The 144179-nt window shown below is 42.5% G+C and overlaps 2 protein-coding genes across 8 annotated transcripts; both read right to left on the bottom strand.

The window, feature by feature from the left end:
• Nucleotides 1-39250: 39250 nt before the first annotated feature.
• Nucleotides 39251-65540, bottom strand: PARVG (parvin gamma). 5 transcript variants are annotated; one of them, XM_013300723.3, is made up of 14 exons: nucleotides 65417-65533; nucleotides 64918-65166; nucleotides 58290-58391; nucleotides 57642-57706; nucleotides 54260-54380; nucleotides 53065-53205; nucleotides 52527-52642; nucleotides 50509-50564; nucleotides 49611-49633; nucleotides 47644-47705; nucleotides 47468-47536; nucleotides 46194-46295; nucleotides 42342-42414; nucleotides 39251-40397 (listed from the first exon to the last, which is right to left on the bottom strand). In XM_013300723.3, exons 2-14 carry the CDS (start codon nucleotides 65045-65047, stop codon nucleotides 40318-40320), a joined length of 1140 nt encoding a protein of 379 aa, XP_013156177.1. In that variant the 5' UTR covers nucleotides 65048-65166; nucleotides 65417-65533; the 3' UTR covers nucleotides 39251-40317. The 5 variants fall into 5 exon arrangements, with proteins under 5 accessions (XP_013156177.1, XP_005239412.2, XP_027645230.1 ...); XM_005239355.4 differs by having other exon boundaries at nucleotides 54260-54362; nucleotides 65417-65528; XM_027789429.2 differs by lacking the exon at nucleotides 64918-65166 and having other exon boundaries at nucleotides 65417-65540.
• A 1483-nt stretch (nucleotides 65541-67023) lies between these two features.
• PARVB (parvin beta) lies at nucleotides 67024-141573 on the bottom strand. Of its 3 annotated transcripts, none has more exons than XM_005239354.4 (13): nucleotides 141482-141573; nucleotides 107622-107711; nucleotides 104672-104742; nucleotides 95644-95746; nucleotides 92140-92280; nucleotides 91146-91261; nucleotides 85409-85467; nucleotides 83749-83768; nucleotides 82166-82227; nucleotides 80408-80476; nucleotides 78040-78141; nucleotides 74951-75023; nucleotides 67024-70631 (listed from the first exon to the last, which is right to left on the bottom strand). In XM_005239354.4, the coding sequence occupies exons 1-13, from the start codon at nucleotides 141501-141503 to the stop codon at nucleotides 70555-70557; spliced, it is 1005 nt and encodes a 334-aa protein (XP_005239411.2). In that variant the 5' UTR covers nucleotides 141504-141573; the 3' UTR covers nucleotides 67024-70554. The 3 variants fall into 3 exon arrangements, with proteins under 3 accessions (XP_005239411.2, XP_055663355.1, XP_013156196.1); XM_055807380.1 differs by lacking the exon at nucleotides 141482-141573 and adding an exon at nucleotides 135322-135696; XM_013300742.3 differs by lacking the exon at nucleotides 141482-141573 and adding an exon at nucleotides 117819-117933.
• Between the last annotated feature and the right edge of the window lie 2606 nt (nucleotides 141574-144179).

Here is a 144179-nt window from a genome sequence, read left to right as displayed (position 1 = left end):
ATATTAGTACATCTCATGAAATGTCTTGAAAAATTGTAGTTATGATGGAATGAGTTTTTCAGCTTGCAAAAATCTGTACTGCCACCACCTTCTCTGCAAGCTACATGGGAGAAAATGCCGGTGCAAAAGGTAACGAGTGAGGCACAAAGTCACAAACTTCATTATTTCCCTTTTCATGGGCGCCACTGCGAACATGCACTCTGCTTTTCTGCAGGTGTCTAGTAATAAAGTCAGCACTCACCATACCAGCAGCTGGGTGACTAGTAGAAGAGTGATACAGCTACCAATGAAACACTTGAAACGGCCATTACTCTTACAGAACTAATGAGAATTAGAGTGGAAGACTTGGACGGAGTCATTCACACACTGACATATTTATACAACTAAGATCTACCTATCTGATCTGCTTCTACCAGTTGCTTTTGTTAAAGGTGGATTGGGAACCAGGCTGAGAGAAGGTTGTCTTAGAGTGAAAAATGGTGTGCAGAAAAATTAACCCTTTTTTCCTTACCTGCCTATATAGTATGTTCACATAAACAAGTACTCTCTAGCTTTCTCTTATGTTCATACACGCTCTCATTCTTCTTTCCAATCCAAAATACTAATTTCCTCAAGAACTTGTGGCTATAGGACATTAGACTAAGATCCACCAAAAGTTATCAAAAGAATTACTGATCAGCGAAACTTACCCCTGTTAGCATCCAAATTAGCATCAGACTGATAAATATGCATTAGTCTGAAATTGCTGGTCCTGCAAAGTATGAATGGCTAAAATGTCTTAATTTGACATCACCTGCATTGCTACTGGACCTTGTGGTACATCAGCAACAGCCACATCAGGATGCCATCCACAACCTAGGAGTTGAAGTTTAATAGAATTAAAAGAGCAAAGGACTGGTCTTCAGAAGCGAGTTTCCTTTTCCATCAAAAAGCACATAGTCTTCACCTTTATAAGAAGGTAAGTTATAATGAAAAAAGCAGCGCATGTTCTAATATTTAATTGAGGGCAAAAGTATTTCAACAAAATTTCCTCATAACAAAGACAGGGATAGAGGAGAATTTAATTACAAAACCGATTGAAAATGTGTTAGCTTTTCCGTTCTCCCTCCTGTCATGTTTCTCCATTAAGCATAATGAGAAAGCTCACAGACCAGGTACTCCGATGAAAATGCCAGTTTATGAATATAGTGTAAGCTACTGAACATACTGCAGGCAGGAAACCTTTTTAAAAAATTTCTCTTTGTCTCCATGACAAATAATTTCTACCCACCATTGCACTGATACGCTAAATACAAGGCTGCCAAACAATACGTGGTGCTCACAGCACTGCGACTTACCTTTGGATTTGGTTTAAGAGGATGTAACGCCACTGATTTCAAAGGAAATTTTTCAAGGTGGGATTGGCAGTGTTAATGGTCGGACTCAATGATCTGAAAGATCTTTTCCAACCTAAACAATTTATGATTCATCTCACATCCTTGCATGAAAATTGAATAGTAAACTGGTTCTAAAAAATAAGCACCTTCAAAAACAGATGCCTTCAGTAAGCCAAAGGCACAGTTACCAAACTACTGAGATTATCAGAAGCACTAGGAAATCCCACAGAGGCACTCAAACCTTTCAAAGTTTGATCAAAATGCTACTGGAGCATCTGAGTGGGAATGACACTGGCAGCTCCAAGATTCTCAGTCTCATGAAGATGTCCATGAACATTTTCCATTCATTTCTGCAGGTGCACTGTCAGCTAAGCACATGCAGGGCCACAACAGCATGTGGTCAAGCTGCCTGTTGGGAATGTCAGCACGTGAGTGAAATACTCAGTTCGATACTTTTAATGTACAGATTTAGTCATTCCTCCAGTTTGTGTGCCACCCTAGAAATATCCATCAAACCTTTAGAAGTATCTTTGTTATGTGGAGGAACCTGCGGTCAGGTATTTCCACATACAGACCACTCACTGAGTTATTACCAACTGCTACTATGGTGTAGCACATTCTCTGCTGGCTATCTGCAAGTCATGGTGTATGACAGATTACTTAAGTCACTGGGTATTATTTCTCCTCCCAGAGAGCTTTCAAAATGGCTGTTTTCATTTATAGAATAAATATTTTGGGAACCATTCCATTGCCTGGATATTTGCACAAACCTAAGCCCTTTTCTATAAAACCTAGGAATTAAAAGAATTAAAAAGATAAGAAAATAGCTTCAAATCTAGCAGGTAAGTATGTCATCTTCATTTGAGTTCAAGTAATAATAATAATCTATTCATAGCAATAGCAGGAACAGCAAATGTAAGAATCACAGAAATTAATGTGGTAGTTGTGGGATGGTATGCAAAACCGGGGAGAGAGGGTGCACTGAAAAAAATTATTGTTCTAAAAAGAGTTTGTTTAATATATTATTTCATACCTATAATAAAATAAAATAAAAAATAATAAAAAAAAAACCAAACGTGCATCTCTATTTTTCCTTGCTTTTCTTTCCCCCTGTGAATCCAAAATGATTATCTTAGTTGGAACATTAATTTCATCCAAAGGGATGCTGTGTTTTAACCAAAGATGATAAAAAGTATTAAGCCACATTGGGCTTTATGAACTCAGAGAGGAAACTCATTAAAGTTTAGATGCTGTTAGCAATCCATCATGCTGCCTTCAAGGTAATTTTGAATCGAGGTGTTAGGCTTTGGGAATACGTTTTTCTACCCAATTCACAGTGTCATTTTTCAGCTCCCATTAGAAGTTACTGAACACCTATTGTGCTTCTAGTGGGAGGAAGCCCACCACCTCATCACCAGGGTGCAGCTCTTGAGAGCCATCTTCCTTGCTTAGGCACAAACCTCTGTGTGTGACCTTCAACACGTTCACCTGATTACAGGAGGAACCGGGTCCCTTACCACTTTATGAAACACCTCTCAGTTGTAGTGGGGACAAAATTGCTTTAAAAGCCATGACTTTAAGGGTATCAGTGCTTCAGCTCTTTTGCTGCAAAATGGGACTGACTGCATACTGTTCAAGACAGCATCTAAATAGATAAAAAAGAAAGCATAAGGAAGATCATATCAGAAACCCAACTGAAAATGCTGCAAAAAAACCCAGAATGTGTAATTTGTCTCAGTTCAGAAGGAATAAATAGCAGAGCTGGGAATTGAAAGCAGAAAGCAGATCTTCTGGCCTTAATTTTGAAAATATCTGTATCCAGCACTACCTTTCCCCAATGAGAATTGATAGAAAAGCAGCTGTTTGATTTCTTCTTCCTCCTAAGGAAAATCTCACTGTAAACAAGATGACAAAGTGAAGCAGGATCTAACCAGGACCAGGGCAACGTGTGGCAGGGCTATCAGTCCTGATGCTGCAAGAGCTCTTCAGGGACTCAAGGGAAGGCATTTGCTCCCCAGTCCATGAGCCTGTCTCAAAGGCTAGCTTTGCCCAGCCGTTGGGTAAACTGGATGAAATAAATCCCTGAGGGAGCTGGGAAGAGGTGTTCCAGCATGGGTGGCAGGCAGTGATTTGACTTCAGTAATAACTGATGTAGCTGGGCATCAAAAGCCATGCTAATCTTCACAGAAAAGATTAAAAAAAAGCTATGATGAAACAACAAGTTTAGGATTAAAAAAAAAACCAACCATGGAGAGGATATCCACAATCACTTTAAGGCAATCTGATTTTTTTTATGAGATAAGATCCATCCTACATCTCATAACAGCAAACAGCCTAACCTCATGACAACAGAAGTCCTTAACTCCTCTTACATTCCCGCAGAATCGAAACATTTGTAATGTTATGATCTTACTACAACAAAATTACACCTGCCAACTTTTACACAAACCAACAGTATAATAAGGTATATAGGTATATAAGGAATAAACTAAGGTACAGCCTGACTCCATTTGCATTGAAACCGCTGCAGAAGGCAGAGACCTTCCCGCATGTAACCCCCTATGGCAGCTGCTCAAACCACCTGTGCAGCCACGCTGCCCCGTGTCCAGGCGCGTTTCCAAATGCTTTCGGCCCTTCCTGTGGAGCCTGCTTTTCCTAGAAGAACCTCACAGTCAGAGCCTGTTTTCTTGACACCCTGCTCTTTTTATTTTAATTACTTGGAATGTGTTGGGTGGGGGTTTTTTTTCCCTATATGTTTAAAGTCAGTCGCAAATGTGGCTATAGTTGTTTCTCTTTCCCATATCACTATCTGTTATGGTATTTGCCAGACTTACGCACCTCCTTTTCAGCAAGCTAAGGAGCATTACAGGCTACTGGTCACCTCAGATTTAGATTCAAAAGATCTGAATTCTCTTAACGTGCTTCAAGTTAACCACTGTAGGACAGAAACACTTCACTACGGAAAGTGAGGCAAACAACGAAGAGCACAGAGATTTCACTGGCAGAAGGATGCCATGTCATAGAAGATTAATAGGTATTTAAAGAAGATACGTAGGTGCCCTTTGTAAATATTTCAGACCTGCTACAAAATATAACCAGCTGACAACAGTGCTAAACTGCTTCCCTGGGTACAGTTGTTATCACAAATAAGAAAAAGAGGAGACATGTAAATAGCAGTACATGTCCAGTAGGACAACCTTCTGTAGATATGGCCTGAAAAGGCGGCAGTGCAAACCATCATAGGAGGGGAGCATGGCGCTTTCCAGAAGGACAGCCAGTGTTGTTAGATACAAAATTAAGGACAGTCCAAGTCACAGCAGCCCCAGCTTAATTAGATTTGTAATAAGCAGCTCTTCAATACCAACAGAGACCTTTGTTCACAAAGGATGAGGAATCTGGGCAAGGAACATTTTCAATAGTAAGGCAAGTTCTGGAAAATATCTGAGAACACGATACTCTAAATGATAATAATTTTTTAAAAAGAATTTAAAAAGATCCAGTACTGTGTTTGCCATTTACTTTTCTACTGCTTAAATGGTGATGAACATTTAGGGGTAGACCAGTAGCGGTGGATGGGGGTAGACCATGGCTGACTTGGAGGAATAAGGAAATGCAAAGAGTAACCAACAGCAAAAGAAAAAAGAATAAATAAATAAATCCACGAAAGAAAAAACCCATGCCTTTGAGACAAATAACATGTCATATCCCACAGAGGAGGCAGATGGGAGCATTCCCAGAAAAGGAGAATGTTACAGTTAAAACAAACAAAGAACAGAATGGAGATTGCACTGCACCCATTGAGAGTTAATAAGATGTCATTCCCAGTACATAAGATAAAAGATGTTAACTGAAAAGAATCAGTAGTAACTCAGAGACTAAGTAGAAGTAAGTTGGCAATAGCAGAGGCAGAGATAACAGAATATTTAAATTAATTGCTTACTTCCCTGATCACATGGGGAGATGAGGAACTGATGTCAAGGAAACTGAATTTTATTTTCTTAGGAAGAGATAGTAGGAACTAGGACAAACCAGACTATTAGCAACAAAATTATGAAAAACACTGGATCTCTACAAACTTCACCACAGATTTTGGCAGAGACCCAAGTGGAAATGCTTTTACACCCAGGGAATAATCTGAGAGTGTGACAAAAATCCCTGCTACATGGTGCTGAGTGAAGGACCTAGACACAGTTTAAAGGGTAAAATTTAAACCCTAAACTGTGGAGAGAACATCAATGAGAGCAACAAGATAGTCTCTAATATGCATCTTAGTCTGGAAAAAAAACATATTCTAAATGGCTTAATGAAGGAAGAAATATCAAACCTAAATGTGGTAATGCTGAAGAAGCAAATGTTAATTAAGGACACAGGAGAGCCTGTGTGGGGCTTGACTTGGTACCCTGGGTAGAGGTCAGAAATAGGTCCTGATCCCAGTTTGATCTCTGATCCTTGATCACACATGCCAAACCTCTGCTGTTTGTCTTGTTTCATTAATTTGCTAGCAAACTCTTTGGGGCCAGTGCTGTTTCTCACACTCCACAAGCAGAACACCTCTGTTACAGATCCAGAACATAATTCACTCAGTTGTCGCGTGAAAGTGATGAAATCCAAAGACAAGGCCATAAGATAAAGCAGAAGATGACTTAGCAACTAGAGGAAAATCCTAGAAGCAGTTTTAATTGAAAAGCAAGAATAAGCACTGCAGAAGAGCCATGGGAAAAAGTAACAAATGCTATAGATGTTATCACAGGGCGTACTGTCTCAACAGTGAGCTGTCGTAAATGACTGCGACAGTGTAGAAGACAGAAATCATAGAATCATAGAATAGTTTGGGTTAGAAGGCACCTTAAAGATCATCTAGTTCCAACTGCCCTGCCATGGGGCAGGAACACCTTTCACTAGTCCAGGTTGCTCAAAGCTACATCCAGCCTGGCCTTGAGCACTTTCAGGAACGGGGCATCCACAACTTCTTTGGATAACCTGCTCCAGTGGCTAGCCACCCTCACAGTACAGAACTTCTTCCTAATATCTAATTTAAATCTATTCTCTTTCAGCTTAAAGCCATTACCCCTTGTCCTAACATACATGCCCTTGTAAAGTCCCTCTCCAGGTTTCCTGTAGGTCTCCTTGAGGTGTTGGCAGGCTGCTATAAGGTCTCCTAAGAGCCTTCTCCAGGCTGAACAACCCCAACCCTCTCAGCTTGTCTTCATAGGAGAGGTGCTCTGGCCCTCTCAGCATCTTTGTGGCCCTCTTTGGGACTCACTCCAACAGGTCTCTGTCCTCCTTACATTGGGGGCCCCAGAGCTGAAAGCAACACTCCAGGTGGGGTCTCACAAGAATGCAGGAAAGGGGGAGAATCACCTCCCTCAGCCTGCTGGTAACACTTCTTTTGGTGCAGCCCAGGACACAGCTGGCTTTCTGGGCTGCAAGTGCACATTGCTGGGTCGCGTTGAGCTTCTCATCCACCAACACCTCCAAGTCTTTCAACACAGAGCTGCTCTCAATCCATTCTCCACCCATCCTGTACTGATGCTTGGGATTGCCCCAACCCCACATGCAGGACCTTGCACTTGGCCTTGTTGAACTTCACGAGGCTCACACAGTCCCACCTCCCAAGCCTGTCAGGGTCCCTCTGGATGGCATCCCTTCCCTCCAGCGTGTCGACTGCAGTACACAGCTTGGTGTCACCTGCAAACTTGCTGATGGTGCACTCAGTCCCACTGTCCATGTTGCCAACAAAGATGTTAAACAGTACTGGTCTCAGCACTGTGCCCTGAGGAACACCACTCGTCACTGGTCTCCACCTAAATCAAATTCAGAAGAGCATGTGAAGACTAGCAACAGCAGCAGATACAGGCAGCCTGATGTACATGAATATTCACACGTTCTTGTTGGGGGAAACGCCAGGCATGCTTTAGGCTATCCATTTACTTTCAGAAGAAATATCCGAATCCTTCTTCACCAAGGCAAGCATTTCATACCAGCTTTCCACCCTGTTGTACCAGTGGATGCAAAGTTCTCTTACAGTGTTTCTCTTTTCCAGCTAGATAAACATAGCCCTTAACCAGGTTTCCTTTGTTGACAAGTATTCCCCAAGCTTCTTTTTAAATTATGCACTTTCAATTATTTTCCTTCTAGTAATCTTCTTAGAAAAGAAAATGAACATGTCATGAGCAAACAAAGCAGAACAAATGCACTTTAAAACATATGAGTATTATTAAAAGAGTTTTCAGTTAGGTAGCAGAAAAAAGGCAGGTAGATGACATATTTTATGTATTAATGCTGTAAGCTGCAGCACTGTACAGAGCGATCCAAGCTCACTTCAGAGGAGTTACCTTAGATCTTGCAAACCCTGCGCCAGCCTGGTGCACAGTGTGGGTTGATTCCCCTGCCAGCAGTAGAGGTGGAACCAGTCTGCTTTGAAATCCCTGTTGTTTCATTCAGGCTTAAGGAGACAAACTGCCTTAGCTGCCAGTGGTCCAAGTTAGCACCGGGTAAATCTCAGCAGTCATAAGATATTTGTTTTTGCTTTAATTGTGAACAATTACAGGCGAGCAGTTGAGCAAGTCATGAGATAACCTACTGAGGTGGTGGAAGCACGAGCTAGGTAATCCCCAGCGGTGCTAAGAGGAGTTTCCTTGCTCTTTACAAGCAGTGGGAAAACTTTTCTCCAGCTCAGCATCAGCTGGAGCCTTCTGACACTGCTCTCAATGAAAGCTCAACATCTCCCAGTGAAATTGCATGGGACATGACAGACATACCCCAACCCTCCATTGTGCAAACCCCTACAGGCTGTCAAAGGCAAGAGGTAGCATGCAATATTTCTTGGGTGTTAACATTAATTAAAATAGTCTTTAACCTAAACCTGCATTTTTCCTTTCAGGTCAGTGCTAAGTCCGGTGGGAGAGGTGGCCTCATGCTCCCTCTGGTCTCCAGCGGGCCAGGTGCTCCACAGGGTTTGCCCTTGCATGGCCCTGGTGACACAGACCGAAGCAGGCACTCAGCCAGGAGTGTGGGCACGTCAGACCATGCTTCCTCTATACACCAGCACAACATCTCTCTTTCAGGCTGAACTACTGAAGTTTTCTTGTTTCTTACAGAACATCTGTGAAATTGTTTTCCCAGTAGCTTTAAAAACTCTGTGTTCCTTAAGAGGGATCAAAGCATGTTAAGTCATCCCTGGCATGCTTTAACAAATATATCCATATTAGAATAACATCCTATTTAAATACAAAACGGCCATAACCTGCAGATACAGCTCAGAAAACTAAGAATAGTGTTGAAACCATCATTACAGGATAGCATGTTGGCTAACGTTATAAAACGGTGGTGTCACATTTTGAAGTGTTTGCTCATCTCTGGCTGTTCTATTAAGGATGAGAAATGAAGAAGTCAGAAAAATATCTAGTGAAAGCTCCCAGCTGAGAAAGCGTAGCTGTACAGAATGTCCTAACAGCCCATGTCATCTCCTCGTGAAGGAGCAAAAAGTTGACTTTGCAGTGACACACAGTGTTCTGAAAAGAGTAAAAAACTCCTTAAGACAAGAATTTATGTCACAGACTAGAGACAAAAGATCGAAATGGTCACGTTATCAAGGAAGTTCAGTAAAATATCCTTTTGAGGAGACCAGCTAATATCCTGTGCCAGTGAATTTGGAAAGGCTGATTAGGTAACTTTTTGGTGAGCAAGGATGGAGGGCGTACACTACTGCCAAGCTGAAGACCAGAGGTCTTACCCAACATTTGGATGTTTTCTACCTTTTCTAGTTAAGATTTTAGATTTCATGTCTCTACCTCAGAGAAGCCCAGAGTTGTCTCTTTTCATTTTCTTCCCCCCACCCCCTGCCCTCTTTTATAATATTTTTCTACCTAACTGCAAACAGTTTTGATACCATGACCAGATGTTCAGTCCAGTGGGAGGTTCCTGTATGAAACAAGCCAGTCTAATGCTAAAGTGAATGAGCACAGAGAACCAGTCTGAGGTGCCCTTCCATATATCAGAGGCTTGATGGACTGCACTTCTGGTGATTAACTCTACCTGACTGTTGAACAAGACAGTTTTGTTTAAAAAATTAGGATAAGGCCTTCAGTGTTTTGTGCATTTCAGTATATTTTTTTTTTGTCCCCAAAACTAGTTTCCTTTCCACACTGACCATGTGGGAATTCCCCCTCATCACTCCCACAAATCTCTGAAATTATGACAATATTGTAGTACAATGGCATGTAGAAATCATAAAAGTGAGCTTCATTGTAGCAATTGTATATTCACAAAGTTAAAAATATTCCTTGTTATAGTCTAAATATAGGAAAGAAGGAAAAAGGAGAAATAAATCACCTTACTTTGTAACTAAGGAACCAAAGCCCCAGGACATTCAGAAACAGTCTCCTGGAGCCAGTAAACATTTTTAACAGTTTTCAAACAAGACTCAGTCTTATGTGACAAAATATCCAAAGCCTGCAGTTCAATTTTTAGACATTTTTGCCCCACCTAAATCAAAGCCACTCACAGAGTCCCTGAGCCAAGCACCACATCATACACACCTTCCCTTCCTCAACTCTATCCAGTATATTAACTTCAAAGTGGTTTCACCAGTACTTGGCATATCTGAATTCACTGGGATCACACAAAGACTAGATCGCATATCCTACAATGGCCTCCAGTGGGCCATGAGAAACTACTAGAAGAAATAATAATAACAGAAAAATCTCTACCTTAAATCATTTCCTTCTGCTTTTACCTTCTCATTTTCAATAGGTCTGTTAGCTTGCACAGGCTCATCTACTAACCCTTTAATCTACAAATCAGCTAAACATTGAAGTTTATCTTTGTTTCTATACCTATTCAACCAAGCAAAGAGATATACATTTCACATTGGTGTTTTGCTTAAATCCTGTAGGTCTCAATACCTTTGTAATGTGTTCAACAAGCAATAGGGGCTTAACTTTTCTCCTTATTAATGACAGTTAACAAAAGGTGATGACTAGCAAATAAATACATGACAAAAATTCCCAGTTTTATCAATAGTAGAGGTGGTGATGCCTGACTCCCCTTATCAAAAGACCTTCCCAGACACACAAATTCATTGAACATAAAGCCCTGGAGAGAAAGCTTCTGGACTGCTTTTTGAATGTGACAAGAATAATTATTTTCTTTAGTATAAGTCTGGTGGAGGGGGGGGGGGGGGGGGGGCATCTGTGGGGTGGAAATACTGCTTTGCTATTTAAAATTTTGAAAAACTATTTTACTGAGTAATCACTGACATTCCATGATGTCATGCATAGTTTGAAGGATGATATTATAATATTTCAGAGGTTATTCCAGTACTTGACCATGCCTTTGTCACTCTGGCAAAACATTGTATTAACTTGGCTAATAACACATCTCTGAATACAAAAGCTTAAACATGTTTGAGAGAGAGAGAGGCAGCTACGTTCCCCAGGTATGTTATTTACTCTTGGCTTACTCTGTTATAGGTTTGCAAAGGAAAATGCAGCTTTCCTGCCTGTGTTTCTTCTCCAAAGTGCAAAGTGTTGCATAGTCACACAGGGAGCTCAGATGGCATCACTAGCAATGCAGGAACATAAGGATGCTGGAAGGGTCTTCAGCATCATCAAGGCTGTTGCTGCCAGGCAATGGTAGAAATAATTGCGTAACTGACCAACTTTTACCTCAGAAATAGAGCTCCGCTACACTTGCAGAGGGGTTACTTCAAAATCTTATATTTCTGGCAGCTGGATACCTTCTAATTTTCAGCTAAAGCGCATGTACAACAAACAAACACCTATTACTTTTTGCATTACTCCTCTATTAGTGGAAACAGTTCTTTTCCATCCTGCTTCCTGCTACTCCTCAATCCCCAGACAGATAAAGGCTCCAAACTTTGTGCCAGCAGCAAATTCCATTAATGCATTCTTACTTTTTCTGCCTGTATCACTAAATAAAAATAAATACAAAAGCAACAAATGAAGTCCAACTAGCATGTTTTGTTTCAAAACACCCTGTTACCTCCCCACTCCTTTCCATGACAACACCACAAGAACATGCCCAGATTGCCTTCCCCCTTGCATCTGTGCACCAGTCTTAAGGTCCATTTGCACCCCGGGGGGTATCTCCCCACCAGTGAAATTACTCAATGTTGTACAAATATTTCGAGCAACTGACTCCATTGCACAATTTTGCTGATAAACTGTAATGGCTTTGGAAAGGAATGTGCCTTTGGCATTGCAAGACATCTTTTCTCGAGCCCAAACCATTCCTTAGAGAGAAATAACTGTATGTGCCTGCATACATTCCTTCCACAGGCCAAGGAATCAGAGACTCTTCCAAGTGTCACCGATTAAATACACATCCATGTCAGAGATTTATTCATCGTATTATACCTATAGTTTTAGGAATGTTACCAACTAGCTACCTAGCAACCATGAAAATCACAGGGTCAGATAATTTGTGCCAATCAGACACACAATCAGTTGATTAGCTGCACCTAATTTGGAGTTTGATTTCTTAATTTTTCAGCCACCTGTTCTCAGGCAGATTTTAACACTCCTCATGTTCCTCAATGAAAAATAGCTCAGCTAATAACACTGAATTTTGCATAAATATCTTCCTGTCAGGAATTAAGATCTGTACTGCTTGTTACATATACAGGAGGAAGAGAAAAATAAAAAAATCCATTTGCAAGAGTCCTTGGACGCAGCAATATACCAAATGGTGCAGAAGCATGTGACATTCCAACACACAGCAAGTAGAAAATGTTTAACAACATTCTTTTTTATTCAGTAGATTCCACTAAAACTTTTTTGTTATTAAAATGACTCAGCGTACCAGTTTATCACACAGTGTAAGCGCCTTTGTTATAAATAGATGCATATGCCAAAACACCACCTACACATGAAGACCACCAGCTGCATGCTGTTAACAGACCCTTGATGATATCTCCATCTGAAAACAGAGGACTTGTTCTTCCTCTCCCAGGGACAAAAAGAAAAAAAGCCTTTCATCACCTGTGAGAGCCCTGCCTGTGCTCACTGCTTAGGCAAGCACATGCCAGAGCACTGCTGTGGAGCTGACCCAGTCCTGGTCTCATCATATCGACTCTTCTGTGCTTGCTCCCAATCAGAGATGTGACAACGCCCCAGCTATATCATGCGTTCAATTGTGCCATCCGTAATAAGGGTTATGCACTACCTGCCCTCTGCAACAAATACTGTTCTAATTAACGCAGAACCCCTATAAGAAAAAATCCACGTTTATGACACCTTTAGGACCAAAGTACACTGGACCTTGAAATAGCTGTGATATTTATGCAGAAAAGAAACAAAAGCATATACAGTTTAAAAAGGGTCTGTGATTTGACCCAGAAAGAAATAATGTCCTCTAAGAAAAACACACGCTAAGAGCTCCCAACTCTAAGGGCTTCTATATGAAAAAATAATGAGACCCCAATTCTTTCTTCAACTACCCCATCAAGCTGTACAGCAGCATAGTGATGGGAGATGCTTTTGTGCTATCGTCACAGGCAGTGCATGTGCAATGGCTTGGGCAAATGGAATGTTGACCCAGGATGTCAGAGAAGCAACTCACACTTAAAACCTTCATTCATGCTGCTAGCTAGAAGGAGAAAGCATCCACCTCCCCCCTCTGACACCACATATACCTTCCAGACACAAACCAAAGCTTGTGGAGGGCACAGTCCCTCTTGGGACCCCCCCCTGCCCCCCAACCCCTTACCTTCGGCTCTCCAAAGTCCTGGAGCAAAGCTGTGAAGGAAGCAGACAGTTCTTAAGGTTACAACAGCATAAAATTGAACATTACTGTTCATAAAATGCTTTTAGGTGTCTGAGGGTATCATCCAGACAGTGTTGCATTAGGTCTAAGGTGGAGGTACCACCAACCCCCACAGGCAACCTCCTATCTATTCGCACTTCCATTAGAAAGGATGTTAAGAAATGGATATAGAAATATAAATATTTTCTGACTTCCTGCCAGTTAAATGCATGAGGAAGTTTCAAATAAATTTTTGGAAAAGTATTCCTGCAATATTGTGGGAGGACTTGAAGGAAGATGACTGCTACTCTTGATTTCACTTCAGGAAAAACATATGCTAAATTGTAGGAATTAATTTTCCCAGCTAATATTTTGACATTTCTACAATATGGTCAAATTGAAATGATAATAACTATGTTTGGCTTGTTCATCTTGTGTGATGTCTGAATGTATACTGGTGGGAGGAGTGTGTGTATGCTAATTAGTGTGAATTTGCATGAGATGAAAGCATCATTTGTGTAGAAGCCATGAGACAGCGTAGAATCTTCTTACCAGCCTGATTTTTAATTCATCCAGTTTAACTAATAGTTGTGTGTGCCACCAAGCCACTGACCGCAAGTACAACTCCACCTGCATTCAGAGTTACATGAACTCACTTTGACGCTGATGCACACAAACACACCCGATGAGAAAACACGGACCCACACCTTGACAGCATCTAGAGCTCCATGAAGGGAGATAACCCTTTAAAGGGAGGCTCTGCTCCAAAGATGTGGCCTCTTCATGCACTTGTGCAGAATATCCACATCATTTCACTTTAGGAATTGTATTTTTTTCTAATTTCTAGCCCTGCACATACAGGCTTGGGTATGAAAATCAAACAGTACACCTTCCTTGTGGTAACTCAGAGGGATTATTTCATGCATGTGTACAATCACCAGTCTCAATCTCTGGCTTTGACCTAGGTGGAATGGTGCAATGGCTCCAGGCCAGGGTTCAGCCTGGTGCTAACACTGGGCTTTCATACAGAATCGTTTCAAACTATTGTTCTGGCTGTTTTCCCCTCCTTGGTTTATTGATTCAGCAGGGAGGTGTCATCTCTGCTAAGAGTATACTCTGTCATCCTTATTCATGCAAATAACACGTCATTCCAATGGTTTAATTAAAAATACGATCACTGATTAGAAGAGAAAAACCATAACAGGACAAAACAACTGCCAAAAATACCTCCATGAGCACTGATCCTGTTCCTTCTGAAGCCTACAGAAATGCTGATACATATATATATTCAAAGCCAATTCAAACATTACAGAAAAACAGTATCTCAGCCATGCACCCTACTTTGAGAGAAGCTGCTTGGCTTGTCTAGAGGGCTGCTGAAGTGGCATGCTTTTGCCTTTACACCCTACAAATCTGACTGGCATGAGGTGCTCTCTGTTGTCTCCCACACAGAAATCTGCAAAATGTCTTGAAGAAATTATCACCTTTCCTTAGGAAACTCTCAAGTCTGGCTGCCCAGGTTCCCTTTGGATTTTTCTTTATCAGACACATTTTAAAAGTTATTCTAGAAAGAAACGTGTAAGACCAAGACCTATCCCAACATCTTCCTAAATAGCCACCCTACCCCTAACCGCCGCAGTCTGTGTTCTGGCTAGTCTTACCCAACAGCCATGGTTTTGTCTGTATCAGCACTACTGGATAAAGGTTGCGATCTGGTGCCCACTCAGTTTGGTTTTAAAAATTGTACTATGTATGAAATGAATTCTAGCCTACATCCACTCGTAATTAGGTTGAGACTAAAACTCATAAATATATCATGTAACTTACTTTCTTCAACTGGTTTGGTCCCACAGGGCCCAAAGAAAAAAGCAGCAGGAATCAAAATGATTTCCACGATTGACTGTGGAAGACGCACCTCCGACAGCACAACACCCCTTGGCGAAGGGAGTGTCTTACTTTACCACACAGCCCGCAGACCTTTTAAATACTATGCAGATGCCAGACTAAACCCAAAGAAGCAACAACAATTTAATTCTGCAGATACTGAATTATGTCTCCTGACTGCCAGCCAGCTGCCACTTATTTTCAGATTAATAGGCAGTATGGCAATGCGCAGGCATCCAACCTCAGGCAAAAACCAAAGGAAACAAAGTTTGTCCAGCAGGTGACTGAAGGAAATGTGCATGTTGGGAGTCTTAATTCGCTTTTTTGCAAGCAACTTAAAGATGTAATACTCTTCGCTCATGAATTCAGAAGATGCATACATTTTCAGCCATCATCCCACAACCTTCCATACCATACGAACAGCTGCAGCATACTATACCCAGCCTTTAAGTTAACATACACCGAGCAACAAAGGATAGTTCAGACCATCAAGGCATATTGCAAATGAAATTCTAGATCAGCAACTAGCAATTAACAATTCATATAGCACACTTTAATACACAATCTGCTTGACCTAAATGATTGACAAGGACCTGGAAGTGTGTTAGCTGCAATGTTTTAGCTCATGTGATTTTAAATATCCCCTATTTTTCCTAATTTAGGCCCAACCCTTTTTTAAAAATTACTAAAATATCATGTGAGGGCATGAACATTGGTGGATGCATGTCAAGGTTTACACTTCCTAAAACTTCTGGCAACAGTATTTCTTCTGAATGGCAAACGTTTCCTTCTTTAGCAGATCATTTAGCAACATCCTAGCACAGAACTAACTGTACCCAGGACAGTAAATTATAATGTTTTTCATACCATACAGCTGGGGTGAAGAAGGCTTTTAAACTTGGTCAGAGCCCTTTAAAAGTCACTATCTCAAATAATTGAAGAGCTGGAGGAGACACATTTTAGGTCAGCATCTTAATGCTTTGACTCCTGCCAGAATTCATGAAAAACTTACTTTAAGTCTGATATTTTAAATCCCACCAAACCAGTGCCCTATCCCAGCCCCTGGCATGGGCTGATGGGCAGGGAGCCTGCTTTACTCTCTGGCACTGTGCTCTCTGGGGCACCCATTTATTAGGGACAGCTCAAGGGGGTGCATCCCCACTCCTGAGCTCACCAGCTCCTAACACCAAAGGAATAGCCAGGCAAGGACCGAGGAGTAGCTGGCACGAACCCAGCCAGGGTCCGAGCAGCCAGGCACGGGATTTATATGGGGTGTTAGTGCTGGGATCAGAGGGATGTAGAGGCAAAGGAAATGGAAAGAGCTGTCATACAACTCTCTGAGGGGTAACAAAACAAACTGATTCCTCTGGGAAAGCAGCTTAGCATTTGTGCCAGCACGTAATCCTCGAAAGCTCTCAGACCCAAAGGCTCCAGAGATGGGGGAGAGATGCTGTGCAGCAGGCTCACAGCATACAAAGCAAGGCAGTGCTGACAGGGGGTCATCCACTGCCAGTGCCCCAGGTAAACCTGGCCACAGGTAGCCAAACAGGGTAGAAAAATATTCAAAGGAAAATATCAGAGCTAAGGAAAACATACTAACGTCTAAAGTATATTTTTTCTTATGAGATGCAGTATGAAAAGCAACCAAGTAGTATTATTTGTTTTAAACCTAGTAGCATAAGAGAGCAGATCCTGCTAACCTCAACTTGGTTGAGCAGTCCTTATGCCTATGTCGTCCCAGTGAAATTAATTATTCTTTTCAGAGAGCAAGATATTTCTTTATAAAGGAAAGCCAGAATCAAAACCTCAGGAATCTTCAAACACTGTACATGGACACACTATCTGCCTCAGAATTAAAATAAATGTAAAAGAATGGATTAACAGTGAGATTAATGGGAAAAAGCATGTTTGCCACAGCCAACATAATCAGAGTAGAGGGAAGAAGGCAACAACTGACACTTCTTCACTGCATTAAAAGGTAAAAAAATATTGGCAAGCAGAATACTGCATTGGGACAGACAAAGCAATAATTCTCTTTATCTACACCCCAGGAAAAAAATCCATTTGCCCTAAGGAATACAGCAAACATAAAAAATGATGATATGATAATAATATAGTGAGAAACACCAAGAAGGCAGACCAGCCTGCACACAGCTAATACTTCGTCTCTGATCGTGAGAATTACCGAGAAGGCAGATCAACCTGCAGACAGTCAATACTTTGTCTCTAATTGAAAAGCTAAACAATACTGGATAGTCACGAAGCTCTGCAATTTAAATAAAGCTGCACATTGTGAATGTTATCGGATACCAGTGGTTGACAAAGGGGCAGCAGAGGTTCACAGAAGCAAAAACTTCCTCTGTATTAGATGCATTTCAGCATGGAAAATTAGATGAGTCAATATCTAATTTGGTATTTAATATACCATTTGAACATTATAAATGTAAGCGGATGTTGGCATTCAGGGACGATAGTGGTGAATGAAAGCAAAAATTACTTGTAGCAGAATGCTGCTAATTTGCACATCATTAATCTTCATGCCTCGTAATTCAAATACATAATAACAGTATTCTCTCCCCACGTCTCAGCAAGAGCTGAATAATGGTGCTGTACTGTAATCTCACATTATGCATTCAATTTTCTTGGAGTCAGGGCTGATAATACCAGCTATTATTGAAATTGAATTGCTTAGTATTGCCTGCACAGTGCCACGCTTGCGGCTGCTTACAGACCTGTGCCTCTACATAAGGCATCTAGATGGACGGTGGGTGTCTTCCGTAAAGATTATTTTTTTCTTCCAAATTAAAAGCTTGAGACAAGATAATTTACTTGTTTCTGAAAATGTGGGCTTGTGAATGGGAGATGTGTTTTCTTCTGCTGATCTTTTTTGGAAAACTGCTACTTTCTGTGTTAGGGTGACAGCTTGGACAGGGCAGGTGCTTCTTCGTGATCTTGTATCATTCTTGCCATCAGTAGGACAGCTACAATGTGACAGCTAAAACTTTACCAAAGGCTCCACCTCATGGCATTTAGCAGTTTCCAGGGCTGAGCAGCCAACAAGTGCACTGTCTGCTTGGTGCCACCAAGTGTGTTCCCACCTCAGCAAGGCTTTAACCTTGACCAGAGGACAGCCAGGCTGTGTAGATCCCAAATATGAAGTCTGGGATCTGGAGCCTGGGGTGGGCTAGGTAGGAACAAGACTTATCAGTGGGAAGGTAGAGACAGACGAAAACAGGGACAAATGGGAGGCAACAGCAGAGAGGAGTCAACCGCTGGGGAAGACTGAAACAGGTGCATGTCAAACCATGATTCCCTCCAGCATGAAGGGTGGGAGCGTTAAGCCCCAGGCTCGCTGTTTTGCCCTGAGCATCCCTCACTGGTTTTACTTCACGTACAGCGTAACCCCCTGCCACTGCCGCCCTTCACTGCCACTGCCGCCCTTCACTGCCACTGCCGCCCTTCACTGCCACTGCCTCGTTAGCCCCAGAGCTCCCTGTGGTGGACCTGCAGCCCTGCTGGTAGCCCGTGTCAGCATCGTGATGAGGCTGCACAAAGGAAACGGTTTTGTTTTCTTTTGCACAACCTCAGACAGTACACATAAACAGGCTGAAAAGGATATTATAAAAGTCAAAGAATCAGGCAGCCAGCAGTCGGGATGTGTAAAATTGAAGGCATAGAGGGGGATCTGAATTCAACTCCCTTACACATATACATGAAGATGCAGTCTTTAAATATCTGATCACTCCCAGGTTTTCCACAGAGCACCTTTGAAGGCCTCTGTACACAGGAGACACCACAAGGACAGCCCTCCTCCTTCTGCTGCCACTGCCCCCAGCTCTATTTACTGCCCGTTGCTCACAGTTGCTCCTGAAACCAGAACAATTAGCTTTCATATAGGGTCTCCGTGACATTACCACCAATGGTGCTGTAGCGATTTTTAAATAAATATCCTCTACCTGGTGAATGAATACAAAAATTAATATACAAACAGAGTAGCCTGACTCCAACTGTGCTCAGTGGACCTGCAAATCCAGATACCAGGGTCTCACATGAGGGCACAACCAGGGATCACCCCTGAAAAGCTGGCTTTACATGACCAAGCGTCCAACAGAACAGACCTGGGCAAGAAACAGCTGTTTGTTGTTTATTATTACTACTACTGTTATTACTATTATTATACCTTAGTAGCTAGAGATAGGTTTTCTATAGATAGATCAATATTAATTGGTCTATACAGAAAAAGATATATTAAATTAAAACTCTGAGGATATAAGAAAAAACCCCACAACTATCATAGTTCCCAACAAAACCAGAACACAAGAAGGCAGCATATCTTAATGTCTCCATCAAAGGATGCTCCTCATCCTTCAGGCACAGGTTTCTGATACAGATACTCTCGTCTGTGCCTCAGGTGACCACAGAAGACTCAGTGTGGAGGTGGACAGGGAGAAGAACAACTAGATGCCAGCATAAGAACTGAAGCCAAAAGACTCTCACATTCCTACCAAGCTGCATATCACTGCCTCTTTTTGAACATCTGTAACCTAACATACCCTACCTGCTCCAACTTCATTACTTTCACAGATTTCTTTCAGAAAAAAAATCACATTGATTTTATGTATTAAAAAAAATCAATTGTATTTATTTATACACACATATGTATAAAATACGTATGTGTAAAATACAAACATAAATAAATAAATAAAAATACATGTTTGGCTAAACAAAATTGCATAAAGGGCTTGCCTTGGACTAAGTGTCATGTTCACCCCAACTTCTAGATTAGGAATGTCGTCATCTGAATGAGTGTTGGGATTCACCGAGCAGACTGACATGCTGACCGCAGGTGCCTGAGATTCCTACTGATCAGAACAGTGGTGAGGACATTCTGAGAATTTACGGGCAGAAAGGACCCCAGAGCCTTCTGCTGATGCCTAGGGCTCCCAGTTTAGAGTTTCTGAGATTGCAATGATATTTGTCAGTACTCAAAAATTTCATTCCTCCTTCCAAGCCATTTGTATGCAAAACTGAGCCAGAAGAGAGAGCTAAACCAAGATATTATTTCCGTGGCATGTTTATAAATACTCAATTCCATAAGACAGCAGATTCAGAAAGCACTCCAAAGGATTGTCCTCATTAAGACAGAAGACATCATCACAGAAATATGCCTTTTGCTGTTGAAGTGATTTCCCTGGATTACAACTGAATATACGCCAACGAGTTGGAAGGGTTCCATAGCATGGGAGTAAAGTGTTTGAGGCATGCAAAGTTCTGCTCTAGCACATGTTCCTGCTTAAATATACTCAAAAGGGAGTCCTTTTGGAGATGGAGAGGGAGCGTTATTGATAGCACAGTGAGAGCAATCATCATTTGTTGAATACCAGCTATACCTCTCACTCTTAATCAAGTTATACGAAAATTAGAAGCCTACAAACAAACAAGAAGTGTATCGAATATAATTAGTCTCTGATGTTACCTGGAAAATCTCCAAAAAAATGTCAGAAGTAGCAACTCAACTACTAACACCTTTCTGAAGGTCTATCAGTTAATCTGTTTTACAAGATGAACAAATGGAAGTATTTGGGGTTTTTTTCACTTTTTACTGTAAATTAACAAAGGAAATGGACAGAACTGAGTCACTAAGCCCTTGAGAATGAACAGGCTTTGGGAAAGGCCTTTTATTATACCTTGCTCACTACAGAGGTTGAGTACCAGAGAAAACAGGACCAGAGAGGCAGAATCCTCAGGTAATAGTCTTTGATTGCATTTGGATCCTTTTCACTTTCACTTCTGCTAACACTGTAGTCAATAAGCATAGAAGTCTGTTTAAAACAGATATTGGAGAAAATATCTATTTGCATGAGAAATTTGATGGAAGTGTCATGATTAGCTCAGCTGTAATAGTAAATAAATAAATAAATAATAAATAAAAAAAGTGATTCCAATTCCACGCACATTTCTATCTCACTGCCAGGGCGATTTCTCTCTATAGAACAGATTTATTCTTCTGTTATACTAACAAAAAAAAAAAAAACACTGAAAAAACCCCACAAACAGTCAGAATAGAAATGAGTGAAGGATTAGGCCACTGTAAGGCCTTAAGGTGTCTACAGCAATCCACTTCAAAATCCCATTTCCATCTAAATTAGCTGTAATTTCATAATTAGTCAATCACAGAATTTCATTAAACAGTCCCCTAAACCTGCTTTTTTTCCCCCCTTTCTTCTTAACACTCTCAGTCATTTATTATTCATTTATGGGTTCTTCTCCATCAGTCGGCAGGTGACAGTAACATATGTAGGATTTGAATTTCTTTCCCACTGTGCAAAGTCTTTAGCATCACTTTTTATGTGCAAATTCGACCCACCCAACTGGCTTGTGTACCACAAGGGGCTGCTTGTCTTCCATGGCACAACCCAAACCTCCTTCATGGGTATCAGTGGGTGCAAACATGAATATTCTGCATGGTACTTGCAGCTCCCTCAGATCTTGATGCCACCAATGACAGTTCTGTCAGGTGTTCAGAGCAATTCTTGTCCTGTGATATAATTTAATATTTCAAATTACTCTTTGCTATTCTAAAAATACATGTTTTACAGCTCCTCACCTCTTAGACATGTCACTTAAAGTATGAAGTCTCCTGTGAAGTATCAATGAAATCACAGAAACAAAGTTTTTGAGAAAGAGGCAATAGCAAGTTAAAGTCCCAACAGGACTGGTTTCTTAAGAAAATTCAAGCTAGCTAAATGCATTGGGCTTGGCCCAAAAAAATCTAAAAACCATGTAAAATAATATTAACAAGAAAAAGTTAAGAACCGCAAAAAGGAGTATCACTGGAGGAAGTGGAATGAAACCAAACAGAAGGAAATTTTTACAAAACATAAAATTAAAACAGAACAATGGTGCCATTTGGTTCGTGAAATGGCTCTATCCTCCTGCCTCAGACATCTAGCACAGAGCAGCTCAACAGGCTGTGTCAGGGAACAATTCTGTCATGGTAGGGTGTCATATATATTTATATACATACACACACACACTCGTGTGTACACATGTGGGAGGGTGGTGTATAATTTTATTCTGTGGTGAAATCCTCTAAGCAGGCCATATTCAAGGATGAAAAGCCCTGGAATAAGCTCAGCGAGTAGAAGGTAGATGTTCTAAGCATCTCTACTTAAAAAAAGTTGGGTAGGGTACCCAATCAGTTTAACCTAAGTAGCAGCTAGAAGGAGAAGTAGGTACAATAACCCTCTGTCTTCAACAGGTTGCTAATAAATAACATGGACATAATATTAATGACCTATCTTATGGAAAAAACTGTGCAAATCAGTTAACTGGCATTTGTGAAGCACTTTAGGGGCCTCAGAAAAATGGAATTTTTTATGTAGAGTGCTTGTCTTTGGGAATTACTAAACAAATATAAATGATAATACGGAGCTTGGCAGCAGTTAGCCACTCCAGGGAGTTCTCCATCCTTGCCATTTGGATACTGAAAACAAGGACTGTAAACGGAAGCAAATGAACACACTTGTAACAGAAGAGGAAAATGGTAAATGAGCCAGAAGAGTCTCAGCAAAGCCAAGGGAGCAGTGATGTGCAGCTCGGTGACTGCCACAGCATGGCTGGAAAATTGGCCTCATAATATGCCAGGAGGAACCAACTCTCGGGAGAGGCTGTGGGCCCCACAAAAAGGATAGTATGGCTGAGTAATTAGAGGTAGCTCTCATTCCATATGGACAATTTGGACTGGTGGAGGAAGTTCTTTGAGTCCCCAGCAGTCCTCTGGCAGTAAAATGTGCCAAAAGAGGAGATACTGCAATCCCTTGCTGGAGGTAACTCATTCTCTGGGATTTTCCCCTCTGTCTAGTGAGATATTGAGCCATGTTCCACATCCTTTGTCCATGTGCGCTTGGGAACCTGCCTCTGAACAGGTGACATTGCCTTTTTAGTTGCTCTTTAATAAGGTAAGCCAAACAAACATAAGAAAGCCTAATGTAAACAAAACAGTCAGAGTGCACCTTCCTCACACTTCATTATCACCAAGTTCACTTGATGCGGCCACTGCTCAGCACCAGCTGTCCCTCAAACCCATGGACAGACTGTGGCTTTACTGTGACCTGCCTGCGCAGGCTGTCCTTGACCACCCTTACTCCAGTGGGGGTGCTCCAGCAGCCACGGAAGCATCACCTTTCCCAGGACATGCCACAGAACTGTTCTGATGCAGAACAACTGATTCAGTTGTTGGTAAAACCCACATTCACTCAGAAAAGCCCCTGAAGTATGGTTTTACCAAGCTGTGAGTAAAAACAACCGTTTCCAGCACACAGTCATTTGCTTTCCAGCCCAGGAAACCTTGTGCCACGAGCACACCACTCACCAGATAGCAGAAGGTTATCTCCCATGTTTCTGCCTGTTTGTTTCCACTCCATGCTACACAGGTACATCAACAGTCGGCTCAGCCATGGTCATGGAGAGTGACACCGGTGTGGCTGAGGTGGCCCTAGGTTGCTGTGCTTATGCCTCAGTCCTATATAAGCATAATGAAATAAAGTGGAACACTGATAGGCACCAGCTACAGTCCCTTGTCCGAACTATCATCTTTAGTGAGCATTAATCCATCCAGAAGGCAGTTCACCTTCCAGGCTGTGTGGGAGGCTCAGAACAAGTGCCCCAGCATCACCCAAGCTCTAACACCAAATAGTCAATGTGAGGACTGTGAGCACACACCAAGGAAAATCCGGACTCCAGGTACTACCTGGCTCTTCTGCACTCCCCGTGTCACTGCAGAGCCTGCCCTTCACACACCTGCCGCATGAAGGAAGTTGGCCTCTCCACCACACAGCTGTTTTTCACCAGAAGCTTCTGGGTTTTTTAATTAAGAACAGTCACTACTGAGCCATGTTCTTCTTGCCTGTCCTTTTGCTAACCCCCTTTTCTTCTGGAGTATTCTTTGTATTGCCATGCTGCAAAAGCCTCAAAGTCTAGTATAAACAAGAACCCCACACACCTAAGCATCTGCCTCCTTACCCTGCTTTGAAATCTCATTCTGCAATGCCACAGTCCAGCATGCTGGACCTCTCAAGTTCAGATATGTGCATCCTGACCAGACCCTTGCTCTTCTCTGCTCAATTACAGCCCCCTTTCCCTCTCTGATTTTTTTTCTCATCCGCAAAGAACTATGCATTTACTGGCTATATAATTTCTTCCAGGAGCAGCAGCCTTCCAGACCCTTCCTTAAGCATCATCAGTCATCACTGATGTCTCTGCTCCCCCTCAATATTTGTCAGCTGCCAAGTGCCTTCAGAGATGTTGGGAAATCAAATTTGCCCCCTCCACATTGCACTTCTCTGCTGGGACTGGCCCAGAAATCTTTACTTTCCCCACAGAAATCCCCTTTAGAAAAACTTTTGACCCAAAATTTAAGAGCACCTTAAAAAGAAATAGTTTCTTTAGACCTCCTCTTTTCAAGGGGGAGAGGGGATCTGCAAATGAGAACTTTCAGTTCCTTTTATTGAACACCCGGCTCATGAAGGGAACAGGCAATGAGAGAAGGGGGTTTTATTTGTCTCCAGGAAAGAAAGTGAAGAAGCTGGGGGGGAGGGAGGAGGGAAGGGGAGGAAGGAGACAAATGAGCAAAGCTAAAAATAATGCTATTTTGCATGATTTTACATTATTTTTCTTTTAATAGGCAAACACAGCATTTCAAAGTATTTCCTTCAGAAGCCTTTCGTTAAGAACAGTCACATTTCTGTAACACTACCTCCAAACAGTTGGGGGTTTTTTCTTTTCCAATCATTTATAGCTAGTTTATTTATGATACAGCAGTTTAGTTTGCTATGCTCAATTAAACTGGCTTATGGCTTCATTCTTTTGTTTTTCATAGCTCTAGCATCAACTGATCTAGAAAACAATTTGCAATGGGAGGGCAAAAGCAAGTTACAGCCTAAAAAGAAGGCAAATAAACCATCTAATATCCACCCATAAATACAAGAATATCCTTCCTTTCCATGCCCTTGCTACAAAATGAAAATATTCTTCACTATCAGCTATTGACCATAAAAGGTGCACTTAGGGTTCAGGCTTCCTGATTTTCTCCAGTATTAGCGTGATAGCATCCTTTTGCTTCATCACATCCACTTGTGTACCAGACCTCTGGCAGAGCACTCATTTTCCTGATTCAGAAACAATTTTCCAGCATAATCACAAGATGTTCTCCATTAGAAAGATATATGCGTATGACCAGTTCCAGATATATTGGCTTTTCTTTTTGTGTGTAAACAAGGACGGCTATAAAAATTCCAATGATAAATCGCCTTGTGGCCAGCCATCCTCTGAAGCTTGCTGCACAAAGCATTACTCACCACTACTTTCTAAGAGACACAGACAGATTTTTTAGGCTTCGGCCAGCTTGAAAAAACCAAAGGCACATGGGAAGAGGGCTTCTAGGGCACTGTGTGCTGGGCTGGTGCTGTTGTGGTTGGAGTTTATCTACTTCTTCCCTTTGCAGAGAGACTCTGGCACTTTCCTGCCATGAAACATTAATGCCATCTTGATCTATCGCTTGCAGGATTTTTATTCTGTGGGGCAACACTATGATCCAAATGTTTCCCAGAAAGACATCTGTAGCAATGAGCAAGGCTTCTGGTGGGGTCTATGAAGTGTTGGGTGCTGCTGCCTTCTCTGTGCATGGTCAGTACTGAGGCAACGGAAGGAACCGTAACATAATTTCCTTCCCAAAAAAATTGTTTCATCATAAGGCATCTGCACCTATTTTAATTGATTACAGTTTTGTGTGAGAAAGGGATATCAATACTGATGCCATTTTGGCCTCATGGCTAAAAGGTCAGGGAAGCACAGTCAGACATCCCATGTATTTAATGCAGAGGAAATGCTCCTGTAAGATGGGAACTCTGCCAGAAAAAAATACTGTGCTTTGGCAACACCTGGGTAATATGGTTAAATTCTTTTCTAACTAAATGCTTCGTTACCGAACTACCAAGAAGATGATCCACTTCAAGGCAGTGAGTACCTTTAAGAGTCTTTAAATAAAACAATAACTCCATTAAATTACAAGTGCCTCTGTCCTTCCTGGGTATTAAAGTGTGAACCTCTTCCACTGACGTAGGGAAGAAGTCTGAAGAAGAAAAATATTTGTGGAAAAATAAAACCAACACAGCCTTCTGCCGTAAAACGAGGGATACGTCTAGAAAAGGCCAATTCTAGTCAAACCGCCTGCTGCTGACACAAGGCACAGACTGACAGCAAGATCTTAGGACAGGTAGCAGAATTTTAGGACTTTAACAGAGTTGGTACCAACACACAACCAGCCACATAATATACTTGAGATGAGACACTCAGCTGAGGCTGTGGGCTGTCCTGTTCCTCATGCCATGTAAGCAGTGCCACAGGCCAGGGTGAATTCACCTGGAGGATGTACACCAGGCAGCTACAGCTTGGGTTGCTGTGCTCTGACAAAAACCTGGCTATGCACAGCTCCAGGGCTAAGCTGAAGCACCTGAGATTGGATCCTATGCCTAACACAGAGAGCAACGCAACTAAGTCCTTCCACCGAATTATTTTATGTATCATTACATGAGATCTGTCACTTTAGAAAAAAAAAAAAAAAAAGAAAAGGGGCAAAATTCCCAGGTAGCCCTTTCACATCTTCTCATCATGTTATGACACCTATAGCAGTTTCCAATACTGGGAAGTTTGAATTATCATACAGAGACTAAACCCAGCATCCATAACTTGCACGGAGTGCATCAAGCTGGGTAAGTGCACTACAAAAAAAACTAATTAAGCCCTCACGGGTGCTCTTCTTGATTTATGGAGTATTTCTCTGTTAGTTCATTCCCCAGTGTGAGCACTAAAACATGGTGTTTTGTTTCAGTCTCTCAAATCTTAGTTGCTCAATACTGACAAGATGAAAAAACAGCCTTTCACCTGTAAAGACTTCCTCAGCAAAGCTGCAAGCTACAAAGACACCATTGCCCATCTTAGCTATTCCCTTGCATGATTTTTTTATTATCTTCAGATTATTTATAAAGCCATTCCATTTACCCCAAGCAAAGATACGTTAAGAGATATCCAGAATGAAAACAGAGGAACAGAAACCCTTGTTCTAGTGGCATCACAGCACTTGGGGTTGAAACATCTCTGAGGGAGGGACAATTCTCCCTCTTAAATATTGGAAGAGGCACAGTGCCTCTCTTCAGCCCCACAAAATCTCTGGGAGAAGATCAGGACAACAGCAGCAGTGTCAGAGATGCCTCTTTTGGCATCCCCATTTCTTTTTCTTCCCCTACTCCCACCCCCCTCCATAACACCAGAGAGAGAGGGAAGGGTAAGGCAAAGCCAGGCAAAATTTCAAAATCTGTAGCCAGATTCTACATGTTAATGTACTCACTGACATGGTATAGGAATAGATGCAAAGCTTAAAGGGGGAAAAAAGTCCCAAACCCCAGAAGAAAGGGGAAAAGTTGCACACACATAACTTTACAATGGCATTAGACTCTGAGTGGGAAAGAAAAGTCAGCAGCTTTTGTTTTCTCCACACATTCTTATTTCTTTTTTAAAAATAGCAAGCCAGTGGAGTATCCTTTGAAAGCAGATAAGCCTGGATATTTCTGTCAGGAATTACTGGGAGCAAGCTGCTAATGCTATTATTTTTCTAGACCAGCTACCTGAGATTTGCTCTTACCCATCCCCCCCCCGCCCCAGGGCAATCATTGGAGATTCTTATTGAAAAAAAAAATAAATCACCACTTGAAAGATTTTTTTTCTTGGGGGGAGGTGGGTGGTAGTGTTTTGGTTTAGGTTTTTTAATACAAAGGTATCACTATCACAATGGCTTTCCCCATGGTAATTACCAGGAGTATACCTCAGACACTGGAATCCAAAAAACAGAAGAAAGGCTGGAAGTACGACCACTGTGCCTTAAAAAAAAATAAAAATCTTCATATATTAACTGTCTTAGTCGGCTCGCTTAGACTTTACACTATTTCCAGCCTTATGAATTTCCCAGGCTTGAAAACATTTATCTCGGCAGGTTGCAGATCTTTCTGCTTTTGTCTTTATTACATATAGTTGCACCGTCTTAATTTCTCGTTTTCTCTCTTGCAGGGGGTTGTTTTCATGGGCAACCACTGTTTGTGTTGAAAGATTTGTGATCACTCCTGTGCCAGGCCATGAGCCATCTCATCAGTTAAGGGTAGGAGGAGATTCCACCCAAATATAGCTGTCCTCCAAGTGTCTATCACAGAGTCACTGTAAAGCAACTCCATTAGAGATACTGGTTTACATTAGTGCTTTTTTCTTTTTTTTCTTTGCAATTAAAAGGGTATCTCTGCCTTGACTTGTAATCACGGAGACATGTGGATTTGCAACTAAATATAATCTTTATGGTAAACCTGGTATCTGAACTCCACCCTCAAGGAAAAATTCTTCAATGTAGCATGTGTTTGTCCAGATTCTCCCTTCACATATCAGAAAATGATTACTGAAATTTCTTATTTACTGGATTATTCACAATTTAGTCATTATATTCATTCAGGTACTTTGAAATGGAATTTTGTAGAGAATTTAGCATGCAGAAAGCCAGATGAGCACAATATACACACCCTCCGTACACAGTGTCAGACACTATGGATACCTAGTGAAAGAGCATTTTGAAATGAAAAATAACAGAGCCTAAAAAAAAAAAAAAAAAATCTGAAAAAGAAGTTTGACCTGTTTCTGTGTGCATCCATTGAGATTCCTGAGCTGGCGGATGTTCCCCATCCCATGTACTGGAAAACTCACGTTCCACATGGATCAGCCTCCCAGGCTGGCTCCCCAGTAGCGTGCTCTTTGTGCAGACACATGGCAGCTCTGTCTAGGAGAGCTGTTTAGGTTCTGAAATAGCTTCACATTTACCGTGCTCCAGGGACATGCCGGTGCCTTTATGATAGATGCCTTCACCCCGGCCACCTCGGGAGACATCCGAGCCTTGGCAACTGCCCACTGCAGAGCAATACAAACACTGGCATGTGTGCCGAAGGTCGAGACATTTGGAAAAGCTGGAATTAAATAAATAGATAAAACAAGGAGAAAAGCAGAAACAATAACTTTAAGAGCTGTTTCAGAGATGGAGGGAGTTGCAGGTGTTTTATCTCAGGTCTCCAAAGTAGTAGGGGTGCTCGCTGGTGTAGGCAGGTGTTGTGGAGCAGTGGGCAGAGCCTGGCATCTTCCCTAAAAGCAGACCCAACAATGTTAATCACACGCCTCCACAGACGCACACTCCTGGTTAGCAACGAGCCTGCTTACGCAAGGAAGACAACGACAGCCACAGAGGGAGTTGGCTGGTCAGGCAGCAGGGGCAGGAGGGCTGCTCCCAAGGGATGCCTCCACCTGTCCCCCCCAAACACCACCATTAATCGGTTTCCCCACCAGGTCACCCTGGCCAAAACAAAGTCAGGGTTTGGGCAGCACAGTGCCCAAGGGCCATGCTAACCATGAGCATGCGCAACTCTCCAGCTGCTCTCACCCCAGCACCCCTCCTTTTCCCACATCCCCACCCACAGGGACCCCCATAGCAGCAGCATGTCCCCAGAGTCACCTTTCCCACCGCAGAGGCAGTGCCTGGCCCCAGCCGAGGAGCTGTGGCGGCACACATTCCTGCAGAGACCACTGCCGTGCATGGCAGCTCCCTACCACCACTTCCCAGCAGGACACGAGGATCACCTCATCCAGGAACATTGGCTTTCCTGACTATGAAATCAATCTAGTTTGCAAAACTCTTTCTTTCTTTTAAAAAAACCCAAACTCCTCATTACAGGGCAGCAAGCCAAGCAACCATTAAAACACATCCTCACAGGAAGATAAATATGAAATAAAACTTGCAGCAATTGGATTCCTAGAGCTGTCAAATCACAGAAAGACTGATTTTGGAGAGAAGCTTTTTTCCAGTATGCTTAGCCAGGCTATTTGCTGATGGATTTTGTCATGTTTGATTATCAATCAGTTAAAAACCAACCCCCTTTCTCGGGAAGCACTGGCTGTCCACAGTCATTTCTTCAAAGATAACACAAGCAGGATTTCCATAAACTGTTTGCTTCAGCTCCCCGATAGACAATTAATTCTTAAACCACTAATACTGGATTTGCTTCTGCGCTTGGATGAGAGGAAGTCCGAGATATCAAAAAGTAATAAGGAAATATCCTTGTTAGTGCTTAAATACCTTTTTGCTATATGCAAATATGGCTAAGTATGCAAAGAAGCTGCCACTGAAAAGTCAGCACAAATGTCTGCAGTTAATCAAAAATAGCTTATGAGCAAAATTGAAGTGAACATTTCATGCTGCTACTAGGATTGCAAAGGAGCGTTTCTTGATTGGACTGGCTCCAGGCCAGCAACAAATGGATTTTCTAGAACCACCAAATTTGTAATAGATTTTGCTCCAGAAGAAAGTTGTGAGCAGGAGGTGGGATCACCTCCAACATGCATGCCCATAGCTCTCCCTGTACCAGGTCAGCACCTGGGTGCCCACTCTCATCCCACCCTTGCTTCCATTTGCGTCCCACGGGTAGAGTCTGTCACTCTCACAAGCACTCAGTGACAATCCTGCTTGGCCTGGGAGCTGCTCTGGAAGGCATCCAGGCAACATCCTCACAAATGGTAGACTACATATTTTGAAAAGGATTTTCCGAAATGCTCTAATTTGGCTTAACTCCCACTGAATTCACAGTTAAGTCAATGGTGGGTGTCTTGGAAAAAAAAAAAAAAAAGAAAAAAAAAGAAAAACAAAACACACAACAAACCATCATCCATGAAATTCTGGACAGTGTTAATACTTTCTCTGGGTAGAGGGGGTAGGAGAGGAGGCATTGCCTGCCCCAGCATGTGCTCCGCCTCTTGTCACACACTGTCACCTCTGAGATATCTTCTTCTTTTCTGCCCTCAGCACTGCGTGGTCACTCACTCCTGTGCAAAGCTGCCTGTGTATGAGCACAGTTACATGCTGGCAGCATTGCTTCCCCAGTTTCTGTAGGAATGAACTCACAAGGAGCAAGGCTGTGAGAAGTCAGAGAATAGAGAATTTTCCAGTATGCTCAGTAAGGTGGTTTGCTGATGGATTTTTATATGCTTGAACACCAATCTGTTAAAAAACTTCTTTGAAAGTACTGGCTGCCCACCATCATTTCCTCAGACGATGTTCTCATGAGCACGTCATGTAAGTGTCAGCCTATAGATGGCAGGGCCCCAGCAAAGACCCGGGTCTGAGACCACCTTTCCCAGGCTCCGCACCAGCAGTACAAGGCTAGGACCTCAGCAGGTGGCACAGGCTGACATTGAAGCAGGCTGTGCTCAGCGTGCTGGTCACCGAGCCCTTTGCTCTAAGGGACCCAAACTTGCAGCTTCCCAATCACCCAGCTTGCTCCTGCTGGTTCAAGGCTTGGGCAGGTTTCTTGCCTGTATTACTGTGTCCTCGTGCAGTCGCTGTCTTTGAAAGTAAGACATGAAGAACTGCAACGCTGCTGAGAAAATATGAACCTTCCCTGTGCGCCTTCCAGCCTCATACTTCAGTCCCAGCTGAGTCTCTTCCTTCTCCAGGCCACCTGTGCCCCCTTACTCTCCTCCCCTGAGCAGCACATTTACCTGCAAGGTCTTGCAGCCCCTAAGTCCACATCCCTCGTTGCCCTGCCATGACGCACATCTTTCACAGAGTCTTTGCCATTCCTCCCAAGGGGTGTTGTCACAGAGATGCTGATCACGTCCCCCCACCCACAGAGCTGTAGACTCCAGGCAGGTTTCATTCTCCCTGGAAACCCTAAGAGATAGCAATGATGGTGGCGAAGAGGTACTGAAAATAGTAGTCCCCTCACCCCACTGGGGGCACTGGCAGCTCCACTGGTGATAAGGAGAAATGGCAGTCAGGCTGAAGCAACATAAAACTGGCATATCATGATTAATAACAAAGTCATAATAAACCCATGCCAGCTGGCAACAGCATCGTCTGTCAGCGGGATGGATTTGCAGGGAGGGAACCTGCTGCTGTCTGTGTCTTGAAAAACTCAGAGGCCTGTAGGAATTGTGTGTAGTGAGGATGCCAGGGCACCTCCTCCTTCCCTCAACCTTGTCCTTGCCAACACAAGTCTTAGCACCTACCAACAAGTCACAGCATCTGACACAGTGTTGGCCAGCACTCTGGCCAAGGTAGTGACCGGACTAGTGGTCTGCAGAAGAAAAAACACAGTTTTTAGGGCTTGCACTGGAGAACTCAGTAATATGACTGACTTTCATCCTCTAGGTTTGGCACAGACGGGTTCACACAAGACACACCTGGGCAAATGGATTTCATATGCGAGATGTGCAACAAGGGAATGTGAAACATGCATAGCGATTCGCAGCTACAGATAACCAGAAAAAATACATTTTAAAGACATTAGCATCCCTTGGAATGACACACAACCACAGCATGCAGAAATTCAAGCTCCTCAGATATCACTGTAAACACTATCCTGTGACTCAGTCTTTGGGATGCTCAATATATCAGCTCAGCTTAATAGCAAGTAGGTAACTTGACAGTAGTTTGACTGTCACTCATCCGACAAAACTCGAAGAGCATTGCAAGAGCAAGTCACTTGGATGTAAAACCTTGACCTGCTGAGCATACCAGACCAGGCCACGTGACAGCCAGATCAACCAAGTACTTTTGCCTATATTACACTACAATGTGTGCAATAAACTGTTTCAGAGAAGAGAGAAACATGCAATGACATACGGAGAGAAACCTGAAGAAGATAATCAATCCTCCTAGGATCCCTTTGCAATATGATCATGCTTAATATGATCAAGCTATACATAGATCACTTTATTAGTACTTTAACATCCCTGTTTGTGTATGCTTACTTCTTATTGTTAAGACTAAACAGTAGTTTGGTTTATCGAATCTGTCTTATCATAGCTGATACCAAACCTAATAGACTATTCTGCATTGATGTTAAAAGTCTGGTTTATCGAATCTGTCTTATCATAGCTGATACCAAACCTAATAGACTATTCTGCATTGATGTTAAAAGTCTGTGGAAAACATACCTTTTTTGCAGTAAGTTCTGAAGTTTCCATGTTTCTCCCATTCCAAAATAAAGGGAGGAATATTTCAAGAAGTATATTAAAAAGAGAACAAATATACAATTTCATACCAACTGGAGGGAGATCGTGGCTTTGGAGTATGAATCAATTTCATGGATTTCGGATTGCTTTTTCTACTTCACACACTCAAGACTCCTTTCCCCACCTCCGCTCAAGAGAACAAGCAGGGACACAACTTCTAACATTTTTTTTTTTATTATTTAAGAAACTTTTGGTATAGCAGATGACACAAAATGTGTTAGCTGCCTACTTTTGCAGAGATGCGCAGTGAACTTCAGTAACATGCTATGAGCTGAATTAAATTGTCTGCCAAAAGCAAGCAAACTTTTCTAGACAATCTGTTATTTGACACACTGCAACCAGTAAAGCCTGTTGTACCATCTGCTCTGTATAAAGTGCATGGTACATGTTTTACACGGTTTCTAAACTTAGCAGTGAGTCAAAGTCAACATTTCTACAGAGGGGATCCCCTATAAGAAATTCTATCAACAGCTCTTGCCCTTTTGGCTTCATGTCCAAGATCCTAGAAAATTCCTTTCCCTGTAGGCTTCGTTACCCTTCCTGACAGACTACACTGTTAGGAGCACTGAAATTCTTTGCAAAGCACATCTTGCTAGTAATCTCCTGAGCAACTTTAAGGACTAAGAAAGCACTGAGATCAAACCTATGGCTCTTCAAGTTCCATTACACTACTAGGATGCAAGCTTTACAGGTATTTGTACATAGAAATTACATGCTTAAATTCCTCTTATCTAAGATACACTAGTTTGGAGGAGTTTTGGTGCGAGAGCTGTGTTCCTCTTGTCTGTGCTGTAACTGTCCCAAAAACAACCTCCAAGCTTTGCCTGAGATGTCCAGCCTTCTATTACTGTTTGCTATTGATGAAGGCCATCATCATGACGACATTTCTTACACACAAGTATGTGCACAAAACTTGCAGAGTGTACACAGAGCAAACCTGGAGGTGTCACAACTATGAGCTATATCCTATGCGCACCTAATTCTGCTTGCACACTGCCAGCCTGACACATCCAGGAGAAGTTACACTGCTACACACACACAGCACAGCAGAGGGTACATCCCTATCAGTGCCAGCTGGGAGACAGGTATCCAGAAATCCCACACACAACCACAAAAAATCCCAGTGTACAACAGCCGTTTCAGAGAAGCCTGATCTGCTGGAGTTCTCAAACATTCAGAAATTTTCAAAACCTCCCTGCTCAACATTTTCCTGCCAAAAAGGGAACACATCCAGAAAAACTACACACAGACACACATATGACATCCTAACTGCCTTGCATCAAAAGGTAAAATGGGGGTGGAAAACTAGCTCATTTCTGGGATCTGGATGTACCTCTGCATCCCTACCATAATGGTCAGTCAAAACACTATCTTCTATCTTGGATTTTTTTTTTTTTATATATATTTGAGAAGGACAAAGGAATTCTTCTTGCATACCATTAAGAAACATTTTAAATTCTTATACAAAGCAGCCAGCTGGTGTTTCCAGATTTTTTTTCCACAGCTTTTTTGCATTGCAAATATGACTTGTCTAGAAGAAACCTTCCCAGTGACGCTCCGACAGCTCTGAGCACAGAGAGGGGAAGGAGCAGGCGCTGCAGAAAAGCAGCTGTTTGATCACCTGGGCCAGCAGCATGAGCGGGGCACAAGAGGGAGGAATGTTGGGGGGGGAACAAGGAGTCAGAATGCCAAAGTACTGAAATATGCAGAAGGAACAACACATAGAAAAGTCAGATGTTAGAACGAGGCTGTTAATTGAGGTTGATTTTTAAATTTTTTGCATAATTTTAGTTGGTATGTCTGTAGAATAACCTGACAAAATACATAGACCTGATTCCACTAAGACTTTTTTTATATTACTATGACAGTATCATAACTTCATGTGGCCCAAACTATCTACACTCTTCTCTATTTTGTAACATAATCGTATTCTTTAAATACATTTAGGATCATATCATATGCTTGCAATAGTACTTCTAGTAAAAAAATCCACAAGAACTACTTTTGAAACTTGTGGCTTTTTTACTCTATAGATTTTATTTTTCATGTCTTTTGGTCCCTAGAAGTCCCACTAACTCTGTGCTTAGAGATTTTAAAATATTTAAATCCTGTCCTTGGGCTGGCAACCAGGTTATGCAACTGGTGGTCCAGAAAATCATCCAAGCCCAGGGATAAACTGGCTCCAGCCCACCCCCCCCACCCCCGGACATTTCAATGGAAGTACACTCTGCAGTTTAGGATCCTGAGACAGATCCTGCCCTGGCATGAAAGTGATGATTGAATATGATGGTTGACATTTTTTCATTAAAATAAAATGCTCCTCCAATGGGAAAATTGGGCTTTAGGCAAAACGGGGGGGTGGGGGGGGGGGTGGGTGGTAAGGAAAGAAAAAAAGGAAGGAAGGGGAATTAAGTGGGGGAAAAATGAAAAAAGATGGAAAACAACCATATTTTTGTTACACCATAGGCATTTTGGTTCATATATTTCAACTTTCCATTTACCACCATGTGCACAACTCTGCAGGTGGGCTCCGTTTCCCAAAAGAGTCTAAACCACCCCAGTGCTGTAGAGCACGTGCTCCCTACAGCGTGAGGACAAGCCCAGTGCAGACTGCAGATCTCTAGAGGAGATGAAGCCCAATGGGCATCCAGAATACAGGTGCAGGGGACAGCATGGACCAGATGAATTCCCCAGCATTTCATGACAGCAAGATTTTAGGACTCAACTTAGATAGTTCCTACCCAAGCATCCACCACTGTTCTACAGACAAAACTAATCAGGTTTTGACTAATCTCCCTTCTCTAATATTTACCTGTTATTTCATATTATTTTATGGGCATCTTGCCATGGTGTGTGAAATTCATTAATTAGCCTGAGAAAGGGTATCAATGGATAAAATCCTTAAACATTCCTAAAAATTTTAGCCAGTGGCTGGAGCAGAATGGCTTTGGGGACTCCATTCATATTGGAATGACATGGGGGAAACCTCTCAGAAATCTGGAGGTGTTAAGGGGAAGCGTCAATAATAAAGGTGGCCTGATGCACTTTGTTCAAATCAAAATGCCAACAAAATAGAGGTAGTCTGTTGTGGGATGTGTCTGTGGTTTGTTGGGGGGTTTTTTTCATTTTTAAGTTCTAGAAAGTACAGCTGGCTGATGGAGAAGACGGGACAACAGGGATGTTCCAGCCCACAGTACTGTTCTCTTGATTTCATTCTCTAGTCTCAAAACTCTTTATCTCTTTATCTTACTTTGTCTCCTGCTCACCTTGTCACCACCCTAGAAAATGTCAAATAGCACAGGAAACCATCCGTCTCCACAGCAAGCAGAAGGGCTCATACACACTATTTCATTTCCTCCAAAGTAACACTTTCATCTATCCTTCATTATAATATTAATTGACTAGAAATAAAAATCACTTGTGTAAAACCTGACAATGGCTTTTATTCTTTGGGGAAATTTTAGCTGCCTGTAAGAGAAAGAACAGCAAGATCCCTTCAAACAGCCACAAACACACACACACCCTTCGAGCTCATGGAGAGGAGGAATTTGAATTAGCTGTTTTCATGGTTTGAAAGCCTAATTGCCAAAGAGACTTCTGGAAGCAACTGTGTGGATGGCTCCCTGCAAGAAGCAACACAGTAGAAACCATTGGAAAATAATAAGAGAAGGGGAAAACACGAGAAGAAGGGGATAGACACTAAGAATAGGCACCACTGCAGAGGAGTATAGGTGTTGCTTCCACCTGTCAAGCACATTTGGGGGCTGCCAGCATTTTCCATCTGGAGTTTAACTGCCTGGTTCCCAGAAAAGCATGCCAGCGAGGTCCCAGCTAGGGGGCTGTAGCCACACGAGGGTGTGAAGAAAACGACAGTGTAATTCTACAGGAGGTAGCTCCTGAGGAGAAGGAGGGAGTTGGACAGTAGGGACATATCTCCAGTTTGCTTTCCCAGGCTTTACAGCCAGTACCTGTCTTGTTCTCTTAATCCCATTAATGAAAACTTCCGCGCATCCACTGCTTCCCCTAAAGTTATCGTGGTAACTCTGCCCCTTCCACCTGTGCTCCTCTCCACAAACCTTGCCACTCTGCCTGTAGAAAGACATTTTTATATGTACAAGGCCGTGTGTTTTGGAAAGACAAGGCAACAGAAAGATAACAGCAAACAGGAGTTAGAAACACTTCAGATCTGTTTGTTCCATGTCCTGGTAGTTGCCTTGCCGCAAGGCCACCACGCCACTTATCTTTAAGACAAGGATAACAACAGAAGCTCCTTGTAGGGCTCTTCTCTGGCTCAGAAATTCTTGGACCATTTACCGGTTATTTAAAAGATAAACAGACTGCATTTTCTTCCTCGGAAAATTCTTCAAAGGCTGTTGACTGTTCATTTTTCCATTACAGTTAAACTCACATACCTAGCTACGGAGCACGATTAAAAAAACCCAACACCTTAATAGTTCACCCTGCTTTTCCATCACAAAAGGCTTACTCTCCAGGATTTAAGCATGAAAACTGTAAACTTAATTAACGGGTCAGTGAATGGGCTTGCATAGAAAGAGCTCAGTTTATTCTAAATATTATCATTCACTTGCCAGCTTAAACAGTAAGCAGCTTTGTTTTTCATTAGCTTACACTTGTAAGAGAAAAGGGAAACAGGTTATCTTGATGTAAGGCAAAAGTAACATATGAGAAAAGTAATATAAATGTATCTTTTTTTCTCCAGTTCCATACTGTTGGAATATTCTTTTTAGCTCTGTCATTTTATATTTATTATTAAAACTATGCCAAGTCTGTGACTACATCTCAAATGTAAATAGTGCACTTGTATATTCTACATCAACTTATGGAGTGGGTGCCTGTATGATGGATTAGTAAAATTCTGTATCATGTTTTAGGAATCAAACACAGGCTCTTTATCAGAGTGTTTAGTGACATCAAACATGTTATAAATTGGCTTGTAGCATAAAAAAACAGATTAAAACATTCATGTTTGGTCTCACTATATTTTTGATTCAAGCACATTAGCTGTCATTTTTCCCCCCTGTATGTTTTCAAAAGAATGACTTGTTCAGAACAAGTTTAGTAGGCAAGCTGGTGCTGGGAAGGGAATATAACCCTTTCTTTTACTAACTATCAAGAACACCACTTCCCCTGCCAGGGATCTGCATAAGTGCAAACGCTGGGTTTACTTATGCCAGAGGAGTGGGCCACAAAACTCAGAACACGCAGAGAAAAAACCAAGCATTTCCTTGAGCAGTAATAACCATCTACCCAGGACAGCACCAGCTAATCCCCCACCACTGAGTCTTTCATAGCTTCTGGGTTATACCTAAAAGTCACACACTGGAAGTGACTTCTGGTCCCAGCATGGGGGAAGAGATTCAGGTTGGCTTCCTAGGTGGAAAAGGCCACGGTGCTACCATATCACCACCAAACGCCCTCCTGCCCCGCGTCCCTGCTCTCCACAAGCCACATCCCAGTTTTACCTGCTCAATAACTATTTATTCTACCATCCACTTGCCATGTTACAGCAACAGCAGCCAGGATCTGTGAAGCAAGAACAAATTTCTCAAGTCTCCCAGTCAACTGTTAGAAGCCCATTAAGGAACAAAGCAAGATACCTACGGAGACTTGCATGTGAGAAAACAAGTATTCTCTGCTTAAATCATTCAAAACAGCACACATAACTAACATCTGCTAGGGAAGCAGCTGATTTTCTTGTAGCTCATTGGCACCACACATTGGATTTTTCTCTGTAAAAACATAACGAGGTAATTATTCGTGCAAAAAGGATTAGGCTCAGGGCAGTTTGCAGACCTCTTTCCTCCAGCAGCTGTGCTATATTACCATTTTCAAAGGCAGGACTTGAAGACTTATCGGCATTGCTATCTAAGGACCTTTCTTAGGCTGCGTGATCCAGAGGTAGACACAACAAATTCTCATCTGTAAATGTCAGCACTTGCACTAGGCGAGCTTTGGTTTTCCGTAAACACACAGATGGAGGATCAGATCAGAGATCAAATGTCAGAGTCTCCAACGACAGGAAATTAAATCAGTTTAAATGGAAGGCAAAATATCATCAAAACCTCTCTTTTTTTTTAATTAGATCTCAAGCTTTATGCAACACAAACATGACATAATTTTAAGGTTAAGGGAGTAGACTGAGGGCTTGAAGGAGTTCTGACTTAAAACCACTGAGAAAGACCAAGGGTGACAGGTAACACAGAGAGCAGCTAGCCTCACTGCATCCAGAGGGAGCTGCTGGGATGCCTGGGGACAGTCGCTGGACTGACTAATCCAGCTAGGAGAGTGTCAGAGGAGTTTGAGAGTCCCCACAGCACAAGTATGTTGTCAGAAGTAGCAGAAGGCGAGAGCTTCACTACTCCCGTTCACGATGGGCTCTGCTTCTACCAGCTGCAGAGGAAGCCAGTATCTAACCACCTCCTATCGGAGAGAAAGCACTCATGTTAGTCATTCCTACAACACGGCTGACACAGGAATTAGCATTCCCACCAGTCTGACATCACATTAGTGCTGCAACAGGCTGGAGCTGACCACAGTTTGGCATTAGCTTAGCAAGGAATAAGGGCATCTTTCTACAGCTGTGCAGGAGATCCCTCTGCCACTGCAGTCTCATGCCAGCATGTCGTTCTGAGTCCCTTTTCCATATTCGAGCAGGCAGATGGTGAAACTTTTATCATGCACTTGATGTGTTCAGATTTCATTTGTGCTGCCTATTCATTTGGTGTCCAATCCATATCCTTTTGTCTGACGACAGCTGGCTGCCTGTCTAAAGAAGGTTTTGAATGCCATCTCCCCAGAGATGCCAAGGTGGGTCTTTCACCACTCTGGTTTTCAGAGTGACTTAGAAGTAGGAAAGCGGGGAGGTTGCAATAACAGCTTCCCAATTCACCTCCAGACACATACTTACAGTGACTCAGTCTGTATATGTGAAACATTGCATGAGTACATGCTTGCATATACAATGTTAATACAGCAAGTGTCAAACACAAGTGCAAGCACATAAACAGTAGCAAATAGAGCTGGGAATCCAAAAATCAGACCATGACATGGTAGGAGAAAAAAAAAAACCCAAAACAAAACCAACAAAAAACCCCGCCAAAGCTCTTGGCCTTGCTCTTCATGTTTCTTTGGTCTTGTATTTGGAATACAAGCAATACAGAATCCGCATTGTAGTCTTCACATCTCCATTCACAATATCTGTGGATACACAAACCAGAAACAACAAAACCAGATGGGAAGTATTAGCAATCCCTGGAATAGAAAGAGACTGCAACTGCCAAAGATAATCTTCCACCTTTCCCCAATTATAATGTAAACTTAGACAATCTATTTGTTACAAGAAGCAAAACAGCAACTACAGAGCTAGAAAAAGTATTTATTCATTAAATTAACTTAAGGAAAAGGTACTTTCACGCACTATCTTGCTGGAAGACAGGATAAAAAATGCAGAGTAAGAAATAATTCTTCACTAGCAGAGAACAGAGTAGACAATTCAATAGGACTTTAAAGCTTTAGGTTTGTTATGATTCTTCTGTGGCAGGAATCATGATGGGAATTACCTGACGCTTTTTTTTTTTTTTTTGGTTATAACATTTCCATCACACTTGGCTGCCATTGACTGTTTTCTTTTTTCCAATTACTTTTCAGCTTCTGTGTTCTTGGCTAAACAAATTCCTCTTGTATTTTTAATAATTGTAATGGAAGACGGTAACGGGTAACTGATTGAGAGGGTTTTACTGTTCTTACAGTGCTGTAAATCACTGAGAAAAAGACTAATAATGAAACACTAGTAAATGAGATCCTTAAACGCTCTAAATAGTGTAACCGTACTAAGTACCCCTAAACCATATTAAATTCAATCACTAGCTGAAGATTTTCCCAGTGAAGCTAAAGGAACTGCGGATGCTGGCACCAATATTTCTTACGCTGATCAACTCTGTGTTTGAGGCAGTGCAGAACAGCCAGAGGGAAGGAAAGAAAGCATGGGTTTATCTCCTTTCATACAAAAGGTGGATCTCAGCATGGAGACCTGAGCTCATGCAGATTATTCTTTTCAAAGTTAACATAAATAGCTTTCCAAACTCCTAGCTCTATGTAATATGGCAAAAAGCCCGCAATTTGTGAATGCCTGTTTTATGCAAACTGCCAACATTACCAAAGCATTAGTGGAAAAAGAAAAACCAATGAAAGCCCTAAATTCTAGCTTTCCCTCTCCATGATGTTATGTACTAAACACATGCGCCTACTTGCTTAAATAACTAACGGGAAGAGATAATGCTTTGTATTCTTAATAAAGATTTGACTGCCTTATTGAACAACAAACTTTTGAGCTTGATAGAGGAATGATGGGGTGAGGTTATGTACCCAGCAAGAGGTCAGGTTAAGCAGTCAACAGCACCACCCACTAGTGTAACCACATCCTGCATGCCACCAGGAGCTGGTCAAAAAATTTTCTGTGGAGCATTTTTTAAAATTGGAAAATTGCACTCAAAGGAAACTTTTTTTTTTTTTTTTTTGTGGTGGGGCAAGAGAAAGGAACATGCATGTACATTAACTCAGCAATTATTCACTTGGATGTAGGAGATCTAGATTCAGCTTCCACATCTGAACTTGGCAGAATAGCAACTTAAAGGCTATGAATTTCACATTCAGGAGACTGACCCACCAGCTTTTCTGGGTTTGAATAGAGTGGTAGAGTGGCCGGTGTTTCTGATTTTCAGGACATATTCTGCAAGGTATCTTCCCACACGAAACAAGCTTGGTTTTAACACAGTGAAACTTCTTATGAGAAAGGAAAATAGCTTTCCCTCCAGCTCAGCCGCTCTAATTTTCCTAGGAGCTACTTCTATATTAAATCTTTAACAAACAGTTAAACTGACTTACTAAACAGTTTAAGTTTAGCATGAACTTACTAAAGTTAAAACAATCCAGCCTTTTTAGTATAGACATAAAGATTGTTCAAGACAATTCTCAGCTTTATTACTATTCATTCCGAATGAGGACCTATGGGGCAGCCATATTAATGAAATGTCTCGGTGTCACCCTGAAGAGCCTACTTTCCTCAATTACTCTAATTTTTGCTAAGCTAGGATAAAAGCAATTCTAATTCTATTCCAGTCAAGTTTGCATGCCATGACTCACCTTCAGAGTTCACAGAAAAATTCAGAAGACCTCCATCTGCCAGCAAGTCTAGTGCAAGGTTAACATTGTGAAGCTGTTAATGAGACAGTAAGAGAAATCAATATAGCAGAAAATATTTTCCACCCAATGGGGCAGTGGCCAGGAGATTTTTAAAAGTATTTCTCTAGTAGTTGAAGATACCGATTCATAAATACGTACTCATATTCATCTCCTTAGTTTTGATGGAGTGCTCTACCAATTTTCATGAATAACTGGATGTAAAATCCATCTCCAACAAAACTTATCCCATGAGGTGGGCTGAAGAATCCATTTATTTAAAAATAGACTTTGCACGTGAAAGTCATGTTAATGGATGTTTCCATGGCGAAAATAGAATAGATTCGTAACTGGATCTAATAGATGCATGGAATTTGTTTCTTTTTTTTTTTTTTTAAACAATGCCCATATGCTTACCACATATGGAACAAAAAGTACATAAGGAGAAAGTTCTCTATATTTCATTCAGAATTACAAAGATTGGAAACCTTCCTGTCAGCTATATTTGTGAGCTAGAAGTTTATGTTTTAAGATAGAAAGATGTCTATACACAGTAACAGTAGTGATGATATCCTTAATATTACTCATGAGAAATTAAGTACACGTCTATGAATGAAAGCTGGGGGTTATTTTCTCATTTTTCCTCACTGCTTTTTCTAGCCTTTTCCCACATAAAAGCAGCATCACATGCATATGCAGTAGTCATGAATGATTTTTTAAAAGTAATATAACATCTCATTACTAGCTTCTAACAGCTTAAGGGCAGTTGTTTACTTGGCTGGTAATTAGGCAGCTCCCTTCCTCTAATGAAGTAACAAGACCTGAATGAATGTCAAATCATCTCTTTGTACATTCTTTAGGCCACCGAGCAATTTATGCTTTGGGAGGCGCATCATAACTGCTGCCATGCTATTCCCTATTATCTTCTGACAATAAGCACAGGAGTCCCCCATGCATAAGCCACGCAAAAGCTATGTTCTTTGAAGTGAAGCAATAGATTTATGTTTCACCTGTTTCTCTGGTTTACAAGTAACAGAGACTGACAGTTTGGATTCAGGCTTATTTTCTTACTTTGACAGTCAGCAGCCAGGAGAGCTTAAGCTCACACAGACCTACACATTTCTGATCAGAATGAATAAATCAAATGTTTCCTTAATGAACCAGCACAGGCAAAAGGGGCACATTTCCCCTTCTGTAATGCATATGAGATTTGCAAGGAACAGTAACATGCAAATTCCAAAATAAATTTTCAGACAGAAATACTGATAATTACCAAAGAAAGGCAACCTAGAAAAATAAGTTGTTTCATCCAGCTGCACTTCCAGACTCATAAGAGCTGGACAGTTGTCTAGGATTTACGGCTGGACAGAGGTGAGGATGTTTTGGGGTATTACAGCTCTGGGCCTGTTTTGGCAAAACTACAGAGTTCACAGGTTTGATAAACTACAGAGGCCCTCTATCATCATCATCATCTTCATCTCCTGACTGCACAAAGTTTATCCCTAATTTCAACCTGACTTATTTTGAGATTATATTCTTTGCCCCAAAATACACACCTTCCTATACACACAAGCACCCAGATGAACTTTCTTTATAGCCACTCGTAAACCTCATGGGTTTTGGGGTTTTTTTTTTGTTTTTTGGTTTGTTTTTTTTGGGGGGGTAATAAATGCCAAAAAACCCTGCAACAAATCTACCCACTCAGTGTTGTCTGCTTGCACCTGTAGATGGGTCATCTCCTGAATATCTGCTCCTGTTTTCCTCACCCTTCTCATCCCTCTAAAATGGGCTCCTGCCCTCCCTGTTTCTTGTTTCTATTTCCTCCTCAATATCACTGCTTCCATCCCAATTTCCCCTCCTTGTGATTCAGGAACTTTCTGTACCAGCTTTGAGCCACAAGCTTTCAGCTTGAATGAAAGGTGATGCACTGCACCGATCAGAACAGTGCATGTGGTTGTCACCATTTTCATAAGACAAATGATGTGTTTTAAGTCTCAGCAAAGGTTACATTTTCATACTTTACTGTACCAATTAATGTCTAAAATGACAGGGAGTTAGAAAGCACAGGGGAATTGAAAGACATATTTTATGTACAAATGACAGTTGAACTATGGTCGCTCAATATTTTTAGTTATATTGTCATCCCGCTTTTCATCTTGTAACAAACATCAGAGCAGAAACAAATGGTAAATACCACTCTGGCAAACTGTTCAATAATAAGCCCAGTACCTGGAAGTAACTTTGCTAAAATGAAATCACTAGGATGCAGAGAATTGTACTGAACCAGTACCCAACCCATTATATTCTTCTCTGAGGCCAGTGACCAACCAGCACATGCAGAGTAAGAACTAGAAAGTCTGAGCTCTGATTTGTACCTGAAATGTAGGGGTATCTAATTTCTTGAAAGAAATCTGTGAGGCTTGAATAGGGCTGATTCAACAAGGAAAAGGTTTTCTATGAAATTTTAAATTAAAAAAAATATATTCATTGATTTCCTCTAAATAAAGTTAATGGAAATGTTAAAAATGTATTTCCAAGTCAATGGTCCAGAACAAATAATTTTGAAAACTGAGTGGAGGAGGAGAAAAGGAAAAAAATACATGCAAGGAAATGCTTTGATTTTGTTTGATTCAATCCTTCAACACTGGATTTTCCCTATTTTTGGATTTCTAAAAGTTTGCATTTTCCTAATACTTTAAACAGTCACCAACTGACAGTAATGCTTTTTTGACAAAATTTGAACCTAGGTCTTAATTCTGCTTTTAAATGTTTTAATGAAAAGCTCCACAGAGGTATTTATTAATTAATATGGGACCTCTGAGGATTTTCATTACAAATAAGTATTGCCCAGAGAGAATAACTGCAGTGAGGCTGGGAATCAGACAAAAGCCTCATCTGTGCAGGGAAGCTGTAATGCAAACCACGCCAGAGGAGAGATTCCCTTCTCAGGCAGCTCTGAAGCAAAATGGATCTGACATATTTCACCTTCAGAGACCTGACTGAATATAACCCAGGAAAAACAGCTAGAGTTTCAAGATTTTCAGAGCTGTTCAGTGACCCAAATGACAAATCGCCACCCACATCAGAGACAGTTTGAAAATATCTCAAATACCTCAAAATATATGAACATTCTAGATCTGTGGAGGAGGCATTTACACCAGCAGCCCAGCACACACTATATTCTAGCTGATGACACCTTTTTCTTTTAAAGCACTGATGAAATCTGCCTGGTGCAGGTTAAAAAAGGAATCAGGCAAGTCTGGCTGGGTAGGTTACAGCCTTAGGGCTGTAGCCTTGAGAGAGGAAAGGATGTAAATTCTCAAGGGCTTCCTCAGCACGGAGCCTTCAAAATGTTCTGGTCATGTCTTGATTAAGGTATATTTTTAGAACAGCATAAGGAAACCTATAGGGATCCAGTTCTGCTATGCAAGGGGTGTCCTCCATGTAAAAATGTTGTTTGCAGGACAAATTTGTAGGAGATAGCATACCAATTCCCAACCACACCTTCGTATCCCAGTTCCCCACCAAAATATCTCTGTATTCAGAAGGATGTATATGCCAAATAAATGCAAGTAACAATAGTTTGCCTCCCATGAGACAACTAATTTTGAAGAGGACACCAACCTGTTCCAAGGTATTTTAACAGCACCAAGCGTGTGCATTTGTCCTGTCCCAAACCACTATCCTGCAACACTGCATGCATAGGACTTCACACACAGCCACAGCAGTTAAAGCAAGAGGCAGAGCTCTTCACTGACATATGGAAGCATTAAATACACAAGTCTCAAGCTCTGAAGTAATTAAATAACAACCTACCATCTCCGTGGTGCTGGCTGGAGTCAGGAAAAAATTCCTTAAGTTCAGAAAGTAACCCTCCAGTTGTCCAATTAACAGAAGTAAGATAACTCCATCTGCAAACTAGATGACAAATGATCTGAATATATATTATACACTGGCTTTTAGTAGATTTCGTCAATAAACGGCATTTTAGCAATAAATGAATCTAAATGGTACTCTGAGGGAACTGAGTCATTAGGCTGTCTGCTTGCCAATCTCTTCCACAGCGAACTTCATATTTAGTTAAATAAGGCTCCCAAGTTCATATTAGTGAAAATATGACACTGTAAAAGGACAGCTATTAAAACAAACTATTCCAGATGTGGAGAGACTTCAGATGACCACAAGCGACAGAGGCGTAACTACAAATAAAAGAAAATTGTGCCTAGTGCCTGAGATTTACAACAGAACACTTGCGAAACTTCCTTTCTCACAGCTGCCCACTAGGAAAACCCAGAAGAGCACCGCAGCACAGCTCCACTTTTCATCTGCATGGTATAAATCGCAGGGACTGCCACTGCACCAAGGTTTTGAATGCTTAGAGCAAAGCAAGAACTGTGGGCTGATTTCTGCATACGTGTCTGCAGAAGTAGGGAATGAGAAAGCCACGAGGGATGGCCCCAAGCTCATTTCCCATCGCTCATTCACTCCCCAGAGAGGCATGAGAGGATGCTGTGGCTCCCCGGCTCTGCAGGAGCTGCTGTCTGCCCTCCGCAGAGGCAGCAGAGGAGGACAGCGGAGGTGTGGTTGTGCCTCTCTTCACCAGCACCCAGGGACCTGATCCTGAGGTACCTAATGAGCACTTCTTTTGCAATTTCATGGACTTTAAAAAAGCTCAGTGTTCAGAGGATGGGACTTTGAAATGTAATGAAAATTAGGCCTTCCTACCGTGAAGCAAATCTACCATTAAAAGTCACTGAGCACCAGTAATCAACTTGACTTTCAGTTTAATTGTCAGAGAACCTTTATTTCCATACTGACAGAAAGAGCATCCACAAGAGTTGGGCAAATTCCAAAAGTTACTCCCTGTAGCATTACAGGGGCAGCACTGAATACGAAGCTGTATTTTTTTCATTACTTATTAGCTTCAGAAACTTCAGAGATTGAAGCCTAGTATCTTAACCTGAAGCTAGAAATAATTGTTACATTGCCAAGTTTAAATTACTACAACAAAAAGGAGTAATCCTAATGGTGAGGGAAAACAGTCAAACGGCTGACAAAACATGGTTAACATGTAGCTTAGAGCAGGCTACCTGAGATTCGATGTCTTTCACATTTAATCCTAATTTTCCAACATGCTGGTTGACAAATTGCAAAAATACCTAAAGAAAACAGAAGGGGAGGAGAGGGTAGAAGAAACTTTTTCCAGTGAAATCATGAATTATGTTTTAACTTACAAATTTTGATGTCTACTAAAGAAGTAAATTACCTTTTTTACAGCATCCAGTTTATCTGGAGCACGGCTAAATAATTCATCAAAGGCATCATCTTCTGTATCAAAACAATTCAAATAATACTAATTAAATGTTAACTGTCAGATCAGAGGTTTAAAGTGGCTCCAGAAGGAGAAAGGTGTTCACACCTTATAAGCCAGGGAGGAAGAAAGTTGTAGGGAGACAAGGAAAAATCCTGCTTTTGTATTTATCAGAAGACAGGGTTAGAGGCTTCCCTTCAACCTAACTCCAAGAAAACAACTTACTTCATTCAGGTCCATAATTTTAGTCTGTAGAGGTTCTCAAGATTTGTGCTGCCACCAGTATGAGCAATGACTGAGTTTTGCATCTCTACAGTTTATCTCTTTTCAGTTATGTTTTTTTAACCCTGAACCTCTAGGTTAAAATACTGTAAGCAGAGAAGAGCAGCTGTATATTTTACTGCTCTCCCTCAACAGAAACATCAGTTACATCACATTTGCAGAAAAACAGCCCCCTTCCTTTAAAAAAAACCAAACACAAACTAGATATTGGGTTTGGAGACACTGCCCTTCCTCTGAAAACTCACAAACCTCAAAAATGACCAGTGCTGCCACCCAGTTTAAAGGCAGGCATGAGCTGGTGCCAGCAGCACTCCACCAGACAACTAGCATGAGTTTAAAGATTTCCAGGGAAATGAGATTCATTGAAGTCCCTGTGAACACCCACCCTTCACGTCCATTTTCTGCCCATGTTTAGCAAAAGCAGGACACATATCCTCCCAGTAACCTGGCCACAGGACTGCTCTGGTTCAAGCAATGAACAGAAGCATTTGAAACACCCTTCAAAATGACGGGCACTCTAGCAGTGTAACTAAATAGAGAACCAGTTTCTGTGGTGCAGGAAAGCAAAGGCAGCTTTGCTTAAGGAAGATTCCTCCTCAAAGCCAGTGACAAATATGCCTCCACTCCAGAAGGGAGGTTTCTCCATTCTCCCTGTTAGGGGGTTGCTGCAGGAGCAAAGTCAGGGAATAGGTGAATCCATCAAAATCACTGAGCGACAATGGTCTTGCAAGCTAGAGAGCCCTCTTCCGAAGCCATGCTTTAGGACTCCTCTCTTTGTTAAGCAAGCTGTGTCGAAAACAGAGTGCATTTTGCAGATTTCTCTTCCCAGCAGAATCAGCCCACTGGAAGAAACACCTAATTACAGGGGGGGGTATTTTGGTTGTTTATTGGTGTGGTTTTTCTCCCGCACAATTTCAGCCCACATTAGAGACCACTCAGTGGAATAAATGATAAATATGTATTAAATGATACAGTTTGCACCTCTGCAAAGAATGAAAACACTAACATAAGGGGCACAGCAGAGAATTAAAATGGTTGCCCTGATTCACTGGGGATGCAATGTGCTCCTTTGCAGTAGGGAAAAGCAGCTCACACGGAAGCCTGAGCAGTGCCCAGACCTTCTCCAGGCTCTGCATACATGGACATTTTTCACCTCAAGTATTTCATAGCCCTTAAAAATCCTATGGGCAAAAACTCTGGACACATTGGTTTTACTGCACTGCCGTCCATAACTGAGTGCAAGTAGATTTCAAAACCTCATTTGCAAACTGCAGAAAGGAAACTATGTTGAAACTGGTAGCAACAAGAATGAGGTCAATGCATAAATCCAAGACATACTTTGCCCCTAGCCAGGTCTTCTCTGTTGGGTCATCAACCCACTGTTTCATTTCTTGTCTCATGTCCCATCTGCTGCCTGTAGTCCATGGGCTAAGTGGCCACCCAATTTCCAAACTATATTATGTTGATACAAACAGACATTAACAGGAAATGTTTGGAGAAAAACACTAGGAGAAATCCATGAATCACCATTAAATCTGGTGGGAGCACACAGATTTTATCACGAGGTAAAAATGGTTCAGAATGTGGTGTATAACAGCACAAAATGGTGAAACACTGAACTTGGCAATGCCAGTACTTACTTGACTGCACTTCTAAACTCTCCCTAGAATTGTAATAAAAAGCAAAAATTAGAAAAAGCATTCAGCAGAACTAATCTTATTCACAAGCAAAGCTTATCTAGGCCATCAGCTATTTTGTAAAGCAGGAGACAATACAAAGTGCCATTAACGTTCCATCAGAATAACTCTCCAACAGACATTTTTAAGTACTCTGTATATTTGCCCAGGCTCTTGGAAGTATATGAGATTTTAAATTGGCCCACAGACCAACGAACATTTATTTTATAAGCGCAATCCAAAATATCCTCTTCCAATAAGCTGCTCATGATATTAGAGTTTGAAGATGCTCTAGTGTATTAAAGATAAAGTAGGAAAATCTGTTTCTAGTTCTTGGAATAATGTCCATATTTTCTCAGTATACAAATGGTATCCTACTACTAACCTCCTTTAGTAATGACTACTTCACACGCTCAGCAAGCTCAAACCTTTCTTTCACAGCAAAATCAGAAAACAACTGCCCCCTTTCTCTTTATTTAATAATACAATAGCAACAAATTAAAAGTAGATTTAAACCACTATGGCTTTAGAAAATTTCCAGTTTAGTCTGGGACAGGTAAATTTACAGTACTGGATTTGTATTATTATATTTGTTACTGTATTTCATGGCAATAAAAAACACTAGGCCTCAGAAATAATCATGCACATTATTTTAGAGAAGTTCATATAAAAAGCATTATACTATAATACTAAATCTGAAGAGAAAAAAAAAGAAATCAGAGAAACAGTTTGCATGCATATGCATGTCTGGGTTTACACTTGTTGTCATCATCATGATACCAGCTATTTTTTCTAAGGGGGAAACACCCACAATATTTCTTTTCTGATTGACAGTGTAAAAAGCAGATATATCCCCTCTTACTTGTTTTCTGTGATGTATTCCACCGCATTTGCTGTCTTTAATCCTCTGGAGGTGTTCTGTTGAAAGGACAATAAATATTTTTGGGTTTGTCACACAGAAAAAAAATACCCATAAGCATTAGTAAGTCTTTCATGACCTGTTTGCTGCCTTAAATGACTACCAGAGGGCATTTATTCAAGAAGTCCAGTGCAACTAGTACAGGCACTTTGAGAGATTGTGGCTCCCCTCTGCTCTCTTCAGTCTTCCAGCAGAAGCTGGGTACTTCCCGTCAGAGGAAGCCAAAGGAGAAGCACGTGGTCCCTCAGCTGGTGAAGTTTGGAGGCTGGCATGTTCACCTGGATTCTTGATGATGCATCAAGCTGCTTTGGGCAGGCAGCAATCTCCTTGTGCACCTCACTGCACTAAGGACACTTCAGTTTTGTAGCACTGGAGGTGGTCACCTCTGCCTTATAACAACCACATGCCGTGGCCTGCCATTGATGAATGCCCCCTGGCCCCGACAGAGGACTTAAGATGTCAATTCTTAGTATTTCTGAAGCTAATTGGGATCTTTGCTGATGTCCTTTTATTTTTTTCCTCTATGCAGATCTTAGTACCCCACATAGCATCAAAATAAAAAGTGCTTCAGCCCAGCTGACAGCCCGAAGAGGCAGGAGAGGCTGGGCATGCCTGCTGCTTCACATGGGTACACGGAAACGTGTCAGCACAGGAGCATCCTTGGTGTTTGCCGCCCTGTCCTCTCAGGCAGTGAAATACATCCTCAGTTTACGCACTTCAACTCCTTTGGGTCAGCTCGTGGCCAAGGAGCACACCCAGCCCCGCCGGGGCCGCGGCAGGCCCTTCCTGCAGGCACGCGTCGCAGGAGGGCTAGGCCTTCCCTGGCCTCCCTGGGCTGCTCCAGCACTTCCCCCTTCGGAGCACTGCCTTCGCGGGCTCTCCTCACTTTTGACCTAATGACTACCGTTGCCACCAGAGGCATTGATTCCTCCTCCAGGGAACCAGCTCACTACCATAACCCATTACCCCTCTTGCTCCTCCTCTCCCTCCCAGGGTTAACAGCCCTTCCTTTCTGATGCTGCAATTTCACAGATAATCACTCCCAATTTCTGTGCACCTGAGGCAGGGCGGCCCCGTAAGGCACCAGATGGAGGGCTGCTTCCCTCAGAGCGTGGGTCTGATCAGTGACAAGTCCAATGCACAGGCTGGGCTCCCCTTAGATACCAGAGGGAACACTCCCCTGCTGAAGTGCCCAGCTGGGATGGGGCCACAACTGCTACCTTTGCAGAACCCAGCAGCTACCTTTGAAGCCTCAGAAGAAGCTTCTGGGGGACGCTTAAACCTCCTAAAGTGGCACACATAGCTCGAGGGCACGCTTTGTTTCAGTTCCAGTTATGATCCTCCAAAGAGGGAAGAGCGCTAGGTAATGCCATACAGACCGCGTGCTGGGCCCCCAACACCACTGCGCTGCAAACCCTCTGTTAAAACTGTAACACGGTGGTACTAATTTTTGCAATTATATCCCAAGCTGCATGATATTTGATGTTCTCCTAAAGTCCCATAGTTGACTGTAAGAAACAGAACAGAGGAGGAAAGCATCGGCTTGTAGAGCAAAATACCAAAACGTGACCTCAATGGAAGGGGGTAAAAACTCCCTTCCCCTAAAGAAATAAACCCTCAGCATTAAGCCAGTATCATGGTTTATGAGTACAGGCTTCTATTTCAAAACACTTAAAGACAGTGACAGCAGAATTTCTTCTTTATCCTCTTTACAGACTTCAGACCATTCCTTTTTTTTGATCAAGGAGAAAAAACAGCATAGTGGTTCTGCCCTTTCCTACCCTGAACTGAGAACAACATGGTAGTCTAGTTCAGCAAACTCAGAAATTAAAAGGCACAGTTCATAGAAAATACTTGAATCTCCTTCACAGCTGCACACACATTTCTCCTGAATTCTAAGCAAATTAGTCTCATCAAAGCTCTTTAAGATCTACTGTAACAAATACTGAAACTATAATTACCTCAATGGTGATTGTTTCCACTTGAACATTTGGAGGCATGGCCAGGCTGGGTTTGAAGTGCTTTGCCATTGCAACCAGAAGATGCAGTGTGCTCAGTAAGTCCTTTGTCAAGATAGCTATTCCATGTAAAGAAAAAAAACCAATGTTTAGTGTGCAAAACTGAGTAAACCTCACTCATATCATAAATTCTCCCTATGCAGAGGATTCCAAAGTTATGGAGGACCATAATACAGGTGGGACATCAGATTGGGGTTTATATAATATCACAATTCAGCAATACCGCACCTTAAAAGTCCTATTTGTGAGACATACACATGGACACTGAGGGTTTTTAAGTGGTCCACAAGCCATACAACTTAAAGGATGCAGCTTGCATGACTCAGTCAGGGTCAGATATTCCCGTCTCACTTTTGATCCAACTAGTAATTGAAAACAGGTTGCTTAATTACTGTTCTGGTACCCCTTTGCCTCATAACCGCCTTATAGCAGAGGAGGCTCTGTGATGGACAGTTTTCTCCAATTTCACTTCTGCACCTACATTCCACACTCCATTTCAGCTGACTTTCTTCCAGTTGCAAACACTTAGCCACAGCTTCCAGAATCACAGAGAGTTTCTGTCGCTGTTTTTTTTCTGTTAACGCGATCTTGTCAACATCCAGCTTGAGAGATCCTAGGTTTTCTTTGACAGAGAGTCCATAGGAAGAAGAAAGATGTATTTTAACATCACCACAGGAAAAATAAACCAGAAATATAAAATGACAGCAAAGCACACAAAGTCTTGTTTTAAATGTTCAGTAACACTTAACAGCTTCCACAGGCCCACATCCCACAGCTGTATGCCTTGTTAAAATCCTGTGCTCTCCGAAAGCCTCAGTAAAATGAGTGAAGCTCTGAAAAGGGGAGAGGAAAAAAAGTCATTCCTTGCAGCAGCATCCCCCAACCCTAGCACTCCACACTCCTACTTTTCCTAGTGGAAGCTACAGGAATCCAGTGAGTGAATCTTTCATGTAGGTAGTGTACAAAGGTAGTATCAACTCACATATATAGAAGAAATGCCAGCTCATTGCTCAGGGATGTAAACTACGAAAATAAGCCGATCCTGTTCATGCTACTGGCCTCAGCCTTGGTGAAAAGGAGATATGATTTGAAAGACATCCCCAGAGAGAGTGAGAAAGGGGAAAAAAAGTGAAGCAGGGACAGGAGAGATGTAGAAATAGAAATAGACTAACAGGCTGTTCCAAGAGGTCGTATCTTTATGCAAGCATGTTGTTGCCTAGAGAGCCTCTTAGACTTTCATCAGTTTCAGCCCAGTGCTTTAGACCTAGAACATTTATTTTTTTTTAAAGCAGGAAAACATATAAATGATAGTGCTGATTCCATTCAATGTTTCTGGTAGCATCACAAGTCACCTTTGTGCTCCTGCCTTATGAAGCACTCCTTACTTTCAAAGGCACTGTAATTTCACACTTCAAAGTTACCTTATTATTATGTTAACTAGCAGGTAAAAAGACTTTCTTAGAAGAAATATAATTATATGAAAACAATAGCAGATCATCAGGCACTTGTTGTTCAGAATTGCTGTTTTCACAGATAGTACACAATGTAGTGCTTTCTCCCTTAGTGAGAAACAAGACTCCAGCAGATCACTGCTATTGCGATTTGTGGGGTTTATTCTCTGATCTGGAAGTTTCTCCATGATGTGTTTGCAAGCTAAACTCCAAGCAGTAGCTTACCCAAAAGATGATGAAGTACCAGCCCGTCATACAGATCCTCTTCCAGACTTTTAACTACTATGTGTTCCTCTTTCAGGGTTGTGTTAATCCAGTCAATCAGTAACTGTGGAGGAAAAAGCAGCTGGCAATTACATTATTGCTGTTTAGACAGCAGAGGACTCAGTGCTATGTTCTATTTCACCTTTCTCTTTAGTCCCTTATTTCACATCTTTGTTTGCTTTCAACCTCCACTTCCTTTGTGCTTTTTGGTTCTTTTTTAAAGGGAAGTTAAGCATCAGTTAGTTCTCCCTAATTTTCAAGTGAGATAGACATCTTACAAGTTATATTCCTATGAATTTTCTAGAAATAGTTATACAGATGGAGACAGATCTTATTCCTGCTTCCATCAGGGAAAAGCCTGCAGAGTACACTCCCCAATCCCTGCCTTCATTAGAAATCACAAAATTCACACAAATACAGTAGTCAGAAATGGTTTGTAAGAAAAGAGGCTTCACTCATTCTGTTGGTTGTCTCTCAATCATCCATGTTACTAGCACTCCCCCTCTTTCTCTCATATTTTTGTTTTCTTTTTCATTCTGTAAATTTGTACTAATCTATCTCCAAAAACCTTCTTTTTTGGTAAAAAAAAAAAGGGCATTTTGTTTATTTTGCTTTCTTATGTGGCAGTCTTCCCATTGTCCTTTCCAATATTCTTCCTGCCTTTGCAAGGGCAAGCTGCTCAGGAAGCCATGGGCTCGGCTACAACTGGAAAGGAACCACATTCCCAGTTACATCCCTTGGTCCTGCACCCCTTTCTTGAACACCACGCTCCTGAGGCCAAAGGAGCTCTTCAGCGCTTCCCCAACCATGTGCTTTATCCACATCTGTTGACAGAAAGGGAAGATGACCTGCTGAAGCAGAACTGAAAAGCAGTAGCCCCCACTGGCTGTTAGCAAGAACCTCTTGAAAGAGGGATGGGTATTGCTTGTATTGCTATTATTGCTACACAAGCGAGTGTCTGGAGTTTGTTTTATGCATAATATCCTTCTCACTTTCTGTAAACAGAGGAGAAAATTCATAGCAGATCCCTGTAAGTTAGCCAACATTAACAGAAATGTAAAAAGCAGTATGGAAAAAAAAGGTTATCTCTGAGATGCTTGAAACTGCACAAGAGACAGAAGTGCCTGGTGCCAGGACTTGCATGAACTGAGAAGCTGTCAAAGTGTTTGCAATATACTTCCTCAGCTAAGAAGTAACAAGAATTTTCTGGAGCAGAAAGCTGTGCTCCTCAGCTAATGCTTGCATGTGAAGAACTGGCGAAGCTTTAGGTGTGTGAGAGACAGAACGGTACCCCAAACATCACAGTACAACTAGATGGAAGTCAGAACAGGCAAAGCACTGCTGAGTACAGAGCTATGAGATCCCCTGTTTGCTATCTCAGCTCTAAACAGCCACATCCACAGCCTACAGGGTACACAACTCTGCTTTCAGTCCAGTTGTTGAGCAGAGCGCTGTGTCTAAAAATGAGTAAACAGGGAAAGGAGAAAAGGAATACTTCAAGAAGCTTGCTACCGGCTTCCAAATGTAACCATCTTCTATCTTACAAGCAATTCAATATTTATAGTAACTACGGTGAGCCATTTCACATTTCTTATTTTCCTAAAGCCACCTCAAAATGAAAATGTAGTGGAACACAGTCTTTCTCCCAAGCGAGTTTCTTTGCTTCCCTTAAAGATACCTCTTTGTCCCTGCCTCCATCCCAGTGTCTTCTCTAGAGGAGCCATGAACTGTTTAGATTAAGGTGGCAATCGGTGCCGTCAATGGGCACCCAGAGGATTGCCTCCCCTGGGACCTGCTTTCCACCTCCTCCTCATCCAAAGAAGAACATTTTTTCAGGAGTCTTTGATGGAAAATGGATTGAGCACTGAAGCTCACAGAATTCTCCATAAACAGGAAAGCTCTTCATTTTTGGCAGCACAGAAAGAACAAATTCAGTGTCTCTGTAGACAATATAATTGCATTTTGCAGCACCACCTTTCAAATTTTCTCTTTTGTATAAAAACATTGTGAAAAATTAAGTCTTTTAGATCAAATGTGCTAAAAACTTTAAGAAAACGTAACTAGAAACATGCGTATTTCTGGATTTATGAATGCCATATAACACACCCATCAGCACGAAGCCTAAGCTGGCTTTTATAATATTTATAAGAGTTTTAGTATCTCCATAATGCAAGAAGTGCTGGTCTTATAAGAGACATGCCACTTTTCTTCCAGGAAATTTCAGTATGCTAGCCTTCCCCTGAGCTGTGCCATTACAGAAACGCAGTGACTGAATGCACAGGGAAGATTTTCAAAATTACTTAGAAATAAAGTACTTTCCCATGAAATAGGATTCATCATTCACAGCTACCTCAAGCAGATGATGTACTATACAAAAACCTTGTACCATACTTAAAAGCTTTTCCCCAAATTCTTGGTGACTGGTATACCTTTCATCCCTTTTCCCTCTGCTCTGTGCTATCCCCCTCGGGCTGCATCACAGCTGAGCCAGCTACCACTGGAGGTAGAAGACAAGACCAGAAGACCATTGATGATCAGCTCGGCAATCCCAAAACTTGTTAGCATGGGATCAGGGCAGCAAACCTGCACGTACCCAAACACACGTTTTTAGTCACAGCAAATGCTGATGTGGGTTTGCTTTCAGTCATGATCGTTCCAGCTGACTTCCAATTGCTATTACACCATCATTACAATGAAGTAGCAACTGGGTGTAGAGGAATGAAGCTGGGTTAATTAACATTGATAACACAGCTGTGGGCTGGCTTGGGGGTGTTGGCAATGTAGATAAGGTGCAGCTGTGGCTGGTTCTGTTAGGGGGCTGGGCAGCCAGTGAAGAGGGAGCAGCCAAGGAAGAGAGAGAGGAAGAAGCAAGAGAAGAGGGAGCGGGCCCTGGATGAGGTGAGACTAGAAGGCAGCAGAGGGACGGGCACGAAGAGTATGTTGATACGAGATGGTAAAAGACCTTGTTCCAGCTTAATAATTTTGAGAGTGCTGTGACAGCTGGGTACTTCTGGCATGGCTCATCCACATGTCCCAAGTTAGGAGAGGTATCATAGTAGTGTTTAAACCTACGCTCCACTTTACACACAGCAGTGACCACCCTTGGGTGATGCAGGCATTTGAACCTGGGTCCTGTGTGGCCCCAGCCATCCTAGCACCATGCTTAAGCAAAAGCTCTGGTTTACTTGTGTGGAGCCCACATGCCAAAAGCAGAGCTCATCCCACCCCTAGACAGTGGGGAACTGGGGCCAAAGAGCTGGGTAATTTACAGGGATGAACATTATCACAACAGGTTAAAACAGCTTGAGGTGAGGGTTAAACAATACAGTAAAAGAAATGGTACCAGTTTTAATTCTTCCAATTTAGTATTGTGGCTTGAGGTCGGTTTTATGAGTTTCTTCTTCTCGCCTATGAAAGGAAGCAAACAAGATTCATTACAATTATCAGATACGATGTGGATAATACAAGTTTCCTGTAAAGTCTGCCATCAGTTTAATATTACCCAATATCATATTGCCATATGTAGAAACATTATCATTTTTTATTTTAGCTGATTCCTTATGAGCAAGAAAATGGTATATCACGCTATTAATGCTACTGTTGGAAATTATGCTTCTATGTAATTCAAATCAGTAAGATCTAGGTGGACAGTTCTGGAAATAAGAAAACAAATGTGGTCAGCTGGAAAAGACCTTTAAGATCATTGAGCTTAACTGTTAACCTAACGCTGCCAAGTCTACCACTAAACCATGTCCTTAAGTGAAATTTAAATTTCAGTTAAAGAACCAGCTAGAATTTGCGTTGTTTCTTCATTATCTGCCTCTAGAGAGTCAGCAGCCAAATTACACACACAGAGTTTAGTCGCTGCTGATAAAACCACGGGACTTCTGCTGAAAAAAAAATACACAATTCATTTGTACTGCACATTTTCTGCTTGGTTTTTCAGGTCATTCTTTGGACCTTTTTCTGTTCTGGTTCATAAAGTACATACCTTGAGCAATGGCATTCTCAGCTAGGAATTGATTAAGCGCAGCAGGCTGTGTAAGCACATTTAAAGAGGCTGGATCCATTGCCTTTTCTCGCTCCTGGTAAACTGGTAAAAAATATGGGGGGAAAAGGAACATGAATAACAGCATGTAAAGATCAAAATCAGTGCTAAGAAAAAAACAAACCCAAGGGATTTTTTTCAGTTACGATTTCATGACTGGTAGATTGCTTTTTTAAAAAAAATCTGAAAATGTATTTAAATCTGTGTAAAGAAAAAGTAGCTTAAAAGAACTTTCCTTTTTTTTTTCTGTTAATCATCAAAATATAAGAAAGAAGCCCTGAAGTACTAAAACTTGCCTTAATTCCATCTAATTCCATCTGAATTAGATTAGTAAAATCCTATTTCAACTGAAATGAAAAAGCTTTCAGTTTCTAACTACCAATGGGTATCTGCTACAAAAATGACCATTACTTAAGTAGTATTAAATCCAGAATACAGCAGTTAAATTACTGAGACAAGCTTATAAATATAAGGAGTTTCTTTTATTGCTGGTATAGCTTAGGGAAAACAATGTCATGATTCTGGGTAGATAATCCCATCTCACGTTAGATTAAGTTGCATGGCTTCTTGAAGATTTCTTTATTTTAAACACAGATTGGAGAATGACTTTCTTTCCCAACCTAGATGTCCTCAAATGAAAGCAGAATCACAATACGCAATACAGCAGTGAAAATACCTTGTCAACAAACACAAAACTATGGGCAAGATTTTCCAAAGCAGCTAGGAGTTGTGTTGGAGGACAGCAGAAGTCGGAGAAAGGAATGGGGTTATCAGAGCTGGGTGGCGAGGCTGCATAGCCATCCATACACATGGTCCTACCACACATCCAGCTGAAGTTCATTTCTATCACCAGCTATCATCTATGAATAAGAGGCAATAGTATCCCCCCAATCTTCTAGAAGCCATAACTCAAACCACAGTGCAAGCAGAGATGAGTCTGATTTTCTAACCATGGGTGTGTAAGGCTGTGCCATGCTGCCTACACAGAGAACACAAGAGATAGAGCCAGGCTCTACAGGCAGCCTACATGGTAGGAAATATTTAAAGTGCTTGCTTTTGCAATCTTAAAAGTTCACGTACAGGTTTTTCAGTCAAGTCCACAAGACTCAAATAATTAGGATGCTTTAGCCTGGCAAAGACTAAAACTCAATAAAAAGTTACAGATAGTAGAATCTGAATACATTCTTTTACAAACTGTACTAAAGAATCATAGAATCATTTAGGTTGGAAAAGACCTTAAAGATCATCAAGTCCAACTGCAAACATAACATGGCCAAGTCCACCACTAAACCATGTCCCTAAGCACCACATCTACTCATCTTTTAAATACCTCCAGGGATGGTGACTCAACCATTTCCCTGGGCATCCTGTTCCAACACTTGATGACCTTTTCTGTGAAGATTTTTTTTCCTAATATCCAATCTAAACCTCCCCTGACACAACTAGAGGCCATTTCCTCTCGTCCTATCACTTGTTACTTGGGATAAGGTACTGACTCCCACCTTACCACAACCTCCTTTCAGGTAGTTGTAGAGAGCAATAAGGTCCCCCCTGAGTCTCCTTTTCCCCAGACTAAACAGCCCCAATTCCCTCAGCTGCTCCTTGTAAGCCTGGTGCTCCAGACCCTTCGCCACCTTCACTGCCAGTCTGTGGACACGCTCCAGCATCTCAGTGTCCTTCCTACAGTGAGGGGCCCAGAACTGAACACAGGATTTGAGGTGCAGCTGCACCAGTGCCCAGTACAGGAAGACAATCACCCCCTTGTCCTGCTGGCCATGCTGTTCCAGATACAAGCCAGGATGCTGTTGGCCTTCTTGGCCACCTGGGCACACAGCTGGCTCATGTTCAGCTGGCTGTTAACCAGCACCCCCAGGTCATTTTCCACTAGGCAGCTTTGCAGCCACTCTTCCCCAAGCCTGTAGCAGCGCTGCGTGGGGTTGTAATGACCCAAGGGCAGGACCCAGCACTTGGCCTTGTTGAATCGCGTAGAGTTGTCCTTGACCCATAAACCAGCCTATCCAGATCCCTCTGTAGAGCCTTCCTACCCTCAAGCAGATCTACACTCCTGTCCAACTTGGTGTCACCTGCAACTTACCAAGAGTGCACTCAATCACAGAATCGCGACTGGCCTGTAGTTCCCTGGGTCTGTCTTAATTCCTCTTTTTAAAAATGGGGGTCATGTTTCCCCTTTTCCAATCAGTGGGAATTTCACCTGACTGCCACAACTTCTCAAATATGATGGATAGTGACTTAGTCACTTCATGTGCCAGTTCTCTCAGGACCCACAGATGCATCCCACCAGGTCCTGTGGACTTGTGCACCTCAGGTTCCTTAGATGTTCCTGAACCTGATCTTTCCCTACAGTGGGCAGTCCTTCGTTTTCCCAGTCTCTGTCTTCATTTTCTACAACTTGGGATTTGTGGCTGGAGCACTTGCAGTGAAGGCCAAAGCAAAAAAAAGTTGTAGTATACCTCAGCATTCTCCATATCCTGGGTAACCAGGTCTCCCATTTCCCTCTGGAGAGGGCTGACATTTTTGCCCCTCCTCCTTTTATCACCGATGCAACTATGGAAGCTTTTCTTGTTGCCCCTGACATCCCTGGCCAGATTTAATTCTGTCAGGGCTTTAGCTTTGCTAACCTGATCCCTAGCTGCTCAGACAATTTCTCTGTATGCCCCCCAGGCCACCTGCCCTCATGTCCACCCTCTGTGGGCTTCCTTTTTGTGTTTGACAGACCCTCTCATCCAGATCATCGATAAAGATATCAAACAGAACTGGCCCCAGTACTGAGCCCTGGGGAACACCACCTGTGACCAGCCACCAACTGATTTAACTCCATTCACCACAACCCTTTGGGCCTGGCCATCCAGCCATGCAAGAAGTAAGATGGCTCTTTATTAAACCAAACGTATAATGATTTAAGTGCAAGAAATCAGAGTTATATACTGCAACTGTACAAATAAAATTGTTGGCTGCAGAGGTGAAGGGAACTATGGAAGGATCATGGCTCTGAGCCCTGGACAATCATGGCAGCATATGGTTTGTGTCACAGTAATATCTGTACTAGCATGAGTAAGAGATCTCATCTTTCCCAACAGTCCTAAAATATAAAAAAGCCAGAGCAAAGACGACAATATAATGACCAGGAAGACTTTTTACACTCCTCTGAATCATCAAACCCCAGCTGCTGCTGAGCGCAGGATACCTGGCACAACAGCCTGCTGCTCTGCTCTCTAATTGGGAGTGCTGCCCGTTAGTGGATGGAAAATGCTCTCTCTTCTCTCTGAAGCTCAGTGCTGCAGGGTTGCTGAAGGAGAGGGGAGGCTTCTACTAACAGAAACCAAGGAGATGCCCCGTGTTAAGGGTTCACACAGGAGAGGGCTCCTGCTCCCTACCCAAGACACCCATACTAGGAGCCTTGTCTCTCAAGGTTCCCTGTGTAATGAGTGGACATGGCACCTTTAAAGAACAATCCACAGTATTTAAACAAGGATCTAGCCCTGGCTTGCATTTTTCAGTTACCACCTCCATTCTGCTACCAAAGAGACAGCCTCAGCTGCTCCGCAGGTGCCTGAAGTGAGATGCTATGATGACCCAGCCCTGTAAGTACAGTGGAGCGAGGCAGTTGCTGCAAACACTGTTGCACACTGCCCACGGAAGACCTCCAAAGTGACATTTTCCTCTCCTTAATAGCTTTATACACACCAAACAGCATGGTGCAGCTCTGCAAGCTCGCTCTCACATATTTATTAAAGGCTCCAGTCAAAGTGCATTATGAACACATATTTTAACACAGATTTTGTCAAGCCAAGAATATTGGTAGAAAATAGCTACTGGATGCTTTTGCACATCAGTCTGGTAAAATGAATTAGGTACAAAAATCCCAGCAAGCCACTAGGGGAAAGGGTCACAAGAGAATTAGTTTAATTATGGTGGCTGCAAAACTGAATTCTGTCTCTAAAAAGATGCTCGGTAAAATAAGGTAGGAGAAATTGAGTCATTTAGTGCCTAAGGAACAACTGAACGGAGATAAGACTCCCAAAATGAAATTAACAGAGAGAGGAAAGTTTAATACAGAGCAACCTAAGGACAACTGACTTTCAAAGTAGGTTTCTGACAGCTGTTATAGCTGTTATTCCTTGGGATGTCCTGCTCAGAAGTCTTCTGTAGTCATCTGCGTACACCACAACTTACACTAACTCAGCCTTGCTGCAATACTCAACTTGTGTATCTCTTACTTCCTTCGACTGCTTACACATCAAAGTAATGTACTGCCTGCTGCATGCTTGATCTCCGGCCAAGGAACCCAAACATCAGAAGCCACTTTCTAAAATTTGGAAGCCTGTAAGAAAAAGCCTGAAATTAAGAATTTGCAATAGTATAAGTTCATATCCTCTAAAGCTTCAGTCCTGTGTCCTAGAGTGTTAAAATTGCTATACAGGGTAAGACGAGCTTGCCTAGTATCCAGTCCCATACAGCACCCAAAAAGCAGAAGATTACAGGGAAAAAAGAACCAAACCAAACCCAAACCAACCCCTCCAAAAAAAAACCCACAAACCAATGGAGCAAGCATATACAGGTACTTCCCTGAAACATTTCAACATCTTACAAATCAGCCTTCCTAAATCAAAACCAGCGTCCTGTTTAATTAGAAGCTATCAACACATTTACTTCCCCTTCACCTCTTGAATATGTGTACCTCCCACCACTCAAGAGGAGGTGAGGAGCATGGCTTCCCCTTGCCTGAAGCACCACCTCCTGCTGCCTGCTCTGACCTGCCACCTGCCAGCTTCCCCTGAAGCTCCCCACTACGCACAGTGCAAAGAGAACCAACTGATTCACATTCTTCACGTCACCGTGTTACTACTCCACGTTACTACTGTATTACCATCCTACACCCTCAACAGTCATCTCTTTCCAAAACTGAGCAAGTACAGCCTACATCTTAGTTGCCCTTCACAGGGAAACCACTCCACAGTACCTTTGACCATCCTGGTTGCCATTTTCTGAACTCTCTCCAGCATATCACAGCTTGTTGAAGTGCTGGGAACCAGACCTGCCCAGATTTAGAGAGGAGCACTGCAGCATTCACAATGTTGTTCTCCATTCCTCTCCCCCTACTCCCTATTGCTGTTTGCTATTTTGATCGCCACCACGTGCCGAGCTGACACTAACGGAACTACCTATTATATCCCTGAGATCTTATTTCTAAATAGCAACACATCACTCTGAGCCCATCATTCATCTGCAGAGCTAGCATTGTTTTTTCCCCCCTCATGTGTTTCACATCACACTTATTGACACCGATTTCCCACAGAGAAATTTCCCATTTCCCATTTCAGAGCCTGAGAACCGCAGTTCCTTGACAATTAATAGACTCATTGCTTTTTATACTAATCATTAGCATTCGTGAGCAGTCCCTCATGTCGCAAGCTGCATTTCTGTGAGGCTTGGTCCTAGACAGCAGCCTTTCAAAGAATAAACTACTGCAGAAACAACATAAAATGGAACATGACTTGGTTTGGACACCTTCCTGGGGTTAGCTGTTTAACAAGAAATAGGAAGGGGTGCAAGACTCTGTTCTCACACACAAACTTCCACATTTGCTGCGACCAGCCTCTGCATCCATCGTTCAAATTTGCTATTCGGAGCTGTGACTGACATGCCGGTTTTTCCAGCCTCCAGCACAGATCAGTACTTGGAGAAGAGATCATTGTAGGAGACAACTGCTTGAATACTGATTCATTTTGCGATGACATTTCTAAATAAAATTGAGGTTTAGTTATTGACTATTCAAATGAAATGGCATAATTTGGTCCTTCAGTCCCTGAGAACATCATAGATGTACAGGCTTGTGTGTTTTGAAGTCAAGAGGCATTTTTTTCTCCTGTGCCACCTGCTGAGGCAGCCAAGAAGTTAAGACTTCTTAGGTCGAGAGGTAGACTATTGCACAATGTTGCAATGCTACAGCTATCAATAAAAGAGCAAATTCCCTAGTTGGGTCAGATCAGCTCACTTTTCCTCCACGAGTCTTCACACAGTCTGGCTCCCACAAATCCCTGATGTATGATAAAAAGCATTAACGAGCCACCAGTGGTCTCCGGCATACAAACTAGCTGTAGACTATACACAAGGTACTTACCAATGTTACCGAATTGTTTCAACTGTTTATTTCCTGTTTGAAAAGACAAAAGCTCTACTCCGCATTAGCTCAAGCACACTTCCTAGGCGCAGTTGACTAGATAGATCACACAAACGAGGGAACGAAACCCAACTGGGAATGTTGATGTTAATAGTGATAGTTCTGCCTTTGGAAAACCAGAATTAAATAAATAAATAAAGAAATAGAAAGAGAATACGGACTGCGTGCCCAATTTAAAACTTCCTTTTACTTCCTTGTTTAGTACCAGACCTTTCAAGCACCATTTTTGCTCATTAGCATCAGAAGAGGTGCCATCATAGCAAGAACAATCCACAGGAACACAGAAAGTCTTACAGTTAAAAAAAAAACAAACAAACAAAAAACCACGCATTAAAAAGCACCCAAAAGAGTCCCTTTTCCCAAACTTACTATTCTCTCCTTCAGCAATTTTCCGAAAGCTCTTCCAAGACCTTCTCACAGCAGGTGCGATGAAATTTGTGGGGAGAGGGGACGGACCCCCAGGCTCGGCGCGTCCTGCGCCAAAGCTGCAGCCTCCCATGCAGCACGACGCACCCCGAGTATGCAAGGGGGAAGTTGTGCCGCGCGATACTGGCTTAAAAACGAAACCACAGTCGTATCCGGAACTTAATTGTCTATGTGCTTGGTCCCTGCTGGAGACTAAAATAAACAGAAATACAAATGCAGGAAACATGCAACCCTGCAATTCCTTAAATACCAGAAAGCGTTAGAAAGACACGCTCATTCCTCCATGGTACTGCATGGCATGACTGCCTGCTAGTCTGCGGCTGGGGTGACTCCCAGTGCACTTTTTCTTTGCATAAACAGCCAAAATCGTCATGCTATATTACACCTTTTACCCATGGTCCTTTGAGCATTTCATAAAGCAGATCAGCACTACTCTACTTACCTGGTAGAAGGAGAAACCTAGGCACAAGGAGATCAACTCATTTGTCCTTAGAGAGCAGATTAGCCACACCAAGGCCCAACACGCTCATCTGACACAAGTGTCATCTCCACTAGGCAGTGCTGCTGCTCTTCCTCCCCTTTCCCATCACTGATTAAAAAGGGAAAGCTCCCTACGGCAACCACTTCCCCCGGACATTTGCTTCAGGTACCAGTTGCATGTGTTAACTCTTCTGGAAAGCAAAAGTAACTCTGCAGTCCTCCATGAAACCCCTGAATGACACAGTAGACAGCCACACTAACTAAGATGGTCTGGTTTAGCACTGCTAAGAGACTGACTCCTGTGTTTAGCTCCATGCCATAGACAAGAACAGATAGTTCAGCATGAGCTAAATGGGATAAAGGAAAATGGGTTGAAAACAGATTTCCAGCTGCCATGAATTCTTAGTAACTGAGAACTTCACCCAAAATGCTTAATCAAAAGGAAAACTTAACTGTACAACATATCCCATTAGCAAAGACCCAGAGTACTTTACTACCTATGCAGAAGTGCATGCAACAGCCCAGAAAAGTTGTAAGTGAAAAACAAAAGTAAGTATAGTTAGAGATGCTATCGGGAACTTTGGACAAATCCAGTTTCATATCAGCAGGCAGAGTGAACAGGAATAATTAAACATTAGGAAAGCCATTTGTAATTACGAGGTCTCTCCTTGCTTCAACTGGCAACTCAAAGGACTTCTTTCCTGAAAGCCTCACTCACAATACAGTGCAGCAGTGCTAAAAGAACAAGTCTGAAACGTGATGGACAAGCACCCGTTTTCCTCCAAAAAGTAATGTTGCCACCAGTGTATGAAGTATCCAGTCTTCTGTAGAACAGCACTAGTAAATTCTGTATCAGAGTTCATTGGACTTCACACCCATCTCCCCCAAGTTTTTCTGTACATTCCCAAAGCACACCTCATGCACACACACACCGCCACACCTGACCCTTACATAAAAATAGCCACTGCAGAACAATTCAAGGAATCAACAGTGCTCCCACCAAAACCAACTTCTGATAATGCATTTTCCTGCCTCTCCACACAGCTGTGCTTTATTGGAGAGCCCCTGTACACTCTCTCCATACCAGTGCAAGGGGAAACCTACAGGCATTTTCAACTTCACTCCAGACTTACTTAGGCTTCGGGCTTCCCAAGCGCTCTGCAGACGCATACGGGACTGGCTTCAGCACACCAGGCTTCCCTCCTGTGCCACTGCAGAAGAACTGGGCCCCAAGTCTCCTAACAGTATCACAGAGTGTAATTCAGCTACTTTACCTTTTCCTTTTTACAAGGGAAAACTACTTGATCAGGTCCAGTAGCTGAGCAATATAAAAAAGATCCCACCCAAAAAAATGTGGCTGACAAAACCTACAGAAGAGCTCATTTGCATCTGCCCATACAGTCTCATCACCTGCACCAGGGCCAGAAACCTGAGATCACTGCTTTGCTAGGTCTTTATATAAAGCAGGACCCTTGATGAAGACGACAGATGAAGCTCACCTTTCAAAAGTTCTTCCCACAGACTAGCCCATTTGTGTGTGTGTGTGAAAAAAAGACATAGAAAACAAAGTTGTCATTATTTATTTATTTGAATAAATAGTACAACTGTTACAAAGCATGCATAACACTCCTGCTGTGATTTTTAGCAAACATAGCATTGCATTGTAACTTGCTTACAGTACACAACTCTTGTCACAGCTGGATGTCTGCACATGTGACAAGTCCAGAATTTTACCTGCAAAGCTGGTTTTTAGTAGTTAGAAATCCAGAGTAAACACTGTTAAAAACAGTAGAAAAGATTCTTAAAAAGTACATTAATACTGAAAGCACTGAGGTGTGGGGAAGAGGGTTGGAAAATCCTGTAAGGTTTAAACTGATTAAAAAAAAATATCTGCCACTGTTGTTTTTTCATCTTGAAAAACAGGATGCAGCTGAGGAGTATCTGGGCTTCTGTGGTAATATAACTCACTGGACCCGAGTATGTCAAGTAAATGCACCTAAAAGGCAGTTGTATGGACTGGAAAAGACAGACATTCATTAAGTACTTGCAAATGGGGAAGCTTTAATGCTGCAGAGCGTTCAGCATTCCAGATGAACTCAACAGGATTTAGATCTACCCCATTGGCACACAGGGAACATATCTAAAACCCCAGTAACAATGAGTTCATTAATAGTATTTTAAATGTTGACTCATCTTTTTGAGAGGAGAAGTAGTAAATATCATGCATTTGTAACAGAAAAGCATGACAAAAGCAGGTGTTTAGAGAAGCTTTACCTACACTGCTCTTCCTAGAAACTGGATTGACTGGGATGAAGCTCCAGTTCAGTTAAATCCATCCTGCCAGCAATCCAGCTAACAATACATACAGCATCTACAGGAAGAATGAACTGGCTAGACAGCAAGGAGCCAAGGAATGAAAAAACATTTTTCCTGTACAACATTTGCCAACAGACTTAAAAACAAAACAGGGTATGACACCTGCCCCCAACCTGTCCAGGGCATCAAGCCTGCAGTCTTGATTGACAGTGATATTAATGTAAGGAATGCAAAAATGGATCCATGCCTCAGGTTGTAGAGGAGGGACTCTGGTTTCTGCAGAGTGGCCAGAAACACATATTGAACAAAACAGAGACTCTTAAAATTTGGTGGTACGTTCACATCTGCTCAGATGCAATGAAGATGCCAGCTGTATAATCCCACCTCACAAACAGCCATTCCCCCTCCCAAAGCCAAACTGCTCTTACCAGTCTCTTCTTGTTTTTATTTTCTGTTTGCTTTTCATATTAATATTGCTTCCAATTTTGATAGATTCTCTGAAGGTCTTTCTCAGCAACTCAGAGAATATAAACAGTATTGGCACTTCCATGTCACCTGAAGGGAGGTGGGTGGAATGACAGGTCTTTAACAGACTGATTTCCAATAAATAAGACTGCATTAAACTAGAAGTTTAAGATACCTTTCAGTTCAATCACCTTCCAGCCTGACGATACCCCAGTTCACAGCACAAGTGTTAGACCGATTTCATTAACTTGCCAGGAGAGCTGACCCACCAGGCCTTAGTGCTCTACAAGTCTCCTCTGCAATAACTCCTAGCGTCATGGCCCCATCTGAGATTCAAGTCCAATTGTTCTAGGCTCTGCATGAACAGCAAGAGGTCAGCTCCCTTATAAAGGGCAGGCAAGCAATGATTCCCCACAGAACCTTGTAGAGCAGATGAGATCTGAATTTTCCATGGAAAGAAAGGGCAAATTCCTTCTTTGTTTTGGAGGTGTGAGGGGAGGTGACCCAAATAATTCAAATACTAGAACTCAGAAGCCCAAAATACAAAACCAAGAAGCAGAAGCCCATTTCTATCCCTTTGAGATTAAAAAATATTTAATTGTAAATTGTAAAATTATACCATTCAAATAGCAGGTTCCCTTATGAACTCACAGGGTAAATAAAGTAAGAAATCCATTTTTAGGGAAAGAAGATGCCTACTTTGAACAGGACTCAGGTGAGCCCATTGAGCACAGCAATACTACCTGCTTCCTCTCTGGAGCACTCTGACTAATGTTTCACACAAAATCATGGCCGCCCATAAAAGAAAAGTTGCTGCTGCGATACATAAAAGCAGCAGTAAAATCTCTCCCCTGTGCACTCCAGGGAAAAGCGTGCTATTATATCCATATTCCACAAATAATTTACCCTGGAAATTACAGTCCAATTCCCTTCACAAAGCTCTCCTCAAAAATCTACTCGTAGAGCTCATGTTCCAGCACAGCCTTTCATTCACACAGCAGCACCTACCACCTCACCAGCCAGGAACAGCTCTACAAATGAAACCTGCTAAGCACTATGAGGTAACCAGAGCCTACTGGATAAATCTAGAAATCCATTTTTAAAAACAGATTCCCACTAAAATCCCTAACAGTTTAAAAGATTACAGGACTAGGCCAGAGCCTAGAGAGTATTTCTTGGGATGGCACAGCGCAATCCGATGAAATTAGTTTGAAGCATAACTGATCGCTGAAGAGCTTCACGTTTTGAATGCCTACCATTGATTTGCACTATGTGTACCACATATTGCATAGCCCAGTGCAATCCATAAGTACAGACAAGCTCTTATTTATACAGGAATTCAGGTTTATCCTTTAGGAAAGAAAATATATAATCCCCCATTTATAAAAGCCTGACCTCCAGAACTGTATAGCTGCCAATAACTACAACAGGAATGAATCTGACCCTTTAACTCAGCTATGGGAAATGAAGAGTCAGCCTTTAAACTGGCAAGTTCATTATTGCCCATGTTTGTTTCAGAAAGGACCGGGGGCAAAATGCATTAATCCAGCCTGTGCCTACCTGACCAGCTCCTGACTGACGTGACTGAGGCTGCATGCTTAATGGATGACAGTGGCTCTAGCTACCAAATTTCTCCTAGAAAGGAGATGAAATAAAAAACAGACAACAAAAGATTAGCTGGACATCCCATTGCAAGACTTATTCTATGTAAACAAACACTGAATGGAAATAACACTGAATAGCATGAGGTTAACACAAAACCTGCAGCTTTTGACATTAGCTTCAGATAGTGCCTGTAATTCCCCTCAGCCCCACCCACCCAACAGAACACATAAAACCTTGTTTAACAGAAAAGGCTCATCTTCTAAATAAATTCCAATGCTGATTTTCTATTGCTAACACTTAAGCCTGGAAAACCAAACGCCAGTTGCAGCCAAGGAGTATGCAAAAGAAAGTCTATCATAGAATCAAAGAGTGTCCAGCCATGAGAAAGGTCTCATGTTTTCCCTGCTTAATAAAATAGTTAGTGGTATATTTCCTTTATCAAAAAGAATATTTGTTGATCGTAACAAACAACAGACCTAACAGTATCTTCTGGTAAAAGTGTGAAATATTACACATTTTTCAAGTGACCTAGAGAATATGCATGCATTATTTTAAGTGAGATTGTCAAATAAACAGCTACAGACAGACCACATCAGCCGTAGAAAGAATGCATGAAATATAGCATAAGGCACAACGGGAGCGTGCAGAGGGTGAATTTATTATAATTTCTGCCTAAGGAGGTTGGAAGGATGAAGACCTCAGCAGCTTCCAGGATCATTCAACGTTCTTGTACTTTGTGAACAGGTTGTATAGAACCCTGAGGGTAGACTTCAGATCCAAGTTGACAACATCTGTGGAAGAAAAGAAGAAAGCCTTAATTTGCTTTTTGTTCTCTCTCAATTGTCCTCAAAGGAACAAAAGTCTCCACATCTCTGAGCCAGCGGGACCAGCAACAAAAAACCCCACAGAGTTCTGATCTCCTCAAGTCAAGTCTTTTCAGTGTCCCATATGATGCACTTCAAAACAGCCTCACGATAACACAGTCACAGCTAACTTCTCTGGGAAATGGAAGAAAGGTAATTCCCTTCCTCACCTAAATCTGGTTACTTGAAAGTACTTCTGCCCGAGATCTAGGATAATGGCTTTGCGAAATACTACCACTGGCTTCACATGACTTCACTGGCCACAGAAGCAGCAAACAGGTAGCCACACACATCATAGGAGATACTGAACCTCACACGCACATAACTGTAATGATACAGACTACAAATAAACAAAGCCTGAATTCTCTTAGCAGACTCAAGACTTTCGATTCCCTTCTTACCATGCTACGCCAAGGAACAGGTCTGGAACAGTTCTCAACAAAAAGCTTTTCTGCTCACACCTCCCAGTGTATTACTATGATAAAATGCCAGGAAATACCACTGACATGTAATTACCAGGGACTATGGGGAGAGGCATAGCACAGAGAAGGCTGAAGAGGTGGAAATGAAAGGTTGGATATAGTACCTAAGAAAGGAGGAGGAGGAAGCAAAAACTACACAGTAAAAAGTATATATGGAAGCAGAAGGAACAACAGATAATAATAATAAAAAAAAAAAAATCATTCAAAGTACCAGGAAGACAGCAAACAATTAACAGACTAAGTACAATTAATGCAAGGTCCAGGGAAAACATCTACTGCTCGTTTTGAAGAATCATTGCCAGGACCTCTCCACCCTTCCCTCCCACCCCACGCTGGGTAACACACTAAGCTCCACACTTCATCTGGTATCTGGTTCAGAAACTTCTCAAATTTTTCTTTGTACCCTTTTTCCTGTATTATATTACATATTTCACTCATGATTTTTTAGTTTGCATTTGCAAAAAAATAATCTCCTGCCCCAAAGAAAGGAAAGTCCTAACTGCTGTGAAGTAATACACCCTGAAAAAAAAGAGATGTCTTACCTGGATAACCTAAATATGAAACACGTTTCTAATTTTTCCAGGTATCACAGAAAGTTGCTTACTACCACAGCAACAGCCAGAATTAGCATTGGCTCCTCTGTATCAAGATGCAGTTCACTCAGAGAGAGCTTTAAAATGTAAATCTAGCCAGATGAAACACTGCAACAGCCATGCATTTCTAAGGTGGGGAAATCAAGGCAAGTATCTGGAGAACAGACAACTGACCCTACTGATGCTGGTAGTCACTTATGTTTGCTAATCAAGTAAACAATTAAACCAAGACCAAGGTGCCAGTGGAGAGACATAGAGATCTGGAGGACAGGGCAGAAACATTGCTGAAAGCTAGAAGCACAGCTAGGAAACTACAGCATTTCCCAAGGAGAGAGCAGCCGGGAGTAAGAGGCAGCAAACGGCCAGAGCAAGAGCTAAGGGCACCAGTAAGAGCACAGGCAGGAGCTGGAACGGGGCCCATACCTGCAGCAATGTGCTGAGCAGGTACCATCCATCCGCCCTCATGCAGTTATTTAAGGCTGACTCCTACTAACCTCCATCAGCAATATGAGCTAGACACCTGCTGCTGTTCACCCCTGGTTACCCTGAGGAATGAGAGGTACTGGGAGGTCCCCCATCACTCTTTTAAATGACATGTAGATTTAGCATCAGAACTAACTATTAAGGTCACACAGTCTGGTCTCACATACAACAGTCCTTAATTTTACCTTGGAAATCCTATACTGAGCTTACAAACCAACCTTTGGCTGAATTAAAATACAAGGTTAACATTGCATGTCTTTTCTCTGCTTTTTCTTTCTTAAATCTTCCAGTAGTGGAAATTCCACCTCCATCCCCTGACAATTCAGACTGATGGGTAATTACCTTCTCTGTTGCAAAAGTTATACTGTAATTCTAGTTTGACATTTTCCTAACTTTCAGGCCTTGTTATGCCCTTGTTTGCTGCATTAAAGAGTACAGTAGTGTGAGATGCATCCTCCCTGTGTGGGTGATTACAGTGTTCCTTATTGATCAGTGCCTAACAGGCATTCCCAGGAATAAGCATACCCACAGCCTCCCATTTATTATTTTAAGATGAAGTCATAACTTTACCAAAAACAACTAATAAAATGTTAACTGAAAGTGGCCATAAATAATCAAAATAGTTTAAAATATTCCATTAATTTAAAATGTTCACACTCCATAACAACCCCATTACAGGTTAATAAATTAATCCGCTACAACATACTTTTGCGGCAATAATTCAGCACCAAGTTCTGCTGCTGACTATCTACTGAAATGGGCTGGAAGAACAGAGAAAAGGAGCTGTCCTGTATGCTATTCTTGTTTGCCACCTGTACTAAGACACCCTAAAATATTAAACAAGACCTCTTTCTTGCAAGCACTGCATAAAGCATGGGCTACAGAAACAGAAGTTGTGATGTTCTGCTCTAGACAAAGTTTTACATGAAAATCCTACAACTAACTCAAGATGCATTTACTACCCAATTCATGCCAAAGGACATGATTCACCTAACAGGTTTTCCAGCCTATTTAGGAACAAACACTAGATCAGTATGGCATTAACAGAGTATACTATACACAAAACATTTTGCAGAGCATCGGAGTCTGTGACAAAATGAATTCCTGTTCTAAGGAAGACATATTACATGACTGTACTGCCTGTCAAGATCCTGCAGAGGATTCCACAGCACTATGGTGACAAAGCCCAAGATGTTACTGTCCTCTCCACAGGAGCAGCTTTTCAAAAGCAAGTCAGTTTTACAGGCAATTTCAACACGCAGGCACCACACAAACACATTCAGTCCAACAGCTGTAAATAACTGCTGCCAGGAATGAGTACACACACAGAAAAGAAAGGAATACACACAAGAGACCGTACATCTTGCAACAGCAAAAAGCAAAGGAATGTTCTATGACTTAATGTGGCTCTCTAGCTTCTATTAATAATTAAATTTCCAATCAGTAAAATACTTAAACATATTTTGCTGCATATATCTACACACCTTGTCCAGAGCAAACAGAAGATCTACTTTAGCGCTCTACCACTCATAATAGTGTAAAGGTGTAAGATAGCCTTATAGGAAGGTAATCTCTGTTACATCAACCAATGAAAAGAAAACAAAGGGCAAGCTTTCAACAGAGAAATTAGGACTTTAACATTCTCTCTCTCAAAACAGGCTTGTCTAGCTTACCTGGTCTCCTACTGCAATCTTTTTAACCCTTTCACTCAAAAAAACCTGCCATTCTCGATTGTGCATTTGTTTTTCTCCAGTTTTCTCATCCTCCTCATATACTCACTGACTGAGCCCTAATACTCAGAACACTCCTTTACTTTCTCAAGTTAGTGTCTTGTTTCACCGAATTCCTCAGCAGCACTTTTCATCATTCATTTAAAAGAACAGTGCTGACAGAACACATATGCATTCAATATTGTCTTCTGCCTTTTTTCCTCACTATAACCAGCTCCACTATTTGTTAACCTATCGCCTATCACCACTTTGTCTCATTTTAAGTCAGACTGAACATTTCCTGGGGACTCCTCATTCTTTTTTCTGCAGAAGCCTCCAACACCTACGTAGTTTGTAACACAGGAATAAAAATTGCTCATTTAGCAGTCATAAAGTTTTAATTCCTCTGCTTATCCCTAGTGCAAGCAACAATGCAGACCTCATCATTAATTAATTTCAAGGTTCAGAGACTTTAAAGGAAAAATTTCAGGTTTTACGCTTTTCAGTTCTGACTCCCAAGTCCACATAAATCAAGAAGAGTTTGCTACCTGTTCTCCTAAAAAAAAAAACCAAACAAAAAGCCTTCCAGTTATCTGCCACTGAAATCTGATCACAAGAGTCCAAACTAGCGCTAACTGTAAGAATTAGGAGAATTAGACCATGAAAAGCTTCCTGCTTGGACTGCTATTTAGAATACCAGCCACATTTATAATACAGCACTGAACAGCTCTCGGATCATTCACTAAAGTTAGACCTGTACACCACAATGAATCTATTCCAGACAAGCAATACAGGTAAAGATATACCCCAGACACAGACAATGAATCCTTTGGAAAACTGTCAAGGGGGGCATTTACAGCTCCATTTTGTGGTAGTACTACTGTACTACTACTACTACTGTCTTTAAATAGAGTTGCACTTGAAATGCACCTGTTATTATGTCTTTATATACAGTTTAAAGCTGCATGGCATGTCCGTACCTTCAGGGCGAGCTTTTGGTTTCTTCAGTCCTCCATCCTGCATCAGCTCAAAAGCAAAGGAAACATTATGGACCTGAAAGAGGCAAAGTGTTCAGAATCTCAAAGCTACATAGGCATTAAAAACCTTTAATCATATTTTTAAAAATGCTTTATTCTCTCCATATTTGACATAGAGGATGATAATTCTATTTAAATCAGTATTAAACATTTACGCAGTTAAGCATGACAGAAGGTACATAGGAGGCTAAGAAATGAAAGCTTGTATCATTATAGGGCAAATATTCACTTTTTGATACAAAGTAAATATTTAAGATTTCCAAATTTCAAGTGGAAAAATGTGAGCGGGTACCTCATGAACCAGGAAATCCCATTATACCCCAGTCTCAGTTTCTATGGCAGAGGTCAGAGAGCTCCCAGTGCCAACTACAACAGAGCTGCACTTTGCAGAGTTCTTGCTGCCTGTACCAAAGATCAACATTTCCGACTACAAGGCAACAAGGCATGTAACAGAAGTGACATAACTGAACAGAGATGGGTTGTAATAAAGAAGAAGTAAAGAGACTAAACGGAATTATTTTCAAACATTAGTCTTTTCTACATTATTATCAGCTGCACATCAAGCAACATCAACAACACATCATCAAGGAGCCTGGCTGCTTGTTGCATGACTTTGTGCTAATCCTTTAGTCTCTTGGTGCTTTGGATTCCTCTACTTGAAAACAGAGATAGAAGTCCAATTAGGTTTCTCTAATGAAGCAAATGCTTCAAAAAATGCTTGGTGGTGGCAGTTCCTAGACAGACTGTGCAGTGAACTTGCAAAACAAGCTAGGCACAACTGTACAGAGCAAGCTTGTTGAACAAGCCACCAAGGATCATACATGAATATAAAGTCAGAGGAAAAAAAATGGACAAGAAGGAAAAATGCAAAAAAGTGGGTGTCTTCTTTTAATCTCCCCTTTGAGGAGTGAACATTATGGTTTAAAAAGATCTGTGTAGCAGCTTTCTCACCCATGCTTACTGAAATTCAAGCAAGGTAATTTGGATTATGAATTCTGTGCATTTTTGTTACTGCAAATGACAGTTCTGGAGATACATAGCAAGTGGAAGAGATTTAATTAAAGCTACTAATCTTGAAAATCAGAGAATTACACATACAAAGCTCCCCCACAACAAGGAAGCAAGGCCCCTTTCTCTGGCACTTATTGCTCAGGACTTAATTAATTCATTGTGACAAACCAATAACTTTCAAGATGAAAATATTTCTTCCTTTCCCAAAAAACACAGAGTCTACCTCTACTGCTTGGATTTACAAAACCCCTTTCCTCAAGGCAGAGTCTTCACACAAAACCACAGCATTACTTCAAGAATATTCCATAATCTTTATGAATTTAAACTGCCAACAACAAAATCATAGCTGAAGAGGTACTGGCTACAGCTCAGCATCCTGCATTTCTACAAGGGCAAAAATTCAAGATACCAAGATACTCAATTTCCTCTTGCATTGCTGATATGATTCACCCAGACAAAGCTGGGTTATTCTACTGATGATGAAGTCTCACCCCTCAGAGCACATAACTTTGCTGAAGGGTGCTTGACAGCAGTAATCTGCGCTAAAGTCGTTATGAAAAAGCCACCCTTTTAAACAGCCCTTGCCTTACAAAGCACTCTGTCTTTTAACTTTTGCCAATGTTTCCACTCCTGACCTAGCCATCACCTGCTCCAGCTCAGCCAACACAATTCTCACATCCTCTGCACTGCAGAACCTGGCAGAATAAAAAGCCGGGGGCACATGCATTACTCCAGAACAACCAGGCTCAGAGTATTCTGATACCAGGCACTGAATATACACAGATGTGCATGCATGTTGGGGAACAACTGCAGAGAGGCAAACTTTTGCTTATAACCATAAAAGAGGTTAAGCACTCTTCTCATCATTAACACTAGGAAGGACACAGGACAATGGAGCAAGTGTGGGGCCAAGAGCAAGACACTTATTTCACCTCCTTCCATCTCTAATACCCTGATTATGAGTAAGACAATCAAACGCTGCAAAGAATCCACTCTTCTTCCTCAAAGCTCATTTTGTCTGAGACACTGTTAGGCAGCAAGTCATTCACTCCTTACCAAACAGGAAGAAAAATCAAAAAACAGGCAAGTTAGAGCATTCTCTCAGAAGTTGAAGTTAACAACACTGGCAATGATCCTGCCAGGAACTGGACACAGAAGCAGTATCTGTGCTCACAAATTGACTTCAGACAGGCCACTTTTTGCATACTCCCTCCCTGGCAGGATCAGGGCATCCATCTTGGCTTTAAATCAGCTTCAAAACATCTTACCTGTGAGCACTCAACATACGGTTTCTAACCCCAGATCAACAAAAGATCATGGCCCAGGTACCACCTCTCCTGCTCCATAGTATCTCATTCGCATATCAAGTAATAATATTTATTCGCTTGGTTTGTAAGAACATTAAATAAACTACAGAAAAAGAATTAATGCGTATTAGGCAACTGATGAGGCATCAATGAGATGACGGGGCAGTTTTTAAGGATGACATTCTGTGACCTTGGGAAGCAGCTCTATCTCCATGTCAATCCCAGCACATCGGGTGCGGCTAAAAGAGAGCTTCCCATCTCTCACTGTTTTGCCATTCTTGCCTATTTGCATAGTACATGCTAGGCAAGGCCAGGCATCAGCTCTGCTGTCTAGCATAATAAGGCATTCCTGTGCAAAAAAACAGTTCAGGCAGTACTACAATTTAATAAATCACTTTGATTATGCAAAGTACTAAACAGTACAAAGCACTTATTACCGACTAATTCATTATGGATATTTACAAGCTTTATGTGTCATTTGATGCTAGTAACAGAATACCCTTCTTCCTTAAATGTGAGGAATTTACCCATTCATTTCACAAGCAACTTCCAGTGATATTAACTATCAAGTGTCACAGCTAGTGTATTTTTGCTATGGTTCCTGAAGAGACATATATACCAGGTTCTGATTTACTGGGCCCAAAGAGAAAGGACACAATGATTGGCAAGTATCATGTCGTAAAAAAGCGAAAAGAAACTGGAGTTTCCACTCACCTTTTGATCAAAACTTTCAGGTGTTAAGTAGAAGTTATGAAGTGGAACAAAATAGTCTTCAAGGAGACCCATGAGTAAAACCAAGTAAACACCATCTGCAAACTAAATAGAAATACTGATGACATTCCTAGGTGAAAACATCTGTTTTCAAACAAGCATTCACAAACAAGCAGTACAAGGAATGCTTGGCCCAAATTATGTACTTTTGATTTCTGCCACTGTTGTTTGCTAGCACAGAAGTGCAAGATAGTTCAGGAGTCACAGCCTGCTCCTTTCAGGCATAACAAGTAATTGACAGCAAGTGTAACATTTAGGGCTTTCTTTCATCTGCTCCCTGGATTCACCTATACCCTTGCAATCACCAGTGCAGCTGAACAAGCCAGATCAGTCTTTCCTTAAGAGCCTGTTGATATAGCTGCTTTCTTGTCAGTTCTCTAAATAAAAGGAAAAAACACAGGATGCAAGGCTTTCTCCCTACATCTGGTAGCATTATTTCCCCTACTCTCATTTCCTGAGCAAAACAAAGAAGCCCACCGCTTATTGCTATAGCATTAACCCATGCGAGATCATGTGCCAATGACTATTTAAACTACTCACAGTAAATCACTCTAAGCAGAAAAAATGAAAAGCAATTCACCTGGGGGTTATCTACAGTTCGTACTCCTCAGTTATGCAGCGTACTTGGTCTGAATAGGCAGAGACTGAAAACATCATCTTCTCTATCCCCAGCCAGTTATCTATTTACTAGGCTACTGAATACTTTGGGGTGAGGTTAGAGTATGTATGTTTGTTCTTGCTTTTGCCCGTGTTCATTTTATTTACTCGAGGAATCTTGCCAACTACCCTACAGTATTTAACAAGGCTCTTTTTTTTTTTTTTTTTTTAATCAAAAGGACTTCGAGAAACATGTTTGCACATTGTATACTCCCAGTCCTACTACTACAGTACCTGGTCATTTCAACCCTTCTTAAATGATGCATGCTGGACATTCAAACCTCTGCCTTTAATCAGAACTTGGATGGAATCAAGTTTCCCCTGTCACAGTCTTCCTCATTTAACTTCACCAAATAATTTTTATTTTCCAAGTCAAAATAGATTGTTTAGAGTTTCAGTAAATACTAAATAATATACTGAACAGTTTCACCGACACTACTCAGTGTTCCTACCAGATAGGCTGACTACTTACTGGCTAAAGGGGGTAATGTTATGTATTTCTAATAGACTTCTTACTTGTGTCCTGATACGGTACATGTGACATCCTCTAACCTTTTCAAGAAGAAAAGTTGGGTATTTCCAAGGCATTAAGCAACAATTTCTTGTTATCAGGTCAGATCCAGTCACCCATTTAGCTTAGCAAAGCTATAAAATAGCAGTGAATGACTGGTATTAAACTAGGACAGGCTCAAACCAATTATACCCGTTCTCCTGGTATAATTTTCTAGATGCTGTGCTTATCTTTTTTTGCCAGGACAGTAAGATAACCATCTTCCCACAGTTCACTGAACTCTGGAAAGAATATCTGCTTTTGCTTAGCCAAGCCCATGTCTGGAAATTGCTTAATTTTATCTGTCAAGTGAGAACCACCCCACTGACACCGAAACTCATACTCAAGTTTTCGAAGCATACTCCGTACCTAGTTCTGCACTAGAGACAGAGGAACCCCTCAGAGCAGACACCGATGGTTGACAATCACCTCCACTACCTTTACACAGACCAACCTGGATACCACTGCCAGTCAAGCCACTGCAGCACAGGAGCTTTGAGTCATTAATCCACACTGCTGAGAAGCAAGCACTGCGCACGTGCTCACAAGATAGCAAGGTAAAGAGGAGGATATGAAGGCCTTTGCTGTAACAGAACTGTTTCCAGTCCCACTTTGATGGGATCAAAGTTAGCACTGGTATCTCTGCCACGAACGGCACACTGCAGTCCACACTCCTCCTGAGAGCCCCAGGCAGCCAGCTATTAAAACTTTACACCAGCTCATCACAAACCCTCACAGCTAGAAAAGACACAACCCAGCATCCACCCATAACTATAGCAACTGCTTTGCAGCACTCCGCTTTGATCCAAGAGACAAGCTGCCCTGAAATCTAGTCATATTCTACAGTCATTACTATGGCCCTATTAAATATCCAAGAATTTCACCTTATAATGCAAATCAACAGCATTACAAAAGTCCATGTAAACATGAGTAAAGGAAGCAAGCATCAGTGAATGTCATTGCTACTTAAAAGACAGAGCCCTGATCCCATAAATTAACATGCCCAAAGACAAACAGTTCCATAACATAGTTTTATGGAGCAAGGGCCTAGATTTGCAATTTACACAGTTTAGACTACATACAAAAAAAGACAAAACCTCCTACCTGGGTTTCCAACTCCGTTACTTCCAAATTCAGTTTATTCAAGTGTTTATTCACAAAGGTGATCAGAGACTATAAAACACCAGAACCAGCGATGTTAGTTAGATACTACAGTCAGTGGCTATGTGAAAGGGCTAACATCATCTTTTAAGATATTTTTTGAGCTTAATAAATATGCATGTGCACTATTTGCTTTTGTGTAAATAAGCGCATAAAACTGAAAACAGCTCAGTCGTATAGTCATTTTTGTTGCACCATATGCCAGAAGTCGCCAGATGGTGCTATTAGATACAGCTTACTAGTTATTTTTCCTAGCACATAAAGCATACTTTAGTCTTGTGGGGAAAAAAGCTGATGACATTGGTTCTTTTGTAGGCTCTTTGTGAAGATGAAGCAAGCAGTAGGTGCATTTCCTGTCCACACTAATCTCTTCAGGTTTCTGGGGAAGTTCCACTGCCAGGGAGCAAGGCATCAGCAGCACTGAGCTAAGACTCCCAAGAAAGGATGCCAACAGCACACTGTTCTGCACGTACCTCTGTTCCTGGAGCGATGTATGCATATCAATTAGCAAATTACAGTCAGGATGTAACCTGAGTCTGGCATTTCTATTCCTCTAGGAAGCAGACATGCAAGATCCTGCTACTATGAGCCAGATATGTGCTAATGTACCGAAGCAGAGCTTCCAGCCTGCTTAGGACACTTCCAAAAGGGATGCAGAATTGGGTGTTAACACTTCTATTGCATGGATAGAGTTAACTTAATTTTCTATCAACTTTAAAAACACACTTCTAGAAGATGTTTCAGACTGGAAAGACAAAATTTTCCATGGACTGCAAAGCATTATTCTAAATGCATACATCTTATGTTTCATATGCAGCAAAGAGACAAATTACAACACTGTATACTACTGCTCCAGTAAGTAACTTAACAGCCTTATTGGAACTAGCTGATGGAACAACATGGAGTCTCTTCCTTCTGTGTTCTCTAAAACTGACAAGAGATGGCAGAGATCAACAGCTACTTTACCCCTACACTCTGCCTAGCACAAAGAGCCATGTCAAGAATATGTCTGGATAGGTGTGCTTTGCGATGATGCTCAGCCTGGGAGGACAGACCAGAGGACCACATGAATTAATGGTAAGTAGAAGCACCCTGGGACAAAAGCAACTCCTCTGTAAAACCTTTATATATAGCAAACTTATTTTTGGGTGAATCACATTTCAGGGTACTGTGGAAAATATCTTCCAGTTGCCAAAGATCATCTTTAGAACAGGAATGAGCTGAAAACCAAACAGCAAGTGCTTCCTGGGGAGACTGAGGCTGAAGACACATGCACGACTGAGTCGGTTGCTGCTGACCCTAGCAAAGGGGTCCCCACCGCCAGCTGCTCACTAGCCTACAGCCCAGCCCCCTCCTTGCTGGAGGACAGCACCAGCGATATAAAAGCAAGTACGACTGTCCAGTCAGAATGATCTGTACCACTACAAATACTTAGCAGAGTAACTTTTTCTAACTTGTGTCATTTTGATTGAATCTAGCAGCACTACCCAGAAAAACCCTGGCCAATAAACCAGGGTAATGAGACAAGCCTGACTGAAGCCAATGAATCCAGGTATCACCGGAGTGAACTCTGGGGGATAAACACTCTTTTCACTATTTCAGAATCCTCTTTGCTATTTTCCAGATCCTTCTAGATATCATTCCAAAATCATAAGGAAGAAAAAGGAATGCAGAAAATGAAACTTGAATTTTATTTTTTACCTTTTTGACTACGCTGAGTTTGTCTGGTGCATGATCAAAAAGTGTGTCAAAGGCATCACGCTCTGATTTTAGAAAGAAAAACAAAATAAAATTAAAACACCTCCAACAGCCATGTACGGGAAGCAAGTTCTGTCCCAAGCTCAAAGGTCTTTCTCAGAAAGCCACATAACACAGTCTCAAGCTAAAAGTTATCACCCTATTTTTGTGTCTAGCTAAATGCCAGAGCAAAGTCCGCTTGGAATTTTAGAGGTAACTGAAAATAAACATATAATTCACTGAATTCCCTTTTCTGCCATTCATGAATATGAGCGAGATCTAATTCAGCAGTGTACGAAGAGCAAAGCTTACATACAGTACGAAGATTTGAATTATGTTTAGACATTCAAAGCATTGTGTAACAATATCTAATTCAATCTAAAAATCTACAAAATTGACTACATTAGTGCAACATTTCACACTGTGGCAACTTTGGGTTGACTGAAATTTTCCAAACACTGACTTTTTCGGATGACAACTGTCATCATCAGGTAAAGCAAGAAAAATTTAGAAATCCAACCAATTGCAGCTGCATTAAACATATGAGCAAAAGCATTAAAATGCTGGGAAAAGTGTGTGGGGTTTAAGCTGTTAAAGTTTTCAACATAAACTTGGAAAAACTGTTAAAAACTAAGTTTTTTTTTTTATTTACAGAACATATTTTCATAGTCTTATATTGTTAAATAAACAAACACATTTATTATCCAAATTCCTTTGGTATCTGAAGGTATGTTATTTAGCCCCTATAGCCCCAACATCACTTGTTTCCAAGTACCTTATTAATTACTAATGCAGATATTCTGCAAGAGGAGAAATAGTAGCGTTCACATATTATAACTGGGGGAACAGAGAAACTAAATGCCTTTATCTCACACAGTCCTTTACAGAAGCCCACATCTCTTTGGTGAGAAGTGGTGACTTAATGCCACTAAAAACTAAATGCAAAAAGAGAGGTCTCTTGGCAGCAACACCAAAAAAAAAAATAAATTATTTAGAACACCAGATCTACTTTTGGTAAGGTCTAAACTCTAAAATCTAGCGAACAGGGAGGAGATAAAATACTCCATGCAAAGGAATTAGAGGGGGCTGACTGGTGGCTGAAAGGGGACAGATAAAGGTAGCTTTCTTAGACCTTGTACCATCCACCTCTGCATCAGTAATTTTCATGTGTTCATTTATATATCACTTACATGGTCACATTATGAAGGAGGTGTAATTCTTAATGCTGGAGGTTGCAAAGATTTTTACTTGAAAGCCACTAACAACAGTACTAGGAAATACTGCCCCTGTGCAGCATTTTCACTATTTGTTACTTACAAATGGAAACATACCAAGAGACCTGTCTAAAGGGCACAAGCAGTATAGTGGGTCATCTGGTTCTACCCAGTATGCTCCACATTTGTGTGAAGTAACAAAACCTGTTCCCATAACACATTCCAACCCTGAGGAATTCCTCAATCCATTGTCTTGATCTGCTGAAGAAAAACAGGATTTCTGTGTCTGATATAAATAAACAAAAAAAATTCAGCATCAACTTTGTTACTTACCAAATCTTCCCATCATCATCCTGCAAGTCAGAGCATTCAAAAATACTGGGTTAGTTCATGAATAATCACTTTGAAAAGACCAGGCCATAGACTTAATGGGCCTTCTCCTGCAAGATGCAAAGACTAACCACTTCTACCAAGTCAGAAGGTTGACCATGTTGCAGACCAAACCCAACGTGCCACAGGAATGTCCCCAGCAGACCACCCATGATGCCAGGGAGATAAATTTGAAGTTAATGGAAATGCATAATTATGTTTTACACATAATTATGATTTCTTATGCATAATTATTTTTATGATGAAGAGTGAATGAGCACATGTACTTCCATGTACAGTTTCTACCAATATAGTCATCAGACTACACCACACAGCTCAGAAGGAGCAAGGCCATCTATCTCGCTTTAATCTGTTTTCTCTGAAGAAAGAAAACATACATCATATCTGGATATTATGGAAATATGAATGATATACGCAGCCAGTGACATCAGACATATGCAGATGTTTATCAGCTGAGAATCAAGTCCTGATTCGCACAGAGGAATCTGAAAGTATTCAGTGAATGTTGGATTATGCTGATCATTGCATTTTCTGTAGCTATACTTGTATCTGGGTATGCAACACATTAAGCAGCAAACCTCTTAATATTGTGTAATATTAAATAACTTAATAAAATACGTGTATAAACATACATGCAAATCTATGAACATTTGGCTTGCTAAAAAAAACATCTAAACCCCACTCCACAGAATACATTTTACAAACCACATCTGAAGGAGAGGACACGCTAACTATATTGTTCAAGAGCATAGGAGGGAGGGGAGGAATTCTGGCCCACAAACCTGAAGCAGAGCTCTGATCCTACAAAAACACCATGAGATCTTTAATGTCCACACAGAGATGTTATGATCTCATTTTTGAGCGTTTCCATCTGAAAGCTCTTCCCCACTGAGCTAGCCACATGGTACTTCATTTATCTTCAAAGTCACTGAAAGCTGAGCCAACTCTACAGGGAGCCAATACACTGATAAACTGAAAGAGGGCTCATGTTAAGTCCCTCTTAGAAGGGATGCCTTCAGGCCATGCAAAGGAAAAACTCAGCTTTTATTTGCAGCCAAAGTGCATGTCTAGCCTTCTCCTTATAAAAAGGACTGTAAAAACACAAAGCAAAGCAATCTGTTGCAAAAACTGGAGAGGGAAGAGCTTTATTTATTTTATTTATTTTTGCTGAGCTCTAGTTAAAGTTACAATTTTAACAGGGTATTACTTCAGTTTTGAGAGGTATTTCAAAGAATTGCCTTTTGTCAAGCTAATTCTTCTCCAAAATACCTACATTGGTCCTTCACTTGAGACAGGCAACAAGCACTGGGCAGAAATTAATTCTAAATGGCTACCTCCAGAAGGCAGGAGGGAAAAGAAAAGAAAAAGCCCCACAAAGGGCAATGAAAAAAACTGTAACACAAGAACGTCAAGAAGACACTTTTCTCCTTCATAACATATTTCCATAGACATTCTCTATGGTTAAAAACGCACAACATAAAGACATTAAGGGACTCTGTTAATTTAACAGGGGCAGGGGAAGATTGTCTCTCTCTCATCTTTGCAAATGGTCTCACATCATGCACCACAGCCACATTCTGAAGCTCAAGTGTTTTGTGCTTACTCTGTTGTAGTTGTCAGCTCCTCTGTAACATGAGTGGTCTGAAGGAGGCCTTCACGTTTCTGGAAAGGAAGACAGAGTCAGAAACAGAGATGGCATTAGCAAAGGAGAAGCTCATTAGGGCCTCTGCAGCATTCAGCACCTTTCAGAATTCTCAGAGCAGAAAACTGGATAAAGCGTGCTCACTAAGTTTTGCAGATGTAGAGGTGAAACAGCTGACACAGGAGGGCTCACTCCCAGAACAGTGGCATTTATCAGGCTGACAGCCAAATGGATGTTTGGGAAGTGTGTGTGTACATATACAGATATATATATCTGTATGTATTTGCAGCCAACAAACTGGCTAACAATTCTCCCAAGACCACAGTCACATCACGCCTGGAACACAAATTAGAGACAGTTTGTCAGCCCTGTCTTAAAATCCCCAAGGCCACTTGTTCGTGTCACGGCGTCAACCAACAATTTGACACAGTTGGCAGCCTGGGTCTGTGGAGAGGTCTGGGGCCGAAATAACACAGATGGCTGCCCCCAGGCCAGGGCTCCAGTGTGCTGGCAAAGCTCTCTGGGCACAAGGGCAGCTCTCCTAGAGCAGGCAGGTTACTGAGGCCACCAGCCACATGCCTTTCAGGCACACATCCACCAAGGAAATGTAGGGAACATAAAAAGCCCAAGTAGTGATTTCACAATGAATATTATTTCCCTGTTACATGGTTTTCTCTCCTTGGGATAATTTTCTGCATGAATAAGGAGTCTCCTACCCAACAGAGTTAGCATGCAGTGAGATTCAGTTTCAAAACAGCTTTTTAACAGCCTCCTCAGCTCTGTTAAGACACAGCGCCTTGACACAGGTAGGGTCAAATGTTTCTGAGCCTCTCCAGAGTTCTGGAGACAAGGCACATGCCTCTCAGAAGCTGGAAGTGCTTTCACCTGAATCAAAAACTTTCTTAACATCTCTGTGGGTCCCTTCCAAAACTATGGGATATAGCCTTATGCCTGAATGAAGGAACTTCTTTCCTCCCTTATCGGCACTTAGAAAGCTGACACAAAGAGCTCAAATCTCAGCAGCCATCTAGGAACCAGGTCTGTCAGAATGACTTATGGCAGGGTTAATAAAGCTGCTGGCTCAGGTAAGCAGGGAAACCACCACCCCCAGGCACAAGCTCCATACACACATGCCATCTCAATCATTTTTGCCAACTGAACCCCAAATAAGAACTTAGTAGAGAGAACAGCTTTGAGGAGAAACGCGTCCTTCCCCAGAAGCAATCTAAGAAATAAAAATTGAAATCTGAAAAACAGAAGAACTCCTGCCCTTCCAATCCCTACTCAACAAATAAAGGTAGAGTTGCGTTCTCAGGCCACCACCAAGGGAGCCTGGCTGAAGGCACGGTGAGAGCCACGGTCTCCCATAGCTGTGCTGTTACAGCTCCATGCCTGTGCTGGATGCCGCCAGTTGGCCATGTCTTCACAACACCTCACTTCCCTATCATGCATACATCTCATCCTGCTCCCCCAAGGGAGCCCCAGGAGTGGTGCCAGAAGGTTTGGTGAAACAAGCCAAGGTGACAGCATGGATGGAAAAATGAGGAAGCATCTGACAGGGCAATGTTTTCTTGCATACAAAACAACGTCATCTTTATTCCTTTCCATCACATCCATGCTTTATTAAAACAGGTTTTGGGACCTTCCTGGCACCACACACCCCAGGGAGAAAATGCTATAAACTGTGAACAAAAACTCAGTAAGCGATGACTATCCACATGCCTGATAAGAAAGAGGAATGGATGCCAACACTGACTCCCCAATAGGTGGAAATGGCAGCATTTCTGTGTAGCCCCCTCCAAGGCAGCTGAGCACGCTGCTGGCACAGCAAGCCTAGGTCCCTTGGCCTTGGAATCCAAAAGCAAACATCATTCTTTGACTCCTTGCACCACTGCTAAGAGACGTCCTGCCTTGCCTCTGACCTTTCAGTCTGCAACTCTGACTAGAAGGGAATTATTGTAAAAATACCTCTGATCTCCCAGCAGCACCAAGGTGGGACATGCTGCAATTTCAAAAAGAAGAATGAGGAATGCTAAATGCAAAAGATGGCAATTCCTGAGCCTTGTGAAAATAACAAACACAGTGAGCCTTCAGAACAATTTTTAGACTTCTTCTTTCTGAGAATATTTTCCTGAATTAGGGTGTTTCTTCATCATCAAGTTTACATTTCAAATATCAGGCAGTAGAGTCAGCTGGAAGAAAACCCTCAGGGTTTTCAGTTTTCACTGGAAGCACACAGCGAAACCATGAAGTTTCTCTCCTCCCTGCCCTCACTGGGGAGGGCTGGAATGACAGGCACATGCCAAGTGACACCAGTGTGAAAACATGTACCATCTTAGACTCGTAACTCAGCACTTGGAGTAGCTATCAATAGGATCTTAATTAGAAAACCCACCTAATCCCTTATCCTGCTAGGACAATTCATGTGTAACTTGGACATATATTGCCACAGTTATGAAATTTTCTGTTTTACAAAAAAACTACCAATAAAAAACATTTCTGGAGGTTGATTTAAAAAAAAATGTTTGAAAGTAACTAGGTTTCAGGAACTCTACTCTTGAGAGAAGCTACCTCATGGAGTTCACTTTATAATACAAAATAATATAAACAGAAGTGTTTTTCTGTTGGGTTAGTCTTGTAGTTGTTCTAGGTAACACTGACAGATAGATAGGTAAAGGTTCTTCCTTCAAGTAAGGTAAAGCAGAAGGCCCTCTCCAAAATGCTTGCGAGTTTCTGAGCAACCTATACAGTGCAGGACCAAAAGAGGATAGCTTATTGTTTGACAGATACAGATCCTTCTCAGACTCTAAATTAACTATTTTTAATTTTAAAGAAATACAACACTTTATGACAGTCTCGGTCTGTCACCTCAAGACGCTAAAGGAAGGGATAAAGGAAGGGAAGAATTTAAGGGAAGGGCAGAATCACCACCCTTCTGTTGAGGTCTTGGTAAATACTTTCCATATAGCACAGTGATGTCATAATATCTCATTTTATTGAGCAGGACACTAAAAATTAGAGAAGAAAAAGCCCTCAATACTTACACAAGCTAGTAAGGCATTTTGCATTGCTCCAGGATGGGCTATGGAAATGCACACAACTTGGCTAAGCAGTAACTTGCTAAACCAGTATGACTCTTACACTCACAGTGCAAACACAGCCCTTCTGGGCAAGCAGCACCTCATGCATCTGCAGTGTGAGGGCAGCTCAATAAAGTTGGTAATGAAAATCCTAAGCACCCAAGTCACTCATGAAAGTGAGACTTAATGAGTTGAAAATTTCAGCGTGGGTGTGTACTTGCACAACACTCCCACAACATCTTGCAAGGTTTTCTTGCTGTGAGGTCAATTCTGCAGAGCTTACAAAGAAGGCACCTAAACTGTTGATTAATCCCCTTAAATGCATATTCAAGCCAGAAAAGTCATGTAAACTAAAAACTCTCAAGAGAAGACATTTTATGGTAATTGTGATCTCGTTTGACAGAACAGTAATCATTAGTAGGATCTATAATAAGAGCCTATTTAACAATAAAGTAATAATTATAATAATAATCTTCTTAATAACGGTTTTCTTACTTGGATTAGGAACAATATTAACCTCATTAACACTCTTCTGTTTGTCATTAGTATAACAAAGGCTAAATAAAATCCATTTAGAGAGATCTGTGTTACTGAACCAACATGTATTTTTAGACTAGATTATGGATGTTGAACTACAGAAATTCAATTTACCAAACTATAAGGCAAAAGTTATTGTTCCAGAAGAAACATGCTTTGGTTGATACCGTGCCTTGCTTTCCATTTAAATAAACAAAGCTGCAGAGTTGCAAGCCTTTCCTAGCAGTATGATAGGGGGGCTGAAACAAGCCTCCTCTTGCCTGGGGCCAGCTGAGGTAGGCTCACAGCCAGCAGCTGTCCTAACCACCGCCAGGACTCCAGGCTCTAGATCCAACAGGAAGAGCTTAGAGCTTACACTAACTCTCATTGTACCATTACTCTCACACCTTCAGGCACTCCCTTGGGGACACAGAAGCAGCTCTTTTTCTCTTTTGTTTCTTTTACTAGTTTCTGTCAGCCTTTATCTCACCCAATCTTCACCTCCGCCTTGTCTAGCCTCAAGATGCATGAACTCTGGTGAACCACATGATCTCAGTAGGTGTCTTCTCTGTAGCCCTCCAACACGAAAAGATGTGAAAACACCTTCTCCATGGCCTTTCCCTCTGCTATAGACGTGGAGGGTCCTGAAGCTTGAACTAAGGACAAGGAAAGGGAGGCTTTACCTCTTTACCTAATGATGTTTTCCGATTTATCAATTATGGAAGACACTTCACTGTACTGGGCAGAAGGAGATTTCTAGCATCAGGGTGTCAGAGCACTGTTGACCACTTTATATTTGCTTTTTCCTCCTTACCTTTCCAAGACAGTAAAAAGACATTTAAGAAGAAATTGGTGTCCTATTTACATTCATGTTACTTTATATCTGACTCACCATTCTTAACACGAAAAAACTACAGCAGGCTGCTATCAGTTCAAAATCACCTCTTAAAGATAATACATATATTTTTTTTGTGAGCCAGGGAGTATCCATCAACTACTCATTTACATCACACCCTGTACCTCTAGATCATTCAGGCAGGCAGCCCGGAAAATGACATTATTTAAATGTAAAGTAAAATAAGGCTTACTAAATCAACAACTATGCAATCATATCTTGTAAGAGGATCCACGTTTGCAAAACAGAGCCCAAGATCACTTTATCCTCTCTATTCCTGCAAGGAAACCTACTACCGCTTGACAGCTCAAACAGTGAATGGCATGAACAAAACGCACTTTGACAGTCTGCTGCCAGCAGCTGAGCCTGCCTTGCAACAACAGCACTGAGCACCACAGCAAACAGTCACCACACAACCAGACTGCCAGCTGGAACAGCTCTGACTCGTGTTTCAACAGCAGTTGAGAAAAGCTGGGTTTGCATGCTACAGACTGTACTGCCACAGGAGCTTCCGCTGGGATAGAAGGTGAGGTAACAAGCAAGGGCACATATGCTCCAAAAGTACAGTCTTTGTAAAGTGAACAACTTGGTCAACACCAAGCAGAGACAGGAATAACTAGAGCAATATCTAGGGCAGGATGGAAAAAATCAGGGTTCCTCAGGTCAGATCTCTTTTCCATATCTAAGGAAAGCTAATAAAAACACAAGGCTGTGAAAGAAATGATAGAAGTCTATTAGCATGCCAAGGAAAACAACATGTCTAAGTCTGCATAATAACTTATTGGGGCAAAAGCAACATCAGTAACAGGCTTCCCAGACTAGGGAAATTCTATGTGCTGAAACTCCTTTGTGTGCTGTTTGTGTTTCAATGGCTTCTCTACAAAAAACGCATGCCAAAAACCATTTATTAAAGTGCCAGAAATTATAGACATGACTCTCTCTCATAGAAAATCCCATCACATGTTTTTAGCTGGATATTGCAGTAGCAAATGTTGGTACCAAAAATATTAAAGATAGGATGTTCTTGGGGTGACATTTAAGCACAGCAAAAATACATTCCCAGGACTGGGACTCACTGAACAACTGGGACAAGAATTTTCTAAATGACAAAGAGATCAGGGGGGCAATGGATGAGAGCAGCCCAATACTGCAAAATCAGAGTTATAAACAGTGACTGTTCTGATCAGTTTTGAGAGTTCATACTCACCCGTACAACTACCACTTGTACAGACACATGTTCAGGCAGTCGAATGGGAGCTCGGAAATGCATTGCCAAAGCTACCAGAAGGTGAAGAATGGAAATCAGATTCTTGCCATGGATTGCTAAAGGGAACAAGGAAAATGAAGCAAATAAAAGAATTCTGAAGACTTATTTTAAACATACAGCTCTGAGAAAAACGCAGGAAAAAGGCAGTGAAAAATCCCTTTGGTGAACACAGACTTTTTTTGCTTTAATCCTTTTTCCTCTTTTTCCTAAATTTACAAGGCCTACAACACAATTTTATAGGTAATAAAACCTAGATCCAACCCCCCCTTCAAGTTACATGCCTAACTTAGGAGTTCAAACACTTCAGCTCCCTCTCTTGTCAACAAAGACTGGCAGACTCAATCATTGTCTTCCACTGTACTGCCAAAACTGGAGAATTCTGCTTTTAGCAGACTTCCAAAGTGTGAACACAAGCTTTCCTGGTTATATGAGATGAACCCCGCTCAGTGCTTAGGGGAACAGACATCTCAAATTCCACTCTCACTTTTGGACTGTAACAGGCCATGCTTGAACAGAGGACACTTTTTGCTTAGCTTGTCAGAAGCTGCATCCTCCAGCAGGACACAGGATCCTTTTGCTCTCACTGGGGTGGCCTGAAGGATTAGGCCACACTCTATAGTACTCAAATGACTAATACATCTCTCACACCTGTAGGGATTCAAATTCAGGAAGCAAACAACTTTCTAATGAAAACATAACTTTAAAAGAAAAAATTACTTCAGTTATCCCATAGCCACGTACATCTGTCCTTAAACTAAGACCACAGAAGAAGGTACCAGTTACAATCCAATACATGGATGTTGCAACACCCTCTACGCAAACAAACAGATAATTTTTAAAAACACACTGCATCACAGAGAATATGATCAACCTACTGATTATCATACCCTCCTTGCCTGTGAAGCCGAGACAGAAAGCCTAACAGAGTCCTTACAGTCAACGTTCCACTTGATTGTCCAGCCATGGGGTCGGAGTAAATCATGGACAGCTTCCAGTACTGTCTGCAACTTTTGTTTCTGACCAATTTCAGATTGCGTCACTTCTGCCACGTTCAGTTTACGGTCAGCCAATTTTTCTGTATTTGGAAAGAACAACAACAAAAAGAACAGACAAAATAAGATTAAACAAGGGCCTGGGTGGGATTAATGAGCACAGAGCACTGGGTAGAGCTGGACTCTGCTAGAAATTTTCCAAAAGAATGATCTTCCTTAGAAAGCAAAATAGCTGAAAGCAAACCTTTCATCGAAGTGCATCAATTCCAATAAAACTTGTGTTAGAAAACTGGTAAGGTCTGGCAAAATATGCTCATCAACCAGGTGTCAAAATACATAACAGTGTTCAGATAGGCACCAAGTTAGTAATAATATTTATTGTAACTCCCATTTTCTTTCACTGTTGAAAAGCATTTGGCACAACACAGCCTCCACTACACAAGGAAACTGCACAGGTTTAATGGACTTTTCTAACAACAATTCAATTTAGGACAAAAAAGGGGAAATTTTGTGCAAACATTTACTTCAGCTTGATAAGCTTTATTTCAGGTTAGCTAAGGTATGAATTTAAGCTAAAGCAAACTGCCTCCACAAACCATCATTTATGAGTCACAGACTCATATGACCCACAGATTTGTACTGGCTTAGTGGAACTAATTTAAAGAAAGAAGTAAGTTGGTACAATCTTGTCATGTTGTTATGACATTGTCACATCATGATTGATCACTTCTAAAAATGAACTAATGCAGGAAATTTTGTAAAATGTCATTACTAAAATTTGAATTCTGTTTCTGTAACACAATTATTTGTTGCCAAAGCCACAGACAAGTCATTCTTCTCTTCCTCTGCACTGCGGCCCTTGCCAAAGACACAGAAGCAGAACTTCTCAAAAAAAAAAAGAAAAAAAAAAAAAAAAAAAAAGGCGAAGAGAGCTGAGAAAGTGGGGTAGAGTCCTCCAGCCATCAGAACAATGGGAACAGCTAATCTCTTTTCTGCCTTCCACCCTGGAGAAAAAAAAAATCATCAAATTCACTGTGCTGCTGAGACTACGTAGTCAGGACAAACAAAACATACTTCACCAAAACTTTTTTCACAAAGTGGCATGGGCTTCAACTCTAAAGATTCTTTCAGAAACATTTCAGAGTTGTCAAAACCTGTTATACCAATATTGAAAACGGTTCTGCTCTCAAGTTCAAGAGTATGTTTCTTCTGGACATTTTACATAGCTGAAGATATTTTTTTTTAATTTTTTAGTTGGTTTTTTTTAAGAAGTGACAGAAATACAAAAATACTTTAGTAACCCAAACAGAAGAGACTTGAAGGTTATCAAATCACAAATACCTTGAAGATTTTGACTGCTTCTGTCAAACTACAGTAGGAAATTTTTATCAATATCTGAGTAATATTCATTGGGAAAATGTTCTTTAACTAATATGTGTCTGAGTTTTTAAAACTGACTACCAAAACATGGAATTATTATTTTAAATTATTTTAGATGTTTTTACAAAAAAAAAAAATATACTACAGCATTCACTCTTTGGACATGAGTTATGGCTCCTATTTACTCTCAGCCGAGGTTAGCAAGCAGAAATTTATTTCCTTTCACCCTGACACCATGTATACCAAGCCACTGCAGTCCCTCTGCACCTCACTACTTGTACCTTGATAAAATTAACTAAACAAGCTGCCTCAGTCAGACAGCTATTTCTAATCTCTTATTCCAAACTGCTTCAAAATAAGCCCACTGACAAGCTGTGGTCTTTCATCTTTTTTGTGTGTCTGCCTGCTAAGGCAGATCTTCTTGAAACAACTCTCACACACAAGGAATGGTAACAACTGCTTTAAGTATAATGACCCTATTTTGTTAGCCTTTCTTGCAGGCACCAGAAGACATGCACAACAGAGGGCTGACCATTCCAAGGTCTTGAGTAACAGGAGCACCACCAGAAGCGTGACGGGCTTTGCCTCTTGGATCAATGACACAGCACAAAGATGGACAGATTCAGTAATATAAAGTCTTATTGAAGAAAGCAGGAAACCACTGAAGAAAAACACATGATGGTGGTTGATTTGTGATAGCTTCAGGTCGGGGGAGAAGCATTTGCTGTCCAGTAAGGCCCAACAGGAAGAAAATGAGGAAAAAACAGCCCAGTTAAAGTCTCGGGCTGCAAGATATACATGCCTATGTTTCCTCCTGTAGGATACGCAAAGTCCAACTGAGCTACACATGTACATATGTATGTAAAACTAAGCACTTTCTAAATGTCTGCAGGCCTGAGGGTGGAACCGTAGCCTCCACAGGGAGCGTAAGAAAGCAAAGATACCTACAACAAATGTCTACAATGAAATGCACTACCACCTGCTGTAACAGCAGTGTCTCTATGTTAAGAAGTACAACTGTATTCACACAAATACTCCCCAGCTAAAATGAACTCTACACCCCTGCTCCCCACCATAACTGCAGGGTTCCAGCTGCAGTCTAACCAAGCAGTGTTAAAAAGTACTCTTGTTTTATTCCTCAAGTTATTTTTGAGGAGTTTTATTGCACACAAAATTAATTGCTGTTAACCACTTTCAAAAGTTTGTGAATGCTCACCAAAATGCTGCAGACCTGTTATTTAAGGCGCATACGCAGAAAATTCAGTAAGCAGCATCCGTTAGCACCAGTGGAATTAGCACCGCTAGGTCCTCTTGCCCCACTCTGACACATACATCCCACATCCCAGCCCACTCTGGAAAACATGTCACAAGTAAACCAAGAAAAGTTCTGACTATCTGTCTCCAAGAAACAGTGTGGATTTACAATGGCACTTGAAGCTTCCAAGTCTATTTGTTTGCTAAAAGCACCCCCCCATAAATCACTACGTCATCATAAGGTTTTCTCCATTGTGCTTCTTGTGTGAACACACACATTGCAAAGATGTAAGGGGGTTGCAAAATTAAAATTCTTTAACTGAGTATAGGTTTTCATGAAATATTCACACATAGGCGTGTATTACGAGTACATGCCTGCTGCCATGCATTCTCTTTTTCTCATTTTTTTTCTCCCTAAAAAGTAATTCTATCAGGACCTCACAAAAGTTCTCAGCCCAGCAGCTTTCAGAAGCTAAATACACAGACAAGATTTTGGACCACATGGCCTCTACTTGGTTCCCCACTGTAAACACCAATCTCTTCACCTTTTTTCTGCCACATACTTCAGCTGCCTGGACTATACTTAGTCCACGAAACAAATACCTAAGAATCATCTGGATTTCCTCCCCTTTCAGCAGACAGCCTGAGAACAACAGATGGAGAAGCTGACACTGTAGCTATCAGTAAAACAAATTGTATCCCTGGTGAGATGGTGAGTTACTGCATAGGCCTGCTGCTGTCTGCAGCTTTGGAAGAGATTAACTTTGGGCCCCCTCCAGTCCTTGGGGACGCCTTCTCTTGTGTGCACTCACCTAGCAGCTTTTGCAGCACCTGCCCATCATAAAGGTCCTCTTCAAGCTGTTTGACAATGATTCTCTCCTCCACCAGCACATCATTAATCCAGTCAATTAGAACCTGGAAATACAGAAAAAGGAAACAAATGTCTAAAAACCACTGAAATATGTTCCTTTCATTCAAGACAGTAATCAGGAACATAAAACAGAGCAAGAGTAACGATATTTATGTATTTCCACGTTACAGAGATAGACAAAGAGATGATTTTGCTCTATTGTTTTTAATTCAGGTCTGGCAGCATGACAATTTTAGTGCCCTCTATTTTTCCTCATTAAAATGTCTCATTGCACCAGTTCTACAGCAAGTAGCAACTAGCAGCTCTGCAACAGTAACCTTTGCTAGTATCTATATTCTCCAGGTCCCACAACTCACGTCTTACCTGCTTTATGTGAACAGCAGACCTGCCGATAGATAACAATAGTCCTATGCTCACACCATGATCTCTACCCCAAACAGATGAGTGGTGTGCCAAAGAAGAGCTTCAGAGAGCAAGTACGGTCCTACTACTAGAAGCTAAACAAACCCACTAGCTAGATCCCTGCCATCAGCAACAGGATAAGGCACTTATATCTTAAGTTGTTGCAGAGTACAGAACTCTGAAATTAAAAATTTGGTCAAACAGGCCTGATAAACCATTCTACAACATATATAATAGTCCCCATATGCTGACTAACATAACTATAAAAATCATTCAATCACCTACAAAACAGGAATGAACATAAAGAATGTTTAAAAAGAAAAGGAACTGAGTTTATTTTTCCAGGTGCCAAAGATAATAACTTCAAAACAGTTACAGGAAAAATAGCCTTGACTGATTGAAGTTGGCAGTAGTGCTTTCCTCCAATTTATTATTTGGAAAATGAAATTACTTTCATAAAAATATCATTGTGTGGGAAGAGACACAATGTTAAACCCTGCTAAATCCTTGATTCTGTAAGACGGGAAGAATATTGACAGTCACAGACATGCAAAATCCATTAACTAGAGCCACCCAAAGCAATAAGCCTCATTTAATAATTCTGCAGTTTTAAATTTGCTTCATATAAAATCGTGGATTCTTTAAATTCACTTTCTGATTAAATCCCATACTTCTGCCTTTCCTCAGTAGTCACGATGGCTAAGAAAGTTTTGGTGTTTTAATATACAAGAGACAGTGAAACAAAAGAAAGTAAACAAAATATAGACAGGTTTGCACTGGATAACATCCACCTTGGCAATCCTAGGAAACACAAGCATTTGAATGTGTTCATTTGAACATGTTGGTCACAAGGACATTTATGTTATTAAGCCTGGCTACCAAGGTTCATTGAATCTACCAACCTCAAGTAAGTTTCGCAAGGTTTAGTGTCCACAAAGAAGTTTACAATCCAAACACAAAATATTAAAGTTTTATGCATGTCTAATCTCTATCTTTAGTACTTCCAAAGCATGCTGAAAATGTGCAGGGCTGAAACTCAGCTCTAAAAATAGCATAAGTGGCAAATTTTAGCTGAGTGATATGGCAACTAGCCAATTTATAGAAAGCAAGGATCACCATCAATGCTCACATATTCAAATCACTTTTGCCCTCTCTAAGCTGCCCAGAGGGATTAAAAACCTCAATAATAAAAACGACTCCTCTAAAGAGGAGCTTTATTTCTTTCAAAATAAAACTTTTCTGGTAAGTTATTCACTAGTCAGTATCAGCAACTTGTATCAAAAGCAATCTTCTCTAGAGCAGGTAAAGGAAAAGAGGAGGTAATGCTTGAGACAAATGTGGACATACAAAGTTGTGCTCTGCACCAGTATTATTTCCCCAGTGCTCCCCTGTAACCTTGCAGGAACCTTACCTATCACTTGGGCCATTCCCCCTATCAGATGGTCTCTGCTGTGTGGTTACAGCTACCACCACTGTTCCAACACATGCCGCCAAGTTGTTCCACACTCTCACATCCACCTAATGCCTTTTGTTAGGCAAGAGGGTCATACAGTTCCTCCCGCTCCTTCCCCTCATGCAACACCTTCATGGCTTGTAACACCAATGAATTATCAACTGCACTTGAGGAGCCCAGCCTGCTGGCACAGCAGCTATCCCTGGCACCTGGGGTGCTGGATTGAAAGAGGTATTGCAGCAGCATGCCCTGGCAGGTACATGTCATCCTCCCACTTTGGCTGTGGTCATGGGAGCCATGCTAGGAAGCCTGTCTCCTGAAACATGCTCCAACATGCCCTAGAAACCATCTCCTTCCATTGTCACACAGCCTGATATATGTTACCACATGTGGGCAGAGAAAAATGTCAAGACAATTCTTCCTGCGTTTCACTCTCTATCCTCTCAGGATGCCTCTTCAGCAGCCTCTGCATCAGGTAAACTCTCCCTGCCTAGTCCTTCTCCTCTATATTTAAAGCTATGGTTTCAAAAAAAATTGTAACACATCAGCTAGCATCTGCCACAAGGCATCAAACCTTTGGAACTCCTTTGAAAACCCCAACCAAGATTATCTTATCAGGGATTATAGCCAGCAAAACTTAAAAGCAAGAAGATGCAGCCTAAATAAAAGTTAGCAGAGATCTGCTCCACAGGTGGGGAACCATGACCACATTTGGCAAGAAAACTCCAATCAGCTATTCTTGTCTCTTTTGATCTTTTTCAGGGTATAGAAGGACATTCACGTTAAAAGGCGGAGAAAGACATTAGGCCAGACTTCCAAAAGTCCTCAAGAAGCTCTGTTAAAGGAAGACTCAGGATGCTAAACTATTTGAAACCATTAACATTTTGTCTGTCCTGTCCTGAATGGTACTGAAGTCAGAATCTAGAAAATGTCAAGGAATTAAAAATAGAAGTCTGGAAGTACCTTCTAATGTAGAAGTCAACATCCGATTTCCAAGAGTGTAGGTACACAGGAATCACAAATTAGCTTTGGGTACAGGGTGTTAAAAAAGGGAAATACGTACACTACGTCCTACTTAAATGTTTCAGAGAAATTTAGCACTGAAGAACTTGTGGCAAAAAAGTACATAACAGAAATATAAGTTAAAAGAACTATGGCTAGACCTTGTTTATTATTTTAATATTTCAGAACCTGAATGAAAGAAAAATATCCCAAAGAACTTTTTAACTTCTTTAGTATTCAGACTACAGCCCCAGCTCCGCCACAAAAAAAATGGATCTGCAGTTTATACTCACAATAAAAAAAATAAATCCAAGTGTTCTTTTTTAACAGCCCTTGAAGACTGGCAAGTGCTGCAATTAGAAAACAAAACCAAAAATTAGATGCCCCACCTCTGATTTCCTGGTTGTGTCTTACTTCGGAGACTGGAAAAATCTTTCTGCACAGAATTTGTTTTTTTTAAAAAAACAAACAAACTTTTACAAGGGAAATAAAGCACCATATTGCTTATTGAAATGGTGAACACACAGAAATATGTTGACTCTCTGCTCATGAAAAGTCAGCTCTCCTGTTCTTTGTAGCTGCACCTCCATGCAAAGACAGAAGCAGAATATATTTAATAACACCTACAAATTAAAAGAGCCTGATACAGGCACATAGTACATGGTGGGAAACACACAGAAGATGTGTTTCCACACAACCAACGCTGTGTTCAAGTTTTGGGGCAAGACACTGAGGTGTTGGAGCATGGCCAGAGAAGGGCAGTGAAGGTGGTAAGGGTCTGGAGCACAAGTCCTATGAGGAGCAGGTGAGGGAAATGGGGTTGTGTAGTCTGGAGAAAAGGAAGCTCAGGGGAGGCCTTGTCACTCTCTCCAGCTACCTGAAAGGAGGTTGTAGGGAGGTGGGTGTTGGTCTCTTGTCCCAAAGAACAAGCCATAGGATGAGAGGAAACGGCCTCAAGTTACATCAGGAGAGGTTTAGATTGGACAGTAGGAAACAATTCTTCACCAAAAGGGGTCATCAAGCATTGGAACAGGCTGTCCAGGGAAGTGATTGAGTCACCATCCCTGGAGGTATTTAAAAGACATGGCACTTAGGGATGTGGTTTAGTGGTGGACTTGGTAGTGTTGTGTTTGCAGTTGGACTTGATGACCTTAAAGGTCTTTTCCAACCTAAGTGTTTCTATGATTCTATGCTTACCTTCAGTCTGCCTGGTCTCACACTTCTCTATCCATTTTTTCGTTTCTGTGCCTGCATTTCATACACCTGCAGTTCAATATTGACCTTTACGCTCGGGCTACATTTGCTGTGTTAAATAACGGGTGTAAGAGGTACACGCCAGTGCTGAGGAAGTGCTTTATTGCAAAGCCTCTCCTCCCAATGTGAGCCCTAACATCCTTACACACAAGGGCTGGTGAACCCACAAGATCCCCCACGTAGTTAATAATCTTCAATGCACCCGAGACTCAATCTTTTGCAGTACTTGGAGACTCACAAAACAGCATGCAGGTACACGGAAGTGTTCATTAGGTCACTTGTCATACCTTTATATAAAGCTGCTTTTCTATAGTCTTCTATAGTATTTGGGATTAGCAGCTTGATTTTAAAACCTTGATACAGTATCTCAATGTCCTGACAAACATGCTTACCCTTTCAAGCATATCCATTCTCACACAAAACATCTCTGAATTGCATCAAATGCTCAGACACATGCATTTGTAGTTGCCAAATTTCCAGTGGTGCTTTAAATTCTGACACATCCATTTATCGTATCATTTTTAGGACAAATGCATATGTCCACTTAAATGAGCCATGTTACATTACTAAACACTGGGCTGAAAATTGAAATCTGCCATGTGGCAGACAGCGGAAACAAAAGTGATGGAAATCTAGAAAGAAAAATTAGCATGCCTGGCAAATTTGTTTTTTTAGTTCATGTAAGATGGGTTTTTACATCACACTTCATCAGCTCAGTGAAGTATTTTTGTTCTGCAGGCTGGCTGCTCCCATCGCAGTGACGCACATTCAGAGTTAATCTGTAGAGTTCAAGGGCATAAGGACCTCACAGTCATCGCTACACAGCGATAGATAAAATGAAAAATAAGACAAAATACATGAACACATGTGGCACAATGGGAAAACAGGAAGCCCAGTCACCAAAAACAGCAAAGAAAGAAAACTGATTTCAATGACCCTTTTCCCCCTGACTTCTGGGAGAATTAGGAAGCAGAGATCAAAAGGTATGAAAGCTTAACTGGCTTTAGGGTTTAGCATGGAAAGTAATATTAAGAATTCATATTCAGGCCTGGAAACTGTTGACTAAGCACAAAGCACTGGCAGCCTGTAAACACAGAGAAGGCTTCTTGTTTTCAGAAGCACACCACATAGCATTTAGGAAGCACAGTTTCTTCTGGTCACTTGCAAAACCTTACCCAAAGGCCAGCGGCTTCATTTCGGTTTTCTCTTCACCACAGTGAATTTTAAGAAGCCACAAAATTAGACATGGAAAAAAGCGATAATTTACTACAAATGAGAATGTTTACTCATTTTAGGAAGTATCTAGATCAGCAGTGTTTGGATCTGTATTAAGTTTAGATGAGGCTTTAAAGGCCACAAGTTGTTGCAGTATCAGCCAGTTTTAGGGAAGTCTTTGCAGGGACAGAAAGTGTCTTGCAACTGTGACTTGCTGTCTTTTGTCAAGGCAAGGCACTTTGATGAGACCCAGTTCTTGCAAGTTGCTGTTTGGATTCAATTAGTAGAAGCTCTTCTTCATACTTTTCCCACTGAAATACATGAGAAAACCCTAGGAAATCTGCCACATATGTGATACGTTAAAATGTTTTTTCAAAGTCTCTGACTCAATTCCTACAGCCTGTTAAGTCTAATTATGTTTAGGACGACAACCAGCAATGAAGCTTTTGAAACTTTTACCCTTCGGCAATATCTAAACCAGAAAGGGGGGAAAAGATTCTTTCCACCTTTACACCCAATTGAACGGGATTGTAAACAGATTCACAATAACATATAGACTAGAAACCTGAGTGAAGAGTAGAAAAAGAAACAATGTATCACAGGACACTTCTATATCCCATCACAAAACCACCCAAACTTACAATTCAAACACTCACTTAAGTCAGCAGTGCACTTGTCACTTGGCAAATATTGGGAAACGAGTAAAAGAAGCTCACACATTCAGACACCAGAAACAGTATTTTGCAAATACACACACACACATAAAAATATAAGTAAAACAGTAACTCATCTCTTTCCCTGATTCGAATTTTCAGGTTTAGGTCTGCTCAGCCATGTATCAAACTGATTACACACAGAGCAAATGAAGGCTTCTGGCCACAGAGGGAATTTGGTTAACACCTGTGGCCAACTATTTTTAGAGTACCATCAATGATGATAATGAGCAACATTTTGAGACATAATTCTAGTTCCTGATGATTTTCCTATGTGCAAGAGGACTTAAAGCTGGTATTTTAGCTTCCCAAACTACGCAGCCTTCAACAAGGAGATTCACTATTTGCTTTAATAAAAGTGAGGGTATGAGGCTTTTTGTTGCATTGGGGTTTTTTCTGTTGGTGTCTCCATGTTACCACAATGTGATACAATCTGTCTCTCCAGAGTTACAAAAGCTCTGTCAAAATCACTTCCAAACTCTCACACATGGCTTGCACTATGCATGTAATTCCTATGGCATGAGGCTAGCAGAAATTAAAACAACATTCTGTGGAGACAAAGAGATATTAAAGCAGTGTCAGCAACAGATAACTGCAGCTTCTTTGCACTGAGATCCATTTACCCAACTGCATGTAACTGACAGAACAGAAACACTCAAAACCAATGATGGTAAACCATTGGCATGTCTAACTGGTGTTGAAAGAGATTTGGGCTGGCACCAAGGAAATGAAGTCATACTGCCAAATTTCAAAAGGCATGAGGCTCTGTTGCTGCTATTGACACATTCCTCTCAGAGGGGAAAAGAGAGAGAACCACTCTGAACTAAAAACACCCTCCATCTATTCAATCCTCACTCTTTGCTAGTCTGTGGAAATCTTTCATTCCAAGCTCTGTGGGGCAGGCAGTCGCAGTCTTTTCTGCTGGCTGCTGCTGTACAGCATTTCGCACAGCTAATTCTCATCCCAGCACTGGGGCTCTTGGAAAATATCATTAACCACTGAAGAACAGAAAACAAAGAATAAATTGCTCATTTTTTTGCATTATCCAACTCTGGCATAAAATAGGTTTTGCCAACGTAACTCAAACCCCTCCCTGCCTTACAGATTCACACCAACGTAGCGTTTAATATTTTTCTAGCTGAATCTCCATAAAAACTCTCAACTGCTGAGAGGTATGCAAATGATTAGTCATTACCTAAATTACATCATTTTCAAGTAGACACTCTACGGGACACATCTCTCCTTTAAGGATGATCCCAAGGAATCAATTTCCAGTTATGTGCTGTTCCCCGCACCAGCTGCTCCAGTTCAGTTGGTAATATGCTACTCTCTCTTCATGCAAAGTGTGAACTGGCACGGTGAACCACAGCCTGATTCTGCAGCGTGCAGTAAGCACTCAGATACATTTTCAAGTGCCGCTCTAGCCCTGATTTTCGTTCTTCCTGAAGGTTTTCATAACCTTGCTAGACTACAACATCCATGGAAGACTCACCAACTCACATTAAATTCAACAGCAAAATTCCCAACTTAAAAGCAATTCTGATCTCAGTATCAAGTCTCCTGTATCACAGAGTGCATCTGGTTCCTTCACTGCAACAACTGTTTCAGCCAAATTATGCATGAAAATATCACTGTCACACTAGCAGAGAAACCACAGTGCATTTTAAAAGAGTGGTGCAAGACCACTGTACCTTTTGAGAGAATTAATAGATTTAGGTACTAACAAAGAAAGAATGTGCAAATTCACTTAATTTAAAACACCATGTATTCCAGGTGAATTAGAATAACAAAGAAATTTGATCACAACTCTTTACTAAACTCGATTTGATGTGGTTTTGTAATCCTAAACATGTTACTGCAGTGTTAATAAGAGGTCACTAAGCTTGTTTTAAAGATGCACCAGACGAGCAGTTTGCTGAGGCATTCTGTGAAGCATATTTGTGCAGCCAGGGTGCACAAGGTTTCCTGAAAGGAATGTACCACAGCTCAACCCTCTATCCAGAGACGGTATACACTACCCAGAGTTCTAAGACCCACCCAGCTACAGCTGCATGGTTGTTTCCAAGAAGTGTGTGTGCTTGTGTTAATTTTCATGCTATACTTTGTCTGTATTATTTTTAAATTATTTTTTGTTAGAAAGAGGACGCATTTGTTTGGAATTGCCGTCCCTTCTCTTCCTGCTCAAGTTTTCACTATGTTAAGCTCAATGACTTACTGCATAGAAAAGGTTCTCCTAAATGCTAGACCCTCAAGATCAAATCTTTCATCATGCCTGGCAGAAACTATGAGCACTGCTTTGGCAGGAAGCCATACTTCACATCAGCACGGCTGGAAACACCATTATCAACACCTTAGGCAGGCATCTCCAGTGACAATACAAATTCAGGACGATCTGGTCCTTGCCCCAAGTAGCCAGGTAAACTGAGGACTTTTCTTAAAAAACACCACAAAAACACCAAACCAACAGAATATAGGGCAAGAAGAATCTCAGTTCCAACTTTTCTGTTAACACTAGAGGTCTCCTCCTTGTGCCCTACCATGCCCGTGCTCATTTCAGTCCTACGCTTTTTTTCTCCTGAAATCTCACTAAGGCTTTCCAAAACTCCTTCTCTGTTTTCATAAACAGAAGGAACCTATGTTTATGTGCGGTGAGTGCAGGTAGATTCAAGCCAAGCACTGATCCTCACTGTGATAATCACAAGGATATGAATGGACAATGGAGCCTTACTCTGTAAGTACCATGAGCACTCTGACATTCAGCCTTTTCTTTTTTCTCTCATTGTTACTTTCAGCCTTACCTTGTTGATGACCTCAGTTTTCACATATACTTCAGTAACAAGTTGCTATTCCTCAACTACATTCTTAGTAATCAGCTTGTAAATTACTCCAGCTTACTAGTTGAAGATTTGAAGGAGGACAAAATTTCTTACCTTGATCAGTTCTTTGAATTTGGGGTCTTCTTTTGAGTTTGGATCAATCATCGTGCGTTCTTCGTTCTCCTCTGTCCAAGTAAAAATAGGAAACTTTAGCGAGATCCACCTCAAATGTACACTGCTGAAATACTGCAACAATTCCTAATCATGAAGTTGCCTGTCAGCTGATCAAGAAATGACAGTGCCTAGTCATCATCTTAGCAAGGGAATTTCCGATGATCAAAGTGTTAGGCGTTTTTAGAGACACACAGAAAGATAACAGCTCTAACTTCCCTAAAATAAGATTGTTTCCACTGATTTTCCCCAGCTCAGACCCTGCTGTATGCAGAATACTTCAGAAAAATTGCCATCTTCTGTACCCTGAGGGGCATGATAACATCAACATACCAAAAAGTGCAGTCAACTAGTTTTCTCCCTCTCCTCAATTTTTATTTGATTTCTATTTGAAAATACCTGTCCCAAATTTCACCATCTTGAAGAGTACAGCAAGTTTATGGTACTGCACTCAGTGTGGCTGCTGAGACTTGGGCTGACACTTTGTTCCTGTGCTCTCTGGTTCCCTGAAACTTTGTCACACATGTGGCCCCGAGTGCATGAACTCCTTAACCTCTGGTTAAGCTGGAGAATGAAAATTACCCCAATTTGTATCAGTTGTACTTGTGCATGGTGGAAGAACATCAAATAGATTTCTGAGGTGTAAAGTCTTCTATTTCTTCCGTTGCTGGGAGATGGAGAGATGTGAGAAATGCTCTCCAATGGCCAGCAGGACAACCACAAGAGGCACAAATGTAAAGATCTATTTTTAGAAGGGATGATTTGATGCAGAAGTGTTGGTAGCAAAATTAACTTGACTTCAGTAAGGTTAACAATCAAACAATCTTTGGCAAAATTATCTTCAAAACAGCACACATGGACACATGCGTGATGTGCATGTTTGTATGCTACCATAAATATGGACACCAGTATTTAGGAAGCAGCTGGAGTAAGTCTCATTTTAGATTCTGGTGTTTGCTTTCAAGTAGCAGACCTCTCCCTGCACCCTTCATTTTAGCTCCTTCAGTAGCCAAGTAGTAGCTGTGACCTAGGTTAGATCCGTTCCTTCCAGTGGGGTGCAAATCCTGTCTACTACAAAACAGGAGCACAAGGATGGATGGCAGTGTCACAGCTATGCAAGGAAATGCACATCTTTTCAGCTGAAATTATTATTATTTTTTAATATATATTATATTATTATATATTATTACTATTTATAAACCCCACGGATTTATCTTTAGCTGAGTCTAGACAGTCCATATGGAATTCTATTTTCCTATTGATTTCTTAATTCCTTGCAGCATGACAACAGAGGGGTTTCGGTATGACCATTACTCAGGCCACTGCCACACTGTATAGAGGAACCCTTTAAAACCTGACAATGCCCAGCCTACAGTGACTGCCTATTGCAGTTCTAGACTTCACTGCTATCAGATGAGAAACACGACACTCGCACAACCTAGACAGAAGACTGACTATATCATCTAACTGGTTACCTTAGACTTTACCCAGACATTTGGGTTCAGTATTTTCCAGGGCCCCTTATCTTTCTTAAATAAGACCTTGCTACCTGAACATACTTGACAAATTTCCACAAACCTAGAAAGAAAACCATGAATTCTTTTGCTGCTTTTTTCCTCCATTCCTTTACTTCGTTACTGCCTAGGATGAGTCAGGCAGTCTAAGCACAAGGAAGTGACACCCACTACACACCCAAAATATTGCTAACTGAAACCCTGGACCAGATTTGACCCATAATGCTATACGATTCACCACAGAACTTTGCTTAAGGTTCACAAGGTTCACTGGTGGTCATGTCTTTACATGAAAGACTTTCAGCAGGGATCCTGAATCTTCTAAAATCTCACACAGCTTTAGAAGAAATCATTGGAGACACTCCTAATCCACATACATACACAGAGCAATCAACACTTTGTCCGCATCTCAGGAGAACAGTACTTGCATTTGCTACTACTCTTTTCATCAGAAAGTCTAAATAACTAAAATTTGTTTTTTAGTTTACTGTTTTAATATTTGTCTCCATGACAGCTTGCTTCAGCTAATTCTGTAGATTAAGAGACATATGGCCAGGAAAGAAAAAAAGTCTTTTATTTCAACAAGTTTTAAAGACTTTCTGCTGTTGTAGGGACTTGGGGAGGAAACGGAGAGAACAGGTGAATATTTAACTTTTTTCTATAAAGAATTACTTCTTTTACATACTTCTATCTTAATCACATTTAATTACTATTTTCAAAAGCCTAAATGCTCATCTGTTCATCCATTACCACGTCTCATTTTGCTGCACTGTCATTGCAAAGTGGCAGCAGTAACCCAAGGAGGAACATGGCATACACTAGTTGACAGTGTAGTATGTACATTGAGACAAGGCAGTTTTAAGGGTTCCACAGGAATCATGACACACACTTCTGCCACAGACTTTCTGTGGGCTGATCCTTTTGCACTTCAGTTCCCCATCTATACACACAGAAGAGAGAACATACCACTTCCTTACCAAAGGAGGATGCACTTGGCCAATGGGTTAATGGAACTGAAGTAAATAGGCACACAAATTCAGCAGCACTTTCCATGTAATTCTTTGCAAACCTCAACTTTCTATCTACTTTCAGGATGATCACAAAAGAACTCAAGCTCTTTGCCAATTCATTGAACAAGTCCATTTTTGCCTAAACTACCTAGCTTAAGTGTATCTGCATAATTGGCACTGCTCTTTAAATTCCATTTTAGCCCTTCTAATTTCTAACCTACATGTAACATGCAACAGTTCTCAATTCTCATGCCCAATTCTCTCAAACTGAGCAATCTATATTCAACAGTAAAGCAATGGCTACAGGAGTCACAGTGGCGACCTTAACTAATAATCGTTTAGCTGAAGTCTGTAGCATGAATACTTTACCTAATAACGTGTCTTCTGGATGGATGTCCACGGTGCTTGGGTTCATTGGTGCATTGATAGCATTTTTACCTTCTTCTTGGAGGTCACTCACTGAAGACATGGAAGAAACAGAAAGACAGACTGTAATGAACACAAAGTTGGCAGATATGTAGGGATTGAAAAAGGTATTTATTCACAGTAAGAGAAAACTGGATCTGGTAGCTCAATTTCAAAACAGGTGCACAGTTTATGTAATTAAGAACTGCACCCACAGTGGAAAATAATATCAAAAGCAACATCCTTTTATATCTTCTCATTAAACTGAGCCGCCACACAACTGGCCAAAAATACTTCACAAGAAAATCAATTACGTGGTAAGAGCAACCTCGGAGTGCTTGTTTCTCCAGATGGAAGGGGTGTGAGCTTTGTCTGCAGGACAGCCCAGATCCAGAGAAGACAACAAACTGTAAAAACAAACTCCTTTTCTGATAGCATGACCCCCACTCATCACCACCTTTTCCAGCTGCAGAACACCAGGAACTGTAGCTTGGTACTGGCCTTATTAAAAGCCTCAGAGTATTCCAGGGAAACCTCCCAAATAAAGATGAAAATTTATTTAATTCTAGCATTGCCACTGGCTAAAAATACATGTAGCATGATCCGGTAAACACAAATCTGAAATCTGTGATTTCAAGCTCTTGTCCTAAACCTACAGCTATCATTTAGGAAAGTCAGTAAAGTACCCTTCATCAAGAAAACAGATATTCAAATATTTCCCTGTGTCCTGCCAGATGGGAGGAACTGAACTTGAGGACAAGTACCGAACAGTTCTTTAGTATCTTCACGGAGCCTGACTGTAAGAAAAGCACTAGCAATGCTGTAACACTTGTACACTCTCCAAGGCACATCTCCCTCCTAAACTCAGATAACGATTATTTATTTATAATAAGCCAAGCTACTGAAATAGATGCATTTGAATTAGGAGACACAAAGACACTGTAACAGCCCCATCTATTCAGTGACAGTTCTGCATTAGCATGGGCTAAGATCATCTGTAGCAGCATCCGAGGCATCACAGTCTCCTTTGAGAGAGGTCCAAGCCCCATACTCTTTTCAGGAAAAAGCAAGGACTTCCGAATAAATAAGGTCTGCTAGGCAAACTTTTCAGGGAAAGAAAAGGAGGTACAATTAACTAATAGTTACAATACCCCAACAAGGACTACCTTCAAGAACCGTCACTATTCCCCTTTCCCACTGGAAAAATCAAACCACAAGCTAATCATTTGCATACAGTCTGCAAAGGTTACAAAATCCTGCATCAGTACTGGCTCTTTTCCTGCTTGACTGACAGAGAAAACAGATCCTACTGCCCCAGAGGACAGGGAAGAATGCCCACTCCTTTCACAGATACTTGAACCGGGTGCTTAAATCAAGTTACCACATTTCTTAATTGCAGTTCCAAGATGTTAGTTGATTCTTGTCTACAGCATGATATTGAACACAACTAAAAATCCTCAATTATGAAATACTGTTCTTATGTTCTCCAAGCAACAGACACCAGTCTCATATTTTGAGACCTTATGGCTTATGATCCATGTTAGAGCAGCTGGTTGGAGCTAACGAGGAGCAAAGACTGGTGGAAGGGGGCTGCCAGCAGTAAGCACAGATTGCTTTCTGTATTCTGTACCTTCTGCAAAGGGAAGAGGAGAACAGCGTTCTTGACTGCAAACATAATACAATGTCTGCTCCTGAATAGATGTCATTATCAAAAGAAACTCGTAATTACACCCCTTTCCTGCATTCATTCTCATTTTCTCAGAAAACTCTTCAAACAGAAGTCAGGGAGCTAAAAGGCCTCACGCAACAGACCCCAGCAGCTCTAACAGCGTGCCTTACCCAGCCCTGTTTGCATTACGCCCGTCTAGAGCTTTCTCACCCCAGCAGCTGGTACACCACAATGCCAACAGGAATACAGTCACCAGGAGGCAAAAGAAAAATCGTGTGGAAACCAGGCATTAAAAGTAAGATTTTTAAAACCCTGCTAGGACTATAAACGCCCAAATTCCACTTAAATCAGACTCCTTTTGGAAGTACCAGCCTTGTTTCTAGACATAAGTTTCTTCATTATTGTAGCTTTGCTGTCATTATGGGAATGCCAAGCGTTCAATAAGGTCTGGGCATCACTGTTCCTAATGCTCTGCAAATGCAGAACAGAGCTGCTAAGTTCCTCCAGGCAGTGAATACACAGTACTATCTTCAGTGCATGCTATAGAAACTACATGTGGCATATACGTCAAGCCAGAATACTTTTAAATGCAGCTATACTAGTTTTATTTCCAAAAGTTCATTTAAGATGCTACACTTTTTATTTTTAATGTAAAGATGATCCCTACTCTTTCTAACAAAAATACCTTGTTTCTGAGCAATTTGCTAAACTAAAATATTAATATGAACTTGTGTATTAAGCCCCCATCCCTCACAACCTGAAGAGCTCGCCTTCAGATCCAGCGCAGCTGGGCCAGATCCCACAGGACCAAAACATCCTCTTCCACCACCACCGGCAAAGCACGGCTATGGCAGCAGAAAGCCCCCCAAGGCCTGCCGCCCAGGGAGAGCCCTGCTTACAGACAGCCCAGCCCATACACCAGGCCCTAGGCAGACAGCTTACGAAGAGATTCTTGCTACAAACGTAATGTTTCCTACCTCCTTTTTTGCGCCTCTTGCACAGGAGCCCTGCCATCCCAACCCCGGCAGCACAAGCAGGTCGCAGACAAACCGCGTGAGCTGTCTGAATGCTGAAGGAGCAGCAGCAACTGGATAAGGGGCTGCCACCTCGGGACTGCCAAACCTACGTTATTTGGGCATGGTGACACAGGAGGAGTCACTAAGATAGCCTCCCAGCTGCTAGGTGCCAGGGGGGCGGGAGGGAGGGCACAACACTTGTCCATAGACTCCCAGCCAGGAATCCCTCTGTACCCTTGCTGCTTCTGCAGATGGTCAAGTGCCTCCCTTGGCCTGCTGCTGGCCACCCAAGAGCAGGTGCCTCAAAGATGGTATTTTCTCTGCAAGGAGCTTCATGACAAAGTAATCTCCACACTCTGGCCAAACCACAGCCAGTTTCCCACCACAACAGCTTGCCCCAGGAACATCAGGCTTGCAGAGCAACAGCCAGCATGCAGAGAAGCAATTCCACTCACAAACATAAATTTGCCAGGGTATTTCCAAAACCTGCACTCCAGAACCCTTTCACACTGCACCTGAACAAATGCTGAGGACTTTTTCCCCTGCTCGCTGCCCCCAGTATTCACTTATCACTGTTAAGCAAAGAAGCAGAAGCAGGAAAAGGAAACGGAGCCATAACACTGCAAAATCAGCAAAGCCACAAATGAGCAAGTGGAGACAGTTAAAGTAACAGTCAGGATGGAGCAACAGGTACATTTCTCAGAAGAACCTGATAGGTGTTTTCATGCAAGTTTACAACAAAGAACGGCTTTCACAAACCCAAAAGTACTGTAAAAGATAATGGATATTAATCGGCTGGCAAACACCAGCCTCCTCAACTTTGTATCAGCAACAGTGGCTTTGCTGTAAGATTTATACCAGATCCTCACAAATGAGTCATCCATGCAAAAGGGCATTTTACTGGTAGCACAGAGCTGCACTTGCCCGGCAGGTTATAATCACTGGTAGGTCCCACATGAGGTATTACTGTTCCTTGCCTGCTCTCCATCTGCCCATTCACAAGTCCCCCTTCCCTTCCCCACAGGGAACATCATCTCCTGTTGTGCTGGCATAGTTCTTTGCTCTCTAAATGAGATTTGTGTAAAACATCTCTCTCTAAAGCCTGATCACTTCATTTCTTAGATCGGTCAGAGGAAAACTGCAGTAGGGAAAGACACAAAGAGGTAGGAAATTGAGTACAGGCTGGAGTAGCATCATTTAGTCCAGGCCGGTCCCCAGCAGAACCTTTCCTGTATCTTATCCCTGTGCTTTTGTTGCTCCTGCAGGTTTTTTTGCTCCTGCAGGCACACCACGCCAGGGCAGAGGTCTCCCTCAGATGTGCCAGCAAAACTTGTACAAGCAGCCCCAGCATCCAGGGAATGCTCTCCTGCCCACAAAAAGTTTGCCCCCACCTTGACCCACAACACAGGCTCTGCTAAATGGTTACAGCCTTAATATAAAACTTGCCAATGGTCTAAACGACTCAGCTGTGAACTTACACAGGACAAGTCAGGTGTAACTACAGACACAGAGAGACGATGCCTTGGAAAGGTACCTGGCAAAATTCACTATGATTTCTCCCAGATGTCTGCTAAGGCTTCCCTCCTTTCTGGCTAGATATCTCCTCTCTGAGCAGATCCTCAATTAACAGGCAGCACTAGTCCTCCGAATTGCTTCAGTACCCCATCAGCCAGCACGAGCAAAATCCAAATGTAACAAGGGACGGGCAAGCAGCCAAGGCATTCAGCAAAAACCCTGAGTATTCCCCTAAACCAGAAATTTAAATTCATGAGTAAAAGGTCACTTCTCTACCAGTCCCAAGGAAAGCAGCAAGGGTTCCTGGCAGGCCTCCGATGTTTTAACAGTCTCCTGGCAGTGCCAGCAGTCAACATGATTTAGTCACATTGGAAGCTGTGCTGGCCTTTCAAACAAATTAATATAATGAGCAGACTGCATGCGCAAATGTTATACAGCACTACATCTGGAAGCCAAGCAGGCTGTCTCGATGCATGGGATTACATGCAAACTGCACAGAACAGGAGCAATTAGCTGCAGAAAGTTGGAAGTGCCACTGTCAAGGATTTCTCACAAGTCAGGAAATGGCCTTTAAAGTCAGCAGGAGTGCTATAAAAAGAAGAGATGTCCCTGCTGTGTCCTTTTTATAAGGAAGAGTGAGCTGATGTCAACAATTTGATCCTTTCTGCCTTCACTCTTCATAATTTTAGTGTAATTTTCAAGGATAGCACCAACAGCACAGTTCACCTCCTAAGTCTTTACCATTCATTGTCCTGTTATCAAAAAATTGACCACAAGCCTCTGCCTCTTACAAAAATAGATGGTAAATGCTACTTAATTTTAGCTCTAGTTATTTCTGACTGCAAGGCTGAATCCCACCCTGCAGAGAGCAGCAGCTGTCATGATGCTAATCATGGGTTTCTGGATACACTACTTTCCTTCGCATTCAACCAGCGCTGAGCTGGCACCACAGCACAGCCTTTCCACAGCTTTTATATGATGTACTTCCATCTCATGATTAAACCCTAGATTTGGAAGTTATTAAACTGCTTTGTTAGCCTTGGCTCCATTACAAAAGATTTGTTCAAGTAACTTTGTCATCCTCTGAGGCAGGAGCAGCACACAGACAGGAAACATGCAATGACCATGTAACTCAAACTGCACTGGAAACTCTCTTCCCACCCCAATGTCTTACTGCTTCCCAAGTTTCCTTGCTCCTTCCAGAGAAAAAACTACAACCAGCTGCACTTTTTCAGACAGTGACTCACCTGCCTGCAACTCATCTCCCAAGAGTTCAGACAATAACATCCAAAACAAAATCCATATTCAAGACCATTTCTACCCGATTCAGACCAGCAACACAACCCTCGTTCACTCACACCTCAGGTGAGACGACCATTTCTACCCGATTCAGACCAGCAACACAACCCTCGTTCACTCACACCTCAGGTGAGACGACCATTTCTACCCGATTCAGACCAGCAACACAACCCTCGTTCACTCACACCTCAGGTGAGACGACCATTTCTACCCGATTCAGACCAGCAACACAACCCTCATTCACTCACACCTCAGGTGAGACGACCATTTCTACCCGATTCAGACCAGCAACACAACCCTCGTTCACTCACACCTCAGGTGAGAGGTGGCCACAGGACAAATCCCCCTGATGAAGCACCCAACCCTTGCATAAAAGGCCCAGTATCTGCTGGAGCTTCTACTCCCCATGGGAGATATCAGACCAGAAGGCAACAGGTCCCTGGTGGGTGAAGACCCTACAGTGTCTATGCCTTAACCTGCTCCTCTGTTTGCCTGTCGCAGACCAACACACACAGCCATGCACATGCAGAATTTCCACCTGACACCTAAAACTCTTTCAGGAAAAGTTTTCTTCCAAACTGTAAGAGTTCTAGAAAAATTGAAAAAAAAAAAAAAGTTTTATAAAAACTGGCATTTTCCAAGAAAAACTGTTGTAGTGAAAGAGTTCAAAATCAGCCCCAAAGATAACACATACTGATAAACTGAGACTCTGTCTCTTTTCTACAGACAAACCACACATACAACTCAGTCTGCCACTGCACTACTAATCGCTGAACATTTACAAAAGACTCTGAGATCTTTTCATAGAGACTGCAGGAGAAAAGACAAAGCCTCCATTAATTATAATAGAGAATTAATAATCCCAGGCAGATCAAAGGCAAAGACTTCATCAACTCAACATAAAGGCACTGTATCAAGGGACTGCGGTAATAAAGGAAATTATTTATATGCCTTAGCAGGCAGACAAGGTACTTGCAACAGTCAGGCTCTGTCATTTCAAGAAATGGAAAGACCTTGAAAAAGGAAAAAGTAAAGCTAAAGGCAACTTTAAGGAGAGGGCTGTAATAATGCTTTTGGTTTAGTTGCAAAGAGCAGGCCATGCTTGCTTATATGGATGTATTACACTTACACTGATGAGGGGTCTTATTCTGTGACTGCCAGAACACAGATCCCCGCTTTATTTTTGCCAGTGGTAAAACATATATCTAGCACACTAGCAGTATATTCAGTATTTGAGCCGGTTGGAAATGTTTGTGAGAAGCTGGGGCTCTGTTTTGTTTGTGAAGGTGAAATACCACTTTCAGATTTTCACCCACAAAAATTCTTATCTCACTATGGAGTTGGGGGGGGGGGAGGAGTGGGAATGGTGAAAAAATAATTTGCATTTTTTTGTAGGTGACACTTGTGTTGAGATAGCCAATAGTGACATGGCTACAGCTGTTCTGGCCAAGCCCTGCACAGGTACCAGCCCTCCTGAAGAGAGGAGGAGTGCAGAGGTAGAACAGGGACAGAGATGCAGCAGCTTGGGAGAAAGAAGCACTGAACAGACACAGCGACGAGCATCTCTCAACATCACCAGCACTGGCAACTGAACACCAAAACAAACAAAATAAGACTCTAATAATTATATATATATATAAATATAAGCAAGTAATTGCTAAGCAGACAGATCTTTATCCAGTTACATGGCCTGCTTTAATTCAGCAAGAAAGCCGAATCCTGCAAAAAGCAAGCTGCTGTGCACTGAACCGGTCTTCTGCTCCAGCTCCCTGCAGGGCCCTGCAAATGCAGCACTGCTGCTGCTGAGGAGGGAGGACCCCATCCTCACCCAGCTGCTGCCATACTGGGCAGCCTTACCTTAGTCTGTCAGCCACCGACAATGCAACAGCCAGGAAAGCAGGACTGACTACCCCTGCCGTCACACTGCTGGAATAACCGAACCCACAGATCTCCCCTGCAGTATTTATCCGGCTCCGATAGCAACTGACAAAGCCACAGTTGACCCACAGCTGCCTGGGCATAAACAATGATAAGAGCCAAGGTAAACCCACAGTAGCCATCATATAGCCCACATAAAGCCATCATATTTAACAGCCAGGTCTTCTTTCCAGCAGCCATACTAATCCCATACAAGTCTTACAGCTACCAAAGGACCAGACCAGAGGAACTCAACTCGGCATTTAGCTCCTCAGTTGTTTCAGTCTCTTGCTCAGCTCATGCAACAGGTCTAACACCCACTTAGTAAATACTTAACTAGGAATCCTTCAAAATAGGTTCTGCAAGGCAGAAAAGCAAAGTGCAGACTTCGACAGAAGCATACAGAGAGCTATGGAACTAAACCTGTCAAATCTGGGATTCATCATACACTGTTTCTCATTTCTTTCTTAAGCCATAGTTATGTAGCTGTCTTTGTCAGGCAAGCATTCACGCTGTCAGGAAAGGGGCACTCCACACGTTGCCTCCATCTCTAGCTGCCACTCACCCCTTCCCTTTTGCTGGCACTAGCAGTTGCAGAAGCCACATTATGGGACAGAAGGAAAAAAAAATTATATATAATTTTCACTGTGTAGACATGCAAACACCAATGCTGGCAAAAAAAAAACCCAAAAAAACCCCCACACACACACCCCCCAAACAAAACTCCAACCAGCAGAAATAAGAGTGTGGACAAGAGTGGTGTTTTAAAGTATTTGTAAAGTTACACCTACAAAGGCAAGGTTTTCATGTGTAGAAAAAGCCACCCTGTAGGATACTGAGCACACATACTGACCTAGTCAGCTCTGTTTCAGTCTCCCTGCAATCCCACAGCTTTGAAAATGACACATTAAGTCACCTTTCCTCATGCCTGAGAGGTGTTTAAGCAGCTCCCAGCAAACAGTTCTGACATTTTGTGTCCCCTGCCTGAAACAGAACAGTCCCCTTCATGCAGATGAGCAAGGAGAGGTCAACAAGCTGCATTCGTTACTCATAACATGCTGCAGTACTCTCAGGATGCACCCTGGCTGTTAACAGCTCAGTGTCACTGAGACCCTGTGCAAACTCAGGTCTGGAGCCAGCACCTGGCTGGAAGCAGGACCCTGCAACTTAACGCCATGTATCCGTTCATTTCACATCGAGATTGTTCTCCTCCATTTCCCACCTCTTGCACAAGCCTTTGCATAGCCTTGTTAATAAATGGGAAAACATTTCAGGTAAAGAGAGGGTCCCAAGCACGTATTTTATTTTTAAGGCAAAAATAAAATACTCTTTAAAGTACCTACCCCTTACCCAGCTCATACACACCAAGCTATACAGCTTCTACACTCCAGGACATGAACCGGGCGTAATTTTGGCATTTGCTTTGTCCTAAACTTGTAAACAGATTGCTTCAATCCCAGAGTTTTTTGACAGGGGAAAGCCAGGCTGCTGCCTTAATCATCACAAGCATTTACTGCAGCTTGAGAGGACCTAAAAAGCAACTCAGGAAAGCTACGTTCCTCCCTCTGCACACAAGTTCTACTTGAAAATGGGAAAAACATACTTTCTCAGCCTCCCCCATTACAATTCCGTCACAACCCACAAAAGGTCATTTCTTCACATGAAGCAATGATAGAGGATTATGTTCTCATGAACATACCACACGAGCACCAAGACAACTTCCACCTGAAACAAGGATGTGGAGTCAAATCTGCCTAATGACAACAGAAGGAAACAAAAAGTCTGGGAAGAAGAGGAAAGGACTGAAGGAGAAAGTCTGGGAAGAAGAGGAAAGGACTGAAGGAGAAAGTCTGGGAAGAAGAGGAAAGGACTGAAGGAGACTTCTGGCTGTACCTACCCCCAGTAGAAAAACTGAAAGGCATTTTAAATTTACTGCCATCAATTCTCCATGAAATACTGTATTCTACTATATAGCGCTTAGCACTCTCCAAGGCTTCTGTGTACTTCTACAACCAAAGCTGATGGGCACAAGCAGGTAGAGAACAGCATGCTCAGCCTAGAAACTCAGCCTGAGATCCCCCAAAGCAGGTTGATTTCTGCAAGGCACCAAGCACCAACAAGACCTTTGACCAAAAGCAATTCCAGAAACCAAAATCAACTCACTAAAGGTATCCAAGTTTGATGGGTCCAACCTCCAAGCAAATCACCAAGGGAGAGACAGCAGAAGCTGTCAGAAGCAGAGCTAACAGCATTACTCTGGAATAGAGATGCCTAGTCTACCCAGTTCTTGTCTTCTACATCATGAATAAGTCTGGCAGAAAACAGCACTTGAGTTGACTGCCTCCTACAAGCTCTCTCTCTGATCCCACATACAAATCTAACTGTGCAAACATCAAGCAAAATCTATCAAGCAGAACACACAGCATTAAAAGAGTTACTACTGTAAAATGTGTTACCACTAGCCACAACTGAGCCAGTTTCTATCCTTCCACCAACTTCTTTCCACCTGCTTCTCAAGGTTTGAGGGTTCATTGTAGGCACCCAAATGAAACCCCCTTCGTTAACTGCCCAAGCAGTTTTCCCTGCTTCAGTTTACTGCTTTCCCCACATCCTTCACCCCTCTTTCCAAAGGCATGAAAAGGCTAACAACTACCACCAAAAGCAGTCTGCTGTGCAGATATGAAAACATTTGATGTTGCCAGTTCTTCTTAACCTGTCAAGAGAAGCACAGAGCAACAGACTCACTTCTGAAGGCAGCAATGGCAGGTGAGCACAAGAAGTAACAAAAAGGCACCGTCTTCTCCAGCTGATACTACAGAGCTCAACAAACTTCATGCAAATGAAAAGGCGGCCACAGCTATAACTAGCAATTCAAAAAAAGAAACTTTTTTGCTTGTGCAACATGATTCTGCAGGAAGAGTAAACTGAGATAAATGATCCTGCAAACCACAAAAAGTGCACATGGCCTAATCGCTGGAGTTGCCCAAATGTCACCCAGAAAGACAAGGGAAACCCTGAAAAACACTCACACATAGCAACTATATCTGCAACGTATACATTGAGGGTTTGCTGGTAAATACTGGGTTTGAGTTCAACAGAGCACAGGACCAATGGAGGGACAGACAGTGCTCCAGACTAGAAGTTTTAGCCTAAACACACAACAGAGCACCATATACCAAGGCTGCTCATGCCTAGCTCTACCTTTCCTGTGTCCTACCTGCATCCATGGCAGTAAAGCAGCATATTGAAAATGAACTGAAATGTCTCGCTATACAAACAGATGCTGCAAAATACAAAGAATTTTTCTCAATGGTTTCCAGACAAGTCATTTGTGGAAAATTATTTTACTTGTTGCTCTGAGCACCACAGCAGCCTGCCAAGACAAGCACTTCCGTGATAAGCACTACAGACCTCACAGTAAAAGAAAGTCTGGAACTCAGAGCCCACAGTCAGATAAAAGCCATTCCACAGGGAGAAGGTACAGTGAAGACAGAAGCTGCCATAAAAGCATTCAGATGCCTAACTCTGCTAGGCTTACGTAAGAAGTAGACAGCACCATGTCCTAACAAAGCTGATGAAGACCACATAAAAAGAGTGGAACCCAGGCCTCTGACTGCCATTCCAGTTCAGTCCCCAAAACACAGCCCTCAAGGGATAACAAAATGCAATCATGAAACAGCCAGCCCAAGAATCAAATCAAAACAAGTCCAAAGCACAAGAAAATGTCACATTTCATCAAGTATCACAAAGACCTGCAGCTGTTGTTACTTGCTTACTTAGTCAGCACACCAAAGTTTTATACAATTTGCAGTTCTAGCTCTCTGTGGTCTCTTTTGAAACCTTTGCACTGATAATACCAGGTCCTACGAGTTAGACAAGCTGGTGTTTCAGTGGAGCTAGACATCTTAAAGACTTTCAAGCTCAGCTACTGGTCAGTCCCAAAATAGCTTTCCAAGTATACAGCCTCTCTAATTCATCCTCACTAAAGAAGGAGCCAGAGCAGCAGCCTAGTAGAATCCATGCTTTCCTCCTAAAAGGTTAGACAGAAAAAGAAAAAAAAAAACACAAACAAACCAGGGGAAAAAAAAAAATAAATCATACACTTACTGTTACTGGTTTGGCACTGAGGTACAAGAAGAGAAGCACAGCTCCACTGCACACCCTTGTATTCACATACTCATAAATCATTAACCCACAGATTTCACGCTGTTTAAGAAATGTCCTTACTCCAGCCTTTAAAGGGTCTAAACTGCCAGGATCATTTGATAATTCGGGGTGGTAAGGACCTCAGGAGGTCTCTAGCTGAACCTCCTCCTCAAAGCAGGGTCAGCTTTGAGATCAGACCAGGTTGCTCAGGGCTTTATCGTGCCATATCTTAAAACCTTCAAGAGCAGAGGCTGCACAAACTCTCTAGACATCCTGGCCCACTGCTTCACAGTCCCCGGCATGAAAAAGTTTCTCCCTTTGTCCAGACTGAACCTTATTTGTTTCAGTTTATACCTGTTGCCTCTCTGCCTTGCTATGCACAATGATGAAGAATCTGGCTGCACCTTCTCAATAACCTCCTCATAGGCATCAGCAGACTGCTTATTAAAAGTCTCCCTGAAGCAATCTCTTCCAAAGGCTGAACAAGCCCAGCTCCCTCAGCTCTCCTCACAGAGAGAGGTGGCCCACTGTTGAGGTGGCTCAGCTGGAGTGCCTTCTTCGCTGCATTGAGGCCAGAGCTAGACATATCAGCTGGGATCTAAGGAATGCAGCCTAGAGGGGGATAAGGACTTTGCTCAGTCTGCTGGTGTTGCTTCTGTTGATACAGCCCAGGATACTGGTCATCTTCACCGCAATGTCAAGCTGCTGGCCTGTGGTCAGCTCACCAGGGCCCCCAGTGCCTTTCCAGAAGATCTGTCCCCTGGGCAGGCAGTCTCCAGCCCCTATCACCGAGGGGGGCTCTTCTTTCCCAAGTGCAGGACTTTTCACTTGTCCTTGTTGGATTTCAGAAGGTTCCTGTCAGCTCATTTCTCCTGTCTACATCCACCTGAGCAGCAGCCCTGTAACAGCCCAACTATATCAGCTGGTCACCCAGTTTGGTGTCATCTGCAAACTGTATGAGCATACACTCCACCTCCACCAGGTCATTGATGAAGATGTTAAACAGCACATACCCCAGGTCAGACCACAAAACAAAGAGATCACAGGACACTGGGGCACTGCCACAGGCAGCCATGGCGATCTTTTCCTCCCCTTTTCTTGCACAGGGATTAGTTACTCTGTTTTCACTCTTCCAATGTAATAGATATGAAGTCTTTCACACTCTAAATACAGCTACACAGAATCATCTGGCCAACTATGCTACCACACACCAAACTACTCAGCCTCCCTGGAACAACAGTGCCCATCTCCCTGTGCATTCAGTACAAAAGCAGAATTCCCCAGCTCTGACAGTTTCAAAGTAACTGTGTTTGCATTCTTGGAGAAGCCTCCTACCAACCACTGGGTCAATAGCACATTAGCTTAGCAAATGACAGAACCCAGTGAGAATGCTTTCTACCAAGATTCTGGGCAGCACAGCATCTGCACGTAATGTCATTTATGGAAAGAAGCGTTACTCCTACAAATTACAATTTGTTTTACCATTCTGCCCACAGAAAAAAAATCCATGTATGTTCCCCATTGGTTAAAGAGCTGCCAAAGAAAGGCTTTTTACCAGGTGCTGAGCTAGCTTGGCAAATATTGGCTCCTGTGACCTGTTTGTTAACATGTAAATGACAGGAATTAAGAGATCAGAAATACACAGTTGGAAAGACAGAAAAAAACTAACACACACCTTAAATGTCAGAGTCATGGCTTGGTCAAGCATAGCTCCACAGCCGCCTTATTGCTCTTACTGATGTCAGCAGAGCAAACAGCCACCACAGTTTATTTTTTTTTTAAATAAATTATATGAAGCTAAATGACACTGAGGATCCAAGGTGATGATTTAGACTATGGCCCCTCACTGTGTTAATGCAGCTACAGTTGCAGTGCTACAGTAAAAGTGAGCATTTTCAAGACAGCAGTCTAATTAAGTACATCGTAAGTGGTCAAGAGGGAAACTATTAGTCTGAATCTGTATGAGCAGTCAGAGGAAAAAACTCACAAGCGCCCTGTTATCCCAGAACACATCATGGAAACAAATACATACCTTTCTCCTTCAACCATACAGCAAAGAGTGGGTACCAAGTCCAGTCCTTCTTCCCTTCCCATTATCATCTCTCTCCCTGACGAGGAACCCCAAAAAATCCCAGCTCCACAAAACCACAGAAATGCTGCTTGCAAGCAACTGCCAAGGTCCAGCTTCAGGCTGGACTATTGCCACATTAGATGAGGTCAGTCATGACTGCTTCATCCCTTCCACATGAAAAAAAAAACCACCAACCCTATCTGTTTGTGTGGCAGACAGCATCAGATTTGCCATAGAGGCAGATCTGGTTTGCTCCTGGCGCAACAGAACCATTTGGATCATGACATCCTGCACCCAATTCCAATCCAGTTTCCCAGTGGTAGGGCTCCATTATACAGGCTTATTTAATTGCTTATCCTTCCAGTTGTAAGGAATCATAAGGAAAGAAATAAGAAGAGCCAGTAGATCAATACCTGGCATGGAGACTGGTGTCACTAGCAGAATTTGGGGGGTTTTTTCATCGTGGGTCAGTTTACACAACAGCAGACCTGCTGGCAACAGATAGGGTACACCTGTCTCAAAGGGGGTAAAGGATCTTTGCACAGGAGTTAGCAGGGCTCACTGAAAGAGTTTTAACCTAGGTTTGAAGGGGGAAAGGGATAAAACCAGGCTTGCTAGAGATAAGCCTGGGGGCAGCATGCCAGTGTTTGAGGGATGGGTGCTAACAAGGTCCTTCTGTCTGCTATCCCAGTGGAGGTAGAGGATGGAGATCCATGCAGCAGCAAATGTGCAAGAGTTATCAATGTGTTAGAAACCACGGAAGCGCCTGAGAATGGTAATGGAGAATTAGGGCTTCTCCCTCAAAAAAGGTGGTGGAATCAACAGCCCTACTGAAGTGCACCTACACCACTGCACACAGCATGGGCAACAAACAGGAGCTGGAAGCCACTGTGCAGTGGGAAAACTATGATACGGTTGCCACCACAGAAAGATGGTGGGATGACTCACACAACTGGAGCAATGCAATGCATGGACAGAAGGGACAGGTAAGGAGGGAGAGGCGGTAGCGTAGCCTTATGTATCAGGGACTGTTTTGATTGTCTAGAGTTTAACATCATTAAGCTGAGTGTTTATGGGCAACAACTGGGGGAGAGGCCAACAAGGCAGGTATCACAGTGGGAGTCTGTTAGACCACCCAATCAGGATGAAGAGACAGCCAAAATATTCTATAAGCAACTGAGAGAAGTCTCATGATCGCTAGCCCTTGTTCTCATAGGGAAATTCAACTCAACAGACATCTGCTGGAAATACAATCCAGCAGAGAGGAAACAGTCTGGGAGGATCCTGGAGTGTGTGGAAGATAACATCCTGGCACAGCTGGTCAGTGAGTCAACTAGGGAAGGCGCTCCACTGGACCTGTTCTTTGTGAACAGAGAAGGACTTGTGGGTGACATGATGGTTGAAGGCCATGCTGGGCATAGCAATCACACAATTATTGAGTTTTCGATTCCTGGAGAAGGGAGGTGTAATCAGCAGAACTGCCAGAACTTCCAGAGGGCAGACTTTGGCCTTTTTAAGAGCCTGGATGACAGAGTCCCTTGGGAGGCAGTCCTGAAGGGCAAAGAAGTCCAGGAAGGCTGCACCAGGAAGGTGCAAGGAGCAGGCCATCCCCAAGTGCCAAAAGACAAGACGGGGGGAAGAAGACTGGCCTGGTTGAACAGAGAGCTTTGGCTGGAACTTATGAAAAAAAAAAAAAGATGAAGAAAAAAATTGAGTTTGTGACCTTTGGAAGAAGGGGCAGGTAACTCAGAAGGACTACAAGGATATCAGAAGATTATGCAGGGAGAAAATTAGAAGGGCTAAAGCCCAGCTATAATTTAATCTGTCTACTGCCATAAAAGATAATAGAAAACATTTCTATAAATACATTATCAACAGAAGGAGAGCTAAGGAGAATCTCCACCCTTTATTGGAAGCAGAGGTAAACATGGGGACAAAGGATGAGAAAAAAGCTGAAGTACTTAATGCCGCCTTTGCCTCAGTCATTATTAGTAAGACCAGTTGCTCTCCGGGTACCCAGCCCCCTGAGCTGGAAGACAGGGAGCAGAATGAAGCCCCATAATCCAAGGGGAAATGGTCAGCACCTGCTACACCACTTAGACACACACAAGTCTATGGGGTCAGATGGGATCCACTCAAGGGTACTGAGGGAGCTGGCAGAAGTGCTCACCAAGCTACTTTCAATCATTTCTCAGCAGTCCTAGCTAACCAGGGAGGTCCAAGTTTACTAGAAGTTAGCGACAACCATCTACAAGAAGGGCCAGAAGGAGGATCAGGAGAACTACAGGCCTGTCAGTCAGATCTCGGGGCCAGGGAAGGTTATAGACCAGATTATCTTGAGTGCTATCATGTGGCACGTACAGGACAATCAGATGATCAAGCCCAGTCAGCACAGATTTATGAAAGGTGGGCTCTTCTTGACTAACTTCTTTGACAAAGAGACCTGGTTAGCGGATCACGGAAAAGCTGTGGATGTTGTCAACTAGACTTTAGTAAAGCCTTTGACACCACTTCCCACAGCATTCTCCAGGAGAAACTGGCTGCTCATGGCTTGGACAGGTGTACTTTATGCTGGGTAAAATAGCATAGAATTCTATTGTTGAATAGAATAGCATCTTGGAGAATGCTATTCTATTCTAAATAGAATAGCATTCTCCAGGAGAAACTGTCTGGATGGCTGGGCCCAAAGAGTTGTGGTGAATGGAGTTAAATTCAGTTGGTGGCTGGTCACAGGTGGTATTCCCCAGGGCTCAGTATTGGGGCCAGTTCTGTTTAACATCTTAAACAGCTATCTGGACAACAGGATCTGAGTGCACCCTCAGTAAGTTTGCAGATGACACCAAATGGAGCAAGAGCGTTGATCTGTTTGAGGGAAGAAAGGATCCACAGAGGGATCTGGACAGGCTGGATTGATGGAGGCCAGCTGTATGAGGTTCAACAAGAGGAAGTGCTGGGTCCTGCACTTGGGTCACACAATCCCCACGCAACATAAAGGCAGGGAAAGAGTGGCTGGAAAGCTGCCTGGTGGAAAAGGACCTGGAGGTGTTGGTCAACAGCCAGCTGAGTATGAGACAGAAGTGCACCCAGGTGGGCAAGGTGGCCAATAGTATCCTGGCTTGTATCAGGAATAGCGTGGCCAGCAGGACAAGGGGAGTGACTGTTCCCCTGCACTTGGCACTGGTGAGGCCACACATCGAAAACTATGTGTGTTTAGTTTTGGGCCCAGCACTACATAACAAACATCAAGGTGCTGAAGCATGTCCAGAAAGGGCAATGAAGCTGGTGAAGTGTCTACAGAACAAGTCTTATGAGAAGCAGCTGAAGGAACAGAGGGTTTTTTAGCCTGGAGAAAAGGAGACTCAGGGGACACCTCATCGCTCTCTACAACTACCTGAAAGGAGGTTGTAGCAAGGTGGGTGCTGGTCTCTCAAGTAACAAGTGATAGGGTGAGAGGAAACAGCCTCAAGTTGTGCCAGGATGTTTAGACTAGACATTAGGAACAATTTCTTCACCAAAAGGGTTGTCAATATTGGAGCAGGCTGCCCAGGGAAGTGACTGAGTCACCATCCCTAGAGATACTTAAAAGATGTGTAGATATTGTGCTTAGGGACATTTAGTGGTGGGCATGGCAGTGCCCGTTTAGTGGCTGGACTCAATGATCTTTAAGGTCTTTCCCAACCTAAATGAGTCTATGATTTCATTGGAGAGTCAAGATCTGTCAGACCAAATTCAGTACAGATCCCAGATACACCTATGATGTTAGCATTCTTGCAGCCTGCCTGATTTTCCAATGGAACCAATTCACTGCAACAATACTGGGAGCCACACATAGGGAAGAAGACAAGCAGTAATCCCGAAGGACAATTTCACAACCCCTGCTCCTGAAGAGGAGTATTAAGCAGAAAATGCAAGTCTGGATGTCCTTGTACTCGCTTCTATTCTACCACTTCTGAAGAAAATCCTGTCAATTTTGCAAAGCCTCTAAATTCATCTGCTGGGCTAGGCAAGCCAGAGAGCTAACAACAGTATTCTATTTTAAAATGACAGAAGTGTCTGCATCTGCTTAATAACACACATGCATACATCTGCCAAACAGACCTAGTGGGAAAGACACTTTCCGAGGATTACACATTTTTCTGTTTAAAGACAGTAAAAAAGACACCATGCCTCTATACAGATATCAGAATAGCTCTCCTCCTCATCCAGCTCTCAGTCTCCCTCCTTACTCCAAAAAAATCGTGTATGCAATCATCTCAGCTAATTAAAAATTGGCAATAAGGCCATGTGGCAGCTATAATGGAAAACACACTATTTCTTTTTTTAGTGGATTTCATTATGGTTCAGCCACACAATGAAAGAAGCACTAAAGAAGGAACTGGAATTGGAATTCCAGGAGTCAGAACAGCTTGCTTGTTTTATAACCAAAATGCAGCATATGTTGAAAATCGATTCTATAAGAGTTTCTATCTGATTGCCAGACAGGTCTCCAGGATTATAAAGAAGTCTCTTTTAACTTGGAGAAACAACCACTAGGAGTCAAAGCTGAATTCCCAAAGATCCTGTTACTCACCACTAGCAAAGCCAAAACCAGAATCCCATCCCATGGCCTCCCCTCTCAGCAGAAGGGCTCTGGAGAGGGGTCTGCTGTGGGCGCATGGAAACAAATCATGTGTACAGGATTTATAATTAGAAGCTTTGTTGTGTGGATATATGTTCCTCCACAAGGAACTGACAGTGATTTAAGGGCCCAAAGAGTACGGAGCCACTGCTCTTGGCCAGTACATGCTGCCAGGTGTGCACGTTCTCTCCACATCTGGTTTTCAGAGCAAGACTTAACTGGATTCAAATTACAAGACTCTGAAACCACATATTAGCCCTAACACTTTTCCAGCTAAACTGGACAGGCACAACAGAAGTCACAGACTTTGGGTCGCAGCTTTCTACTTGGCCAATGAAAGGGTACAAATTAGGAAGTCTATACCTGAGTAGAACATGCTTCACCCTGGAGAGATCACTTGGCCACTGACCTATTAGCTGTGTAACACAGAGGTTCCTGTTCCCACTTCCCTTCCATGCTCAGCCCACCCCCAAAGATAAACGGGGGTCACTGTAACCATGCAAGAACTGCTGGGTTAGATCACACGCACAGAGCCCCTTCTGCAATGGTGGGGATAGCACGGTGCACCAGCACTGAGGCAGCCTGTCCTGCAGCAGAGGTCCCAGGATCCAGCACTCCTCCTGAGGGCAGCCTGGAAGAGCCCCCTGAAAAGCAGGGCTTCCCCACTGCTCACCCTGCCCCTCTTTCCCTCACACTTCCCCCCCCTCCTCACCGCAACACATGCCACACATCACCCCCAACCCCTCAGCCCAGGCAAGGAGCGCAGATGCAGCCTGTAACAACAACCAGAGGTAGGTACACCACAGCCACGAGGAGGGCACGTAAAGCAAGGGCTGGTTCATGTATGCCATATAGACCCTGGGGAAAACCTGCTGCAGACACACATACTTTAGAGTTAAACAACTCTGACAACTGCATCAGTTGATTTTGCTGTGCCCTGAGGAAAAAACCTAAGCTTCATCAGTGACAATACATATATATGCCACATTTCAGAGAGCGGGCAGAGGACATACAAGGGAGAAGATAAGCAACTACCAAAGTCACCATGCAGAAGAGATCAATTAGAGGACTGTGCAGGGTAAGGCATGTGGACATCACGACTGCTGACCAGAACAGAGTCTGTGCCATCAGTCACAACCTGACACTGGCACAGGTCAGATCTTTCTCTGGAGTCACCTGGTTGACTTTCAAATGGCTGGCTTCTGCAACAGAATACCCAGATCCCATTAGTTCAAAGAACCTGCAGGTTTCCCAAAGTCATGATGGCTATAACGAGCAGAGGTCAGCACAGGGAGAAGCCTTTGGGAAACAAGGCTTCCCTTCCTTCTTTCTTGCTGGCCTCCAGGTCTGCTGAAACAACCCCGAGGAGTTTTGAGGGCTGGCCCATGAAGACCTCACCCCACAGGCACAAGAATATGGACAGACTGAAAATGCTGAAAAGGAAACAAGGCTCCAGGATTAACTAGGCACGCACAGAGCCTGCTGCGTTACCAGCCACAGCAAGGGTGACATGGATCACAAAAATGATGTTATAAGGAGAAGGAATTTCCTGCCTCATCTGTGATACACGTCAGTATCTCTGTACAGTCGTTATGTCCCCATCAAGACACAGATAACCCTGACACAGACAACCTCCCAGGTATGTATCTGCAGACCAAGATTTACAGCGGTGCCCAAGAGATGTGTACACTCAACGTCCTTTGAAAACTAACAGCCATTTAGCATCCAAATCCCTCATGAGCAGCTTTGAGGCACCAGCTACACTAGCACCTCCACAGCTACAAACTTCAATCTCCTCAGCTGTGTCTGTAACATTTGTATGCATGAGGTATACACACTAAAGTTTATTCCCACTGAACAGCAAAGCTCTAACTGCTGACACGCCAATTCCTGCAACTAGCAGACTGCCTTGCGCTGGTCTTGCCACAGACCACATAACCCTGAATCTCTTAGCAACAAGTTGTTCCGACATGCTTTTGCAATGGAAGGAGCTTGCCAGCTAATCTCCCAAATCTCCTAACATCAAAGTACAATCCCAAGCTCAAAACAGTGCCTTGGAAAACTTCACCAGCTTCATCTGTTTTCGGATCAGCCGGCCTGTAACAGTTCTTAAAGTACATGAAAAGACATTTAGCACTGCTATGCATAACTATACTAAATCTTATGGACTCCTGTGCTGCTGATGTGCAAATCAGTAGGATGCATTTATATTGATAAAAAGATCTAAACACCACAACTTTTAAAAGCACAAGCACTTAAGTCAATATGATTAATGCATTCATGACAACGCACTGCAGAACACAGCCTATCTCCCCGCACAGATCCACCAAGGGATCCTGTGGTCCCCAAGGGGACCAAGAATCTGCCGTTCACACCATCCAGCATAGAGCATCTGCAGACTTAGCATGAAGTCGTGACTTTGCAGCTCCCCCCATTCAAAGTCTCATGTGGCTCACCCACGTGCTCCTTGAAACAGAAACAACCAGATGCCAGCTTCTAGAAGACTCTCTCATGATGTTAGCATTAATAAATCCTTTAGAAGAAATGAAAACAGGTATCACTGAACAATTGCTTTTAAGTAAGGGCAGACTTTAAGAAGAAAATTAGTCCCTTTCCAAATCCTTGCATTAGTATTTTTAAGAAATGGTGTTCATAACCACCTTGCTAAGGTTTTATGATGAAATGTAATAGTGTTCTTACAACGAATCTTATTTTAAGGATTGCAATTCTGAAAATGTTTTATTTTCATTTAACTTTAAAATGTCTGGTTTTCTTAAATAAAAGCAATTCACTTTCTTCAGTCCATTACTGTAGCACTTCAGAGCTACTCTGCATATCTTGCTGCATGCTGTCTGGAAGAAAACTTTCAGCTATAATTTAAAACTCCATTGTCTCACCAAGAGACTGTGCCTAAAGCTGTACTGGGTGAACCATCCTAGCCTAGCTGCAGTTACAGGAGAAAAAGATGGGATTTATGACACTATTAAAAGGAGGATTCCTGTGCATGTAAAGTTCATTTTGTTTGAGATATTGACACAAACTACATCAACAGTACAGCTTTTGCCAGAACAGAACACTGTCAGAATGTAAACTGGCACTGCTCTAGCAAGACTGAAACCAGACCTAGTCAGAGGTATGCCTGAATCCTACAGGAGGAACTCAGCAATTAGGCTATGCAGGTTCCCACTGGAAATTTAGGTCTGTCTGTTCCAATTAGTAGTAGAAAGTCCAATAAATTGGACCTGAATTTGCATATGTCTGCACAGTCTTTCTATTGATATACACACATATCTGGAATGCTATGCAGCTTCAATATAATCATATGCAAATTCCTCTCTTAAAAAGCAAGTAATTCTGCTTAACCAGCACCCATCTCCTGTTTGGATATTTCAGCAGCAGTACCCCTTTACAATGCACAAACATGCTTCCCCAGCCAAGCATCCTCTCAGACTGCCGCAAATGTACTTGTGTGAATCAGGACCACAGAATTACACCCTACGTCCTTTGTATTTGTCTCTTCATCTAAGAATTCACTGTCACATACTACGAGCATGGAAAGTGAGTGAAGATGGGAGTGAGCTCCAACACCAGTCTATTGAAAGGAAGAGTGTTAAAACTGCATTGAGGATCAGGTCAGCAGACAGTGAGAGGCAACCAGTTGAACCCAGTATCTCAGATCACACCTCAAGGATCTGCAAGAAGCCGATTTGCTCATGAAGATTCCCAGCAAGCACCCTGCAAGTTATCTGGCACTTCACCACTAGTCAGAAATGCAGACATGCCTCAGGACAAAACCTAGAGTGCAAGCACCACATCAGTAACACACCTTCCCCCCGAGCTTTCTAGGCACCAGGTGATGCCAAAGTCCCAGCTCTTCCACATCAGAGTGGTTAGAAGAATTACCCTGCCTGTTCATGAAGCAGGTTACCATGGGCACAGCCAGAATGAAACACAATCTACAATGGCCAGGAACGGTTGTGACTGGGGCACATCCTGGGCATGAATAATACCACCAACATGAGTGGCACCTGCAAGGTGAATGAAGATTGAGTTAAGGATGCCTTACAGCTTTACATCTTCTTTTTAAGATCTATTGAACAGCCATCTTCCAGAAACATTTTAAAGCTAAATACACTAGGCAGTGACTAATACAAAGGTGCAGTACAACCCGTGTACACTGATACACCTCAGAGACCATATAACAGACAGCATTAAAAAGAGATCTTAACTATTTTCAGTATACCATATTCAAATGAAACATGAGATCCATTTTCTCAGCAAGTCCAATTTCCCTATCCTGTTGGGAAGCCCTAAAGGCTTGAGATGTGCTGCTCATCAATACAAAGGCAATGAAGTAGATCTTGTTTTGAACCTCTTTTCCCTCCAGAGAGCAATTACCCACAAAAATAGCCCCATCAGTTTCAAAGGAATGATAAAGAAACTGTTTCCTCCAATTTAACTCTGCTGTTGAGCTTATTTCCCCATGTTCTTCCATCCAGAAAGACAAAGTACATCGGGCAGTCCCACCTGAACAATTTGGAGCTACGTTTCAGCATGTGCAGAGCCATTGGAAATAAGCAGATTATGCGGCACCTTTGCCAACGGATCAGAGCACTAGAGACAACGCAGGAGAAAGTTCCTTTCCCTGCTTTGTCACTGGCTTCCCAGATGACCTTAACAAACCATCTCTTCACACCTCCACCTTTTCTCCCTGCAAAATAAAGGCAACAACTGTCACCTTTCTCTGGGAGAAAAATCTTGCCATCTAGTGGAAATACTAGTCCTCCGAGCTATTTACCAGACTGGTGTATCCCCAGGCAATTACAACAGTAAACTTTTCACAGCCAGGCTAACGCACCCTTACACTGAGCCACAGACCCCAAGAACAATCCTTTAACGTTACTCCCTTGATATGTGTAAAACTTTTGTATTATTCAGCTGCTGTTGCAATAATTCTGCCCTCTGCAGCACTGTCATTTCCCTCTCTCCTACTGATTGCATCAGGCACAACAAATCACGCTTTTCTGAAGCGGTTTCCTCACCCCTATGTCCACCCTCAAGCATGTCACTGGGTAACAACACCAAGCAATTAAGTTTGCTCTATTTTTCTCACTGACTCCTCCATATAGGCTTTATATATATATTCACACACACAGATACAGTAATAGAAGGTTTATTTAGCCAAACACCTGCTGCCCAGATCTTTCATACAGTGTGTTATGAGGAAAAGAAAACAAAGCTTTGCAAGAAGGCTTGAAGCAAAGCTTGCAGCAAACTCCTTCATTTCAGTACAAAGACATCACTCTGACTGACAGGAAAGGGGAGAGTTTTTAAGTTCCATTTACAGATGGAGATGAAACACAGCACTATCTGAAACAGCATCTGAGAAAAAGCAAAGGGATCATCTAGCTTACAAACCGTACACTGCTATGGGCCCTGCCAGCACCCTAATAGTTTCCCAAGGTATTTAAAGATTTTGGAGCTCCTGAACAGGCATGATAGGTTTATTAAGCACATTACAGATGTGGCACATTTGGAAGCCCAAGATACACCAAGAGAGTCATGTCACAGTAGCATCAGGCAAACTTAGATTTTTGCAGATTTCTACCACAGCTTAAGGGGTGGGGTGTGGGGGGCAGAAATTAAAACCAGGTGGGCACACGAGCACTGGAACTAACACATCCCACTTTTCTAAGGGTGTGTGTCATGACTGATTGTAAGATTAAGAACACACATCTCCATGCAGCACTCTCCCCATAGACACGTCCTTTCTCTGGCCATGTTCCTACCACACGGGCTATCTAATAGCTCATCTGTATCATAGATGAGCTCATCTGCAGGTTTTCCTGCTGCGGGACTCCACTAAGGGACACCACTACTCACTGGTGACACATTTTGACACAATCTGCCGTCATTTCATAATCCTTAAGACCAGTACTTTTCTCTCAAGGGCATTTTCGGCCAAAATATCAGTTAAAAACTTTCCTGGGAGGGAAGAGGAAGGGAGGAGCCAAACAGACTGTGAGATCACCCGCCCCGTACTTCCATAGGAAACCAGGGTAAAAACGGCTTCCCCGTGAACAACGGTGGCTGCTGTGTTGTTTAAGTCAAGGCTCCCTAACAAGTCAGTTCATCCATAAAAATTCAGAAACATAAATATAAGGTGTAATAGTGTAAAGCAGAGGTTTGAGGTAGAAATTCAAAGGCTTCCTCAAACAGTTACACAACCTATAGAATTTGGCTTAAAACACTGACAAATTTGACCTGAGGTCTTAACCCTACCTCCCATGCTAGCACCCACTTACAAAGCACTATGTCACACCATACTGCTAAAGCAAGAGCAGCAGCGCAGTTGTTTACATGCTACAGTAAATACTTCAAATACTGCCACAGTGACTGTACCCCAGAACGTTACTTATCCTCCCGTCATAAAGCAAGGGTATGAACTTACACTGGCCACCTTGATAAGCCTAATAAACCCTCCTCTCTCGATACAGTCTCTCTAAAAATAGATTGCAGCACGTTATAAAGTAATTAGCCAAAAAAATATTTAAATTTAGTTGCTTATGTGTTGGTAGCCACACATTTTGGTTATTTATGACACAACTGCCACCCATGATTAAAAAAAAACTGCGTAAGTAACAACCAAAAACTTTTTCAGTACCACCACAAGGATCTTTAAGCTCAGAATTTGTGCACAAAGACAAAAAGGATTAATATAACTGGATTACAGCGCTTGCACAGAGCAGGCTAAAGGTCATTGTATCAACACTGCTGAGATGGTGATAGCAGGCCCATATTTACCCTACAGTACAAAAGGCAGGCAGTGAATGCAAGAAGTCTGTATAAAGAGCCCTCCGGCTTGCTTGCTTTTCATGCTGTTAGAGGCAGAGGAGGCAAGAATGATTTTTGTTTGTGGCAAATCAGCAGCCAGCGTTCCCATTTGCTGTTGTGGAGTGGGCAGTATTTGCTCTGGGAAGATCACTCTGACCTCTGCTGGTCCCCTCAGAGAAAGCCAGCAGAAACCGCCTGAAGGGAAGGAGGAGATCCCCCAAGCGCAGAGCAGTTCCCAGGCACACAGGGAAAGTTGACCACATGGCTTCTACGTGGTCTACCAGCTCCTTCAAGGAACGCCCCTCGGGTGAGCTTCCAATTTACTTCTGCTTCACACATACAAAGATTTCATTTCTAGCTATGAAATTTGCTTCTGCAGCTGTGCAGGTCCTACCACTAGCCACAGACCAGCCTCTCTCCCCCTGGTGCAGACCCCACCCCACCCCAGCACCTGGTCACTGCTTAGCCCTTGGTTCCCTCCGACTTCACAGTCATGGTCTGGACAGCCTGCATTTGAGAACTACTGCACAAAGAAAGTGCAAAACATAGGAGGGTAATAAGCATTTCCCCCTCCAACAAAGGGCCTCAGCTGCCTGGAGCACCACAGCGTGTCACACCCAGTGGGTGGCTCCACAGGTTCTGCAGACTGTCTTTCCTCCCTTCGCATTTTCAGACTGGAAGGAATACCCAGACTAAAAGCTGTGTCACATGTTTCAGCTTCCTTCCCATCCCACTGACAGAAGTGTGACTGTCATGCTTTACCGCAGCAGCGGTTCCCCACGAAGTACCAAGGGCAGGAGCTGCGGCCACAAGAGTAGGCAAAATAACAGGCAAACTCAGCAAAATGAGTGGGTAGTCCCTGCTAAGGTCCCTGCTGAAAGCAGTCACCTCAAAAACATTGCCTAGCATGCCAAAATGTCTCATTTAAGAAGGGATGCAGCCAATCTGTTTAAGCTTAGAAGCCACCTTTGAATGAAATACACCCTTTCAGAGTGTGCGGTCAGCATCTGCTGGAAATTAGTTTTCCCCACCATCTTCCTTCAGAAGCAAATGAGATCAGGAAGGCACAACCATTTCTGCTGCTCCTCAGCTGAACCACAGTTTCTCTAAACTTGATTAAAAATAGATAATAAAGGAAATACCAATAAGCCACACCAAAACAGCCAGCAGAAGGAAAGGGAAGCAATTTCCCTGAGCCAGTTTTGAGGCTGCATATTTTATTTTTGAGTATTAAAAAGCTGCCTCATAATGTTGATGCCAATTAATAGACTCAATATGGATAAAACATGTGCTCACTCAACAGCCAGCTGAAAGGAGGCTGAAACCCAAGTTACATCCCTACCCTACACCCATCAGACACTAGAACAAAACTAAGGCCGGTTTTAACCAGTCAGAAAGTCAAAATCGCACTAAACAGCAAGGCAAGGACACCCAGATTTCCTGCTAGCAGCCATCTGGGATAACGTGGAACAATTTTCTCTGCAGGAGCCAGTACTTGGAGAGATAGGGAAGCAGAGGACAGAGTACACCATCATCGGTGGAGACGACACTCCGGAGAAAGGGACACTTCGCGCATGCAGGGCTGGATCATCTTTAATGATAGCACCACCTCCCTATCTACAAGCACGATAAAAAGTCATGTTGCTTCAAACAGCACTACCTCCGCACAGCCCCTTGTGCATGCGGACAGCCGAGGGCAGGCCCCGCACGTGTGCCCAGGTGAGAGGCTGTGCCAGGGCACAGTGCCCAGGTGGCCCAGGGCTGGGGCGGGCAGGCGTGGGTGAGCCACACTGACACCGGTGCTGGCCCACTGGGCCCAGGCTGCGGGAGCCTGCCCTGGACCCCCGCACCGAAGGGGGAGGCCAGCGCTGGCAGCGACAGCCCGAACGCACACACTGGGAGCGCCCCAGCGCCTGCGTACCCACGCGAAATCCGGGTGCTCGAGGACAAGGTGGTTTTACTGAGTATACTTGGTTATGAAAAACATGCTGAGCAAAGTATCCACACCAATGTAGACCCTATGGATGAAGTGTGCCTGGAACGAAACACGGGTGGAATTAACCGTCCCCTCGTGGCTTCCTTAATGCTCAGACGAGAAGAAAAGCGACGCCCACAGCCCCCTCGGTCACCAGAAGTTTGTTTCGCCGCAGCAGGCGGGTGCTGGGGCTCCCTTCCCGGCGGCGGGCGGGCAGGGCAGGCGGGCCAGCCCCGGGGCGCGCTCGGTGACCGGCCGCCCCACACCGGCGGGACGCGCCGGGAGCCCCCGGCCGCAGTCACCCCCCGGCAGCGCCCCCGCCGCAGCCGCCCCCCCGCGAAGCGCCCTCCCGCCGCGCCGCCGCCCCCAGCCGGGCTGAGGCGGGCAGGGCCCCGTTTCCCCGCCGGGGCTGCGGCCGCTCCGGGGGCAGGGAGCGCGGCCCCTTCCCCAGGCGACGCTGCCCCTCCGCGGGGCTGGCGAACAAAGGGCGCTTCTGCCCCGCAGCCGCCGCAGGCTTCCCGCGGGGGGACGGGACGGGGCAGCCGCAGCCAGCCACGCCGGCCGGGCACGCTTTCCTTCCTCCCCGCCGCGCGGGCGAACTCACCCTCCTTGGCTTTCTTCTTCCTCGCCAGCGTCCCGCCTAGCTTGCCCAGGAACGACTCGTCTTTCTTCATCCTGTGGGGCCGCAGCGTCGGGGATCGGACGGGCGCGGCGGACATCGGCTTGGCCGGGGGGTCAGCGGGGGGAGCCTGCCCGAGTCCTGCCCGAACCCCTGCCCTCGCCCGGCGGCTGAAGCGGCCCGCGGAGGCGAACAAAGCCCAGGAGCGGGTGAATCACCCGGCCAGCCGCGACCGAGCGGGGAGAGCCGGCGGTGGGAGGCGTGCGAGCCAGAGCCGCACGGGGGGCAAGGGGCGGGCTGGGAGCCGCCGCCGCCGGCCACAGCGCCCTGCCACGGCCGGGAAGTCCGCGGGAGGCGGGGGCGCGCCGCCACGCCCACCCGGCCCGCAGGCCCCCCGCGGCGGCGGCCCGGGCCCTGAGGGGGCGCGGGGCGGTGGCCGCGCCGGGGAGGCGCCCGGCCGGCCTCGGCGAGCTCCGAGGTGACACCTGTGGAGAGCCGTGCGGGCGGACGGGTGTGTGCGGGGACAGCCTGGCAGGGGGCTGCGGCACCCCCTTGCCGAGGCAGCGGCAGAGGTGCAGGGACCGGGTGGGCCCAGCGGGTGCAACCACCGCTGGGCAGCGGCGCCGCCGGTCCCGCCCCGGCCGGAGCGGAGGGACAGCGGAGAGCCCGCTCCCAGCGCGCGCTGCTCCTCAGGGCTCTGCCCCGCCGCTCCTTGCGGGCCGCGCTCGCGTTTGCCGCCGCCTTTCGCCGCCCAGCGCCGCTCGGGCCGGGCTCTCCTGGCGCAGGGCCCGCCGGGCTCGGCCTCCCGTGCGGCAGGCTGCGGGGTGAGGGGAGGGGGCTGCGGGGACGGGCTGCGGGGTGAGGGGAGCGGGCTGCGGGGAGGGGGCTGAGGGCCCCGCGTCCGCCAGGCTCCCGCCGGCGGCGGCCCACACTCCTCCGGCAGGGATGCCACCACCTCGCCGGTCTCCAAGCAGTGCTGCCACTGTCACCAGCATGTGTGCACGCAAAAACGGCCAAAAACTGGAAAGCTGGGTTTTATCCCACAGAGAGAATTTCTTATTATCATTTTACAGCGCCCGGGAGCATGATGAGGGCTTTGTGGAATACACATTAAAAACAGATCCTGAAGAGTTTATAGCCTTAGGCTCTGATCCTGCGAAGTCTTACGCACATACTTAATTTTAAGCCCCTGAAGCAGTCCCATGGACTTTAATGACCCTACTGGGTACCTACAGCCACACAACCTTTGGCCCCGCTCCTGCTAGCAGCTCCCTGTTGGCAGCCCTCGCCCCAAAACAAAGAGCCACATTCAAATCAACACAACTTGGCACAGGATCCGCACACCCATCTTTCAGGACAGATTTTCATGCTTGACCAGACAGTAGAAATAATGCTACATGACACATCCAGCGCATAAGACAGCAGAGATACTTTTCTGACTGTAATTTCACAAGAGATTTAACCCAAGCTAATCCTTTCGGTCATGAAGATCCACTTTTGTGCCTCACCTCCAGCTGCTCATTGCTTTTCTAGAAGCAGATCGGTAACTAGCCAAAAAAAAAAAAAGCACCCAACAAACCAAAACCAAAACCACCCTGCCCAGCTTTCCAGTATCACTGAGCATAGAGTCACCCAAGGGCAAGTGCCAGCAGAAGGGAAGTGGAGGGAGCAATGACTGGGGCTGGGAAGACCCTTCTGAATGACAGCACAGACTTCTATGAACTGGAGATTATCATGAATTGACAGCCCGATACAGGATGGAATGATGGCTTGAGTCTATGCTAACTCTTTGGGGCTCCAACTCTAAATAAATTGAAGCGTGAACACTATCCTTTTTTATATTTTATTTTTTTTAAGATGATGCTTTAAGAGGAAGGTGCCAGACTGCACTCACGCATTTTATTCCAGCTTTGCAATTACCAAAATATTACCAAAGAACAGGAAGGCTATTGCTGCCGTCAGCAGCAGAACAGCAGATACAGGAAACTCAGATTCTTTTTAACAAGAACTACACATCTCAGAGAGTGAACAGTGAAGCCCACCAGCCGAGGCACAGCAGGGAACTTTAATCAAGAGCCTGTAACTCACCCTGCAGTCACAAGCCAAAGGGACCTGCTGCACCCAGCAACTATCCCACCATGTCTGCTGAGAATACAATACTACTCAAAACAGGGCAAGGCTGCCCTAAACTGCAAGAAAAGCTGCACAACACTCAGCAATTCATGAAAATGCCCTTTCGTTAACTGAGATGGCGGCCATGAAGGATCCTTCAGACTACAAATCCAAAACAGGAGAGTGTTTGAGCTGAAATGTGGCTTTTTGTCCAAAGAAAAACACACCGCAGGATATACTTTGATTTTGCCTGAAAGTGCATGTTTGTAAAAGACTGAGCAATCTGCATTTCTGTCATAACTGCTATTAGCAGAACATGGGGCAGTATCTACATATAGAGATAGTTAGTTTACCTATGTTGCATTTTAAAATCTGTAGATTTTTTTGTAAAATTCTTTTGCTTTTTCCCTGTTGAAAGTAATATTTAACACAATAGCTAATGAAAGATTCAAGAAAACAATGTTGGCTCACCAGTTTCTCTAATCTGCATTTGAACCATAGGTTTGCCTTACAGGCTTTATTTCTGTTATGATTTGTAAATCAACAGGAGAGTGGCAAATAGACAAATCAGTGTTTCAAAGCATAGAACTGAGGGGTAGCGACAGTTTTGCAGTAGGACCTGCACCTGCTTTTAATATTCACATTTAATGGATTAGTTTCAAGTTTATAACATTCCCCTGCTCAAGCCACCCACTGCTCCAGCACAGCGAGGTCCAAAGTTGCCCGCAGCACTGCTGTGCGTCACTGGCAAAAGCAACCAAGCACCAGGAGTGCTGTTTTTACGTCTCACAAGTCCTGCATTGCAGACAGCTTGGACCAAGGGTTCCTCATCAGTATGAGCAGTTTTCCACATCTGTAATTTCCTCCAGCCCCATACTACCATTACTTTATGTGTTATCACATCATTTAAAAATCTCACAAAATAATATATACTGTAGATTTTAATGTAGTGGTCACTCTCACTGGCTTTGCAAGCAGCATTCGCTGTTCCTGCAAGCCATGCTTCTTACAGTCTGCTCCGCCAGCCAGGCTGCTGAGTGGTGATGCTGCCCTGCTGAACTTCTCCATTCAGGAGCCCCAGGAACACTGAGCTTAAGAATGGATTGATGATAAACAAAAAATCAAGAAATCCTGGACAAAGCCCCTCTGAAGAAAGCATGACTTCTCTAAAAACAAGCAAGCCAAACCAAAACTGTAATTGCACTATGCTTGAGAACTTCAGGGCACACAGAAAACCCCAGTGTAAATTAGGGCAGTCCCTTACATCTGGCCCAAGCCTCAGTGTAACATACGGATTCACTCTACTTGATCACAGAACCCGTCACAGAAACAATTATAAAACTTCACTATTTTGTTTGCGTAAAAAGCAGCGAGAATTATTATAAAGAACATACAAACGAGGCGTATCCTGCCACTGTTGCTTCAACAGTGCATTCTGCACATTTTCCAGCTGCCAGTATGTCTACCCCCAGACCAGACCAGTGGTTCTCTTCTTGCCAGGGAACTGTAGACTACAACAAAGGCTCCTGGCACCTGAGGAAATGACCTTCACTGACCAAACCACTCAGCCCATGTTCTGTCTTGGAGGATGTAAAACAGTTTAATAATTATGATGACCCATATGCAGGCCCAGTATGTAAGTGGCACTGCTGGAATGAAAAGAACCACTTTGCCAAGTTTAGGAGCTGCACAAGCAGAAGATGACGCCAGAGATCTTTAAGGGCTCATGCGATAAATTGGTGTCCAGACACTTCATGCACTACATTTGCAGTCTAGTTTGTTGGGGGGGTTTTAAAGCATAATTTCTTGCTATAAGCACTCATCAAAGGTACCCCAAATCTTACGCAAAACCTATTTTCTCATTCATTCCCAAAGTTTCTTTTTCCTGATTTTCAAAATCAATTTCAATAAGTGGAAATCCTGCTTAAGACTTGGTTATAACCTCAACTTCTCTTCCTGTTTCCTTGGCAAGTCTCAAACCTGCCGGTGGCTTTCCATTCTGACCTGGTTCTATCGCAGGATATAGGAAGCATCCTGTGACCAGTGTTGCATGGACCATCCAGAGGGGATTTTATGAGTCTGTCTGCACTAAACGTTTAATGCACAGCTGTTGCAAGTTGTAGTGACCACAGAGTCTTATTCCACATCATCTCGGCTCTGTGCTCCTGTGTACCAATCGCTAGGATTTTCTCCTCACATGCTCACCTCTCCCCCAACCAGGATTTTCTTCAATTGCTGCACCAGAGCACTCATGTCTTGCTTTGTTACAGAAATGTGTGCCTTAGCTCACAGATAACACTGCCTTTAAGAAGCTGTGAACCTAATGCTATGCTAATTTCGGAATGCATAGAAAATCTAAATCTTAAAATGGAGCAGATTTTTCTTAATTAGACAGCCCACTGCCCCAGCTCTAGTCAAATAACCTCCTCCCTGCAAACACTTCATCTTTATACATCACAGCACGCTAAGCCTGTCTTGTCCCCATAATGGCAATGATGATGATTATTTTTTTATTGATACTGCTTCTTTGGAAGAACAAATAACATTCTTCTTCCTGGGACAATAGCGTGTTGCCCATAGCAAAGGCTTCTAGACTGTAAGAGAACTCACCAAGGGTGGGGTTAATACCAGCTAGAAATCTGCCTCTCATTTAAATTACTTTGAGGTTTCAGGCTATACCTAATCAATATTTTATGTTGATTTTCTGTGCAGGAGGGACTTCTTCCCTGTGCTCTTACCAGTGGAAAAGGTGGATTACCATACCAAACATTTCAGCTATTATACTTTGTTCAAATACCTACACTTCAATTATTACACATTTTTCTAGTGACTATTTCAACCCTTGGAGTTGCTAATGGAGTTTGCCATCCAGATCCACATACAGTACTAGTAAATCAATCTTTCACGCAGTTCTGTGTCTACATATCCAAAAACATGGCTGCCATGCTTCTTCAGCACTAGGTTTGCCAATTGTGTGTTGTTGCAGTCAGTAGTAGTGCTACTACAGCAGTAGTGCCACTACAGCAGTAGTGCCAGTGCTGTGAGTGTTGAAAAGTTGCATCATTTCTTAAAGAATTTAATTCAAATAAAGCTCCTGCAGCTTTTTGGAGGAATGCTCTCAAAATCTCCAGAGAGTGGACCTTATGGCCTATGAGACTTGTGTGTACAATACAGTGACGGTAAAATCAAATCCCATGCCCAAGGACCAGGCCCACATCACATCCACTGAGAACAGTCTCTGCAGTTCTTACTACATCGTATGTTAACATTACAATCAATACATCAGGAAAATAGAAAAAAAATTAAAAAGGAGTAGCCTTAATTATGCTGAAGAAGCACATAGAAAGACAGTAATTGGTTAAATTACCCATATAATCTTTGCAAAATTAAATAATTAGCAAGGATATCAACTGCATTCTGCTGGCACAAACCAAACGAGACACTTTACAAACGCAAGCCCCATTTTCAATGCATCAAAAATAACCTGGATCCATATGAAGAACACTAATAACACCAAAGCACACACAAATGTTGATCTGCACACTAGCAGAGTGGATGTTTTCATTTCACAACATTCGCTTAGCTTTAAGGCAGCATGGCAAAAGCATTTTATCCAACCTCTGATGGAAAAAATAAAAATCAATCAGTTCTCATACTAGATTTTTTTATGAAATGGTAATCACAGAATCTGTAAGTACAAACTTCAAGCAAGAAAGCACACAAACTGGTTCACAAGCTATACACACAGTCCAAACGGTATATAAAACATTACTAACTCAATATAGCACTCAAGATGTAATGACTTATAAGCAAGTTATCTTTTAATAATAGAAATAAACCTACACAGATAGATCCAGTCACCTCTGACTTCGATATCCTATGTATTTATAAAGAAATGCTTAAATCTGTAGCTAAGTAGAAAAAGTGTGCCAGCCTATTGCAAAGTAAAAGGCGGCAGGGTTGCCTGAGCCTGGGAGAGAAAGCCTATGGCAACAGAAAGTAAAAGGACACTCCAAAAAAACCAAAACAAAACCTGGAGTCTTTCTGAGTCCCATCACGGTGCTTCAAACAAACAGTGCTCTTCTAAACAGGAAAGTTAAGAGCTTGCATCAGTACTTTCAAGTGTGTGTTAGTCTTTGATAATTTAATTGGCAAATGGCCATTAAAACTGACACAGCTGCTGGCCTTCAGTCTGAAGCAGATAACTCTGTCTTAAAGCGAAGCATGAAGGCGGCCAGCTACGCTCTTTGTTTCAACCTTCCATACTGAATGAGATACCAGCACTCTGCATACCAGACAATACTCTCTGGTACCCTACCTCTCAGCAGGGATGAGATTCTTGTGAGCATATTCATTAAAAAACCTGTCAGAGCATAAACACATCTTTTCAGAAATACAGAATCACATTGGAAAGACTAAACCTCGTTCAAAATCTGTTTTTAATTTCAGCTCTGAACTGTTAGCTTTAATATTTAGCTGAGCTTTTAAATGTCTGAAGTTACATTTGCTCTTTTTAGCATTGCTCACCTTTTTTAAAGAGGCGTTCCGTTTCCTCTATTCTAGCCTTACAGCAATTTATACTGTTCTCAAAATCGTAGACTACCTCAGATTACTGTAATTACATGTATCACAAAATAATAGTGATACTATGTGGTCTCTCACAGTTCTTCACATGTTGAAGCAAAGCAAAACCACCTGGTTTTTAAGCCACAAAATCATTATATACAGCCTTGTTCTGTAATAATACCTGTACTCATTTTCTAAGATGATAGATATCTTGTAGACATAAGACACTGTTAATTTTTCTTCCTGGTCTGCCAGATGAGTGAAAAGGTGGGGGTTTGGAGCTTGGGTTTGGGGGAGAGTGGGAGGTGTTCTTTTTTTGTTGTTTTTCTATTTTGATTTCTTTTCAAAATAATGCTATTTATTCAATACTGAGGTAGAAAAGTACCACCTAACTGATGCTACTGATTTGCTTCAGAATAATTTCTATTATGTACTCTATTTAACTGAAAACTTACAAAGACCATTTACTCCATGCAGACATTAGCTCTTCCAGCTGCAGACTGGGTTGCATTTTTTTTGCGTAACAACAGAAGAAAGCTGAATGCCCCGACTTGCACAGCATACATTCAGCATAAAGTCTCATCCCAATTAAGTTAAAATCATCCAAGAGCATCCAACAGCAATTTAGCACTGCTGTCATGAAAACGTACATTCAATTACACTATTTCAGAAACCTTTCCGTGGTAGAGAACTGTGTAAAAATCTTCCTGAAAAGGACTGCTACTGCTGTGGCTGCCAGGCTCCAGCCCTTTTAAAAGCAAGGCAAGAATAGCAGAAAAAATCCTACAATCCTAATCACTCCAAGGCTGTAATTTTAGGATGATTTTCTTACATTGTCCCATACAAAGTTCAGGATAAACTCCCAGACATCTGACCAACTCCTTAATATTCCCTCATGAAGGAGAAAGTTGGGTTTTTTTCCCCCATCACATCACAGTAAAAAATTTACACTTTTCCATTTGAGTAACTGCTCCCACTCCGTAGAGGAGAGAGCTAGCCTGGCCCTCCGCTCCTTCCCCGTGGGCCCGTGCATTTGGAAGTACGCAGGAAGACCCTGCATGCTTCCTCAACGGGCACAACACGGACAGCGATTTCTACACAGATGCCCAACAAAACCAACAGGTATTTCGGAAAGGTAGTAAGTATCAAACATTGGTTGCTACAGCTCTGCAAAGATTTCCATTGGCAGCAAGTACAGACTTGTATTAAAAAAAACACACAGAGAACAGCAAACGTACTTATGTTGAAGCGTGCTTCTGTATTATTGAGGTCAGCATTGTATTTTATTTTTAAAGGTTATGGTTTTAAATCAAATACAGTTATGCTTTTAAGAAGATGGCGGCAAACTGGCCCCTTACGTTCTAACAACCTCCCAGTTTCCTCTTCCACCCTCCCCTGAAGCTCCCTAGCAGCCTGCTCATTAACAAGTACCCAATACCACCAGACCTTCCCTAATACGCTCTTTATTTTCAACTTTTTAATGGAAGTAGAACAGCTCCAAGGAATCGCCCACCACCTGAGAACTGGTGATACAATTAGCTCTGCTTCCGTCACATTACTGCCCCCATTATAAGCAACAATACCATGCAGTCATTGTCCCCAAAAGCTCTCCTCTCCTCCCCAGGCCACCTTTAGCCCCTAGAAAGGATTGTAAACAGTAAAGTTACAACACAGCTGAAGAAACTCTGCACTTCAGATGGTATTTGCAGCCTCAGCACTATTCACATAAAAAGCGTCCACAAGCATGTGGGTGGGCACTTCAGGTGCACCATTTGAAGGTATTTATCAGCGTCTTACTGTCCCTAACCGTGGGTGTGGCTATAAAAGCAAGAGCATCTTAACTAGTCAATAGGTAAAGCGATATCCATGCTTTTGAATCACAGTTATGACTGCAGGCCATACCCTTACACCTTCTACTCTTTCAGATACACTCTGGCCAGAAACACAATCAGCCAAGAGAAGAATCAGCTCACATCTGTCCAGAGCTGTTCTGCCACCGAGCCTGCCCAGCATGACAGCAGCTTCTAGTGGGATTCCGATTTCTGTCTTATCCATCCTCATTATTAGAGTCTCTGTGACAAATTTCAAATGGGATTAAGCATACCAATATTCTATAGGACTAACTGCATAATCCAGATGTTGCTTCCAGAGGAATACATGAATAC

The sequence above is a fragment of the Falco peregrinus genome, chromosome 6 (assembly GCF_023634155.1).
Source record: "Falco peregrinus isolate bFalPer1 chromosome 6, bFalPer1.pri, whole genome shotgun sequence".
In the NCBI taxonomy this organism is placed as follows: domain Eukaryota; kingdom Metazoa; phylum Chordata; class Aves; order Falconiformes; family Falconidae; genus Falco; species Falco peregrinus.
Note: the sequence above shows the minus strand (reverse complement) of the source record. Positions and strands in the feature narration are given on the sequence as shown.

Coding starts and splice junctions, on each gene's coding strand:
- PARVG (XM_013300723.3), bottom strand. CDS start 65,047: ATGGGAGGCTGCAGCTTTGGCGCAGGACGCGCCGAGCCTGGGGGTCCG. Junction 57,707..58,289: donor TGAGAATGCCATTGCTCAAG/GTATGTACTTTA, acceptor TTCCTTTCATAG/GCGAGAAGAAGAAACTCATA. Junction 49,634..50,508: donor GAATACATCACAGAAAACAA/GTAAGAGGGGAT, acceptor TTACAATTCTAG/GGAGAGTTTAGAAGTGCAGT.
- PARVB (XM_055807380.1), bottom strand. CDS start 135,436: ATGTCCGCCGCGCCCGTCCGATCCCCGACGCTGCGGCCCCACAGGATG. Junction 107,712..135,321: donor GAAGAAGAAAGCCAAGGAGG/GTGAGTTCGCCC, acceptor CCATGTCTTCAG/TGAGTGACCTCCAAGAAGAA. Junction 83,769..85,408: donor GAGCTGACAACTACAACAGA/GTAAGCACAAAA, acceptor TCTGACTTGCAG/GATGATGATGGGAAGATTTG.